Here is a 144,179-nt window from a genome sequence, read left to right as displayed (position 1 = left end):
TACTCCGGATCTCCACTCCGTCGGGCGATCGACGGCGCAGATTTCTTCTGATGGGAGGGTGGTTGCAGCCACGGTATGGCTGGCCACCGCCTTGCTGGCCTTGCGACGCTGGGACAGCAAGTTCGCGTGGATGTGTCGCGCGGCCCGCAGGGAACACATCTCCGTGTCGTCTTGCGCCAAGACGACAATGTCCAACTCGTCCGCTAACAGCAGGATTTTCTCCGTCACCATGGCGTCCACCCCTTCCTCATCCATCCGCGGGAAAGCCGTTTTCGCCAGGGCCAGGAGAGCTGTACGGTACGCCAGGGGCGACTCCTTGGCGCCCCGCTGGCGATCGTAGAACAGCTGTCTGCAGTCCGAAGGTGGTCCATAGACTGCAGCCAGGAGTTGAAGTGCCATCTGCAGCGTGGCGCGCTTCACTCTCGTCGCCGAGGTGAGGGTAGCGAGGGCATCACTGTCGCCGGCAGCGCGCGGAGTGCTTCGTCATCCGTCCATTGTGCCATCTCTTGGTGAGCGAGAAAGCGTCTTTGGAAGCCACCCCAGTCACCGTCTTCGCCCACGAACTCCTTGAGAGGTGGTAAGCGCTGTTGTAACGCGGCATCCGCAGTCGAGGATCGCTCTCTGTCGTTTCCGTCACTCCGTACGGTTTTGGCGGGAAGGGCGTGTGGCATCGGCGGTCGCTTTGTTGGTGACGCGCTGGCCGCTCCTGACGACGTGGCGGCTTCTGTTTACCGAACGTCGGTCACGTGACGTAGCCCGGCCCCGCCCTCAGCATTCACTGTACCCATGGCGAAAAATTCGAATTCGGGCCCCGTGGAAATGGCGGGAACCGGCGCTGCATGTCGGCTGTCATTGCTCCGTGCAGCTCCTCCAGCCCCCAATCGAGTAATTTCTTCCAATGTGGCGGCTGCTGCGTAAAGTAGTTCCGCCAGTCATGAATGAGCCAGCCACAGTCCATCAGCCGACGGCCCCATCCGTCCTGACGTTGCGGTGTGGGTGGACTTGGCCCTGGCTGCTCGGAGTCGCCTTCAGCCATCTCGGGCGCAAAGTCGGCCGTGGTTTCCTCCGCCTCCGGTTCCCTGGTACGAGCCGTTCGTCTCGTGTCCATCCTTTTAGAAGACCACTTCTGACGCCAGATGTAGTGTGGTTCAAGGAGGCTTGGACGACGTAGTCGGAGGCACACTTATTTATTAAACACAGTTGTATCTCCGTTTTTGGGTTTAGATCGCGTTATTTATAAATGTGTCGTAACCCTCCACCACCCGACACGGCCAATCAGTAAAAATGTGTCACGTTGACAAAAGACAAATAGTTCACTGCTTTAGCCCACCGGTGTGTTGAAGCCACAACATTTACAATTTGAGTACGACGTTTCGCTGGTAATTGCATCCAGCATCATCGGGCAATTCGCCAGAATTCAGAATTCTGGCGAATTGCACGATGATGCTGGATGCAATTACCAGCGAAACGTCGTACTCAAATTGTAAATGTTGTGGCTTCAACACACCGGTGGGCTAAAGCAGTGAACTATTTGTCTTTTGTCAACGTGACACATTTTTACTGATTGGCCGTGTCGGGTGGTGGAGGGTTACGACACATTTATAAATAACGCGATCTAAACCCAAAAACGTTGATTATGAATAACATTGGTCGCGAAAGCCTACGTGTTAAACTGACAGTTGTATCTACAGGCCGAGATATACAACACTTGGAGGGGTATCGGCCCCTCCACCCGTCTAACTGGGAGATCGACAACCTATGTCACAGCTAGCCTATTCCTAGGTCCTCCACTATCGGGCTAGGGGAGGCTAGCTAACCCAGCCCTGGTTAAGCTGGGATTACGGCACCCTGAGTTCCCAGACCGGCTCTTACAAGAGCATCGGCTCTGGGCTCTTGGGGCCACACCACTGGCTGGCCTTGGTCGGTCCTGAGAAGGACAGCGATCCAAGGGAGTCCCAGGGCCTATCTAGCAGGTCTTCTTGCTTCTCTGGTTAAAGCTGAACACTGAACCCCGAGCCCTCTGGCTCACCGCCTTATATAGCAATTCCCCCCTGAGGGGTGGGGCCGTGGGGGATCCCAGCGCCGTATTAGCCCCCCAGGCTAAACGGCGCGGACGTCGATGTAAGCACCTGCTCGCGTACAGACATAGCCACTCCCAGTGTGTTTGTTTCCCATCCGTATCAACTCTATAACAACCCCTCCGTAACACCTCTACATATATAAAAGGCAAATTGGTGATTATGTGTGTCTATTCAAAATGTTTAGCGTACTTCCCGACATGCAACAAACTTTAAATTTGCCATGTGGATATTTTCCAGACTGTACACCATGCAAAATTAATTAAAATACACTTTTGTTTTTTTTTGGGTGGGGGGGGGAACTCAATAAGGCATATATTTTTTGCACGGCAAGTGAGCTGTGACGTCAAATCTGTCATGTGACCTGCGCGTGTGGAAGCGTAACGCATTGTAGTGTAGTGGTTAGCGCGCTGCGCTATGAACCTGGCGACCCGAGTTCGATTCCCGCTCACGGCCACCACCGGTGACGATTATTTGAACCGGTCCTGGCCTCCCCTAGGTCGGCTCAGCCTCAAACGAGTAACTCGTGTGATGTGTGAACATCGCCACTGGGGAGACAAAGGCGGTCGGGCGTGGTGAATCGAAGCCGGGTAGGAAAGCTAGATATAATATATATTGGGGGGGACACATTCCCCTCAATATTCAAATATGCTCAAAATGTCCCCCCAATATATTGCTATAAAATAGATTTCTGTTTATATAATTGTGGTTATGGTTGTACTTTATTCATCCCTGAGCTCTGCCATTACATACAATGAAACACGATAAAATAGTAATAGGTTTTTACCCTTTTATCTGGTACAAAAACTGACACCTTTATACAAGGAATCATGTTTGCAATTACCACAACACAAGAAAAGCAGTCTCGGGTGTGGACCAATCAACTTCAAGGACAGTGCATATCATTATCAGAGTTGTTTCTTTTTGTTTGCATTTTGACTGCTGTATAAAGGTGTCAGGTTTTGTACCAGATACAAGGGTAAAAACCTATTACTATATATTGCTACTGGTAAAGGAGGTCTCATAGTGAGAAGATAAAATAGAGCAATGTAATACAATACACTATTAAACATTATTGTAAAAAAAAGTCTGTCCTATGTGGTAGTGAATTTTTTTATATTTTAGGCAGGAAATTTGTTTTCAATTTTAGTTCTTTTTTTCTGGGGGGAGCCCCACACCCCCTGGAAAATTTGGTCCCCCCCCCAATGTTGTAAATGTTGTAGTGGGTTTACTCTCCAACACACAACCGGTGTGTTGAACTAGTAACTAATTGGCACGTTTTGTTTACACGGCAAACCTTATTCCTTGGCTGTCGGGTGGTGCGGGTTTAACGACACACTTATATTTACGCGATCTTACAAATAAAAAACCTTATGGATAATATTGGTTTCAAAAGCGTTAAACTGACAACGTTCAAACGTATGTATATTGTCAATGAAAAGTCGTTCATGACCGGATTTAACCCCTGGGCGATCGCATTTGAAGCCTATGTAGTAATTCACTTCTTGAAGTGAAACCTTCAAGCGAACGTTTGTGCAATGCATGTGTGTGGTTCACCAGAGCGAAAAATGTGCTGACAAACTGTACCTCCTCGGGGTGATTGTGGTGGTGCTGTGTGCATGCTCTCCATGCGATCCCACCACCACGCACTCGCCTAGTTTCCACTGACGTAGGTGGAAACCTCAGTTTTTTTCCATGAAATAGTTATTTTTAAGTAAAAATAGGCTGAGTTACTTTCCAAAGTATAACTCCGTGTCTTTACACGCCACCACAGACGCAGTGAGTGAGCTTACGCATAGTTTTTATTAATATTATTACAATAGTACATAACGTTATAGCGTGTCATTTGAAGGAATGTGTTGCGTGCAGATTATGTCACAGCGTCACGCAGTGGAACGGGTTGCAGGAGCGAGTGATGAGTGAGGTGTGTGCACGTGAGGAGATTTGACACACGACCAGGAGCCTCTTCTTCCATGTGTGTACTTGTGTGTGGTGTATCCGTGAGCGAATTAAAATCAAACCCCGAGCACAATTACAGCACTTAGCACAACGTAGTCTCTGCCAAACAGGGCCCAAACAATTATATTTACATATGACCCCTCTTTACATCACCTCTGCAGAGCAAGGCATCGACGCAAACTTCTTAAGAAACTTTAGAGTTATTTGTCAACCCTTAGCCCCATCTCAATTTGTAAGACCCGGGTGCTATGAAGGGTGTGTAGGCAGGGTAGGGATGTTTCTCTGTGCACAACGAGCAGCAGCAGGAGTTCCAGTGGCCTTCTTCCCAGACATGAGGGGAGCCACATCCTCTCGCACTGCCTAATGCTCTCAGTCGCACGCACATCCTAGTGCAATGAGTGTCTCCGACACGGTAAGTAACTTCGGTTGTTTATTCAATAAAGCTCGGTACAGCCACGTTGTCTCCGTCTCTTTCTTTTACAGACGTCCACTTCTCTTGTGGCTATGCTGCCCTGAGCCACGTGGCGCTCACCCGCTCACCAACGCACCACTTGCTGATGGTGCGCTCGGGAGCGGCTGAGCGGCTGGAGGACGAGCCGCCACGTGGCTGATAGGGATGGCGGGGCAGCGGCGGCGGGGAGCTCCTCTTCAGTCTTCAGCACCGACCCCTTGCGTTGCTCTGTCTTAGCCTCCGGAGGCTAAGCCCCGCCTCTGGCCACGCTTAAGAAAACCGCGATGATTTAGACCATGTCCGCATAGCCGGTCCATCCGCCAGCGGCGGAACAGGAACACTGGACGGTGGGAGCAACGGTCCAGCAGAGGGCGATCCAGCCGGATCCCCCGCAGATGGGCATGGGGGAACGGCGACATCCTCCGGACCCACCATCACCCTCAAGGGCACTGTGGCCGGCAAAGAAACAGGCTGCGGAAGATCAGCCCCGATACCCGTGTCACTGGCATCAGTGTCAAGGATGAAGGGGGACGAAAAATCAGGATAGTCGAGAGTAGGCGCGTCCGACAAGCGGTCACGAAGGTATTGAAAGCAGCCTCGTCTTCCGGGCCCCAATGGAACCGCTGATTTTTGCCCATAAGCGCATGCAACGGCTTCGCGATAGACGCGAACCCCGAAATGAACTGGCGATAATCGGAGGCAAAGCCGACAAAGCTTCGGACATCTACACTCGCAGGGACCGGCCAATCACGTACACACGCCGTCTTAGCGGGATCGGTTGAAATACCATCGGCACTCACAATGTGACCCAAATACCGGACTGAAGTCTGCAAAAGATGACACTTTTTGGGTTTGAATTTAAGATTAACCGAACGCATCCGTTCAAAAACAGCGTGCAGCCAGAGGAGGTGGTCCTCAAATGACCGGCTGAACACGATGACATCGTCCAGATAGATTAGGCAAGTGTCCCATTGGAGATCGGCCAAGACAAGTTCCATAAGTCTCTGGAATGTGGCAGGAGCGGCATTCAATTCCATCGGCAAACAATTCAAGTGAAAAAGACCTTGCGGAGTACGGAACGCAGTCTTCTGCCTCGAGGACTCATCGAGGGGCAGTTTCCAGAAGACAAATCAAGTGTGGAGAAAAACCGCGCTCCAGACAAAGTATCCAAAGAATCATCCATCCGAGGCAGGAGATATGTGTCCGCTACGGAAACCTTATTAAGGCGCCAAAAGTCCACACAAAACCGTAGGTTACCATCCTTTTTCTTGACCAAAACTACAGGAGCTCCTCACGGACTAGTGGATGGTGAAATAATGTCCACAGCCAACATGTCATCAACAGCGCAGTGCACGCTTTCTTTCTCCGACAACTCCATATGATGCAGATTAAACCGAATGGGGCTAGCATTGCCCGTGTCTATGTGATGAGACAACAAGGACGTCCGACCCAAGACGTAATCATCCTTGCTGAACATGTCCGAAAATTCGGACAACAAAAGGCACAATTCCTCACGCTGAGCCGGTGACAGTGATGCATTTTCGGCACACAAGTTGGCGATCTACCAATCGTCCGTCGAACATTTCTTACAGACAGCGCAGACAGCCTGCGCTGACGTGTGCTCCTCCCGGTCGGTAAACGCAGTGGTGGCGTGAGCGAGGATAGTGCCCGCTGGCACGACAACATCGCCAGGCCCCCCATTCAAAACCTGCAAAAACGGGGCCTGACCCGTTCTAAGGATGGTCTGAGTGCAGACCAACGTCAACCCTCGCGTAGCATTCGAGGGCGTCAACAAAACCCCATTCACCCTGACGTCGCAACCGATGTGCTTGCGATAGATTTCAGCTGCACCATCTCTACATAACAAAGGCTCAGTCAACCATTCTACACAACAAAGACTAATTTCCTGGCAGCGATTTCAGCCGCATCACTTCTACATAACAAAAGGCTCAGTCCCATTTGCACGCACCTTTACATCATCGGCATCTAGTTTACACAACAAAGGCTTATTCCTAACAGCGTGCTTCAGCCGCACCGAACCTCACAAAAATAATATTCAGGGCCTACCTTGGCTCCTCCCACCCTCAACCAGTATATATACAAGGACTGTTTTCTTGGAATTTCTCTCACTTGATACAGCTATCGTGCTGTGACGGTTCCACCTGAAGACGGAAGCTTGTGTTGCCTCCGAAACGTCGTGATTTTTTATTTAATTTTTATTTTACTTTAATTAATTTGAATTTTTTTACCTACGTGACTTTACCGAAAAAACCTAAGAACATGACGATGGCCTCAACCAACGCCTGAACCGTATCGGCGGATGCCGGTTGCGACAACGGCGACGACAAAAACCGCAATGTACGACCCGACGGCAGCTGAATACAACCTTGGTTCACGAGGATTTTAACCAGCATCCGAGACAAAAAATCAGTGCCCAACAGGCACGGCATGGCCAACATGCACGAAATTAACATGGGCCCGGACACGTGAACCTCCCCAATAGCGATACATGCGTCAACCTAGCCAATGATGTCCATACTACTCCCGTTAGCCGCAACGCACACATCATACACCGGCCAAACACACGACGCATGGATATTCAACAGCTGGAAAATGACATAGGAAATAATCGTAGCCGAGGCCCCCGTATCAACCAAAACGCGAACATCAACACCCTGAATAGTGGCCGCGACTGTCGATGATCCCGCCGCCGCAGCAACAACTCTACGAGCCAATTTCCTCCATTGCATTTGTGAAGCCGGCCAGCCCTTAACAATGTGTGTTACGCAGCGAACCTTCCCGATGCGATGAACCCGTCCCGGTGACATGGGATGAATGAGATGGTGAACGTGCTCGGGTGCCCGACATGTGCTAACTCGCCTGTGTGGAGGGACGTGAAGGCGGACGGTCGGCTGCCGGGGACACGGGCGGTGATCCAGACGGTAACGCGAGATGAACACGGAACTCCCTGGAGTAATGGCCCACCCGGCCACATCAGTAGCATGTGACCGGAGGCCGCCGGTGCAGCAGATCGTCGTCCCGGTGCGGTCGGTAGATGCCTTGATAACGTCGACCATCCTTGCGACGCTGGTTCCAAGGAGCAACAGCCCCCACGGCATCGTCCGCCGACGGCGCCTCATCAGCGATGACAATAACCTTAGATGGACAACAGCCAATGGGTTGACGATCTTTAGCTGGATCCTCCGTCCATGCCGCCATCTGCGCCCATCGCTTCAAATTCTCATGTGCGTTGAGGTAACGCGCGGCCCACAAGGACGTCTTAATTTCGTGGCCGCACGTGGGAAGGACGACATCCATCTCCCTGGCCAACACCAACATACGTTCCATCACCAGCGGATCTAACTGCTCTTGTTTAACGTCGGGGTAGGCGTCAACCGCCAAGGCCATCAAAGCGCTTCTGTAGGCGAAGGGCAACTCTGAGCTCCCCCGCCTACGGTGCTGAAATGTTCTCATTCTGTCATCTGGCGGCTCGTAGACCTCCGCCATCTCCGCAAAAGCTTGGGTGAGCATCTTCTTTTTCTCCGGGGGAATGGAACGCGTTGTATATATTGGGTCTTGAAAAATTAAGAAAAATATTAAAAATTAAATGGAAAACTGTGTAATTATCCAAAATTATGCTAATTTATGAAATTATGATAATTTGTCTTTGCCTCGTTGTCTAGGGTAGTATTATCAATCGGGCTAATACAATGATTCTTGCTTTAACTTTTACTGATTATGTTTTAGTGTTTGTCAGGTCTCAAGATTCAGATCTCACCGCAGGATACAATTCTTATAATATAGATTATTATGCATTAACTTAGGAAGGCACCACTCAGACTCTTCTGTGTTGAGCAATTTCAATCTCTAAACAAAAACATAACACTCTAATACGCGAACTCTCATGCTAGGAAGGTCAACACAGTACTCCTGGATATGTCCTCCTCATTGATCCATACATTTAACCCTCAATGATTGCGTTTGTTAAACTCGGTAACAGTATCATCGGTTAATTCCTCCGCGTAAAAACGAGCATACACGGCGATGGGAAAAAGTCCTTAAAAATTAAATGTGACAATATTCATATGAACAGCAATAAAGAACATGTCCCGAAAGCAAAAGTAGACCTCAGTGAATTCATTGGTAATATTATGCAATTAACAAAATGTCTTGGAACAATGGTGTGCGGAAGTGTGCCTGCTTGTCTAGCAAATGCTTATCAATTGGCTAAGGCTTCAATCAATTCGCGGGCAAGATTCTGTGATCAAAATAAATTTTAACACAATAGTCTTCCTGCGAGTGTGTAGATTCGCAACATAGATGTTTCTAAATGTTTAGTTTCATCAATGAATGCATTGGTACATATTATGCAATTAACAACAAGAATGACTCAAATACTTCTAAACGACCGTATCTAAGTAACTCAATAGGCAGCAATGCTTTTCATGATCAGCTAATAGTTGACACACCACCTTAGGATGGCCACCCTTTTTGAAACACAAAAAGAACTTTGGAGTAATCTTATTAGTCCCGATATGTGCGTTATGTGTGTTGGTGTATTGTTTCCTTGCTCAACTCTTTGTGTTAAGCAGACGCCGAGGTGGGGCTTTTCTTGTACCAAAATTTAGTTGATTCCCTGCTGAGCGATAAGTTGTGTGTGTGTGTGAGCGTGTCATACACACGGTGCTCTCGCTCTCTCTTGGCGATGCTGCAGGCCAGTCTCCTGCTGGATGAGCTGAGTCGGCACGACGCTTGTCTTTGAAGGTGCCCGATTGCGCTCGCAACTGGTTTGCAGGTCGCCGGGGCCAGCACTCTTGCTCGGCTGCCCTGGTTGCTCACTCTCTCTCCTCTTCCGTGCTCTCTGGCGATGCACGATTGCGCTTGCAGCTCATCCGCTGGTTGCTGGTGCCGACACTCTTGCTCGGTTGCCCTGGTTGAGCACTCTCTCCTGCTCTATGCCCTCTGGCGATGCACGGTTGCGCTCGCAACTCGTCTGCAGGTCGACGGGGCCGACACTCTTGCCCGTTGCCCTGGTTGAGCACTCTCTCCTGCTCTATGCTCTCTGGTGGTGCACGATTGCACTCGCAGTTCGGCTGCTGCTGCTGGTCCTGTGCGATGCTCGCTTGGTCGATGCATGGCGCTTTTCCGCCCTTTCTCCAGGTTGATTGCTTGTCGTTGCTCGTCACTCTTTCTCTCTTGCTGCAGCTACTGGTGGGAGCTGTCGGCGCCGAATTCGTACCACCTTGGGTGGAATGGGGCTCCCACGAGTGCTGCTGAGGGCAACTCAATTTTGGCGCGAAACAGGTCCCGCTCCATTGACAAAATGGCGGCCGCCAGCCGCGCCACACCCGCGCTGGATAAAATGGCAGCCTGGTCCCAGGTGAGCACGGCGGCGGAAGGCATCCCGACCGCCTGCAGCTCCTGCGCCATGGCTTCTCCAGCGGGCACAGCCGCAGCAAGCTGCGCGACGGAAGACAGCAGCTGTCTGCGGTGCCCGGTGAGCTCGCACCACCCCTCCTTGGCAAGCAGCTGCAAAGAACTGGCGGCTGCTCCCATTGCTCCGAAGGCACCGTTCCCACGGAACACGTGACTGGGGTCCCGGACTCCGGGGCTTTTGGGGGCATAACATCCTCGCCGTTCTCCAACGACACTACAGGTGGGTTCTTCCTCTTCGCACCTTCTGTATTCTTGTACACAAATGGGGATTATACGAACCCTGCGTGGGCGCACACTATATATATTACACACAACCGTCTACTGTCAGCAGCATTATATAGCTAGTACAGTTGGCAGGCTGTCTAGCTAGCGGTGCCCAGTGATGGTGAAGATGGCTATGACGATGGTGACGAACAGCAGATGGTGAAGATGGCGGCGACGATGGTGACAAACAGTAGCACGGCGAGGGGATACACTTTCAGCAACAGCCCCGAGCTCCCAATCAGGGCTCCCTCTTATGCTTCCGGCGTGGACTTGCTCCACCCTGGCCACGCCCCACTTCTAGAACCTACTTGCAGGTTCCCGGGGCTTCCAGATGGACCCCTTCCTGAGCATTCCCTTAGTTGTCTTCCCCCCCCCCCCGCCCCGTATATACTGTCGCCTACTGACGTGTGTACTGCCATACGCTGTCAGTACCACTTTTCGTCAGCAGTCAGCGCTATTACTCTACACCTGTGTAGTGAGCAACTTCTGACACGTCTAGTGGAATGGTTATTTATTGAGAGCACACAGGGCGATACACTTCGTAACGCAGCTACACCTAGGCTGTCCAAACACGAAGCCCATCTTTGTCCTGCGCTGCGCTGGCTGGTTGACGAGCACAGCTGGTCTTGCAGAAGAATAGCCACGTGGTCGACAGCAGCGACGCAACCAGGACCCAGACCCCACGCTAACAGCCCCGAAGCTCTGGTTTGGTGCTCCTTATATCTGCCTGGCATAGCCAAGCTCCACCTTTGGCCATGCCCCCTTTCTAGAACCTTCTAGATCCTTCGGGATGGTTTCCGGAGCTTCTCGACTGACTCCGCCCTTGACCTTTACCCCAGATATTCCCCTTCATAATAAGGCATTATGTAATGCAGCTATAACCCTAATTACCCTTACAGGCCAGCAGGTGTAACACTCTGTGGCCGTAAAAAAAACGTGTAGTTGGACTTACAAATAAATCGACTTACAAACAGACCCCTGGAACCTAACTCCAAAATGCAGGTTTTTTGGGTTAGATCACGTAAATATATAAATGTGTCGTTAAACCCACCACCACACAGCCAACCTAACTCGGTCATAAGTGGAAGAGTTCCTGTAACACTCTGTGGCCGTAAAAAATATATATAGGTGTTGTTGACAAATGTGTTGGCTTCTTCTGGAAGTTACCTTTGTCACGCACCCTGCACTGCCCGTGATAGTTAGAGCGCTGTCTACCTCCACATGCATGCCGCCGTACGCACTTTTCCCCACTCCTCTCTGCTAAGAACTAAGACCACTCTGCGCTCGAGCACTACGTGTGCCCTGTATGTCCCTCGGGAACTCGGCAGACCCTTGCGCCTCCAATCAACCAGTGGTCGCGGACCCTTATTATTTATTTGGTCATAAATCCCCCCCCCCCACCCACAAAATATAAAAGGCACGTGGAATGTCACACTTTTGAAAGGACGCTTACGTTTGTTTCTTTATAGAGTCTTTGAACTGAAAGGAAACCACTTCATAACGTGGAAATGGAAATGTATAGCAGCCAAATACTCTAAACGTATTTTTTCTGAATGCGGAGGCAAAAACCGGAGGGCTCGGAGAAAAATCCACACGACCACGGGAGAACACGTAAACACAAAATATACAGGGGTCAGAGTCAAACCCACAATCTCCTGTACACCAGGCGAGGGAGTTAACATCTCTCTTGTTTCCCTTTGGATGGTCAGAGGTGTGGCGCTGCAAGGTACTCCTTTGATGGAATTAAAGAGTTATATCCTCAGTAGCTCGCACCAGTAATCCGTGCTGTGCTATATGGCTGTGGTAAACCTTCTCATTCTCGTATGTGGGACATTGTAGATGGTGGGAGTAGGCCGACCACATTTCTCTCAACTATCTGGAACACTTCCTCTGTGAACTGGAATCTGAACCGTGTTGAACCCAATCCCATCATTATTATCATCACCCCCACCATCACCTCCACCACCACCAATGTCACCTTGTGCTATAATTGAGCCCCATGCCACATCACTCGGGAAGTCTTCAGTGGATGAGATTGTGGAAAAACCCACCACGCCACGTGATGGTGAAACATGCACAAGCTAAATATGATTTGGGATCTTTCGGTAAAGTCACGTAGATAGGTTCAAAGAAAATAACAAAAAACTACGACGTTTCGGTCACAACACAAGTGGTCGTCATCAGGAAAAGGGGGGTTAGCTTCTAAAGACAACTGCTTATAAAGGTTTGAAATGGGCGTTGCCCAAATGTCAGCAGCCAATGCAAGTGGTAGGCAGCGACCGCGGCGGTGATGGGTTTTCCACCAATCAAAGGGCTGCCAGGCAAAAATTAGCATGTCAATAGGTGGCTATGCTAAATCATCTCAACTCGCAATGGAAGTGGAAGCTGACAAAAGTCGACCATTTCTGGATATTCTGCTCGGACGGGGTAGAAATGGTAAAATAACACACAATGTTTCCCGAAAGAAAACGCATAATGACACCTATCTGAATGCAGAGTTACACCATCACCCCGCACAGAAATCTACTCTTATCAAGACGCTCATTCAACGAGCTAAGAAAATGTCAGATGGTGACAGTCTGAGAAGTGAAATTCAAGATGTTAAAGAAGTGATGCAAATGAATGGTTACAATGATGCACAAATCAACAGGGCATTGAATACAAAAACCAAATAAGATAACAAGAGCATTGAAACTGCCCAAGTATTTAAATCGATCAAAATATAGTATATTGCAGGAGTAACTGATAAACTAGCCAGATGTTTGAAGAAACTTAACATCCGAGTCAGATTTGGCACGGTATATAAAATACAGAATTAATATCTGGTACAAATGATGTATGACCGAAGCTATCAACAAAAGGTGTGGACAGGATTAACTGCACGTATGGTAAATGCGATGTTGGCCAGACAGGACGAATGATAACCACGAGACTAAAAGAACATCAGAGAAATATTAAATTATCCCAAATACAACTGTCAGCAGTAGCAGAACACACGTGCCAACAAAGACACTCAATTGATTTTGATAATGTTGACGTTTTGTGCAAAACTAACTACTACTGGCCAAGACAAATTAGAGCATTTATCGAAATTGAAAGAAATCAAAATAACTTTAACTGTTCGGATAGCTACCGCCGTAGTGCCTCGTGGAAGCGAATCATCAAACAATACATTATTTGAATGCATGTCTACAAAGGGCAGCGTACTTCAATAGGGATTACCGTTGGTAGGGCTATTTTAATAAACACAATAGACCGGAAGGACAAGTTCAAAGGGCTCGCATAATGCACATGCATAATGTACGTTGCCTCAGTAATCCCCCCCCCCCCCCCCACATTGTGCAAGAGCGCAGCTGCGTGGTCAACACATCAACGCCTCTATATAAGGAACGAAACAGACTTCTCCACAAATTTGGCTGTCGCCTGATGAAGCTAGTTGTAATTACTGGCGAAACGTCGTACTCAGATTGTAAATGTTGTGGCTTGGCTCTCCAACACACCGGTGTGCTGTACTAGTGACGAATTGGCATGTTCTGTTTACGTGACAACCCTTACTATTTGGCTGTGTCTGTGGTGGCGGGTTTTACCGACACATTTATATATTTACGCGATCTAACCCAAAGACCTCTATGATGGACGATAAATTATGATACTAATTTAGTTGTTTGTTCAGGAAAGCCACACTTTAGTCGTCGGACTTTTTCAGAAAGGTCCTGCCACATTGGGGGTTTATTGATTTATTTATAGATGTTTTCGGACAGTTAATGATGAGTTGTGTTTATTATACTGTTCGTGTGGGAGGAAAGTAGACCACCCGGGAGAAAACCCATGCCTTGTGTGAGGGGGCAACACTCTATCCCCCATACAGATGTAAACAGGAGATTAGTCAACACTTTGCTGTACTGCCTGATTCTGGCATGCCAGGGTATGAAACTTCCTCAACGCTGCACTGCAGGCAGCTACGTGTAGCGATATCTCGGCAAATGACTTGCTGCACCCCCAACAATCAGGCTTCCGTGAAAGTTACTGCACGACATCCACCAAGTTCTCATAAATGTTGCCCTTTTAATTTATTTTTACTACAAAAAAGCCCAATACAGAACGCGAATGTCGGGGAGGTATAAACACAATCCACTAGCGAGGGACGAACCCGGGGCCAGGAGCCCTTGGAGTAGGATCCGGCAAAATGTTACTGCGTTCACTGGGAAATGATTGGAAGCCAAGTATTTTTAAAAGAGATTTTAAGTATTGTTTTAACAGAACCAGAATATAAAATAATATCCATGCACCGAGTGACTTTGTCTATGTTACACATCCCCTAGAGCTACGGCCACCATATGTTTACCGAGGAAGTGTGACATCAGGAGTTCAGCCCCCCCCCCGGCCCCCATTTACCTGTCCGCTCACGCTGGGTGTAGGAGAAACGGGGACCATTTCGAATCATACTCCTGTACTTTCCCCTTAAGTTTATGGCTGAGGTGCTCCATTCTCGCGAGAGTAATGCATGTATCGTGCCATAGCTTCCATGAAAGGGGTTCATAGTTTTTTTCTCCAATTGACAAGGATGGTCGAGCGTGCTGATGATGTTTTGACACCCCACTGGGTTTCAGACTCCACAGAGTTGAGTCACGGTGGCTTGGAGATGTTAATTACCTCATCGTGGGTTCGATCCCAACCCTGATGCCTCTATACTTGGAGTTTGCATCTTCTCCTTGTGGTCGCGTGGATTTGTCTCCGGGTCCTCCGGTTTTCCCCTTTACATTTATAATGCAGCGTTTAGAGTATTTGGCTGCTATACATTTCCACGCGATGATAAACCACTGCGTTGTGCTATCATTTGTGGGCAGGCCGTTACTGAAAAAGAGATATGTAGCTCCGTGGGTCTTACCTGGTCAAATAAAACAATTGTTCGTAATATGCAACCAACGCATCGTAGACTGACATTGATATCATCACCAAGAAAAAAATACAAATTGGCTTTCTGTACAAAAATGAACGTTGTTGTCCAACCACGTTTCGCTTAGATTTGGTAAATGCGACCATTCCACCATCATTCGACTACTGCGAGATCATTTCACGAATTAGCCTCTAGTACATGGTTAAAATACAGCTAAGCCACTTTGCCAATTTAGCTCTTAGATTTTGCTTTGGACGCCCCCTAACGGACTGTGTTCGCAAATTGTACGTCTCTCAATAACCGCATAAATTTCGATTTAAAGCTTTCGTGACTGCAGGGATTCATCTTCTTGGTTCTTTCGGTAAAGTCACGTAGAAGGGAAATAATACAATATTAAAATAATAAAACATCATAAAATACAATTCTCACGACGTTTCGGCCACAACACAAGCAGCCGTCCTCAGGTGAAGAACAGGTCTGTCGACAGACCTGTTCTTCACCTGAGGACAACCGCATAAATATCGAATGGTGCCCTGTTCGTGAACAAAGTCTTTCTTAACAAGGCGGCAGAATACTTGATGGATGTGTTGACCCCACAGGAAACAAACGTAATCCTAAAAGCTTACTTACTTCCTATTAAATGTCTCTCAGTGCTCGACAAAAAAAAAACTAAACTATGTTATTTTATTTTAGCAGGTGAGGCCCACTGTACAGGAAACACGTGATTCTGAATCTGGGGGGAAAACCGGAGGACCCGGAGAAAAATCCTCACGACTACGGGGAGAGAGACACGCAAACTCCAAAAATACAGCAAGCGTCAGATTTGGTATCAAACCCACGACCTCTTGTATACGAAGCGAGGTGATTCACATTTTCACGAAAACAAGTTTTGTTAAAAAGGGTGCCTCAGGGTTTCTCCTAAATGTACCAACGATCATCATGTGGCCGGGTCTTAACCGCATATCTGCTGCCTTTCCGCTCCTCTGTTGTTCCTCCTCGCGTTTCTGGGCCGCTCCCGCCTCCCTCTCTGCCTCTACGAGATCGAGCGAATACTGGACGGCACGGAACAAGTTGAAATCGTTATTATACATTTGCTATCACTTGTCTGAAAACAGCTTCCTAAGATGCAGTGTGACTCTTTCCGGCGTAGATTAATAGCTTTTAAACAAAGAAAAGTAATCAATTAAAACAACGCGGGTTTTGGTGATGAGATGCGGTTCTTTTTTGACTCAATGCATAGCTCGCAGCATCGCGAGGAACTCCGCCACGTCCACCAGACAGATCAATATCGGCCCATGCCCTGCGGTGAGTGTAATGATGATGATACTGATAGGAACCCACTGGTTCCACCAGCCCACAGGGGATTATTGTGTCCGTCCGTCGTGCAGGCAGGGGCTGGGTTGGGAGGGAGGGGCTGGGTTGGGAGGGGCTGGGTGTTGAGGGGAGGATGGGGAGGGGCTGGGTGGGGAGGGTGGGGACGGGCTGCGTGGGGAGGGTGGTGCTGGGTGGGGGGTGGGAGGGTGGGGCTGGGTGGGGAGGGGCTGGTCACCCCGTGGTGCCCTTATAAAACTCAACGTTTAACCTACTCACGCCGGCTTGTGCCCGCCCTCACAGTCGGCCATATTTGCGGAATACACCACGCCGCCGTTGACCCTGGCCATTGACCGAGCAACCCGACGTTCCTACCAGCTCCCTCCGCAGGAATGTGTTAATAATGTAGTGGCATCGTTGAGCGCTGTACGCGATTGCCACTACTTGTAGCCTGTAATAACGGCCTCGAATCAACAGGGGGCAGAAGGGAGTATAATGGTGATGAATCAGGCCGTTGGGCAGAGGTCGCAAACGGGTTTTGATTCCTTACCCGTACCCGGCCGCACCAGGGTCGCAAACGGGTACCCGTACCCGGCCGTACCCGTACCCTACCCGTACCCGGCCGGGTATCGGGTAGGGTACGGGTATCGGGTACCTGATTGCGACCTCTGGGATGAAGCCATGTTGCAGGCGCGGGTGGGTTGATTCTAGGAACTTGAATTGTGAGAAGAGACAAGACGTTGGGAAATGAGTGACAAACGGTGACTCACCAGTGACTCACGGCCTACCCGTACCCGTACTCGGCCGCACCAGGGTCGAAAACGGGTACCCGTACCCGACCGGGTACGGGTAGCTGGGTATCGGGTAGGGTACGGGTATCGGGTACCCGGTTGCGACCTCTGCCGTTGGGTCAACGTAAACCCCGAGGCAGCTCGGGACCAGAGGTACAAATCTCCAGACCCCCAGGAAGGGGGATGGAGGATAACGTCACTCCCCAGGCCCCTCCAGTTTGTACCAAAAGGGAGGAGTGGCTAGGGGCGGAGTGAGCCAGAGATCAATATAAAAGACGGTCCCCTGAACGGTACCAGGAGTCATCGTTACCTGAAGACTCAAGAGCCACCCTGGAGCTGCCACCTTGAAGACCCGAAGCAAAGAGCCCAAAGGGCAGAACCCGAACCCCTGGCTAGGGTCGGGTCAAAGCTTAACCAGCGAAGAGGTTAGAGCGTAACCAGTGTTAGGGCAGGCTAGCCTGGAGGGAATACCTCGCTAGGTATTGGGTGGAAGGGGCCGTACCCCTTTGTGTTATTGTAATGTTGAAATAAACGTGCTGCCTCCAGAAGTGTGAAGTCCTCTCAAGTTTGTACCCACTACAATTATATTGAACGCGCCAGATTTGGCAGGCAAGTCAACAAACTCAGAGGCGCCAAGCTCAGGGCGGCTTGAAAGCCTGGCCCAAGAGATAGAGAGAGATGCCTTAAGTTGTTACTTAAAAGTCAGAGATGCATTTGCGTTGCGGATGTGCAAAGGGATGGGGACAGATTCATTTCCGGCCCACATCAGTGGCGACCGGCATCTGGACTGAAAGATAACCTCCGCCACAGCAATTACTACTATTAATACTACCATACTATTACTACGACTACAATACTATTACTACTACTACAATACTATTACTATGCTATTACTTCTGTTTTTATTGTACCAGGTAAGGCCCACTGAGCTGCGATGTAGCTCTTTTTTCAGAAGCGACTTGGCTATCACAAATAACAGCTCAACGAAGTGGCTGATACCATCAGGTGCAAATTTATAGCAGCAGCCAAATACTCCAAACGCATATTGATTCTTAACGGACCCGAAGAACATCCACGCGACCACGGGGAGAGAGAGAGAGACATGCAAAATCCAAATATACAGCAGGCATCAAGGTCGGGATAGAACCCTAACCTCCTGTATACCAGACAAGGGAGTTAACATCTCCTCGCACCCCAATTCGCACTGACCAGGATGGTGAAGTATGGTTATACGCCCAAAGCTGTGTGGAGACCTCCATCCAGAAAATGTACCGACAAATAGGTTGTGAGCTATTGTTGTGCGTACAAACCGGAGTGCCTTGAGATAACCCGCACACACGAACGGGTACTACTCACGGTGCGTGTGAATGGGTATCCATTGTAATTGTTTTCAATTAAACTAATAATACAATCTATATATAAAAGGGAAATTTGTGAATATGTGTGACTGTTCGAAATGTTTAGCATACTTCCCTATATGCAACAAACTTGAAACTTGGCAATTGGGTAGTTTCCAGACTGTACACCATGCAAAAAGTATAAAAATAGACCTTTGTATCTTTTTTTTGGGGGGGGGGGAGGGCGCGATGTGACGTCACATCAAAATGCGCAACTTTAAATAAATACAGACAACACGTTCTACTTAATTAAATCGACTTTTTAATAAATGTTTTCTCTTACAACATCAGTGCAGCGCCACATTAAACACGCACTACAATGACAATAATTTAAAGCGATTTGAAGCATGTTTAATTTTTTTGGGGGGGCAGAGCTTTGTGACGTCATATTTGAGGGGGGGGGGGTCTGACTTTTTGTGACGCCGTGTAACGAGGGGGGGGGGGTCAAAAATCGTCCAAAATCGCGTGACGCCATTTATGCACGGCCCCTAAACAGATATACGTTTTTAGTCGCGATTTAAAGATGTATGTCTCAGAAGTCCCCGATACCTCGAAGGGTAAAAGGAGTCCCGGAGTATGTGTGTGCCGCAATTGCAGAGGCATCGTCACCCCAAGTGTGAAGCCGAGACTGTGGGGGCAGTGAGCAATGCACAATCTGAGGATCTTCTTCATCTTGATGGAATATACGCGGCTTGAAGGTCACGAATGTAGGCAGGAGCAAGTCCATTTGAGGCCTATGAATGCCAACAAGAGACTCTGACAATCAACACGAGTACGAGTGACTCAGACATGAATCATGTGTCCATTGCATTTTACTTGAGGCAACACTTGCAATGGGCGGATACACTATCGCCTCGCGTGACTAACGATGACCGCTTGGGATGCGACGAAGACTCGGCGACATTGTTTGGAGAGGTCTGCAATGTTAAAGTTCCCCTTTATGCGTTAGTGGTGGGGGATGGGGGGCGGTGGTGGGGGATGGGGGGGAGGGGTGGTGGGGGCAGGGGTGGTGGGGGTGGTGGTGGGGGTGGTGGTTGGGAGAGGGGTGGTGGGGTGGCCTTCAGACCAACCACACTGCAGTACAGTGCAGTGTAAGATTAATTGTATTTTGCAGAGGAGAGTTCGTATTTAGAACAACAAAGTGATCTTCTTGGTTCTTTCGGTAAAGTCACGTAGAATGGAAATAATAAAATAATAAAAATAAAACATAATAAAATAATTTCACGACGTTTCGGCCACAACGCAAGCAGCCGTCCTCAGGTGGATAACAGGTCTCCTCGACAGACCTGTTCTCCACCTCAGGACGGCTGCATGCGTTGTGGCCGAAACGTCGTGAGAATTATTTTATAATGTTTTATTTTTATAATTTTATTATTTCCATTTTACGTGACTTCACCGAAAGAACCAAGAAGATGAATCCCTGCAGTCACGAAAGCTTTAAATCAAAATTTAACAAAGTGATCAATACATTTAACATTAACTCTCTTTTCTTCGCCGTGTCTGCTTCAGTGTGATGTTTACTTTCCTTACAAATCAAAGCGCTATTTCGCCTCTTCAAGCAGTCCAACTTCCCTAAAGCGTTTCACTCGTACAGCAGATGGCACCACATTGGGAAACGCCACCTCAGTCGCCACTTCCCAGAAATGCATGCGCTGGGCATAGAACCAAAAAACCTCAGTTTACGCCCAAAATCCCATTCTATAATATTGAACATCGTGGCAAAATAAACCCTCAACACGGGGCTAGACGAGCCATGGCCCTCCTCTGCTGTCACTCCATCTCAGAATGTCGCTGTGTATCAACACAAGAGCAGCTCGGTTATTATCGGAAAGAAGAAAGAATATGGGTTATAATGAGCTCGGCTGTCATTCACCCTCTACCCCTGTGACTCGTCCATAGACAGAGAGATGGAGAAAAGAGGAAGTTATAACCCCATCTGCCTCTCTCCTTGGACAACAAGCTCACACCACCTCACAGCCCCTCACATCCCTATCCAAGAGTGCAAACTGCCCAGCGAACACAGATCGAGAAGCACGCACCAGATGGATCGCGTGGATTGCGTTAAAGTGCCTGAAATCACGTTTTTATGCATCGCTGAAACTAGACTCGCGTCTAGAAAAACACAAACTCAATTGGTATTGATAACTTAAATTCCGCAAGACTGAACAGGCCTTCGAAGATGGGCGCTGGTATAGTCTACGTACACCAGCGACAACGCATGTTGAGGATCACCTCAACGCCCTTTAACTGAATATAACTCTCCTCGGGAACCAACACATCATTATTTATGGAACTCTTTTTGGCAGTATCAAAACATCTTAAAATATTAGAATAGGGTTGACTCTTCCTGGCAATAAAATGGGTGTTAAAATGTTAAGATGTTAATGCAGACGTGATGCCTTGCAGAGGTATCTGTTTGGTGTTTGAACATATTAACTCGGCTCCTGTTTTATTGAGAGAAAGGGAAAAAAACTATTCTTATTTTTCAGCAACACATTCAACACGGGGCTAGCTATCAAAAAGCTGTGGTTTCGAGTTGCTGCTACTTCTGCTGAATGCTGTTTCTGCCTCACCTGAAGGGGAGTTGATTATCACTGCTGACGTGAACTGGAATAAATCCTCCAACTGAAGCTCTTGCCTTTAAATTTGAATTCAATCTGATGCATCCTAACAAAAAACACAAAACCCTGATCACTCATAAATCCTTTGCGTCCTCGTGTCAAATGCTCCAGAAAAGTTTTTTAAGTTGGGGACTCATCTTAGTGACCGCTCGATATTTGGAATTTCGACATACAGGAAACTGCTGAAACATCCACGTGAAATTATATTTAAACGCTCTGTGAAATAATTTGACCATCAGGTCCTTCATCCACGACATCGACAATTCTGACCCACCTCACGTCTGTAAGATTGTCATATTGGACACCACTCGGTATGTCTTCTGATTGTGCCTCCTTTCTATGTTGATAACCATGCCTGCTTTTGAAAAGTTAATATTCAGGGAAAATCAAGCCCCACTGGTTCAACCCATAAATTGCACAACTCATCCACTCCAAAGGGGTGTGGACTCTAACTGAACCAAATATTGCATCCTAAGGAAATGCTGTACCAAATTATTCTGGTAGAATAATTGAGTGGAACACAAAGAAAAGTAAAGTGGAGTTTTGTTTCCAAAACAAATATTACTGGATGGCAAAGAACTGCTCATAAAACAAGATATTGGCAATTGATTTAATTCTCATTTTGGATCAATAGGGCATCTCTTTGACAAAAACATCAGAATGAAATGTCTATAAATACACCATCGTTCAAATCACTCACTAACCATGAAATTGTTAGTTGAAGTTATCATCTATACTTGTTTTTTAGTCTCATATCTAAAATGAACGTACTGTATAAATTTGCATCAATTAAGGCGTCATCATCCACGGAAGAAAATTAGTTGCCTGCATTTGCACTTGTGGCTGTGGCAGATCTCATCTATAAACCCCTCACACAAATTTCAACCTCTCACTTATCCAAGATATATTTCCACTAGAGTGAAATTCCACTCTTATTCGTCCAGAATATAAAAATGGCTCCAAATAAGAGCCTAATAATAATAGACCATACTCTTTGGTTCTCTTGGTAAAGTCACGTATGAAGAAATAATAATAGATCACGACGTTTCGATCGCAACACAAGCAATCGTCATCATAGACCAATTTATATTCTTTAACCAGTTACTAAAATATTCCAAAACTCAGAAACTGCCACCTAAAAAGTCACAATCTCCACCAGAGTAAACAGTCTGATTTTCTAGAGGATTACTGCAGCACCATAGCAATGGTGGATGTATTCAATGTTCTCTTCAGTCACGTAGATAAAGGCCACGACTGCTGTGCACTATTCCTCAACTTAGATTTGAAGTTTTCGTGACTGCAGGGATCCATACTCTTTGGTTCTTTCGGTAAAGTCACGTAGGTATAAATAAATTAAATCACGACGTTTCGGGCGCAACACAAGCGTCCGTCATCCGGTGGGACAACCACAGCAAACATGCCCTTTTATCATTCCTCAACTTGTCAAAAGCCTTTGACACTGTGGACCATACGATTCTACTCACAACACTTGGTCAACTAACATTTTCAGACAGTACAATGGCATGGTTTAAACGGTACCTCTCAGACCGTTCTTGAAAGTTACCTGCGTCCAATTCTATTCTCATGATAACAATCTTGGACTAAACTTAAATCACTCAAAATTAAATCTCTTTGCTGATTACATTGGCATGCTATTATCGGGATCAATCTGCGAACGAAGTCAAACAAAATCTCCAACACGACTTCGACTTCATTTAACATCAATTCCCATCACTAAAATTGTTCCTAAATCCCCCAAACATGAAGATCATGGTTATTTTTTCAAACTAAAATCCAATTTCATGCCTTTTACCTATTACAGATATCAGAAACAGAATCATTGCACAAACATAGTGCTTCAAATACTTGGATTTACTGATTGAAAACTCACATTCAAACCCAACATTGATCACATCTTAAATACAATAAAATACAAATATAGGGTTTTTATGCAGAAACAAACAATGTTTTCCCATTCTATTCCACATGCAAATTGTTGAAGCTATCATTTTATTATTGCCACTGTTTGACGACTGTAACGGTGCTGACAGATCAGCTACGAATGAACCACTAAACAGACTAAACCCCATATAACAATAGGTTTCACCATTTCTGTCAATAAAACAGGTGTTCAGATGTTAAAACACCAAAGATAATCCTTTTTCAAAGAATCCTGTCTGCATTAACCACACGTGAACATGCAAACAAAAACATGCCCTTTTATCATGCTGCTCTTGGATTTGCGCTGGATGCACCATGCAGGAACCACCATTGTGACCCCTACTTAAAAGTCAATCTTTCGTCGCTATATGCAAGAAGAAATCTACATTGGGCCATGTTCATCCATGAAATCCGAATTAGAAAATCTGCACTACACTGGGATAATTCACCGATCTCCACTGCCGCTCGTCACTGTCTCTCCCCGTATTGGTTTCCTTAGAGCTCCTAAAGTATCTGATTGGTTCTCCTATACGCCTACCCTCTTAATCGCCCAGCGGAAAGTGTCTCTGCAGATGGCGTGTAATCCAGCACTGTGGAGGTGAGGTTTGGTAGATCGCATAAATATTAGGAAACTCCCTTCTCGTGGGCATTGAGGGCACTACGGTGGCAAGATTTTAACTACATCGCCTAGTTTACAGGAGGTTGGGGGTTCTATCCCGACCCTGACGCCTGTATATTGTGAGTTTGCGTGTTCTCCATGTGATCGTGTGCATTTTTTTCCGTTTTTTACCGCCACATTTGAGGAATATACATTGAGAGAATTTGGCCGTATTAATTGTCCACGTAATAATCCACTTCGATGAGCTATCATTTGTAGCCAGGTCGCTTCTGAAAAAGAGCTGTATCGCGAAGTGGGCCTTATCTGGTAAACAAAAAAAAGTTCATAGTTCTTGGGTGCTATACCCTGGCTCGCAAGGAGAAGGCAATGCAGCAAATGGACTAATGCTCATCTGTTTACATTTGTATGGGGATAGAGTGCTGCCTCGCTTAAAGCGTGGGTTTTTTTTAATGGATCTACGGTGTCCTCAAACGTGAATAATATGCACACATCGTTAATCGGCTCTAAACATCTTCAAACAAGGATCCCGATGTGGCAGGATGCTTCTGAAAAAAGAGTTCCTTGGATAATTAGGTAAATTATTATTGAAATGTATCATCATAATTATCCTCATCCAATCCTCGAAACCCAGTCACAACACACGATGGGTTTGGGTTCAACACGATCGAGATTCCAGTTTACAACCTCCTCCTTCACAGTCGTGATCCATCTCACTACCACATTATAACCGAGCCCTGTCTCAGAGCGACCCACATCCTTCGCCAACGCACAAAGGGGGAAATGTGCAATCATAAATTCCGTGTTTATAGAGCCAGCGTTAGAGGCAGGCGACCACTTGGCAGTGCAGGGAACTTCCCCATGCACGTTCAGTGCCCCGTCTACGAGGCAGCCTGCGCGGGGCTCTGCCAGACCTCGCGGCTCGTGCGGAGAGAGAGAGGCATGGGCTGGGGGTGCCGCTCCACGATCCCCGCCACGCTTCTGCTGCTGATGCTGCTCCACGCAGCTCACGCTGAAGGTAACGCGCCGGGGGTGGTGCCGCGCCTCTGCTCCCTCCACGAGCCCCCGCCTCCCCGAACAGGGGACCCGGCGTCTCGGTCACTCTGCGCTTCGATGCGACGAGCGGAACTTTCTGGACAACGCTGGGGGGTGAATCAAAGTCGGTGGAAAGGAACTGAGATATAGTTGCAGGTTTCATTGAGGTGATAATCAAAGTAGATAATCTACTCCATCCTGATAGTGGAAAGTTTTCGACCAGAGAAAAAAAAATGACATTACGGAGGAGCCAGTTGTTTGTTACTCAGCGGCATAAATTCAGTGAATGTTCATTAGGATGCAAACACACCTCCGATGCCCGATTGCTACCGTGATGCGTTGGGGCAACAGCTCGTCCCAGCGCACGTCTTGTCAGGGTCTCAGTGCCCACGCCGTCCCTTGCGAGATCGCGTCGCCTTTCTCGAGGCGCAGGGGGGTCACAGCGACGCATTACGACGTGGGGGGTGGGAGGGGCTGTGCGGGACCCCCTCGTTTCCCCCGACTCACATTTATGGAAAGAGCTACGGATGTATCTGTAACCCGTGTACAATAATATGTAGGCGTATTACTGTCTATATCATTTAAGTTGAAGACAGTGTCACAGTGACATTGTTAGTAAGAAGGTGTAAAGGTACAATGCTCACTATTAAGTTATCGTGATAATGGCTTTCATGCGCATGTCAGTATGAAGCAAACAGCCTGCTGTTCAGTAACAGACAGCAGCAGTAGCGCTACGAGATGTTACGCTGTGTGAACTTTTCGGCTTTATAGGTTCGATGATTTCCTCCTAGGGGGTGGTGGATCCGGCAACTTTACACTGCTCTATTGATACGATAGCCAGATGCCCTAATCATCAGGCTTGGTCCATGGTAGACCACAGGTAATTTCTGAGTGTATTAAAACAAATCTGAACATGTTTGTACTTTCGATTGAAAGTTTTCGTGACTGCAGAGATTCATGTTCTTGGTTCTTTCGGTAAAGTAACGTAGAAGGGAAATAATACAATAATAAAAATATAAAAAATAAAATTCTCACGACGTTTCGACTGCAACACAATCAATCATCATCAGGTGTGTTGCAGTCGAAACGTCGTGAGAATTGTATTGCTTTATTAAATCCTTTATATTAAGTTCACTTGCTTGCTTGCGCGCTTACGACCGTGCAAATCTTTCGGTCGTTTTTTAACCCACTTCCGGTGATCCAATCGAGCTGACATTTTGCACACAGACTCGTTGTGCGTGACAATTTATTTTCGTAAACATTTTTTTCCAAAATTTTCCACTTTTTTGGGAAAAAAAATTTCATATTTTATTTAAAATACCAATGTGATCAAAATGAAACGCTTTCTCAAGAAAAACAGAAATGAATAATAAAATAAAACCGATGTCACGCATATAAAGGATTTATAGTGAAAAACTTAGTTTCTACGGGTTAATTTTATTTTTATTATTTTATTATTTCCCTTCTACGTGACATTACCGAAAGAACCAATAATATGTTTGTACTTGCTTATCTGTTGATTCGGGGCCCCCTTGTGGCCGACTGTGCACCCTATGCGTCGCATAACGCTGTCACATTTATGAAACTCGGTTTAATTTGACGAGGTAAGACCCACTGAGCTAAGTAGCTCTTTCTCAGAAGCGACCTGCCGATCAAAGATGATTGCTCAACAAAGCGGCTTCTCATCACGTGCAAATGTATACAGACGCAAACTCAAAATATATATAGTAGGCGCCCCCAGGGTCGGCATCGCAGCAGACAGATACTCTGAACGTGCAGTGATGTTCATTATGAATGTGGAGGGGAAAACACCGGAGAAAAATCCACACAACCACGGGGAGAAAGACATTGCAGACTCCACATTTGCAGCAGGGGTCGGGGTCGAACTCACATTTCGCTGTATACCAGGCGAGGGAGTTAACATTTCCCAGCCCCCACGGCTCCCTGCAAGTTGCTGTGTGTTATTCCAATGGAGTAATTTGCAGGAACATTGGTGGGTTCGGTCATTAGCGGTTACACTGCGTGTGGCTTTTGTTAAGCTTTGGGAGGAAACTGCAGAGACCCGGAATAAATTCGTAGAGAAGAGGGGGAAGAACATCGACACGCCACACGCACACCAATTCATTTACCCGCTCACAGATCCCCCGTATAGCCGTAGCAGACTACTGAGGCAAATTTAACACGTAGGCTTTCGCGACCAATTTTATTCATAATCAACGTTTTTGGCGAATTGCCCGATGATGATTGATGCAATTACCAGCGAAACGTCGTACTACTCAAAAATTGTAAATGTTGTGGTTTCACGATTCAACACACCGGTGGGCTAAAGCAGTGAACTATTTGTCTTTCGTCAACGTGACACTTTTTTTTTGCTGATTGGCCGTGTCGGGTGGTGGAGGGTTACGACACATTTATAAATAACGCGATCTAAACCCCAAAACGTTGATTACGCTGAGGCAAATGTTGGACCTATGAAGGCCGGCACGGCATACGGTGGGCTGCGTGGCCACGCCCGGTCGCATTTGTCTCCCTAGTGGCGATGTTTAAACATCTCATCAGGTAGACATTTGAGGCTGAGTCGACCTAGTGTTGGCCGTGAGCGGGAATCGAACTCAGGTAGCCGGGTTCGTAGTGCAGCGTGCTAACTGCTACACCACCGCTCCCCACTCTTATCCACTCACACTCACTCGCTCACACTCTCATCCACTCACACTCACTCGCTCACATTCTCAACCACTCACACTCACTCGCTCACACTCTCATCCACTCACACTCACTCGCTCACACTCTCATCCACTCACACTCACTTATACCCTCATATTCACACTCACTCACACCCTTCCCCACTCACACTCTGATTCACTCATCCACTCACACTCACTCACCCTTTCTCCCACTCACACTCTCATCTACACACACATTTGTTTTTGTATCCACTAACACTCTGCAGGACAGGGGGGAGACCACACAAACCCCCACACAGGGAGGCGCTCGACCCCAGGTGCTCCTTGCTGTCAGGTACGAGCGTCATCACTGCCGCCCAAAGGCCGTGTTCACGTATCCCGCAGTGTGGGCAGGCGCGCAGCGACGCATTGCAACGTGGGGGTGGGTGGGGGTCGCTGTGCAGAATCCGACTGTGGGCCCCCTCCTTTCTCCCGACACACTTTTACTGACGTAACTTATGGATGTCTTTTTTTTACCCGTATACAATATTACTACATATAATTTTAGTTGCTGCACCGTGTATTGGTTTCGAGGAAGACAGTCTCACAGTGACAATATTAATAAGAAGATGTAAAGGTACAATACTCACTATTAAGTTATCGTGATTCTTGCTTTCATGCGCATGTCAGTCAGCAAACAGCCTGCTGTTCAGTAGCAAACAGCAGTAGCGCTGCTAGATGTTACGCTGTGTGTATTTTTCATTTGGAACAATGTTTTTTGTTGGCATTCAATGTCAATTATTGAATAAAAAAAAATATTATCTGTTGATTCGGGGTCCCCCTCGTGGCCGACTGGACCCCGATGCATCGCATTACGCTGCCAAATATCCACCCACCCACAGCTGCGCCCCTGAGTGTGAGTAATGTCAGGTTGCATGAAAGGCATCGTGGGAATGACTGCATCGGCCAACGTTTTAATTACAAACCTTGGAACACACACAACACACACAACAGAGACACAACACACACACACTGCACACACTGCACACACTACACACATATAACATACACATGACACACACACACAAGACACGCACACAAACTAGCATAAAAGTGTTTGCTTTGATGATGGTTGCGTCATAATGGCGAGTGGTGGGCGGGCACCACCCCAATCCCGCCCCCCCCAGTGACGTCATAACAGACGTCGTTTTGCGCTACACCACGGGGTGCGACACCACGCGGTGCGATACCACGCGGCCAATAAAATTAAGGTTCTCACGGCTAGACGACACTGGACATCCAAAAAGAAAAAAACTATTTTCGACAGACGTGCTTTAGATGCCAATGCAGTGAAGCGTGCAACCTGGAGAGACTGAGCAAAACTACTCAGACGGTCGCTCTACGTAAAAATGCACACTTTTTTGACACATTTCATCAGCCACAAGGCCTTCCATCTGCAAGTATATGATTTCAGCAGCGTTGGGTTCAATACAAGCAAAAACGCTGGACTGGTTTTGACATTCAGTGTCTCATCAGCAGCCAGGTTTGCTTGGACCAGTGCAGATGAACTGCCATGTGTTCGTGTGCAAGGAACCCTCCGTTAGATATGGGTCCTAGTTCAAGCATAAAAGCCATTTAAAGCACAACACAGAATAATCACGAGCATCGTTGCAGAGAATAAGCAACACAATGACACGTAAACAATAACACGTCTTTACATACCTCATCATCCACAAGACACCCCTCTGGGAGTGCATGCATTCAGAAGCGTTGTCTATGAAAGGATCACAAGACAATCAACATAATGGTCCTTGCTGGAATGCACAAACAATACCTAGACATACTCTTTGGTTCTTTCGGTAAAGTCACGTAGGTATAAAATGAAATAAATTAAATCACGACGTTTCTGGCGCAACACAAGCGTCCGTCATCAGGTGGGACAACCACAGCAAGAAACAATTGCTGAAGTGGACAAAATTGGCTGCTGCAACAAGAGGCCACATAGGCAAGAGAAGGGGGGGAGGAGCCAGGGAGGAGAGACAGGGAGGGTGGGAGTGTGGGGTAGGGGGAGTGGAGGCTACAAGTAAGCAACAAACACGGCAAAAAATGTCGGAGCGGGGAGGGGAAGTGGGTGGGGCTGCGAGTGGAAGGGTTAGTAAACTGGAGATGCGAATATGAAGGCAGGCCAAAAAACAGTTATGGGTTTACCTGGTTAATAACATCCTTCCAATGATTGCTCGATCTGTATTCATCTTCCCGGTTGAAGTTATGTCTATGTTTATATATCTGGATCGCTTCATGAACAAACCTTTGATAGCCAGAAGGTGTGCAGAGTACCTTGGTCTCGGAAAAAACTATCATGAGAGCCCACAGCGTTATAGCAATGGTCAGCCACGGCGGAGGTATTAGTTCTGCCGTGTTTCAGATCTGCCTTGTGCTCGCAAACAAGGTCCGAGACATGACGTTTCGTTTCCGCAATGTAACAATCACCACAGGTGCAACTTAGTTTGTAAACTCCAGGATATTGCATGTCAGGAATGACATCCTTCACGGATGGGATTAGATCATGGATCGGACCTGGATCTTGTGTTTTGTTAAAGATTTTGTAATTATTTTTGGTCACGCCAGCTATGTATGGTAACGTGATGGTTTTGATTGGCGTCTCAGGGGGTTGTCTCTCTATGGTTGGAGAAACAGCTTTGCGGATAATGTGGTCCGAATATCCATTCATCTTAAGGGCCTGGTGTACGTGTTCCAGTTCACTGGTTAGGTGGTGTTGGTCATAAATGCAGTGGGCCCTATGGTGTAATGTTTTGATGAGGGAATTCTTCTGTGCCAGATGGTGGTGGGAATCAGGTTTCAGATAGGAATCTGTGTGGGTGGCTTTTCTGTAGACAGTGTGTCCCAAGGAGCCCTCAGGTCTCTTTTCAAACAAAACATCCAGGAATGGTAGCTTGCCATCCTTCTCCACTTCCATGGTGAATTTGATTGATGGGTGTATGGAAATAATGTTGTTGAGAAATTTGTTCAATGGTGGCAGGCCATGTGGCCAAATAACGAAAGTGTCATCCACATATCTTTTCTACAAGGAAGAACGTAGGGTGGATGTCTGGATGGCATCTGTTTCAAATTTCCCCATGAACACATTCGCGATCACTGGTGATAAGGGGGAACCCATGGGGGTACCTTCATTTTGTTTGTAGAAAGTACCATTCCAGGTGAAGTAAGTGTTGATAAGGCAGTGCCTAACCAGCGTAGGAACATCAGGATTCAGTCCATGGTGGACTAAATCTTCAATTATTGCTAAGGTGTCAGGCAGAGGAACCTTGGTGAACAGAGAAACCACATCAAAGCTGACGAGGAAATCATCTGGGGACAGTGAAATGCCCTTTATTAGAGAGACCAAGTGAGCTGAGTCATGTACTGCTGAGGTAGTCTTGCCAGTAAATGGAAGCAAGGTATCAGACAAAAAACGGGCCAGCTTGTAGGTAGGTGAGTTGATAGTGGAAATGATGGGCCGAAGTAGAGTGCCTTCTTTATGGATCTTAGGAAGACCATAGAATCTGGGTGGTCTAGGGGCAAGATGTTTTAGGGAGATCCGTTTGACTGGTTCGATTATAAAAGTCGAACTGGTAATGATATTATTGTTTTTTGTAGTCAGGCTGTTAGTAAGATCTTTGTTGATTTTGGTGTAGCTGCCATAATTTTTGCCGTGCTTGTTGCTTACTTGTAGCCTCCACTCCCCCTACCCCACACTCCCACCCTCCCTGTCTCTCCTCCCTGGCTCCTCCCCCCCCTTCTCTTGCCTATATTGCCTCTTGTTGCAGCAGCCCTTTTGGCCCATTTCAGCAATTGCTTCTTGCTGTGGTTGTCCCACCTGATGACGGACGCTTGTGTTGCGCCCGAAACGTCGTGATTTAATTTATTTTATACCTACGTGACTTTACCGAACAATCCAAAGAGTATGGATCCCTGCAGTCACAAAAACTTCAAATCTAGATTAATACCTAGACAGCCAGGACGAGTATTATGATGTCTCTAGACCAAGGGTGGGAAGCATACGGTCCCATGACTTCATTTAATACAGCCTGCAGTCACGTGACGTATACCACTTGGTAATGGGCCACAGACGATATTTACCACTGACCCGCATCGTATCAAACATATTGGGCACGAGGGTGTTTTCTAGCCGGTAACACTTTTTCTAATTCTAGCACGCTCGCTCACCCCATAATAATACATTTGTGTAACGATTCTGACAATGATGTCGTAAGGGCCACTTTATTGGGACACAGCCACAGGACTGGACCATAGGCTTCGTGCTTTTCTTCAGCTTGTAACTTCCTCCAAACGTCCTCACTCCTCGTGCTCTCCCCTTTTATATTTCTCAGGCCCCCTTTCTGGAACCATCTTGTCCTTGCTTTTCCCTTAGCAAATCCCTCTCCTTCCCCTCTAATGGACACTCTCTGTTTTCCGATTTATCTCGTTAAGACCTTATTCCTAAAATCCCTTTAAAAAATTGCCTCCTGACGAATCACCGTAGAGGCCTCTTTCTACCAGTCGGAAAACTTTGTTTATTTTCAAATAGCCGTTAGGCTGCATATTGGCTTGGGGTCATTTTTCCGTCATTACATTTGTTAGGCGCCGTTTATGGAAAGCAGGGAATAAGACAGATCCATCGGTAAACCACCACAACTTTTAGGGAAATGCAATTTTAAAGAGGTGCATTTTCAGGGCAAATTTAAAATATCTATAAAGATTCTGATTGTCTTATTACAATTGTCAGAGGCAACGCGTTCCATCGTCTTGGAGCTGCACTGGAAAAAGCCCGATTACCACCAGGAACGGGGGTCTGAGCATACGACAACACAGACACTACAAGCTTCATGAAAGTATTATCGGATCGCATTCGGACCCCAATAAAGTAAAGATCCCCAACCTTTTTACTCGATGACAATGGTGCTACGGTGGCTACGATATGTTAACGACCTCGCCTGGTATACATGAGGTCACGGGTGCGATCCCGACCCTGACGCTTTCTGTAGAAACATCCGTTTAGAGTATTTGGCTCCTTTAAATGTCCACGTGATAGGCCACCTCGCTGAGCTTCCATTTGTTGCCAGGTCGCTTCTCCAAAAGAGCTCTACAGCTCAGTGGGCCTCACCTAGTCAAATTAAACTTAGTTTAGTTTCGGTAAAATAAAAAAATGTTTTTAGTTCAGTTTAGACAGGTCTCTCTCTCTATTGGGGTCTTGAGACAACAGGCAAGTGATCGGCCTGCCATGGCTCTCTGAACGATACCAGACACACGGCACACCGGCCCACAATCGCGTGCCGGTGGAGCTGTCACATAGAGTCAGCCCGTGGCGTTCTCCAGCGCACAAACCCACGGCTGGTGTCAATTCCGCCCTCCCTGCTATCGTCCGCAGGTGGTGGAGCTGGGGAGATCTGCACCGAGGGTAACGGCTACAATGTGTGCGTGGCGAGGACTGTGGAGGCCGCGGAGGGAGGCTCCGCCACTCTCCCCTGCAGATTCACGTTCCCTGAAATCGTGAAGCCGAGACGAATCAGTGTCGCATGGAGAATTGGAGCCTTTCACGGCGATTCCATCTTTAACAACACGGGCAACCCGACCTTTATCAGCAAGCTGTTCACGAACCGCCTCGCCCTGGTGGGAGCTCCTCACAAACGCGAGGCATCTCTACAGATCACGAACGTGAGGCACAGCGACCAGAACAAGTACTTTTGCAGAATAATGTTACAAACCTCGTCAGATAATGTTGGGTTCCAGATAATTGAAGGAACGGATCTGATTATTAAAGGTAAGGTTTGTGTGTTTCCACTCCGTCCTGTAGAGTGTGAGTGCATACAAGTGTGTGTAGATGAGAGTGTGAGTGAATGTGAGTGAATGTGAGTGGATGAGTGAGTGTGTGTAGATGAGAATGAGTTTGTGTGGATGTGTGAGTGTGTGTAGATGAGAGTGTGAGTGAGTGGATGAGTGAGTGAATGTGTGTAGATGAGAGTGTGAGTATGAGTGGATGTGTGTGAGTGTGTGTATGAGAGTGTGAGTGAGTGAGTGGATGAGTAAGTGAATGTGTGTAGATGAGTGTGAGTATTAGTGGATGTGAGTGAGTGTGTGTATATGAGAGTGTGAGTGAGTGTGAGTGGATGAGTGAGTGAGTGTGTGTAGATGAGAGTGTGAGTGAGTGTGTGTAGATGAGTGAATGAGTGTGTGTAGATGAGAGTGTGAGTGAGTGTATATGAGAGTGTGAGTGAGTGTGAGTGGATGAGTGAGTGAGTGTGTGTAGAAGAGAGTGTGAGTGAGTGTGAGTGGATGAGTGAGTGAGTGTAGATGAGTGAGTGAGTGTGAGTAGATGAGTGAGTGAGTGTGTGTAGATGAGAGTGTGAGTGAGTGTGAGTGGATGATTGAGTGAATGTGTGTAGATGAGAGTGTGAGTGAGTGTGAGTGGATGAGTGAGTGAATGTGTGTATATGAGAGTGTGAGTGAGTGTGAGTGGATGAGTGAATGAGTCTGTGTAGATGAGAATGTGAGTGAGTGTGAGTGGATGAGTTAGTGAGTGAGTGTGTGTAGATGAGAGTGTGAGTGAGTGTGAGTGGATGAGTTAGTGAGTGAGTGTGTGTAGATGAGAAAGTGAGTGAGTGTGAGTGGATGAGTGAGTGAATGTGTGTAGATGAGAGTGTGAGTGAGTATGAGTGGATGTGAGTGAGTGGATGTGAGTGAGTGTGTGTGTGTATATGAGAGTGTGAGTGAGTGGATGAGTGAGTGAATGTGTGTAGATGAGTGTGAGTGAGTATGAGTGGGTGTGAGTGAGTGTGTGTATATGAGAGTGTGAGTGTGAGTGGATGAGTGAGTGAGTGTGTGTATATGAGAGTGTGAGTGAGTATGAGTGGATGAGTGAGTGCGTGTAGATGAAAGTGTGAGTATGAGTGGATGTGAGTGAGTGTGTGTATATGCAAGTGTGAGCGAGTGTGAGTGGATGAGTGAGTGTGTGTAGATGAGAGTGTGAGTGAGTGTGAGTGGATGAGTGAGTGAGTGTGTGTGTATATGAGAGTGTAAGTGTGTGTGAGTGGATGAGTGAGTGAGTGTGTGTAGATGAGAGTGTGTGTGAGTGTGAGTGGATGAGTGAGTGAATGTGTGTAGATGAGAGTGAGTGTGTGTGGATGAGTGAATGAGTGCGTGTAAATGAGAGTGTGATTGAGTGTATATGAGAGTGTGAGTGAGTGTTAGTGGATGAGTGAGTGAGTGTGTGTATATGAGAGTCTGAGTTAGTATGAGTGGATGAGTGAGTGAGTGTGTGTAAATGAGAGTGAGTGTGAGTGGATGAGTGAGTGAGTGTGTGTAGATGAGAGTGTGTGTGGAAACATTTAGGCTGGCCTGCCTACGATCCATCCTGGGTTTAACCAGGCTGGATTGTGTGAGGAGCTCACAGATCCTTGAAAGATCTGGGCAAAGTCCCATCGGTGAGCTCCTCCGGCAGGCAAGGCTGCGTTGGCTGGGTCATGTAGCCCGCATGCCCAGCCACCGCATGCCTAAACAGCTTTTGTTCGGCCGGATCGAGGGGGCTAAACGGGCGCGGCACGGGCTAGAGAAGAGATGGAGTGATGGACAGGAGGACGTGGAGCTGAGTGGACTTGCCGATGACTGGTACCAGCGGTGTCAAGATCGGCCTCAGTGGAGGAGGCTCGTGAAGGACGCTACTGGGCAGTTGGAGGCAGTCGCCCTACAACAACAACGGAGGGCGGAGGAGCGACGCTCACAACAACGAGCGGAGCGCCGGGTGGCTAAAGCACAGCAAGTTGGTACAGTAGGGGGCAAAGGTGGTGCATCAGCCAGTCATCTCGGTCATCTCGGTCAGTCGACCAGTGGCACCTGCTGGGTCTGCCCCGTGACCTCCTGCCAGCGGGCGTTCGACACTTCACGTGGCCTCAAGGTGCACTTGGCCTGGCACAAGCGTCGTGGTGACGTCACCGCCACTTAGTGACGAATGGCGGTTGTTGTTGTTGTGTGTAGATGAGAGTGTGAGTGAGTGTGAGGGGATGAGTGAGGGAGTGTGCGTATATGAAAGTGTGAGTGGATGAGTGAGTGAGTGTGTGTAGATGAGAGTGTAAGTCAGTGTGAGTGGATAAGTGAGAGTGAGTGTGTGTAGATGAGAGTGAGTGTGTGTGCATGAGTGAGTGAGTGGATGAATGAGTGTGTGTAGATGAGAATGTGAGTGAGTGTGAGTGGATGAGTGAGTGAGTGTGTGTAGATGAGTGAGTGTGTGTGTATATGAGAGTGTAAGTGAGTGTGAGTGGATGAGTGAGTGAGTGTGTAGATGAGAGTGTGAGTGAGTGTGAGCGGATGAGTGAGTGAGTGTGTGTAGATGAGAGTGTGAGTGAGTGTATATGAGAGTGTGAGTGAGTGTGAGTGGATGAGTGAGTGAGTGTGTGTAGATGAGAGTGAGTGTGTGTGGATGAGTCAGTGTGTGTAGATGAGAGTGTGAGTGAGTGTGAGTGAATGAGTGAGGGAGTGTGTGTATATGAGAGTGTGAGTGAGTATGAGTGGATGTGAGTGAGTGTGTGTATATGAGAGTGTGAGTGAGTGTGAGTGGATGAGTGAGTGAGTGAGTGTGTGTAGATGAGAGTGAGTGTGAGTGAATGAGTGAGTGAGTGTGTGTAGATGAGAGTGTGAGTGAGTGTGAGTGGATAGGTGAGTGAGTGTGTGTAGATGAGAGTTTGAGTTAGTGTGAGTGGATGATTGAGTGCGTGTAGATGAGAGTATGAGTCAGTGTGAGTGGATGAGTGAGAGTGAGTGTATGTAGATGAGTGAGTGAGTGTGTGTATATGAGAGTGTGAGTGAGTGTGAGTGGATGAGTGAGTGAGTGTGTGTAGATGAGAGTGAGTGTGTGTGCATGAGTGAGTGAGTGTGTGTAGATGAGAGTGTGAGTGAGTGAGTGTGAGTGTATATGAGAGTGTGAGTGAGTGTTAGTGGATGAGTGAGTGAGTGTGTGTAGATGAGAGTGAGTGTGTGTGGATGAGTCGGTGTGTGTAGATGAGTGTGAGTGAGTGAGTGTGAGTGGATGAGTGAGTGAGTGTGTGTAGATGAGAGTGTGAGTGGATGAGTGTGTGAGTGTGTGTTGATGAGAGTGTGAGCGGATGAGTGAGTGAGTGTGTGTAGATGAGAGTGTGAGTGAGTGTGAGTGGATGAGTGAGTCAGTGTTTGTAGATGAGAGTGTGAGTGAGTGTGAGTGGATGAGTGAGTGAGTGTGTGTAGATGAGAGTGTGAGTGAGTGTGAGTTTGATGAGTGAGTGAGTGAGTGTAGATGAGAGTGTGAGTGAGTGTGAGTAGATGAGTGAGTGAGTGTGTAGATAAGTGAGTGAGTGTGTGTAGATGAGAGTGTGAGTGAGTGTGAGTGGATGAGTGAGTGAATGTGTGTAGATGAGTGTGAGTGAGTGTGAGTGGATGAGTGAGTGAATGTGTGTATATGAGAGTGTCAGTGAGTGTGAGTGGATGAGTGAATGAGTCTGTGTAGATGAGAGTGTGAGTGAGTGGAAGAATGAGTGAGTGAATGAGAGTGAGTGTGTGTAGATGAGAGTGTGAGTGAGTGTGAGTGGATGAGTGAGTGAGTGTGTGTAGATGAGTGAGTGAGTGTGTGTATATGAGAGTGTGAGTGAGTGTGAGTGGATGAGTGAGTGAGTGTGTGTAGATGAGAGTGAGTGTGTGTGCATGAGTGAGTGAGTGTGTGTAGATGAGAGTGTGAGTGAGTGAGTGTGAGTGTATATGAGAGTGTGAGTGAGTGTTAGTGGATGAGTGAGTGAGTGTGTGTTGATGAGAGTGAGTGTGTGTGGATGAGTCGGTGTGTGTAGATGAGTGTGAGTGAGTGAGTGTGAGTGGATGAGTGAGTGTGAGTGGATGAGTGAGTGAGTGTGTGTAGATGAGAGTGAGTGTGTGTGGATGAGTGAATGAGTGTGTGTAAATGAGAGTGTGATTGAGTGTATATGAGAGTGTGAGTGAGTGTTAGTGGATGAGTGAGTGTGTGTATATGAGAGTCTGAGTTAGTATGAGTGGATGAGTGAGTGAATGTGTGTAAATGAGAGTGAGTGTGAGTGGATGAGTGAATGAGTCTGTGTAGATGAGAGTGTGAGTGAGTGGAAGAATGAGTGAGTGGATGAGAGTGAGTGTGTGTAGATGAGAGTGTGAGTGTGAGTGGATGAGTGAGTGAGTGTGTGTAGATGAGAAAGTGAGTGAGTGTGAGTGGATAAGTGAGTGAATGTGTGTAGATGAGAGTGTGAGTGAGTATGAGTGGATGTGAGTGAGTGGATGTGAGTGTGTGTATATGAGAGTGTGAGTGAGTGGATGAGTGAGTGAATGTGTGTAGATGAGTGTGAGTGAGTATGAGTGGGTGTGAGTGAGTGTGTGTATATGAGAGTGTGAGTGTGAGTGGATGAGTGAGTGAGTGTGTGTATATGAGAGTGTGAGTGAGTATGAGTGGATGAGTGAGTGCGTGTAGCTGAAAGTGTGAGTATGAGTGGATGTGAGTGAGTGTGTGTGTATGCAAGTGTGAGCGAGTGTGAGTGGATGAGTGAGTGTGTGTAGATGAGAGTGTGAGTGAGTGTGAGTGGATGAGTGAGTGTGTGTGTATATGAGAGTGTAAGTGTGTGTGAGTGGATGAGTGAGTGAGTGTGTGTAGATGAGAGTGTGTGTGAGTGTGAGTGGATGAGTGAGTGAATGTGTGTAGATGAGAGTGAGTGTGTGTGGATGAGTGAATGAGTGTGTGTAAATGAGAGTGTGATTGAGTGTATATGAGAGTGTGAGTGAGTGTTAGTGGATGAGTGAGTGTGTGTATATGAGAGTCTGAGTTAGTATGAGTGGATGAGTGAGTGAGTGTGTGTAAATGAGAGTGAGTGTGAGTGGATGAGTGAGTGAGTGTGTGTAGATGAGAGTGTGTGTGGAAACATTTAGGCTGGCCTGCCTACGATCCATCCTGGGTTTAACCAGGCTGGATTGTGTGAGGAGCTCACAAATCCTTGAAAGATCTGGGCAAAGTCCCATCGGTGAGCTCCTCCGGCAGGCAAGGCTGCGTTGGCTGGGTCATGTAGCCGCATGCCCAGCCACCGCATGCCTAAACAGCTTTTGTTCGGCCGGATCGAGGGGGCTAAACGGGCGCGGCACGGGCTAGAGAAGAGATGGAGTGATGTGGTACAGGAGGACGTGGAGCTGAGTGGACTTGCCGATGACTGGTACCAGCGGTGTCAAGATCGGCCTCAGTGGAGGAGGCTCGTGAAGGACGCTACTGGGCAGTTGGAGGCAGTCGCCCTACAACAACAACGGAGGGCGGAGGAGCGACGCTCACAACAACGAGCGGAGCGCCGGGTGGCTAAAGCACAGCAAGTTGGTACAGTAGGGGGCAAAGGTGGTGCATCAGCCAGTCATCTCGGTCATCTCGGTCAGTCGACCAGTGGCACCTGCTGGGTCTGCCCCGTGACCTCCTGCCAGCGGGCGTTCGACACCTCACGTGGCCTCAAGGTGAACTTGGCCTGGCACAAGCGTCGTGGTGACGTCACCGCCACTTAGTGGCGAAGGGCGGTTGTTGTTGTTGTTGTATATGAGAGTGTGAGTGGATGAGTGAGTGAGTGTGTGTAGATGAGAGTGTGAGTGAATATGAGTGGATGTGAGTGAGTGTGTGTATATGAAAATGTGAGTGAGTGTGAGTGGATGAGTGAGTGAGTGTGTAGATGAGAGTGAGTGTGTGTGGATGAGTGAGTGAGTGTGTGTAAATGAGAGTGTGATTGAGTGTATATGAGAGTGTGAGTGAGTGTTAGTGGATGAGTGAGTGAGTGTGTGTATATGAGAGTGTGAGTTAGTATGAGTGGATGAGTGAGTGAGTGTGTGTAAATGAGAGTGAGTGTGAGTGGATGAGTGAGTGAGTGTGTGTAGATGAGAGTGTGAGTGAGTGTGAGTGGATGGGTGAGTGAATGTGTTTAGATGAGAGTGAGTGTGAGTGGATGAGTGAGTGAGTGTGTGTTTATGAGAGTGTGAGTGAGTGTGAGTGGATGAGTGAGAGAGTGTGTGTTTATGAGAGTGTGAGTGAGTTTGAGTGGATGAGTGAGTGAGTGTGTGTTTATGAGAGTGTGAGTGAGTGTGAGTGGATGAGTGAGTGAGAGTGTGTAGATGAAAGTGAGTGTGTGTAGATGAGCGAGTGTGTGTAGATGAGAGTGTGAGTGAGTGTGAGTGGACGAGTGAGGGAGTGTGTGTATATGAGAGTGTGAGTGAGTGTGAGTGGATGAGTGAGTGTGTGTAGATGAGAGTGAGTGTGAGTGGATGAGTGACTGAGTGTGTGTAGATGAGAGTGTGAGTGAGTGTGAGTGTGTGTAGATTAGAGTGTGAGTGAGTGTGAGTGGATAGGTGAGTGAGTGTGTGTAGATGAGAGTGAGTGTGAGTGGATGAGTGAGTGAGTGTGTGTAGATGAGAGTGTGAGTGAGTGTGAGTAGATGAGTGAGTGTGTGTAGATGAGAGTGTGAGTGAGTGTGAGTGGATGGGTGAATAAATGTGTGTAGATGGGAGTGAGTGTGAGTGGATGAGTGAGTGAGTGTGTGTTTATGAGAGTGTGAGTGATTGTGAGTGGATGAGTGAGTGAGTGTGTAGATGAGAGTGAGTGTGAGTGGATGAGTGAGTGTGTGTAGATGAGAGTGTGAGTGAGTGTGAGTAGATGAGTGAGTGTGTGTAGATGAGAGTGTGAGTGAGTGTGAGTGGATGGGTGAGTGAATGTGTGTAGATGAGAGTGAGTGTGAGTGAATGAGTGAGTGAGTGTGTGTTTATGAGAGTGTGAGTGAGTGTGAGTGGATGAGTGAGTGAGAGTGTGTAGATGAAAGTGAGTGTGTGTAGATGAGTGAGTGTGTGTAGATGTTGAGGAAGTACTGAGGGCGATCCGGAGTCTGAGACCAGGGAAGGCACCGGGCAGAGATGATCTCCCAAGCGAAATGCTGAGGGAGGGTGGCGTTTGTGCACAGACTGCCCTATATGACATCATAACAACAGTCTGGACCACTGGACGGGTTCCGCAGGACTGGAAGGATGCCCTGGTGGTCCCCCTCTTTAAGAAGGGGGACCGTACCGACTGTAACAACTACAGGGGCATCTCACTCCTCAGTGTGCCGGGTAAGGTCCTGGCAAGGATTATTCAACATCGCCTTGCTAGGCACGCTGAGGAGAGGCTTGCGGAGCCCCAATGCGGTTTCAGGAAAGGGCGGTCCTGCACAGATGCCTTATTCTCTGTCCGTCTGCTACAGCAGAGGTGTAGGGAATTCCAAAAAGACCTACATCTCTGCTTTATTGACCTGGTCAAGGCCTATGATACCATCAGTAGGACTGGGCTCTGGGTTGTTCTTCGTGCTTTCGGAGTCCCTGACCCTCTGCTCACGATCATTAAGGACCTTCATGATGGTGAGCGGGCCCGGGTAAAACTACGTGGCCGGGAGTCGGAGCCATCCCTGTACACCTTGGGGTGCGACAGGGATGTCCTCTGGCTCCCACATTATTTAACATCTATTTCGACTGCGTAGTTCGTGAAGCCTTCAATAGCTGTACCGGGGGAATTTCCATTTGGTACAGATATAATGGGAGGCTGATCGACGCCCGGGTGCGATCAAGGGATGGCTCCCTATTGGTCAACCACGTTATGTATGCCGATGATTTGGTAATAGCTGCTCATTCAGAAGAGGAGTTGGAGACGCTGCTGCTGAGACTGGAGCGTGCCACTAAGAGGTGGGGCCTTACCATCAGCCCCACCAAAACTAAGCACCTGCCTGGGTATTCTGTACCATCGGACACTCCACCCCCACAACTCCCAATTGGTGATGGGGCAGTTGTGGAGAGAGTGGAGAGTTTCCCATACCTGGGCAGTGTGCTTATGACCGGCTCCAGTTTATCAGCAGAGGTCTCACTCCGAATCAGTCGAGCGGCAATATCTTTTCATCGGTTGCGTAACGCTGTGTGGAAGCTACCTGGTCTGTCGCTCCGCACGAAGCTTCAGGTTTTCTCGGCCACGGTCATTCCCTCCCTTCTATACGCTTGCGAAACGTGGACCCCCCTAGTGGAGCATCTTCGCCGGTTGGAAACATTTAGGCTGGCCTGCCTACGATCCATCCTGGGTTTAACCAGGCTGGATTGTGTGAGGAGCTCACAAGTCCTTTAAAGATCTGGGCAAAGTCCCATCAGTGAGCTCCTCCGGCAGGCAAGGCTGCGTTGGCTGGGTCATGTAGCCCGCATGCCCAGCCACCGCATGCCTAAACAGCTTTTGTTCGGCCGGATCGAGGGGGCTAAACGGGCGCGGCACGGGCTAGAGAAGAGATGGAGTGATGTGGTACAGGATGACGTGGAGCTGAGTGGACTTGCCGATGACTGGTACCAGCGGTGACAAGATCGGCCTCAGTGGAGGAGGCTCGTGAAGGACGCTACTGGGCAGTTGGAGGCAGTCGCCCTCCAACAACAACGGAGGGCAGAGGAGCGACGCTCACAACAACGAGCGGAGCGCCGGGTGGCTAAAGCACAGAAAGTTGGTACAATAGGGGGCACAGGTGGTGCATGAGCCAGTCATCTCGGTCATCTCGGTCAGTCGATCCGTGGCACCTGGGTCTGCCCCGTGACCTCCTGCCAGCGGGCGTTCGACACTTCACGTGGCCTCAAGGTGCACATGGCCTGGCACAAGCGTCGTGGTGACGTCACCGCCACTTAGTGGCGAATGGCGGCTGTTTGTTAGTTTGTTTGTAGATGAGAGTGTGAGTGAGTGTGAGTGGACGAGTGAGTGAGTGTGTGTAGATGAGAGTGTGAGTGAATATGAGTGGATGTGAGTGAGTGTGTGTATATGAGAGTGTGAGTGAGTGTGAGTGGATGAGTGAGAGAGTGTGTGTATATGAGAGTGTGAGTGAGTATAAGTGGATGAGTGAGTGCGTGTAGATGAAAGTGTGAGTATGAGTGGATGTGAGTGAGTGTGTGTATATGAAAGTGTGAGCGAGTGTGAGTGGATGAGTGAGTGTGTGTAGATGAGAGTGTGAGTGAGTGTGAGTGGATGAGTGAGTGAGTGTGTATATGAGAGTGTAAGTGTGTGTGAGTGGATGAGTGAGTGAGTGTGTGTAGATGAGAGTGTGTGTGAGTGGATGAGTGAGTGAATGTGTGTAGATGAGAGTGTGTGTGAGTGGATGAGTGAGTGAGTGTGTGTAAATGAGAGTGTGATTGAGTGTATATGAGAGTGTGAGTGAGTGTGAGTGGATGAGTGAGTGAGTGTGTGTAAATGAGAGTGAGTGTGTGTGGATGAGTGAGTGAGTGTGTGTAAATGAGAGTGTGAGTCAGTGTGAGTAGATGAGTGAGAGTGAGTGTGTGTAGATGAGTGAGTGAGTGTGTGTAGATGAGAGTGTGAGTGAGTGTGAGTGTGTGTAGATTAGAGTGTGAGTGAGTGTGAGTGGATAGGTGAGTGAGTGTGTGTAGATGAGTGAGTGAGTGTGTGTAGATGAGAGTGTGAGTGAGTGTGTGTGTGTGTATATGTGAGTGAGTGTGTGTACATGAGAGTGTGAGTGAGTGTGTGTGTAGATGAGAGTGTGAGTGAGTGTGAGTGGATGAGTGAGTGAATGTGTGTAGATGAGAGTGTGAGTGTGTGCAGATGAGAGTGTGAGTGAGTGGATGAGTGATTGAGTGTGTGTAAATGAGAGTGTGAGTGGATGAGAGAGTGAGTGTGTGTGGATGAGACCGAGTGTGTGTGCATGAGAGCGAGTGAGTGCATGAGAGTGAGAGAGTGGATGAGTAAGTGAGTGTGCGTGGGTGAACGTGAGTGAGTGTGACTGGCTGAGTGAGTGAGTGTGAGTGAGTGTGTGAGTGAGTGTGTGTATATGAGAGTGTGAGTGAGTGTGACTGGATGAGTGAGTGAGTGTGTGTAGATGTGAGTGGATGAGAATAATTGGATGATAGTGGATGAGAGTGAGTGTGAAAGAATGAGAGTTAGCAATTGGATGAAAGTTAGTGAGTGGATGAGATTGAGTGGATAAGAGTGAGTGAGGGTGAGTGAGTGTGAGTCGATGAGAGTGAGTCGATGAGATTGAGTTAGAGTGTATGATAGTGAATGTGAGTGAACGAGTGTAAGTGGATTAGAGTGAGTGTATAAGTGAACGAGATTGAGTGAGTGAGCGTGGATGAATGCGAGTGGATGAGAGTGTGAGAGAATCAGTCACTGGATGTGTGAGTTACTGTAGCGAGGGCTAAACTCTGTGGTGAGAGGAGGGGGTCATTGTGGTGAGTGGAGGGGTCAATCTGTGGTGAGTGGAGGGGGTCACTCCGTGGTGAGTGGAGGGGTCCACTCTGTGGTGAGTGGAGGGGTTCACTCCGTGGAGAGTGGAGGGGGTCACTTTGTGGTGAGTGGAGGGGGTCACTCTGTGGTGAGTGGAGGGGTTCACTCTGTGGTGAGTGGAGGGGGTCACTCTGTGGTGAGTGGAGGGGGTCACTCCGTGGTGAGTGGAGGGGGTCACTCTGTGGTGAGTGGAGGGGTCCACTCTGTGGTGAGTAGAGGGGTTCACTCCGTGGAGAGTGGAGGGGGTCTCTTTGTGGTGAGTGGAGGGGGTCACTCTGTGGTGAGTGGAGGGGTTCACTCTGTGGTGAGTGGAGGGGGTCACTCCGTGGTGAGTGGAGGGGACACTCTGTGGTGAGTGGAGGGGTTCACTCTGTGGTGAGTGGAGGGGGTCACTTTGTGGTGAGTGGAGCGGGTCACTCTGTGGTGAGTGGAGGGGTTCACTGTGGTGAGTGGAGGGGGTCACTCTGTGGTGAGTGGAGGGGGTCACTGTGGTGAGTGGAGGGGGTCACTCTGTGGTGAGTGGAGGGGGTCACTGTGGTGAGTGGAGCGGGTCACTCTGTGGTGAGTGGAGGGGGTCACTGTGGTGAGTGGAGGGGGTCACTCTGTGGTGAGTGGAGGTCTTCACTCTGTGGTGAGTGGAGGGGTCACTCCGTGGTGAGTGGAGGGGTTCACTGTGGTGAGTGGAGGGGTTCACTCTGTGGTGAGTGGAGGGGTTCAATCTGTGGTGAGTGGAGGGGTTCACTCTGTGGTGAGTGGAGGGGTTCACTCTGTGGTGAGTGGAGGGGTTCACACTGTGGTGAGTGGAGGGGTTCACTGTGGTGAGTGGAGGGGTTCACTGTGGTGAGTGGAGGGGTTCACTCTGTGGTGAGTGGAGGGGTCCGCTCTGTGGTGAGTGGAGGGGTTCACTCTGTGGTGAGTGGAGGGGTTCACTGTGGTGAGTGGATGGGTTCACTGTGGTGAGTGGAGGGGTCAATCTGTGGTGAGAGGAGGGGTTCACTCCGTGGAGAGTGGAGGGGGTCACTTTGTGGTGAGTGGAGGGGGTCACTCTGTGGTGAGTGGAGGGGTTCACTCTGTGGTGAGTGGAGGGGGTCACTGTGGTGAGTAGAGGGGGTCACTCTGTGGTGAGTGGAGGGGGTCACTGTGGTGAGTGGAGCGGGTCACTCTGTGGTGAGTGGAGGGGGTCACTGTGGTGAGTGGAGGGGGTCACTCTGTGGTGAGTGGAGGTCTTCACTCTGTGGTGAGTGGAGGGGTCACTCCGTGGTGAGTGGAGGGGTTCACTGTGGTGAGTGGAGGACTCCACTCTGTGGTGAGTGGAGGGGGTCATTGTGGTGAGTGGAGGGGTCAATCTGTGGTGAGTGGAGGGGGTCACTCCGTGGTGAGTGGAGGGGTCCACTCTGTGGTGAGTAGAGGGGTTCACTCCGTGGAGAGTGGAGGGGGTCTCTTTGTGGTGAGTGGAGGGGGTCACTCTGTGGTGAGTGGAGGGGTTCACTCTGTGGCGAGTGGAGGGGGTCACTCCGTGGTGAGTGGAGGGGACACTCTGTGGTGAGTGGAGGGGTTCACTCTGTGGTGAGTGGAGGGGGTCACTTTGTGGTGAGTGGAGCGGGTCACTCTGTGGTGAGTGGAGGGGTTCACTGTGGTGAGTGGAGGGGGTCACTCTGTGGTGAGTGGAGGGGGTCACTGTGGTGAGTGGAGGGGGTCACTCTGTGGTGAGTGGAGGGGGGTCACTGTGGTGAGTGGAGCGGGTCACTCTGTGGTGAGTGGAGGGGGTCACTGTGGTGAGTGGAGGGGGTCACTCTGTGGTGAGTGGAGGGGGTCACTGTGGTGAGTGGAGCGGGTCACTCTGTGGTGAGTGGAGGGGGTCACTGTGATGAGTGGAGGGGGTCACTCTGTGGTGAGTGGAGGTCTTCACTCTGTGGTGAGTGGAGGGGTCACTCCGTGGTGAGTGGAGGGGTTCACTGTGGTGAGTGGAGGGGTTCACTCTGTGGTGAGTGGAGGGGTTCACTCTGTGGTGAGTGGAGGGGTTCACACTGTGGTGAGTGGAGGGGTTCACTGTGGTGAGTGGAGGGGTTCACTCTGTGGTGAGTGAAGGGGTTCACTCTGTGGTGAGTGGAGGGGTTCACTCTGTGGTGAGTGGAGGGGTTCACACTGTGGTGAGTGGAGGGGTTCACTGTGGTGAGTGGAGGGGTTCACTCTGTGGTGAGTGGAGGGGTTCACACTGTGGTGAGTGGAGGGGTTCAATCTGTGGTGAGTGGAGGGGTTCACACTGTGGTGAGTGGAGGGGTTCACTGTGGTGAGTGGAGGGGTTCACTCTGTGGTGAGTGGAGGGGTCCGCTCTGTGGTGAGTGGAGGGGTTCACTGTGGTGAGTGGATGGGTTCACTGTGGTGAGTGGAGGGGTCAATCTGTGGTGAGTGGAGGGGGTCACTCCGTGGTGAGTGGAGGGGTCCACTCTGTGGTGAGTGGAGGGGTTCACTCCGTGGAGAGTGGAGGGGGTCACTTTGTGGTGAGTGGAGGGGGTCACTCTGTGGTGAGTGGAGGGGTTCACTCTGTGGTGAGTGGAGGGGGTCACTCCGTGGTGAGTGGAGGGGGTCACTCTGTGGTGAGTGGAGGGGTTCACTCTGTGGTGAGTGGAGGGGGTCACTTTGTGGTGAGTGGAGCGGGTCACTTTGTGGTGAGTGGAGGGGTTCACTGTGGTGAGTGGAGGGGGTCACTCTGTGGTGAGTGGAGGGGGTCACTGTGGTGAATGGAGGGGGTCACTCTGTGGTGAGTGGATGGGGTCACTCTGTGGTGAGTGGAGGGGGTCACTCTGTGGTGAGTGGAGGGGGTCACTGTGGTGAGTGGAGGGGGTCACTGTGGTGAGTGGAGGGGTCACTCCGTGGTGAGTGGAGGGGTTCACTGTGGTGAGTGGAGGACTCCACTCTGTGGTGAGTGGAGGGGTTCACTCTGTGGTGAGTGGAGGGGTTCACTGTGGTGAGTGGAGGGGTTCACTCTGTGGTGAGTGGAGGGGTTCACTGTGGTGAGTGGAGGGGTTCACTCTGTGGTGATTGGAGGGGTGCACTCTGTGGTGAGTGGAGGGGTTCACTCTGTGGTGAGTGGAGGGGGTCACTCCGTGGTGAGTGGAGGGGGTCACTCTGTGGTGAGTGGAGGGGTTCACTCTGTGGTGAGTGGAGGGGGTCACTTTGTGGTGAGTGGAGCGGGTCACTTTGTGGTGAGTGGAGGGGTTCACTGTGGTGAGTGGAGGGGGTCACTCTGTGGTGAGTGGAGGGGGTCACTGTGGTGAATGGAGGGGGTCACTCTGTGGTGAGTGGATGGGGTCACTCTGTGGTGAGTGGAGGGGGTCACTCTGTGGTGAGTGGAGGGGGTCACTGTGGTGAGTGGAGGGGGTCACTGTGGTGAGTGGAGGGGGTCACTCTGTGGTGAGTGGAGGGGTCACTCCGTGGTGAGTGGAGGGGTTCACTGTGGTGAGTGGAGGACTCCACTCTGTGGTGAGTGGAGGGGTTCACTCTGTGGTGAGTGGAGGGGTTCACTGTGGTGAGTGGAGGGGTTCACTCTGTGGTGAGTGGAGGGGTTCACTGTGGTGAGTGGAGGGGTTCACTCTGTGGTGATTGGAGGGGTGCACTCTGTGGTGAGTGGAGGGGTTCACTGTGGTGAGTGGAGGGGTTCACTCTGTGGTGAGTGGAGGGGTTCACACTGTGGTGAGTGGAGGGGTTCAATCTGTGGTGAGTGGAGGGGTTCACACTGTGGTGAGTGGAGGGGTTCACTGTGGTGAGTGGAGGGGTTCACTCTGTGGTGAGTGGAGGGATCAGCTCTGTGGTGAGTGGAGGGGTTCACTCTGTGGTGAGTGGATGGGTTCACTGTGGTGAGTGGAGGGGTCAATCTGTGGTGAGTGGAGGGGGTCACTCCGTGGTGAGTGGAGGGGTCCACTCTGTGGTGAGTGGAGGGGTTCACTCCGTGGAGAGTGGAGGGGGTCACTTTGTGGTGAGTGGAGGGGGTCACTCTGTGGTGAGTGGAGGGGTTCACTTTGTGGTGAGTGGAGGGGGTCACTCCGTGGTGAGTGGAGGGGGTCACTCTGTGGTGAGTGGAGGGGTTCACTCTGTGGTGAGTGGAGGGGGTCACTTTGTGGTGAGTGGAGCGGGTCACTCTGTGGTGAGTGGAGGGGTTCACTGTGGTGAGTGGAGGGGGTCACTCTGTGGTGAGTGGAGGGGGTCACTGTGGTGAGTGGAGGGGGTCACTCTGTGGTGAGTGGAGGGGGTCACTCTGTGGTGAGTGGAGGGGGTCACTCTGTGGTGAGTGGAGGGGGTCACTGTGGTGAGTGGAGGGGGTCACTGTGGTGAGTGGAGGGGGTCACTCTGTGGTGAGTGGAGGGGTCACTCCGTGGTGAGTGGAGGGGTTCACTGTGGTGAGTGGAGGACTCCACTCTGTGGTGAGTGGAGGGGGTCACTCTGTGGTGAGTGGAGGGGTTCACACTGTGGTGAGTGGAGGGGTTCACTCTGTGGTGAGTGGAGGGGTCACTCTGTGGTGAGTGGAGGGGTTCACTGTGGTGAGTGGAGGGGTTCACTCTGTGGTGAGTGGAGGGGTTCACTCTGTGGTGAGTGGAGGGGTTCACTCCGTGGTGAGTGGAGGGCTTCACTCTGTGGTGAGTGGAGGGGTTCACTCCGTGGTGAGTGAAGGGGTTCACTCCGTGGTGAGTGGAGGGGTTCACTCCGTGGTGAGTGGAGGGGGTCAATCTGTGATGAATGGAGGGTTCCACTCCGTGGTGAGTGGAGTGGGTCACTCTGTGGTGAGTGGAGGGGTTCACTCTGTGGTGAGTGGAGGGGTTCACTCTGTGGTGAGTGGAGGGGTTTACTCTGTGGTGAGTGGAGGATTTCACTCTGTGGTGAGTGGAGGGGTTTACACTGTGGTGAGTGGAGTGGGTCACTCTGTGGTGAGTGGAGGGGGTCACTCTGTGGTGAGTGGAGGGGGTCACTCTGTGGTGAGTGGAGGGGTTCACTCCGTGGTGAGTGGAAGGGTCCACTCCGTGGTGAGTGAAGGGGTTCACTCTGTGGAGAGTGAAGGGGTTCACTCTGTGGTGAGTGAAGGGGTTCACTCTGTGGTGAGTTAAGGGGTTCACTCTGTGGTGAGTGAAGGGGTTCACTCTGTGGTGAGTGAAGGGGTTCACTCTGTGATGAGTGAAGGGGTTCACTCCGTGGTGAGTGGAGGGGTTCACTCCGTGGTGAGTGAAGGGGTTCACTCTGTGGTGAGTGAAGGGGTTCACTCTGTGGTGAGTTAAGGGGTTCACTCTGTGGTGAGTGAAGGGGTTCACTCTGTGGTGAGTGAAGGGGTTCACTCTGTGGTGAGTGAAGGGGTTCACTCTGTGATGAGTGAAGGGGTTCACTCCGTGGTGAGTGGAGGGGTTCACTCCGTGGTGAGTGGAGGGGTTAACTCCGTGGTGAGTGGAGGTCTTCACTCTGTGGTGAGTGGAGGGGTTCACTCTGTCGTGAGTGGAGGGGTCCACTCTGTGGTGAGTGGAGGTCTTCACTCTGTGGTGAGTGGAGGGGTCCACTCTGTGATGAGTGGAGGGGTCCACTCATTGGTGAGTAGAGGTCTTCACTCTGTGGTGAGTGGAGGGGGTCACTCTGTGGTGAGTGGAGGGGGTCACTGTGGTGAATGGAGGGGGTCACTCTGTGGTGAGTGGATGGGGTCACTCTGTGGTGAGTGGAGGGGGGTCACTCTGTGGTGAGTGGAGGGGGTCACTGTGGTGAGTGGAGGGGGTCACTGTGGTGAGTGGAGGGGGTCACTCTGTGGTGAGTGGAGGGGTCACTCCGTGGTGAGTGGAGGGGTTCACTGTGGTGAGTGGAGGACTCCACTCTGTGGTGAGTGGAGGGGTTCACTCTGTGGTGAGTGGAGGGGTTCACTGTGGTGAGTGGAGGGGTTCACTCTGTGGTGAGTGGAGGGGTTCACTGTGGTGAGTGGAGGGGTTCACTCTGTGGTGATTGGAGGGGTGCACTCTGTGGTGAGTGGAGGGGTTCACTCTGTGGTGAGTGGAGGGGGTCACTCCGTGGTGAGTGGAGGGGGTCACTCTGTGGTGAGTGGAGGGGTTCACTCTGTGGTGAGTGGAGGGGGTCACTTTGTGGTGAGTGGAGCGGGTCACTTTGTGGTGAGTGGAGGGGTTCACTGTGGTGAGTGGAGGGGGTCACTCTGTGGTGAGTGGAGGGGGTCACTGTGGTGAATGGAGGGGGTCACTCTGTGGTGAGTGGATGGGGTCACTCTGTGGTGAGTGGAGGGGGTCACTCTGTGGTGAGTGGAGGGGGTCACTGTGGTGAGTGGAGGGGGTCACTGTGGTGAGTGGAGGGGGTCACTCTGTGGTGAGTGGAGGGGTTCACTCTGTGGTGAGTGGAGGGGTTCACTGTGGTGAGTGGAGGGGTTCACTCTGTGGTGAGTGGAGGGGTTCACTGTGGTGAGTGGAGGGGTTCACTCTGTGGTGATTGGAGGGGTGCACTCTGTGGTGAGTGGAGGGGTTCACTGTGGTGAGTGGAGGGGTTCACTCTGTGGTGAGTGGAGGGGTTCACACTGTGGTGAGTGGAGGGGTTCAATCTGTGGTGAGTGGAGGGGTTCACACTGTGGTGAGTGGAGGGGTTCACTGTGGTGAGTGGAGGGGTTCACTCTGTGGTGAGTGGAGGGATCAGCTCTGTGGTGAGTGGAGGGGTTCACTCTGTGGTGAGTGGATGGGTTCACTGTGGTGAGTGGAGGGGTCAATCTGTGGTGAGTGGAGGGGGTCACTCCGTGGTGAGTGGAGGGGTCCACTCTGTGGTGAGTGGAGGGGTTCACTCCGTGGAGAGTGGAGGGGGTCACTTTGTGGTGAGTGGAGGGGGTCACTCTGTGGTGAGTGGAGGGGTTCACTTTGTGGTGAGTGGAGGGGGTCACTCCGTGGTGAGTGGAGGGGGTCACTCTGTGGTGAGTGGAGGGGTTCACTCTGTGGTGAGTGGAGGGGGTCACTTTGTGGTGAGTGGAGCGGGTCACTCTGTGGTGAGTGGAGGGGTTCACTGTGGTGAGTGGAGGGGGTCACTCTGTGGTGAGTGGAGGGGGTCACTGTGGTGAGTGGAGGGGGTCACTCTGTGGTGAGTGGAGGGGGTCACTCTGTGGTGAGTGGAGGGGGTCACTCTGTGGTGAGTGGAGGGGGTCACTGTGGTGAGTGGAGGGGGTCACTGTGGTGAGTGGAGGGGGTCACTCTGTGGTGAGTGGAGGGGTCACTCCGTGGTGAGTGGAGGGGTTCACTGTGGTGAGTGGAGGACTCCACTCTGTGGTGAGTGGAGGGGGTCACTCTGTGGTGAGTGGAGGGGTTCACACTGTGGTGAGTGGAGGGGTTCACTCTGTGGTGAGTGGAGGGGTCACTCTGTGGTGAGTGGAGGGGTTCACTGTGGTGAGTGGAGGGGTTCACTCTGTGGTGAGTGGAGGGGTTCACTCTGTGGTGAGTGGAGGGGTTCACTCCGTGGTGAGTGGAGGGCTTCACTCTGTGGTGAGTGGAGGGGTTCACTCCGTGGTGAGTGAAGGGGTTCACTCCGTGGTGAGTGGAGGGGTTCACTCCGTGGTGAGTGGAGGGGGTCAATCTGTGATGAATGGAGGGTTCCACTCCGTGGTGAGTGGAGTGGGTCACTCTGTGGTGAGTGGAGGGGTTCACTCTGTGGTGAGTGGAGGGGTTCACTCTGTGGTGAGTGGAGGGGTTTACTCTGTGGTGAGTGGAGGATTTCACTCTGTGGTGAGTGGAGGGGTTTACACTGTGGTGAGTGGAGTGGGTCACTCTGTGGTGAGTGGAGGGGGTCACTCTGTGGTGAGTGGAGGGGGTCACTCTGTGGTGAGTGGAGGGGTTCACTCCGTGGTGAGTGGAAGGGTCCACTCCGTGGTGAGTGAAGGGGTTCACTCTGTGGAGAGTGAAGGGGTTCACTCTGTGGTGAGTGAAGGGGTTCACTCTGTGGTGAGTTAAGGGGTTCACTCTGTGGTGAGTGAAGGGGTTCACTCTGTGGTGAGTGAAGGGGTTCACTCTGTGATGAGTGAAGGGGTTCACTCCGTGGTGAGTGGAGGGGTTCACTCCGTGGTGAGTGAAGGGGTTCACTCTGTGGTGAGTGAAGGGGTTCACTCTGTGGTGAGTGAAGGGGTTCACTCTGTGGTGAGTTAAGGGGTTCACTCTGTGGTGAGTGAAGGGGTTCACTCTGTGGTGAGTGAAGGGGTTCACTCTGTGGTGAGTGAAGGGGTTCACTCTGTGATGAGTGAAGGGGTTCACTCCGTGGTGAGTGGAGGGGTTCACTCCGTGGTGAGTGGAGGGGTTAACTCCGTGGTGAGTGGAGGTCTTCACTCTGTGGTGAGTGGAGGGGTTCACTCTGTCGTGAGTGGAGGGGTCCACTCTGTGGTGAGTGGAGGTCTTCACTCTGTGGTGAGTGGAGGGGTCCACTCTGTGATGAGTGGAGGGGTCCACTCATTGGTGAGTAGAGGTCTTCACTCTGTGGTGAGTGGAGGGGTTCACTCTGTGGTGAGGGGAGGGGTTCACTCTGTGGTGAGTGGAGGGGTTCACTCTGTGGTGAGGGGAGGGGTTCACTCTGTGGTGAGTGGAGGGGTTCGCTCCGTGGTGAGTGGAGGGGTTCGCTCTGTGGTGAGTGGAGGGGTTCACTCTGTGGTGAGTGGAGGTCTTCACTCTGTGGTGAGTGGAGGGGTTCACTGTGGTGAGTGGAGGACTTCACTCTGTGGTGAGTGGAGGTCTTCACTCTGTGGTGAGTGGAGGTGTTCACTCTGTGGTGAGTGGAGGGGTTCGCTCCGTGGTGAGTGGAGGGGTTCACTTTGTGGTGAGTGGAGGGGGTCACTCTGTGATGAGTGGAGGGCGTCATTCTGTGGTTAGTGGAAGGGTTCACCCTGTGGTGAGTGGAGGGGTTCACCCTGTGGTGAGTGGAGGGGTTCACTGTGTGGTGAGTGGAGGTCTTCACTATGTGGTGAGTGGTGGGGTTCACTCCATGGTGAGTGGAAGGGTCTACTCCGTGGTGAGTGGTGGGGTCACTCTGTGGTGAGTGGAAGTCTTCACTCTGTGGTGAGTGGAGGGGTTCACTCTGTGGTGAGTGGAGGGGTCCACTCTGTGGTGAGTGGAGGGGTTCTCTCTGTGGTGAGTGGAGGTCTTCACTCGGTGGTGAGTGGAGGGGGTCAATATGTGGTGAGTGGAGGGGTCCACTCTGTGGTGAGTGGAGGGGTTTACTCTGTGGTGAGTGGAGGATTTCACTCTGTGGTGAGTGGAGGGGTTTACTCTGTGGTGAGTGGAGGATTTCACTCTGTGGTGAGTGGAGGGGTTTACTCTGTGGTGAGTGGAGGTCTTCACTCTGTGGTGAGTGGAGGGGTCCACTCTGTGGTGTGGTGAGGGGGTCCACTCTGTGGTGTGGTGAGGGGGTCACTCTGTGGTGAGTGGAGGGGTCCACTCTGTGGTGAGTGGAGGGGGTCACTCTGTGGTGAGTGGAGGGGTTCACTCCGTGGTGAGTGGAGGGGTTCACTCTGTTGTGAGTGGAGGGGTTCACTCTGTTGTGAGTGGAGGGGTTCGCTCTGTGGTGAGTGGAGGGGTTCGCTCTGTGGTGAGTGGAGGGGGTCAATCTGTGGTGAGTGGAGGGGTCCACTCTGTGGTGAGTGGAGGACTTCACTCTGTGGTGAGTGGAGGACTTCACTCTGTGGTGAGTGGAGGGGTCCGCTCTGTGGTGAGTGGAGGGGTTCACTCTGTGGTGAGTGGAGGACTTCACTCTGTGGTGAGTGGAGGGGTCCACTCCGTGATGAGTGGAGGGGTTCGCTGTGGTGAGTGGAGGGGTTCGCTCTGTGGTGAGTGGAGGGGTTCACTGTTGTGAGTGGAGGGGTCCACTCTGTGGTGAGTGGAGGGGTTCACTCTGTGGTGAGTGGAGGGGGTCAATCTGTGGTGAGTGGATGTGTTCACTGTGGTGAGTGGAGGGGTTCACTGTGGTGAGTGGAGGGGGTCAATCTGTGGTGAGTGGAGGTGTTCACTGTGGTGAGTGGAGGGGTTCACTGTGGTGAGTGGAGGGGGTCACTCTGTGGTGAGTGGAGGGGTTCACTGTGGTGAGTGGAGGGGTTAATCCGTGGTGAGTGGAGGGCTTCATTGTCTCTGTGCTGTGACTCTCATAGGCACCACTGCCAGTCCTGTCAGCCTTGCCACTGCTGGCACCATGCAGAGTCCCCTAGTCCCAGAGACCGCCGCGGCCGCGTTCCCCACGGCCACGGTCGCTGCCATCTCGGCCCTCGGTGGCCTCCTGCTGGTCGCTGCCTGCGCGGCTGTCCTCGTGTTCCTGTGGAGACGACGGGCCCGAGGTGTCCAATCAGCTGCCTGTGAGTTCATTGCATGGATTGGGATGCTCCGTTTTATAAACACATTCACACACACACACGGATATTCACACACACACACGGATAGTCACACACACACGGACTAACACAGATTCACACACACACGGATATTCACACACACGGATATTCACACACACACGGACCAGCACAGATTCACACACACACGGACCCACACAGATTCACACACACACGGACCCACACACATCCATACACAAGGCAAAGATCCCCTTATAGCCTTCACAGACTGTGGGGGCAAGTGCCGTCAGCGAGCACCTCTGAAGGCCAGCACATGAAGGGGTGGGTGGCCAGCACCACGCCGCCTTTGTCAACCCAGTGGCGATGTCTACACATCACGCGAGGTAGTTAATTTTAGGCTGAGTCGATCTAGGCGAGGAGGCCCAGGATCGATTCAGATGATTGTCCACTGGGCGTTGGCCGTGAACGGGAATCAAACCCGGGTCGCCAGGTTCGTAGCGCAGCGCGCTAACCTCTACACTACCGTTCCACACACGCGCACACACACACAACAAAGACGCACACATCCACACACACACAGCTCTACATGGACTCACATTCCCCCCCCCCCTCCAAGTGCTCAGAGTGAGTATCAGCTATGAAGGGCGGCATTGTGTCACACGAGGGGGTGGGTGGGTGGGTGGTCAGCACCGCTGTCTCCACAGTGCTGATGTTTACACTCTACATCAAGTACTCATTTGAGGCGGAGTCGACTGAAGGGAAAGCTCAAAACTAGTTCAGATATTGGCTCCTGATGGTAGCCGTGAGCGGGAATGGAACTCGTAGCGTAATTCGCTAACCGCTGCGCCACCGCTCTCCAAACGAGACTAGCGGCCCTTCCCCATCCCCCCACGCAGGCCCCCGAACCCCGCCCCTCGGCATGGGAATGTGGAATTTCACGCAGTGGAGCGCGAGATGGCGATGGGCAAAGAGGAGGCAGTGGGGGGGAGACTGAGAGAGAGAGAGAGTGACAGAGGGAGAGAGACTGAAAAAAATGAGAGAGTTGGGATGATAGCCGTAATTTTAGCTGCATTATTGGCTTTGTGTGGTTTAAATGGAGCTTAGAACTACAATTTGCATAAATTGTGGTTTAAATGCATGTGCGCGCAAGGTAGTGGAGTCTAAAATGAAAGTTACAATTTTATATTCATATGGCTTGGTAATGAATGCATACTTTTATGTGAAATATGATGTCACTTTGTCATTGGAAATAAAATGTCTCGTGACAAAAAAAAGAGATAGACTGAGGGAGAGAGACTGAGGGGGAGAGGCTGAGGGGGAGAGGCTGAGGGGGAGAGGCTGAGGGAGAGAGGTGAGGGGGAGAGACTGAGGGAGAGAGACTGAGGGGGAGAGGTGAGGGGGGGAGGCTGAGGGGGAGAGGCTGAGGGGGAGAGGCCGAGGGGGAGAGGTGAGGGGGAGAGGCTGAGGGGGAGAGGCTGAGGGGGAGAGGTGAGGGGGAGAGGCCGAGGGGGAGAGGCCGAGGGGGAGAGGCCGAGGGGGAGAGGCTGAGGGGGAGAGACTGAGGGAGAGATACTGAGGGGGAGATGCTGAGGGAGAGATGCTGAGGGGAAGAGGCTGAGGGGGAGAGGTGAGGGGGAGAGGCTGAGGGGAAGAGGCTGAGGGGGAGAGGTGAGGGGGAGAGGCTGAGGGGGAGAGGCTGAGGGGGAGAGGCTGAGGGAGAGAGGCTGAGGGGGAGAGGCTGAGGGGGAGAGGCCGAGGGGGAGAGGCCGAGGGAGAGAGACCGAGGGAGAGAGACCGAGGGGAAGATGCTGAGGGGGAGAGGCTGAGGGAGAGAGGTGAGGGGGAGAGGCTGAGGGGGAGAGGCTGAGGGAGAGAGGTGAGGGAGAGAGGTGAGGGGGAGAGGCTGAGGGAGAGAGGTGAGGGGGAGAGACTGAGGGAGAGAGACTGAGGGGGAGAGGTGAGGGGGAGAGGCTGAGGGGGAGAGGCCGAGGGGGAGAGGTGAGGGGGAGAGGCTGAGGGGGAGAGGTTGAGGGGGAGAGGCTGAGGGGGAGAGGTGAGGGGGAGAGGCCGAGGGGGAGAGGTGAGGGGGAGAGGCTGAGGGGGAGAGGCTGAGGGGGAGAGGCTGAGGGGGAGAGACTGAGGGAGAGATGCTGAGGGAGAGAGGCTGAGGGGGAGAGGCTGAGGGGGAGAGGTGAGGGGGAGAGGCTGAGGGGGAGAGGCTGAGGGGGAGAGGCTGAGGGGGAGAGGTGAGGGGGAGAGGTGAGGGGGAGAGGCTGAGGGGGAGAGGCTGAGGGAGAGAGGCCGAGGGGGAGAGGCCGAGGGGGAGAGGCCGAGGGGGAGAGGCCGAGGGAGAGAGACTGAGGGATGCTGTGGCATCGACTCTTCTCCCTGCACCCCCCATGAGCCTCATCAAAGCGCTTCAGAAGCGAGTCCTCGACTTCTTCTGGTCGGGCGGAGGACACCAGGTCGCGGCTGGGGTCCTGGCCCTGCCACTGGACGAGGGCGGTCACGGGCTGGTGTGCGTGCAGAGTCAGCTGACCACCTTCCGACTGCAGGCCGCTCAAAAGTTCCTGCACGCTGCCCCTGCACCGGCTTGGAGCGTCACGGCCTCCTTCCTCCTGAAACAGCTGGGGGGTCTGCAGTGCTCCAAACAACTATTCTACATGGACCTGCAGGGCCTCCAACTGGGACAGCTGCCACCTTTCTACAGGAGCGTCCTGCAGACGTGGAGCTCCCTCGCCGTCAGGAGGCTGAACCAGCCGCGATCGGCCAAGGATCTGGTCTTCGAACCGATCCTCAGGAACCCACAGACAAAGCTGCCATCCACCACCGCCTCCCCTGGCATGGAGAGGCGCCTCGCCAATGTGCGGTTCACCAGGATGGGAGATCTCGTGGAGCCTGGAACACGGGGCCGGTGGCTCGGACCAGCAGATATGGCCGCAAAGACAGGGCTGCAGTCGCTTCGGGTGGCTGCCCGGATCCTGGCCGAAGCGAAGGGGGCCTTCTCAGCGGCAGCGGGGAGAACACCCCCCATCAGCGTTGGGGATGACGAGGCCCTTCTCGGTCCACCTCCACCGGAGCTCTCCGTCGTGCCACTGCATCGCCAATGCCGACAAACGAAGGCAGATCACAACCTGTGCCGGCTGGAAGACCTACAGGAGGTGGCCTTCGCAAATGTAAATTGGAAGGTGCTCTACTCCTACATGGTCCGGTTTCACCAACAGGACACCCTGAGGAGCCATAAGGACCATGCCTGGAGGAAAGCCCTGCTCTGCATCTCTCCGGAGAGGCCTCGCTGGAGGCAACTCTACTCCAGCCCGACATACAACCGCATCGGCGACCTCAGCTGGAGCATCGCCCACCGCACCGTCACCACCAACGCCTCCCTGGCACGCTTCACCGACACGTCCCCGGAGTGCCGGTTCTGCGGTAAAGTGGAGATGGTGGCGCACCAATACCTGGAGTGCAAGAGCCTGGACTCGCTGTTCAAGGTCCTGAGAAACATCCTCCTAAAGTTCAGCCTCCACTTCTCCCCGACAGTCCTCATCTTTGGATACCCGAAGAGCAACGGATCCCAACATTTGCATGGGCTGGTCAACGTGCTCGCCGGCTACGCCAAGCTCGCCGTATACAGGGCAAGGAAAGTGGCCGTGGAGGGGAAACGTCCGTACACAAGGCAAAGATCCCCTTATAGCCTTCACAGACTGTGGGGGCAAGTGCCGTCAGAGAGCACCTCTGAAGGCCAGCACATGAAAGGCTGAGGGGGAGAGGCTGAGAGGGAGAGGCTGAGGGGGAGAGGCTGAGGGAGAGAGGCTGAGGGGGAGAGGCTGAGGGGGAGAGGCTGAGGGAGAGAGGCTGAGGGATGCTGTGGCACCGACTCTTATCCCTGCACCCCCCCCATGAGCCTCATCAAAGCGCTTCAGAAGCGAGTCCTCAACTTCTTCTGGTCAGGTCGCCGCTGGGGTCCTGGCCCTGCCACTGGACGAGGGCAGTCACGGGCTGGTGTGCGTGCGGAGTCAGCTGGCCACCTTCCGACTACAGGCCGCTCAAAAGTTCCTGCACGCTGTCCCTGCACCGGCCTAGAGCGTCACGGCCTCCTTCCTCCTGAAACAGCTGGGGGGTCTGCAGTGCTCCAAACAATTATTCTACGTGGACCTGCAGGACCTCCCACTGGGACAGCTGCCACCTTTCTACAGGAGCGTCCTGCAGACATGGAGCTCCCTCGCCGTCAGGAGCCTGAACCAGCTGCGATCGGCCGAGGATCTGGTCTTCGAACCGATCCTCAGGAACCCACAGACAAAGCTGCCATCCACCACCACCTCCCCCGGCATGGAGAGGCGCCTCGCCAATGCGCGGTTCACCAGGATGGGAGATCTCGTGGAGCCTAGAACACGGGGCCGGTGGCTCGGACCAGCAGATATGGCCGCAAAGACGGGGGGCTGCAGTCGCTTCGGGTGGCTGCCCGGATCCTGGCCGAAGCCAAGGGGGCCTTCTCAGCGGCAGCGGGGAGAACGCCCCCCATCAGCGTTGGGGATGACGAGGCCCCTCTCGGTCCCCCTCCACCGGAGCTCTCATTCGTGCCACTGCATCGCCAATGCCGACAAACGAAGGCAGATCACAACCTGTGCCGGCTGGAAGACCTACCGGAAGTGGCCTTCGCAAATGTAAATTGGAAGGTGCTCTACTCCTACATGGTCCGGTTTCACCAACAGGACACCCTGAGGAGCCACAAGGACCATGCCTGGAGGAAAGCCCTGCTCTGCATCTCTCCGGAGAGGCCTTGCTGGAGGCGACTCTACTACAGCCTGACATACAACTGCATCCGCGACCTCAGCTGGAGCATCGCCCACAGCACCGTCACCACCAACGCCTCCCTGGCGCGCTTCACCGACACGTCCCCGGAGTGCCGGTTCTGCGGTAAAGTGGAGACGGGGGCGCACCAATACCTGCAGTGCGAGAGCCTGGACTCGCTGTTCAAGGTCCTGAGAAACATCCTCCTAAAGTTCAGCCTCCACTTCTCCCCGACAGTCCTCATCTTTGGATACCCGAAGAGCAACGGATCCCAACATTTGCATGGGCTGGTCAACGTGCTCGCCGGCTACGCCAAGCTCGCCGTATACAGGGCAAGGAAGGTGGCCGTGGAGGGGAAACGTCCGGCCAGCAGCCTGGGCATCTTCCATGCTCTGGTCGGAGCCAGGGTGTGGCTGGAGTTCCGCCATGCGCGGCTGACCCAAGCCGTGCCGGCCTTCAAGGAGCCGTGGGCGCTGGAGGAGGCCGTGTGCTCGGTGGCAGAAGACGGAGAGCTCTGCATCCAGATATGAGCTACCCGTCGGAGGCCGTTGGACTGCGAGATGGACTGCGTGCAGATGCAGCACTTGTCGTAGTAAAAAAGAGAGAGCGAGAGAGCAAAAGGGGGTAGAGAGAGAGGGGGGCAGAGAGGGGGGGGGCATAGAGGGGGGGGGCGGTTTACATAAAGCAAAGCATTAAAAAAAACGAAATGATGAACGAGCCAATGTGCCGACGACACCGAGCATCTTCTTGTTTCCTCTGATCGTAAAACAAAAGAGAAAGGGAAGAGGTAAGAAGAGCAGAGCGTGAAATCAATTGTGAAATCTTTCATTTAAAAAGGGGGGGGGGGGGGTTACATAAAGCAAAGCATAAAAAAAAACTAAATCATGAACAAAGCAAAGTGCCGACTACACCGAGCATCTTCTTGTTTCCTCTGATCGTAAAAAAAGGGAGAGAGACTGAGAGGGGGATGCTGAGAGGGAGAGGGTGGCCGCGGGGTCGCGAGGCCGGGATGAGTGAGCGACCACATGGGGGTGGCTGGGTGGTGGTGGTGGCTGGGTGGTGGTGGTGGAGGGGGGGCCGCATTCCTCACAGCCCTTGTGAGCCGCGGGCGGCCGAGGCAACTCCACGGGAACCAGCCGCGTCCCAGCCGCGTCAGGAGCTCCCCCCCCCTCGGCACCTGCCACAAATTGTCCAATCAGAAGATCCCCGGGTTTGATATTCCAGAAGAACACCACTTTGATCTTCCGGAAGATTCCAGATTTGTCTTCCAGAAGATCCCAGGTTTGTTCTTCCAGAAGATCCCAGATTTGTCTTCCAGTAGATTTCAGATGTCTTCCAGAAGATCACAGATTTGATCTTCAACGAAGCTCGTGGTTTAACACGTAGGAGGCTTTTGCGATCAATATTATACATACTAGAGGTTTTTGTTTTCAGGTTAGATCGCGTAAATATAAACGTGTCGTTAAACCCGACACCGCCAATTAGTAAGGTTGTCACGTCAACAAAGCGTGGACATTGGTTACTAGTTCAGCACTCACCGGGTGTGTGTTGGAGAGGAAACCCACTTCAACGTTTACAAATCGAGTACCGTGACGTTTAATCGGCAATTACAACCAGCATCATCAGGCCACAGCCAGATGCTCACGAGTCCACTCTAAACCGCATCCACTGCAAACCTTGGCAGTAGATGTCGATGCACAAATGGAAACGTGAAAAATAAACCTCTCCTGTGTGGTGCGACTGTGGCCATTCAGAACAGAGCGGACACCAACTTATAACCACGCAGCCACAAGGAAGAAGAATAATGAATTGTGTGCTTATTAAACCCGGGGAGAAACGCACGGAGTCGGGGTACTATTTTTATGAGGGTCCTGCACACATTGAGTTTTTGTTTGTTGAACTTATTTCGCACCATATATATCCAACCGTGCTAATAGGAGGTGCGGGCAAAGGACAGCAAACTAAACACAAGCAGTTTTCAAGAAATTAGTTTTCAATGTAGATGATTTAAAAGTGGCTTCCTAATATCCAATTAATGATCAGTGTGGGAATAAACTCTATACCCATACAGTTGAAAACAGATGGAGATTAGTCAACACTTTGTTGCACTGCCTTCTCCCTGCGAGCCAGGATATGGCACTTCTACATTTAAACGGGCAGATACCGCTGCCGAGATGGATCCCGCACTGAATGTCAAAACCAGTCTTTCCTTGCCTACACACATCTGGAAGTTCGACAGCATCGCTTCAAGCGGGCCTGACTCTGCTGATGAGACGCTGGATGTATTTGGTTTAAAGTAGTTGTCTGCTATAAATGTCCACATGATGAGCCACTTCGTTGAGCGATCATCGTGGCCAGGTGGCTTCTGAAAAAGGAATCTTCAGAGCAGATCGGTGGGCCTTACCTGGTCCAATAAAAATATAGATCTTTAATAGTTTGTCGAAACCTGTCCACGGTTTTGCGAGTCTTGAACCAATGCTGCTGAAATAATCAAATCTCAGAAGACCGTGTGGCTGATGGGATGTATACAAGCACATATATTTATGTTTTAGGGGCAGTCCATAAATGACGTCACGCACCTGGGGGGGGGGGGGGTCAGACATTTGTGACGATGTGTGACGAGGGGGGGGGTGTTTGAGAAATGTGACATCACATCAAAATGCGCAACTTTAAATAAATATATTATTGTTATAGCAACACTAATTCAAACTTTCGTGACTGCAGTAATCCATACTCTTTGGTTCTTTCAGTAAGGTCACGCAGGTATAAAATAAAATCACGACGTTTCGGGCGCTTGTGTTGCGCCCGAAACGTCGTGACAACACTAATTGTTATAACAACACTCCTACAACATCAGAGTGCAGCGCCACATTAAATACGCACTACAATGACAACAGTTTAAAGCGATTTGAAGCATGTTTTATTTCCAAAATGGAAATATGGTTTTGCGGGAGGGGGGCAGAGCTTTGTGACGTCATATTTGAGGGGGGGGTCTGACTTTTTGTGACGCCGTGTGACGAGGGGGGGGGGGTAAAAAATCGTCCAAAATCGCGTGACGTCGTTCATGGACAGCCCCTTATGCAGAGGGACTGATGTGTGAAGGAGGCAAATGGCGTATTCGACTTCGTGTCGAGTCTCCATAATAATGGACATCGTGTTCTGCAGCGATAGCCATTTCCCATTCAATTGTCACCGAGGAAGCGCTTTTCCACAGACCAGGTGGGCGTACCCACGTTACACCCCACCACACGTAGTGTGACTTGCCAGTTGAACCATTATCACCACTGCCGAGTGGGAAGAGGCGGTGGATGTGTAGGGTGAATGGGTGAGTGGGGGCATTTCAGAAACTTGCTGCCAATGCTTCAACTTCCACGCTCTGCTGTTGCCCGTGTGACGTCACTGCGCCCTTGGGCGGACCCCACGTGAGGGAGAGGAGTGCGGCACATTCCAGGGCTCATGTGGCCTCAGCCACAACACGGGGGGGGGGGTGCGGGAGCCCTGCCACCATTTGCTGCCTAAAAAATAAAAAAATTGGTAATAGCAGACATCGCTCGGTCCATAAGCCAAGAAATTCAGCCCACCGGTCACTCGGTGCTTGCATAAAATATCTCGACACGGTGGCTAGGAGATGTTAACTACCTCACCAGGTATACAAGAGCTCGTGGGTTCGATCCCGACCCTGCCGCCTGCTGTATATATAGAGGTTGAAACGTGTGTTTAGAGTATTTCGCAATACATTTCTACGTGATAAGCCACTTCGTTGAGCTATCATTTGTGGCCAGGTCTCTTCTGAAAAAGAGCGACATACTGTAGCTCAGTGTGTATTACCTTGTAAAATAAAATAAAATGTTTAGAAAACATTTTCACTCCGGTAAACTTCTTACATTTACAATCCGCGTCCGTTGCAACATCACGTGACACATCTCCTTCGTCACTGCATTTGTTCCCTCAGGCACAGTCGAGCCACGCAGGGAGGTGAGGAACGAGGAGCAGGAGATCCCCGCGGATCAGGTGCAGTCGCAATTCCCCTCCTCCCACAGCGAGAGCCGGGTCCTGATGAGGCCCACGTTTCCACTGCCACTGGGAGCCGTGCTAAAGCCGGGTCCTGACAAGGGCACGTTTCCACTGCCACAGGGAGCCGTACTTGACCGGCCCAGTAACCAGGACTGGCCCAGGAGCAGCCCCAGTGCCACGGGTCCCCAGGCACGGAGAAGGGGCTGAGAGATGGTCACACAGTGGGATCCACTGCCGCGTGTACACCTTGGTCACATTACGCGATAGGAGAGAGGTCGTCGCTTCTCGTGCTGAGTGCAGCCGTGAACGCGAGCCCAGATGTGAACTTGGGTGACCTGGGTATGGTCAACCCATATATTGCCCAGGAGCCCAGCGTCAGACTGGCTCTTGGTGCCACGGCAGCTAGGAGGTGTTAACTCCCTCGATTGGTTATGCAGGTCGTGGGTTCAATCCCGACGCTGATGCCTGCTCCTCTATATTTGGAGTTGGCATGTTTTCCCCTGTGGTTGTGTGGATTTCCCTCTGGGTCCTCCGTTTTTTTCCTTCCACATTTAGAAACCTGCGTTTAGAGTATTTGGTTGCTATACATTTACACGTTATGATAAGGCACTTGAGTCATCATTTGTGGCCAGGAGCGACAGTAGCCCTTCGGTTAATGGCAACATCGGTTCACCGTTTTTGCGGTTAACATTTCGCCTCCCATAGGACCCATGGTTTTGACTAACGTTAACATTCCGACTAACGCTATGTTCACATTATGCACGCGGGCGTCAATTTCAGCCAATTCGAGCGCTCGCAAGTGGGATTGAGCCATGCCCTCAGCCAATCAACGATGCCCATTTATGAGCGGTTAAGATCGCGATTGGCTTTGTTAACAGTGGAAACAGGCCGTTCGTTTATTTCTCAAACCACTTCTCCTGGTGAGGGTTGTGGTGGCAGCGTGTCGACTCGGGCGGTCCAGACCTCCCTTTCCTTGGCGACAGACTCTAGCTCATCCTGGGGAATTCCCAGGCCAGTCGAGCGACATACTCCCGCCAGCGTGTCCTAGGCCGGCCCGGGGGTCTTCCCCCAGTGGGACATGCTCAGTAGAATTCCAGGGGCAGTCTACCGGGGGGCATCCTTACCAGGTGCCCGAACCACCTCAACTGGTTGCTTTCGATCTGGAGAAGCAGCTCAACTCTGAGGCTCTCGCAGATCACCGAGCTCCTCACCCAATCACGGTGAACCCGGAAACCCTGCGGAGAAACCTAATTTTAGCCCCTTGTACCCATTATCTCATCCTTTTGGTCATTACCCAAAGCTCATGACCACAGGTGAGGGTGGGAATATAGATCGACCTCTAGACTCAGTGATTTGTAGATTTGTACTTATTTTTCAACTTAGAAGTTAATTCAATGAACAGTTATATCGGTTAACAGTAGTTTTCATGGAACGGATTGACCACGTTAATCGAGGGACTAGCTCAGTGGCCTTACCTGGTAAAATAAAAAAGTTAAGGTTTTAATTTAGTTGCCCGGGCACAGCACACACAAAATAATCCCATGGTACAAGGGCATAGCTCTCACGTAAAAGGCCCTGGGAGAGTGGCCGTAGTGACATCAGCATCAATCGGTCTGCTGGGGCCCAACATTTGGTTCGTCTCTTTGCATGGTCGCATCCTAGAGGCAATTATTAATCACGGATCCTCTTGCCCTACTCACATGTCATTACGCTCATGGTCTCGAACGTTTAACACTGTAGGAGCACTCCCATCTGCTGCAAAATGTAGCCACTACAGCTCCCTAAATCGTATGGTGGTTGTCAAGGGGGTCATTAACTCATAGCTTTGGTCACCAGGGGAGGGAGGAGAGGGCAAGGCACCCCCTGCCACTACGCTTGTTGCACTACTGCTCTAGATGCACGATGGCCATAGTCTACACCAGGGCAGGTTCACAGACGTGTCAAAGCAGGGCCGGGTGGACTCCACCCAAGGCGAGTTGCATTAGAACCAGCAGACGGGGGGGCTCAGAGCTAGGCCGAGTCGGGCACCGGAGTAGCTAGCCCAAGCCTAAGCTGACAATCAAGTTGTGTTGTTGCCCGCGCACGTCACAAGAGCCACCAGGTGCGTGCAGAAGCTTAAGAGCGCCCGACAGCCTTGGATCAGTTATGCCAAAAATGTAACCAAGCGACAGGCCACATTGTATTTATATTCCTGTTAGAAAGTTCAAACCAGGGAATCGTGCGACAAGAGAACAGAGCAGCGTGTGAACTGCTGCAGCGTGTTCAATGTCATCATTGGTGAGATAAAAGTGGACTCGCACGGAGCGCGGGCCATAGGTTTCACCATGGTGAGCAGCAGAGCTCTCCCTTCTCACTCTCCGTGGAGTCCTCACCATGGCTCTGTGCACGCAGGTGCAGCCCGAGGAGATTCTCTACTCCGAGCTGCAGCACGGAGGACCTGGGGCAGCGGCAGCAGCTTCAGCAGCCAGGCCAAGAATGCCCGCAGTGGAGGACAGCTCAGTGGTGTATGCACGCATCCGCGTGTAGCGCGGAGAGACGTGGACCTCGCACAAACCCGACTGACCTTCACAAGTAGACCAACTCCCTCCACAAGTAGACCACTGCTCTCTCCACTGACCTCCATGTGCAGACCACCGCTCCCTCCACCAACCTCCACGTGCAGACCACCACTCTCTCCACTGATCTCCACGAGAAGACCACCGCTCCCTCCACAAGATCACCACTCCCTCCACTAACCTCCACGAGACCAATGCTTCCTCCATTAACCAGTCTTCAGTAGGAATGATGTACACACCCGCCTCTCTAGTTATAATTGCTCACACGGGGTGTGCAATTGTTCAATCAACAATGCTTATGCTATTAAGGATCATTTACTGAAAGGTGCCGCTTATAATCTTTCCCGTTTAGGTTACACACGGTGCCGTTATTGACACGAAACGTGTCAAGCTGTGTTATTGTTTGTAGCTGTGCACCGTTACCAATGCCTTATGAACAGACAACTCATTCCACCCATCCTGGAATTGTCTTGTGTTCATGTGGCAGGGTTTTGTTTGTCCCAGAATCTGTTGGAACTGCTTTGACCTGCATTGTTGTGCATCCCTGTTCGTATTGACCAAGGTTGCCCAAGATATCTGCTTATGTGCCAACAGCAGTGCCCGCTGTAAACACAGACACTCGTGCGTCTTGCTTGAAACACACGAGGAATGCATCTCGGCTTGGTCTGTGGAAAAGCTGGCAACCCTATCACACAGGATTCCCATTAAAAGCTCCCAGAGCAAAAATGTATTCCATTGGTCCTGTGATGAGGCTTGGCGGCTTACAACCAGACACACGAGCGCATGCAAGTGCGTATGTCGAACTTCTTTCACACCATACAGTCATCCATCAAGTGTACATCCACGGGCTCCAGCTGTACGCTTACCAACTGTGGCGAAATGTTAACTCCCTCGCCTGATATACAGGTGGTGGGTTTGATCCCGACCCTGACGCCTGTATATTTGGAGTTTTTATGTTCTCCCCGTGGTCACGAGGATTTTTCTCCGGGTCCTACGGGTTTTCCCTCCACATTTACAAACGAGCGATTTAGAGAGTGTGCCTTTTGGCATCTGGTCCAACACCATGTGAGACGAGGCTCTAAGGAAATCTGTCTCGGGCGTGGACCAATCAACTTAAAGGACAGTGCATACATTATCAGAGTTGTTTTTTGTTTGCATTATGACTGCAGGTATTGTGGTCTATACAAACATGACTCCTTGTAAAAAGGTGTCAGTTTTGTTGCCAGATAGAAGGGTAAAAAACCAATTATCATATTTTTTACTGGCAAATGAGGTTCGTTGAGTGATCATTCGTGGCCAGGACACTTCTGAAAAAAAGCGACATAGCTCAGTGGGCCTTACCTGGTAAAATAAAAATGGTTTATAGTTTACATTTTCGGATTCCAACTTAATATCAGGAATAGACATGTTTCAGCAAAGTTGAAGCACTTCTGAAAGAATATTTTCCAATACTGCTGCTGCATGTTCTTCCTTGTGTAGTGACTAACACAGAGATGATAAGACTTGGAGGCACTTCTTTACTTAACAATGACCATCGGGGTTAACACTTTTAATATTTAGTCCGTCTATTATCGGCGACACCGCTTAGTTAGAACAGTTGGTAAGCTGTTCGACTGGCGGCACCCCGAGATGGTAACGAAGATGAGAATGGTGAAAACTACGAGAATGATGAACACGACGAGAAGAACAGTGACGATAGACTTCAGCAGTACGACGGGGATCCAACTCCTAACAACAGCCCCAAGGTCCCCCAAAGGGGCCCCTCTTATACTGTCATCGTGGCCTCCCTCAGCCCCGGCCACTCCCCCTTTCTAAAACATACTAGCGGGTTCCTGGTGGGCCCCTTCTGTGACATTTCCCCTAGATCCCCCTATCGTGTATATCCTGGCCTGCTGACGTCAGAACTGCCGTACGCCGCAGCTCCCCTATGCCACTACATCATCCCCCCCCCCCCCCCCCCATGAAAAAAAACCAGCCGCCTCGTCTGACAATAATACATGCGCTAATGCAATTTACCTAACAGGGAGGGTTAAACTTCGGGAACTTTTAACTATGAACCCGAACCGCAAGGAAGTGAACAATTTCTGACATCCGTCGGTTTGCCGCAGCCTACGGGCACCGGGAAGGACCCCAGATCAACCAGTAGTCACAGTCCGGCTCGCGTCTGTGGCTACCCGCCAGACGGCGTCGGAACTCAATTGAATGACGTGACGGACAGGGAGCGGTTCATCAGAACAAAGCCACCGGGCCCTCATCTGGAATGGGAATTTTCGTACTGGGGACCGCCGGGACACTACACAAACGGCCTCGGCCCCTCCCGGGAAGAAGATGGCAACCGGTCCCCCACACCCGGTCCGTCCCTCGGAGGTGCCATCGGTGGGTCTCCGGGCATCAGGCGCTGGGATCCTGTGAGGCTGAGGAAGCGGATGTCTGTGGGTTGAAGGAAGTCGAAGGAGAGGAGGGCGATCCGGTGCTGTTCTGGCATCCCCTGGCGATGTGACCCAGCTGGCCGCATTTGAAGCAGGCGGACGTGGACCTCCACGCTGGAAGGGGGTCCCCCTCCCCCTCTCCCGCCGCTCCCCCTCCGGTTGTTGACCCTCGACTCTCCTCTCGCGTGGGCCTTGGACGAACGACGTGCGGGCCCGCTCCGGCTCTAGTGGCGCAGGCTCCGACGCGTCCTCCGGGACCCCCCGCAAAAGCAGCTACCCCGGGCCGCCGCTGAAAGTTGATGTGCGCCTGGAAGCAGCGGGGCCACCTTTAGGGACAGGTCGTCCTCCTCTGTGACGGGGAGAGTGACGCCCAATTCCTGGACCAGCGACAGCAATCTCTCCAACGCTAAGGAATCCAGCGGTCTGCTCCATGCGCTGGTACGCCATGTGGCCCAAGGACAGCAGCGCGCTCTGCGGAAGGCGAGCGGCGTCAAGGCCTCCCCTCACCTCCACAGCACGACCCTGCGGCGCGCGTTGGATGGCGGGTCAAAAATGGCGACTGTTTGCGCGCATGCCCAGTCAGACTCGGGGGTGGCCTCGAACACCACCAGGGAGTCGTCATCTCGCGCCATGGGCAGGGCCCGCAGAGCCTCCGCGTCGGACCACCCGACCAAGGTGCAAGCAGCTTTGATGCGGCACCGAAACGCCGTCCAGTCGCCTCCCGCGGCGACAAACTCGCGGACGGGAGGCAGGTACTTTCATTGGGACAGCGCCTCCGTAGAAGCCGCCGATGGCGAGTCAAATTTGGTGGGAACAATTTCCCGTTCGGACAACAAAATTGGCGGCCGCTGATTGGTACTTAATGGGCATGACATGGGATTGGTTTAGAGGCACGGAATTTGAAGGGACTGGAGGAGAAATACCAATGGAAAGAGTGGGAAAGTGGAAGGCGATTGGCTGGAAGGAAAGTTGGTCAAGGAACCTTCGAGAAAAGGGGCTTGAGATATATATACGAGGGGGAAGTGGTAGACCTCAGGACACTTCGAGAACAGGGAATCTTTGAAGATGCGCGTGTCTCGTGCCTGAAGAAATAAAGTCCGACTGTTTAAGACTGTCTGGTTTTACTACACATGGAAGGGTAGCTTCTTATGCACATGATCCACCAACCCTCGCCGCTGTCTCTACAGCGTGGGATGTCAGGCAGCCACGTGCGTAGCCACTACCACCATCACCGCCCCGGCGGTGATCCTGTCTATGCTGAGCCAGAGCAGATATCGGAACCACACAAGGTGGAAAAACGTTTCAAATTCATTTACACAGCTAATAGGAGTGAATAACTTGATGTAACCCCACTATATCACAAGAGTCACCATGGAAGTTACTGCTGCTGGCCACACGATGAGATTAAAAAGCACTTCATGCCACCTCCCATGGTAACGACAAGTGCAATGTCTGGCCTGGAGCTCGTCGACGAATTTGGTGGGAGAGAAGAAACAGGACGAGGTATGTGATGGCGAGAGAGCCGTGAAAGAAAAGAGTGCAGTAGTCCCTCTTAACGTTTTTAATGCCGAAATAACTGTTAAACCGAATGTAGGAATTACATGTTAAAAGCATTAATCCGTTCCAAGACGATCGGAAGTTTAACTTTTTCACCCTAAAAACATAGTTTATTGTAACATTGAAACACTCAATATTTCTAAAAACATTAATGCACCTGCATAACATAAACATAGCGTTCATCACATTTGTAGCGTTCGTCGAAACCACGGGAGTCCCTATTCACACCATACGTAGTCAACCGATGCCATTTAACCGGGGGAGACTACTGCAGTTCAGTGTTGAGCCGCACTTCAAGGGTGGAAGGTGTGGTCGACCTGTGGGAGCGAATTAAAAGTGTGAGAAGAAAAGAGGATGAGAGTGGAGGAGAGAGAAGGAAGAAAAGAGAGGAAGAGAACAGGAGAAGAAAAGGAGATGAGAGAGGAGAGAGGTAGAAGAGGAGAGAGGGGGAGAGGATCCCTCGCGTCCAGCGTTGGTCTGCAGATTAATGAATCCCAACCTCGTCCGGCGGGACCTGCACACTCCAAATCACTGCCAGTGCCGAGGCCACACTTGACACCTTGTGCCAGGGGCTCTCCACGTGGACGCCCTGCAGAGAACTTCTCAATTCCTCTGTCACAAGCAATGCCCAGGCTGGACAGGGGGGGCTGATACCGTCAAGTTTAGAGAGTTCATGGTCACACTTCCACAACCAAATGACCGCTCGGATTCTTTCTGCATTAAGAATCAAACGCTCAAGGTTGACTGCAAGGCACTGACGGAATCTCTGCACAGCATGCAAGAGGCATGCCCGCCCACCCAGTGCGGCATCACCTCCCAGGGCCACTCAAACAGAGGGCGACTCTCGCTCCAGTTTGAAACGTTCTCACCCAGTGGGAAGACAGTATTGGCCCAGATGGGTGGACCAGGCGGTGACTTCCCCCCCACGTGGCTTTGAGAAAGTTATCGCGTAAGCGTCGTGAGGAGTGAATAGGAGCGGCGACACAAATGCATGAGACCGGTCTCATGTTGAGCCAAGTTTGTTTTTACTCCCAAATTCACGGACACGCGACTCCCGCACTCAAGCACTACCCTAGACGCAGCACAGCGCAACAAAAGCATTAAAAATACACCAACACTACATTTGACCAACATCAATACAGAACATTTCTAAGACTACACGCGCCTGCATACACCGGAGCACATTGCACGACTGCACACCATCTGTCTCCCCAGGTGCAGATGAGCAGCGGCTCGCGATCCTTCAACCCCATTAGTCCCCGCGACCCCCACGCCGACCCAGGCGCTACTGGTCAATCCCCTTGGCTACAACCACCACCCCCCCTCCACTACAATCACCCCTGCCATACCCCCGCCCCCCCCCCTCCTATGCCCAGTCGTCACGCAGGAAATGGGTTAAAATGTGGCGCAAGCGTGCGTGTGAAGGCTGGGACTCCGCGACGATACTATATGTAGTGGCCCCGATGACTACTGGGAAACTAGAAGCGAACGAGCAACCCACATCCAAGACGTTCACCACTCACCGAAACGCCATCTCTCTCCAGCAATGTCCATCATCGGTCCCCGTACAGTGACCACCGCCGCCGCAGCAGGCTCTCTTTTGCAAGAGGGTCCCTTCTCAGTTGGTTTGTTTGCACGGGTTCATACCTGTAGTGTGGCTCATCAAGTCACCGGGACATCAAAGTCCACGTGAAGTCACACTCGCGTCCTCTATAAAGACATGTGGAAACTACACTTTTCCATAACAGGACCTCATTGGCCAGAGGATTGAGTTAACACACAGCCTCTTCATCGCAAGCCAAACGCTATACCCTCTGCCCATACTCGACATCTCTGCTTTGGCTTGCACCAATACAGTGGATGGGAAATCCTCTCACCACAATCCCTGCCACAGGACACAACTCCTCTATACTCAGCGGGCTTGAGGCGATGTCGACGTTATCGTCATCCTTTTCTAAGCCTGTATGTATATGTACGTTTAACTTATTTCACACCGTACGTAGCCAACCGTGCTAATCAGAGTAAGAATGTTTGTTATTGCCCACTCTTATGAGTCCAGTCCATCACGAATGTGCATTAATCACACATTGCAGAAGGCTTTCTGAAACACTGTTTTGAGACTGTTGCAGAACTGGCTCCGACTCAGGGATGAATCTCGAACATGAGCTGGCAGTGTGTACCACGTCTTTGGCCGGGAGATCCCAAAACTGCGCTGGCCGTATCACACACAATTTACACGCGGGTACAGCAGCAGGTCACCCCGAGCCGCGGATCGTAGTCAGAGTCGATTTGGGTCTGTTGAAGCTGGTAAGATAGGATGGAGCAGATTGATGAAGACTCTTGAAGACAATTAAGCATAATTTCTACACAATCCTGTATTTAATAGGTAGCCAGTGCAGCTCACCACGTATCACCAACTGGAGTGGCCGCAGACGAACAGCGCTGGCAGAGCCGAAGATGCTCTTGCAGTTGTCTACTCGGCAGATGATGAATGCCTGGACGAGCATCCTGGCAGTCTCCACAGAGCACGATAGACTGTGCGCAGTTGTCGAAGCTGGTAGAAGCAGCGTCTAGTCAGGCGCCTGATGCGATTGGCGAATGTCAGTTCGCTGTCCACAAGGACACCAAGGGATGTTACCTTATTCGACACTGGATGTCACAGCCATGAAGTTGGTGGCACTCCCATAACTATTCTGCAGATGCGCTTCTCCACGCTGAAATTGAAGGACATTATTGCCAGTGTGAAGCAGCCGGGGCGATCAATGTTTGGCCCCAAGGGGAGCGGCATTCTACCAGACGCTGGGAGCCGTTCACACGGCGATGCGAGAGTCGACTCCGGCTCTCGACCCCGGCGCGTCATTGAGCACCGCGGCCCACATCCTCACGCCGAGGCTCCTATCCAGAGCCTCCACAGCTCCTCCTTTTCCTTCTACTGCTCCTCCTCCAGCTGCTCCCACTAGAGTTCACAAACCCAGAGAGCCTGGAGCCACCTCTTCTCCATGAGCTCCAATGGTTCCACACACACCAGCACCAACTTAGAATCAGAATATCTATTTATACTAGAAGAATCCGATGAGTTAAAGCTCTTTTCTTTCACAGACATCGACTCGGTGTCCTCACTCCGTCTCCCGAGCCACTGACTGAGTCTCCTGAAGCCTCTCATTCTCATCTCCCTCCATGTGTTACGTGGAGCAGCCAACTGGGGACCTGGGTGCCCTCGGTTTGTCCGTGGTTTGGGCACCACTCGTGCATCTGCCTAGGAGGGCGGCTTCATGACTTCTGCCGCTGGGTTTGGCTCGATGCCTGGCGGTCCTAGTCACTCTGAGGTCATGGTTTTCAATGTGCACGTTTTCACGCTCTTTATGTTCTATCTTAGAGTATATAGTAGCAGTCCTTTATAACCCGATGAGATACACAAACTGCACATCCTTCATCGTGTCTGCATCCATGCCTCTCTAGGCGCTGAAGGTTTTTAGGTCACAATGCCACCGGTGGTTTTGTAGGAGACTGGTTTCCTCCCACTTCAGAGTAAATTTTTGTAGGTGTTCCCGGTTTCACGCCGCTCAGGAAATAAAGTTTGGACAAGTCAGATGAATGTGAAGCGCTCAGTTCTCGATGCGGGCTCCGCAGCGCCTTCAGCCGGACGCAACACGTCAGCGATTATCCTCCTTTCACGTCGCAGTTTGCTGGGCATCTTTGGCAATTGCTCTGGGCCGATTGCCTCCCCGTCTCCTCGATCATCCCAGCCTCTCCCCATTGCATCGTATTGTCCCTCAAGTTTAAATTGTTCACAAGTCTGCCTTGTTCAGTGGCTCCACACAACTTGAGTGCCTTGCTTTGACTGCACTCCGTCCGACTCCTACATCCGTCAAGAGGGGTCCGATCTCCATCTCTACACTTGTTCACACGCACGACCGAATTAATCCGAAATCTAGAATAAGTTTGTTCACGATTGCAACGTTCAATGGATATTCTCTATCTCAATACAACAGCTCCACCACAGGTGATGCTACGCAATGGAAACTCTACATTGGTGCAAACAATTAACTTTGCGACTCCTGTCACCTCGGGAGACACTCGTGGGTGTTAGAGGTCATGGCACAAGAGGCAGCGAAGCTTCAACTCTTTCATGCCATTGGGCCCACGACGTTCCTCACTGCCTACCTCCCCCGATCCTCACTCCCGGGTTCTTGACCAGGACGTTCTACATCATGATCGCTATTTCATGGTCACTTCTGTTCTACTTCTGTGTAATTGTTTCTATTCACTGATCATGATCTTCAGTCATTTAATTCCACTTTCTTATTGTGGTAAGGAGGATGATGGTTAAGGTGATGGGGAAATTCAATTAGGAATTGTGTTCTTGCTTTTACGCTATATTTAAAAACACAGATTTAGCATTCTGTGTGTTCAATGTAATGGCGCCTTAGATGGCTGATCTATGCCAGCAAGGAGCCAGAGTGATTAAAAATACTAGTTGACGAGATCAATACTTGCTCTCGCCACGTATCTTGCCGATGGTCATAACCCCACCCAGGTCTGGAAATGGGCCGAGGTGAGGTCACAAATGTCTGCAGCCGCCGAGGGCTAAATCCCGGTCCTGGGAAGCCGATCTTGGTAGTCTCAGCCCGGCCGACACTCAGGCCGCAGCGTCTAGTCATTGGCGTGCACCTTCTCGTGCTTCCTCAGGCTGCTGGCCTGGATGAAGGCCTTCTTGCACATGGTGCACTTGAAGGGCTTCTCGCCGGTGTGCGTGCGCTCATGGCTCTTTAGGCACGACAGCTTGCGGAACGTCTTGCCGCACGCGGTGCAGCCGTGCGGCCGCTCGCCCGTGTGGATCATCTCGTGGACCTTGAGGTCGTTGGCCTGGATGAAGGCGCTGCCGCACGCCTCGCACTTGAAGGGCTTCTCACCAGTGTGTGTGCGCTCGTGCACCTTGAGGTAGGACACCTTGCGGAAACCCTTGCCGCACGTGGTGCACTCGTGCGGCCGCTCGCCCGTGTGCATGCGGTGGTGCTTCTTGAGGTCGCTGGCCTGGATGAAGGAGCTGCCGCACACGGAGCACACGTAGGGCTTCTCACCCGTGTGGATCATCTCGTGGCTGCGCAGGTGCGAGTGCTTGCGGAACGTCTTGCCGCACGTCGGGCACTCGTGCGGCCGCTCACCCGTGTGGATCATCTCGTGGAACTTGAGGTCGTTGGGCTGGATGAAGGCGCTGCCGCACACGGAGCACACATAGGGCTTCTCGCCCGTGTGGATGCGCTCGTGGATCTTGAGGTACGACGTCTGCTTGAACGCCTTTCCGCACGTGGCGCACACGTGCGGCTTCTCACCCGTGTGCATGCGCTGGTGCTTGCGCAGGTTGCTGGACTGCGTGAAGGCGCCGCCGCACACGAAGCAAACGTAGGGCTTCTCGCCGGTGTGGATCAGCTCGTGGCTCTTGAGGTGCGACATGCTGCGGAACGCCTTGCCGCACGTGGCGCACTCATGCGGCTTCTCACCCGTGTGGATCAGCTCGTGCAGCTTGAGGTCCTTGGACTGGGTGAAGGCGCTGCCGCATGTCGTGCACTTGTAGGGCTTCTCGCCCGTGTGCGTGCGCTCATGGATCTTGAGGTTGGACGATTGCATGAAGCCCTTGCCGCACGTGGTGCAGATGTGGGTTCGCTCGCCCCGGCGGATGCGCACGGGCGGCGGCGGCCGCGTGTGCTTCCTCATGTGGGTCTGGATCGAGCGCTCGGTGAGGAACTCCTCGAAGCAGATGGGGCACGAGTAGCCCCCGTCCTCGTCGCCGGGGCGCCGCAGAGCCGCCACTGCGAATCATAAACGCTCCGTTAGGACTCTACCTGTATTGGTGGTGGTTGTAATGGTGGATTGGTTAGGGTGGATGATGGTGTCTGGCAAAGAAACAACCCCCTACCTCCTCGGTGGTACCGGACGGTAGCCACCACAGCAGCTAAGAGAGGCTCTGGATGGGTGCGAGGGGCTGGTAACCTCTCCACCTTCAATTGAATTACCACTCACCGAACTAAGCTTGTGCCGGAGGCCCCGTGAGGACAGGCGTCTATGGCGTCTCCTGGTCACACCCCATTTGACAGAGCCAGGAGACCTGCAGTGTTCTACTAAGAGGTGGGGCCTTACCATTAAGCACCTGCCTGGGTATTGTGTCATGAAACACTCAACCCCCTCAACTCCTCATGTAGCTTTAAAGCACTGCGGTGACATCACCGCCACTTAGTGGAAATTGGCGGTTGTTGTTGGTGGTAATGGTGGTGATAGTGACGGTGGTGATAGTGACGGTGGTGATGGTAGTAAAGGTAGTGATGGTGATCATGGTGGTGGTGATGATTTTGTCTGTATTGCGCCATTGGAACTGCCACGAAAAGGAACTCAGACAGCCAGGAGAGCCTCAGAACAAGGCGTGAAGGGAGACGGTATCACATAGCTCCTTCCCAAGTCTCTTCTTGGGGTCTCTCGTTTGCCAATCCCAGGCAAGGCCTTGTACCAGCCCGCCCAAGCCGGTGGCCGTGCCACGTGTCGATCGCTCTATTAACTTTACCCTTCGGCGGTGGTGTTTCCTGGTTTACCTGCGTTCTAGCGTCGTCACAAGCCACGAGACCAACTTCGCGGTGCGACCATGGGGAACTGTAGATTTATAAACGGGGGGCTAATGCCAACCAACAACTTCGCGATAACGTTTGGCGATACCCCTTGGGTAAGCTGTGGTTTTCTGGACGTTCGGTGATGCACATGGAAGCAGTGAGAAGGGAGGGAGAGGAGGAGGAGGGGACCAACCCTGGCTCATGTTCTCCATCTTCACCGCCTCCTCAGTGCACTCCCAGCTCCCGCGAGCGTCTGGCAAGGCCTCTATGGCATCGCTGGAAGTGGTGGCATGGATGTCGTCTCCGCCCAGAGCTGGCAAAACCATCAAAACAAAGATTCTACCCATTAGCCCACAGAGACAGTTGGGGCAAGTGTTGCAGCACCTATGAAGGCCAGCATGGTACACGTGTGGGTGGTGTGGACAGTGCCACTGCCGGCCGACTTCGTCTCCTTCATGGCTGAATCGACTTATGGGAGGCCCATTACTGGTTTTGATAAGCACCTCTGGCACAGAAGTCCCTCGGTTAACGTTTTCAATCCTTTCCGTAAAAACTACTGTTCACCAAAATAACTGTCAATCAAATTACCTTGTAAGTTGAAAAATAAGTCAAAATCATTGAGTCTGCACAAGAGAGCTGTTTCCACTGCAAAAACTGAAGATGAAATGCAAAAAAAGCTAGTCAAGGTCTAAAGTCTCAGAGATGGGCATCACTAATTGGCTGAGGGCATGGCCCAGCCCCCTTACGAGCACTCAGATTGGCCAAAATTGGCGCCCGCGTGCATAATGTAAACATACCGTTAATCAAAATGTTAACGTTAGTCAAAACCACAGGGTCCTGTGGGAGGCCAAACGTTAACCGAAAAACCATGAACCGATGTCACTTAACTGAGGGACTACTGTTTTGGCTGTGAGTGGGAATTGAACTCGGGTCACTGGGTCCATGGCACAGCAGGCAAACCACTGCACCACCACTGTCCACGAACACAAAAGAAAAACACTCATGCACACGCGCACACACAACAGCCGCCAATTCACCACGAAGTGGCGGTGATGTCACCACGGCGCCCGTGCCATGCCAGACCAGGTGTACTCCGAGGCCATGTGGAGTGTCGAAGGCTGACAGGTGACAGGGACAGATCCAGGTGCAATGGGAGATCTGATTGGGATGATTGTCAAAATATTTTTTTTTAACCAGGTAAAGCCCACTAAGCTATGCAGCAGAAGTCACCGGGCCACAAATGACATCTCAACAAAGTGGCTCATCGTGTGGAAATTTCTCGCCGTCAAATACTCTGAACGCATGTTTCTAAATGTGAAGGGAATAACCGGAGGACCCAGATAAAAATCCACATGTCCACGGGTAGAACATGCAAACTCCAAATATACAGCAGGGGTTTGGGCTGGGATCGAACCCACGACCTCCTGCATACCTGGCGAGGTAGTTAACATATCGCCACCGCAGTGCCCCACTCCTCTGCATGTATGGCAAGGCGATGTTGAATAATCCTTGCCAGGACCTTTCCCGGCACAATGAGGAGAAAGATGCCCCAGAAGTTGTTGCAATCAGTGCATTCCCCGTTTTTTATTTAAATGGGGACCATCAGGGCAACATTCAAATCCTGCGGATCTCGTACTGTGGATCACACAGTTGTAACGATGTTACATCGGATGGTGACATCACCACATCACCAAACCACACTGCCCAGGTACAGAAACTTCTCCACTCTCTCCACAACTGCCCGACGCACGCAAACACAAACCTCACGTACACCAACACATGTGCACTAACACGCATTAACACACATGCCCACACACACTAATACAATCATGCAAAAACACATGAACGACGACAAAGACCACCCGTATAGCCTTAATAGATTACAGGATTAAGTGCTGTTAGCAAGCACTTATGAAGGCCGGCACGGGACACGAGGGAGTTGGTGGGGAGTCCCATGGCCGTCTGCCTTTGCCTTTCAAGTACCAATATTTACACACTGCACCAGGTACTCATTTGAGGCTGAGTCGACCTAGGCGAGACCCAGGTCCAGTTCAGATAATTGTCACCGATGTTGACCGTGGGCAGGAATTGAACCTAGGTGGCCAGGTTCATAGCGCAGCTCACTAAATGCTGCACTACCACAATAACACACATCCCACACTACCACACACACATGCACATAGCAGCCGCCATTTGCCACTAAGTGGCGGCGATGTTACCACGGCACTTGTGTCAGGCTATGTGCACGTGAAGTGTTGAACGCCCGCTGACAGGTCACAGGACAGACCCATGTGCCATGGGTTGACTGAGATAACTGGATGCACCACCTGTGCTCCCTACTGTGCTAACTTGCTGTGTTTTAGCCGCCTGACAATTCTATTGTTGTTGTGAGCATCGCTCCTCTGCACTCTGCTGTTGCTGAAGGGCGTCTGGCTACAATTGCCCAGGAGCATTCTTCACGAGCCTCCTCACAGAGGCTGATACCTTGACACCGCTGGTACCAGATATTGGAAAGTCCACTCAGCTTCATATTCTCTCGTACCACATCACTTCAGCTTTTCTCTAGCCCGTGCCGCGCCCGTTTAGACCCTTCTATCCGGTCGAACAAAAGCTGTTTGGGGGCATGTGGTGGGTGGGCATGCGTACTGCCGCACGTACACTAAGACACAGACAAACGCCTCCATACACTATGGTGCTGGGACACAGTGTGGCACTGTTTGCGGAAGTCACACAAACCTAGATCACTCCTCTCGGTGAGACGCTGCTGTTAAAGTGAAGTTCCACCAAGCGCCAACAGACCGTGGATGGGTCTGGGCCTCACAGCACTGGGGGAGTCGCAGGCCAGAGGTCGCAAACGGGTTTTGATTCCTTACCCGTACCCGGCCGCACCAGGGTCGCAAATGGGTACCCGTACCCGGCCGGGTACGGGTATCCATTCCCTACCCGTACCCTACCCGAAATGAGTGACAAACGGTTACTCACCAGTGACTCATGGCCTACCCGTACCCGGCCGCACCAGGGTTGCAAACGGCTACCCATACCCGGCCGGGTACGGGTACCCAGGTATCGGGTAGGGTACGGGTATCGGGTACCCGGTTGCGACCTCTGTCGCAGGCTCTGCGTTATGGCAATTTGGGTTTTGGGAGTTTTGTAATATTTTAAAAACGAGCGACAAAAATACTTCCGGCGCAAAGCAGATCGCAAAACTCTGGTTTCCCCCTTCAAAAACACTGCATGGAAATATAATTCTAGAGCAGTGCGAAGCGGGGAAACCCTCCAGAAACAGAGGCGATGTCACGCGTGGTTACTGGGAAGGGAACCCAGGGGAGACGCTCGGCCAGAAGCGGATGTGGGAGTTGAGCATCACGTGGACTGGATCCCAAGTGATCGCAACTCTCATGGCCGGACTTGCGTAGTGGATCCTAGTGGTGCAAGTTTGGTGCGGAGACCTCGTGGTGCGACTCATAAATGTTAAGAGGGAGGTTAAAAGCAGCGGAGACATGATTTGTACGTGTGTGAAAGCTAGGGACGCAATGGCCACGAGATGTTAACTACCTCACCTGGTATACAATAGATCGTGGGTTCGATCCCAATCCTGATGCCGTAAACTCGGAATTTGCATGTCTCTCTCTCTCTCTCCCCATGGATTTTTCTCTGGGTCCTTCGGTTTTTCCCTCCACATTTAGAAACGTGCGTGTATTTGGCTGCTATACATTTTCACGTGAGATAAGCCCCTGCATTGAGCTATCAGATGTGGGATGGTCGCTTCTGAAAACAAGCTGTATAGCTCAGTGAGCTTTACCTGGTAAGATAAAAATAGTTTGTAGTTTTATGTTGAACTTCCTTGGCACCGAATGTAGCCAACCATGCTAATCGGAGGTGGGCGGGGGGGGGACAACAAACTAAACACAGTTGAACCCGTAGGCTTTCGCAACCAATAGTATTCATAAGAGGTTTTTGCGTTAGATCACGTAAATGCGTCGTGAAACCCGCCACAGCCAATGAGTAAGGCTCGTCACGTAAACAAAACGTGCCAATTCATTACTAGTTCAGTACACCGGTGTGATCAGGAGTAAACCCACTAAAACATTTACAATTCGAGTACCGTGACGTTTTCGCGGTAATTACAACTCGGCCTCATCAGGCGACGGCCACAGTTTTGGAGAAATCCTCCTCCTGTTTCTGTCTCAGAGGGAGTAAATGTGATGCCGTCACTTGTGAGCCAATCAGGTGCCAATACCAGAGGGGGTGGGGGGAGGTGATGGATATCCATTATTCAAAACTAAACACATCAGCAAAAAGCAGTAGCGGCTGTAAAGAGATGAGTCTGAGTGCAGGGAGGGGAATCACCCACTAGCGAAAGCCCCCGTGAGGGGTGGGCGCACCCCGGGGCTTCCCAGCCACTGGCAAATGAGCGTCCCCGCCTCCTCCTCTTGCTGTTCCTGCTGCTGCTGCTCCACCTCCTCCTCGCACTTGATGAGGGCGCCGTGCGCCTGCAACTCCAACCCTGACATCTCAGCGGTGTCTCGAGGACGTGCAGCACCTGGGGAGGGTGTGGGGTTCAAATGTCCACATGTAACCACACGCGGCAATCACACATAACCTACAAGCCACATGGGGCGATCACCACACAGCCTACAAGCCACATGGGGTGATCACCACACAGCCTACAAGCCACACGGGGTGATCACCACACAACCTACAAGCCACACGGGGTGATCACCACACAGCCTACAAGCCACACAGGGTGATCACCACACAACCTACAAGCCACATGGGGTGATCACCACACAGCCTACAAGCCACACAGGGTGATCACCACACAACCTACAAGCCACACGGGGTGATCACCACCTAACCTACAAGCCACACGGGGCGATCACCACACACAGCCACACGGGGCGATCACCACACACAACCACACGGTGATGATAGTTATGATGATGATGGTGGTGGTGATTATAGTGATGGTGGTGGTGGTGATGATAGTGATGATGATGGTGGTGGTTGTAATGATGATAGTGATGATGGTGGTGGTGATGATGATAGTGATGATGGTGGTGGTGGTGATGATGATAGTGATGATGGTGGTGGTGGTGATGATGATAGTGATGATGGTGGTGGTGGTGGTGATGATGATAGTGATGATGGTGGTGGTGGTGATGATCATAGTGATGATGGTGGTGGTGGTGATGATGATAGTGATGATAGTGATGATGGTGGTGGTGGTGATGATGATAGTGATGATAGTGATGATGGTGGTGGTGGTGATGATGATAGTGATGATGTTGGTGGTGGTGGTGGTGATGATGATAGTGATGATGGTGGTGGTGATGATGATAGTGATGATGGTGGTGGTGATGATGATAGTGATGGTGGTGGTTGTAATGATGATAGTGATGATGGTGGTGGTGATGATGATAGTGATGATGGTGGTGGTGGTGATGATGATAGTGATGATGGTGGTGGTGGTGATGATGATAGTGATGATGGTGGTGGTGGTGGTGATGATGATAGTGATGATGGTGGTGGTGGTGATGATCATAGTGATGATGGTGGTGGTGGTGGTGATGATGATAGTGATGATAGTGATGATGGTGGTGGTGGTGATGATGATAGTGATGATAGTGATGATGGTGGTGGTGGTGATGATGATAGTGATGATGGTGGTGGTGGTGGTGGTGATGATGATAGTGATGATGGTGGTGGTGGTGGTGATGATGATAGTGATGATGGTGGTGGTGATGATGATAGTGATGATGGTGGTGGTGGTGGTGGTGATGATGATAGTGATGATGGTGGTGGTGGTGGTGATGATGATAGTGATGATGGTGGTGGTGGTGGTGATGATGATAGTGATGATGGTGATGATAGTGATGATGGTGGTGGTGGTGGTGATGATGATAGTGATGATGGTGGTGGTGGTGGTGGTGATGATGATAGTGATGATGGTGGTGGTGGTGATGATGATAGTGATGATGGTGGTGGTGGTGATGATGATAGTGATGATGGTGGTGGTGGTGGTGGTGATGATGATAGTGATGATGGTGGTGGTGGTGATGATGATAGTGATGATGGTGGTGGTGGTGATGATGATAGTGATGATGGTGGTGGTGGTGATGATGATAGTGATGATGGTGGTGGTGATGATGATAGTGATGATGGTGGTGGTGATGATGATAGTGATGATGGTGGTGATGATGATAGTGATGATGGTGGTGATGATGATAGTGATGATGGTGGTGGTGGTGATGATGATAGTGATGATGGTGGTGGTGGTGATGATGATAGTGATGATGGTGGTGATGATGATAGTGATGATGGTGGTGATGATGATAGTGATGATGGTGGTGATGATGATGATGATAGTGATGGTGGTGGTGGTGATGATAGTAATGATGATGGTGGTGGTGGTGATGATAGTAATGATGATGGTGGTGGTGGTGATGATAGTGATGATGGTGGTGGTGGTGGTGATGATAGTGATGATGGTGGTGGTGATGATAGTAATGATGGTGGTGGTGGTGGTGGTGATGATAGTAATGATGGTGGTGGTGGTGATGATAGTGATGATGATGGTGATGACAGTGAGGATGATGGTGGTGGTGATGATAGTGATGATGGTGGTGATGATAGTGATGATAGTGGTGGTGATGATAGTGATGGTGGTGGTGATGATAGTGATAACGATGGTGTTGGTGATGATATTGACGATGGTGTTGGTGATGATAGTGATGATGATGGTGGTGGTGATGATAGTGATGATTGTGGTGGTGGTGGTGGTGGTGATGGTGATAGTGATGATGGTGATGGTGATAGTGATGATGGTGGTGGTGGTGATGATAGTGATGATGGTGTTGGTGGTGATAGTGATGATGGTGGTGGTGATGATAGCAATGATGATGATGAAAGTGATGATGGTGGTGGTGATAGTGATGATGGTGGTGGTGATGATAGTGATGATGATGATGATGGTGATAATGGTAGTGATGAAGATGGTGGAAATGGTAGTGATGAAGATGGTGGTAATGGTAGTGATGAAGATGGTGGTAATGGTAGTGATGATGATGGTGGTGGTGGTGATAGTGATGATGGTGGTGGTGATAGTGATTATGGTGGTGGTGATGATAGTGATGATGGTGGTGGTGATGATAGTGATGATGGTGGTGGTGATAGTGATGATGGTGATGGTGGTGGTGGTGATGATGATAGTGATGATGGTGGTGGTGGTGATGATGATAGTGATGATGGTGGTGGTGGTGATGATGATAGTGATGATGGTGGTGATGATGATAGTGATGATGGTGGTGGTGGTGATGATAGTGATGATGGTGGTGGTGGTGATGATGATAGTGATGATGGTGGTGATGATGATAGTGATGATGGTGGTGATGATGATGATGATAGTGATGGTGGTGATGATAGTAATGATGATGGTGGTGGTGGTGATGATAGTAATGATGATGGTGGTGGTGGTGATGATAGTGATGATGGTGGTGGTGGTGGTGATGATAGTGATGATGGTGGTGGTGATGATAGTAATGATGGTGGTGGTGGTGGTGATGATAGTAATGATGGTGGTGGTGGTGATGATAGTGATGATGATGGTGGTGGTGATGATAGTGATGATGATGGTGATGACAGTGAGGATGATGGTGGTGGTGATGATAGTGATGATGGTGGTGATGATAGTGATGATAGTGGTGGTGATGATAGTGATGGTGGTGGTGATGATAGTGATAACGATGGTGTTGGTGATGATATTGACGATGGTGTTGGTGATGATAGTGATGATGATGGTGGTGGTGATGATAGTGATGATGGTGGTGGTGGTGATGATAGTGATGATTGTGGTGGTGGTGGTGGTGGTGATGGTGATAGTGATGATGGTGGTGGTGGTGATGAAAGTGATGATGGTGGTGGTGATAGTGATGATGGTGGTGGTGATGATAGTGATGATGATGATGATGGTGATAATGGTAGTGATGAAGATGGTGGAAATGGTAGTGATGAAGATGGTGGTAATGGTAGTGATGAAGATGGTGGTAATGGTAGTGATGATGATGGTGGTGGTGATAGTGATGATGGTGGTGGTGATAGTGATTATGGTGGTGGTGATGATAGTGATGATGGTGGTGGTGATGATAGTGATGATGGTGGTGGTGATAGTGATGATGGTGATGGTGGTGATAGTAATGATGATGGTGGTGATAGTGATGATGATGGTGGTGATAGTGATGATGATGGTGGTGGTGATAGTGATAGTGATGATGATGGTGATAGTGATGATGATGGTGGTGATGGTAGTGATGAAGATGGTGGAAATGGTAGTGATGAAGATGGTGGTAATGGTAGTGATGAAGATGGTGGTAATGGTAGTGATGAAGATGGTGGTAATGGTAGTGATGAAGATGGTGGTAATGGTAGTGATGAAGATGGTGGTAATGGTAGTGATGATGATGGTGGTGGTGGTGATGATAGTGATGGTGGTGGTGATGATAGTGATGATGGTGGTGGTGATGATAGTGATGATGGTGGTGGTGATGATAGTGATGATGGTGGTGGTGATGATAGTGATGATGGTGGTGGTTGCAATTATGGTGGTGATGATGGTGATGATGGTAATGGTGGTGATGATGGTAATGGTGGTGATGGTGATAATGGTGGTGATGGTGGTAATGGTGATGATGGTGGTAATGGTGGTGACGATGGTGTTGGCGATGGTGGTGACGATGGTGGTGGCGATGATGACGGTTGCGACGATGGTGGTAATGGTGGTGGTGGTGATGGTGATGATTGTGGTAATGATGGTCACAATCATGGTGGTGGTGATTATGGTGGTTGTGATGGTGGTAATGGTGAAGGTGATGATCGTGGTAATAGTGATGATGATGATGGTAATGATGATGGTAATGGTGGTGATGATGTTGGTGATGATGATCGTGGTGGTAATGGTAGTGGTGGTAATGGTAGTGATGGTGGTCGTGGTGATAGTGATGATAGTGGCGATGATCATAGTGATGATGGTAATGGTGGTGATGATGATGGTGGTGGTAATGGTAGTGATGGTGATGGTAGTGATGATTATGATGGTGGTGGTTGTAGTGATAATATGATGGTGGTGGGTGATGGCAGTGATGATGATGGTGGTGATGGCAGTGATGATAGTGGTGATGGTAGTGATGATGGTGGTGATGGTAGTGATGATGGTGGTGATGGTACTGATGGTGGTGAAGGTACTGATGATGGTGGTGGTGGTGATGGTAGTGATGGTGATGATGATAATGATGGTGGTGATGGTACTGATGATGGTGGTGATGGTAGTTATGATAATGGTGGTGGTGATGGTAGTGATGATGATGGTGGTGATGGTAGTGATGATGGTGGTGATAGTGATGACGATGGTGGTGATAGTGATGATGATGGTGGTGGTGATGGTAGTGATGATGATGGTGGTGGTGATGGTAGTGATGATGATGGTGGTGGTGATGGTAGTCATGATAATGGTGGTGGTGATGATAATGATGTTGGTGGTGATGATAATGATGATGGTGTTGGTGGTGAAAGTGATGATGGTGTTGGTGGTGAAAGTGATGATGGTGTTGGTGGTGAAAGTGATGATGGTGGTGGTGAAAGTGATGATGGTGGTGGTGATAGTGATGATGGTGGTGATGAAAGTGATGATGGTGGTGGTGATGAAAGTGATGATGGTGGTGGTGATGAAAGTGATGATGGTGGTGGTGATGGTAGTGATGATGATGGTGGTGGTGAAAGTGATGATGGTGATGGTGATGAAAGTGATGATGGTGGTGGTGATGGTAGTGATGATGGTGATGATGATGGTGGTGGTGATGGTAGTGATGATGATGGTGGTGGTAGTTATGATAATGGTGGTGATGATGATGATGGTGTTGGTGGTGAAAGTGATGATGGTGGTGGTGATAAAAGTGATGGTGGTGGTGATGAAAGTGATGATGGTGGTGGTGATGGTAGTGATGATGGTGGTGGTGATGATAGTGATGATAGTGATGATGGTGGTGATGGTAGTGATGATGGTAGTGATGATGGTGGTGATGGTAGTGATGATGGTGGTGATGGTAGTGATGATGGTGGTGATGGTAGTGATGATGGTAGTGATGATGATGGTGGTAATAGTGATGGTGGTGATGATGATGGTGGTGATAGTGATGGTGGTGATAGTGATGATGGTGGTGGTGATGGTAGTCATGATAATGGTGGTGGTAATGATAATGATGTTGGTGGTGAAAGTGATGATGGTGGTGGTGATGAAAGTGATGATTGTGGTGGTGGTGATGGTAGTGATGATGATGGTATTGATGATGGTGTTGGTGGTGATTGTGGTGGTGATGATGACGGTTGCGACGATGGTGGTAATGGTGGTGGTGGTGATGGTGATGATTGTGGTAATGATGGTCACAATCATGGTGGTGGTGATTATGGTGGTTGTGATGGTGGTAATGGTGAAGGTGATGATCGTGGTAATAGTGATGATGATGATGGTAATGATGATGGTAATGGTGGTGATGATGTTGGTGATGATGATCGTGGTGGTAATGGTAGTGGTGGTAATGGTAGTGATGGTGGTCGTGGTGATAGTGATGATAGTGGCGATGATCATAGTGATGATGGTAATGGTGGTGATGATGATGGTGGTGGTAATGGTAGTGATGGTGATGGTAGTGATGATTATGATGGTGGTGGTTGTAGTGATAATATGATGGTGGTGGGTGATGGCAGTGATGATGATGGTGGTGATGGCAGTGATGATAGTGGTGATGGTAGTGATGATGGTGGTGATGGTAGTGATGATGGTGGTGATGGTACTGATGGTGGTGAAGGTACTGATGATGGTGGTGGTGGTGATGGTAGTGATGGTGATGATGATAATGATGGTGGTGATGGTACTGATGATGGTGGTGATGGTAGTTATGATAATGGTGGTGGTGATGGTAGTGATGATGATGGTGGTGATGGTAGTGATGATGGTGGTGATAGTGATGACGATGGTGGTGATAGTGATGATGATGGTGGTGGTGATGGTAGTGATGATGATGGTGGTGGTGATGGTAGTGATGATGATGGTGGTGGTGATGGTAGTCATGATAATGGTGGTGGTGATGATAATGATGTTGGTGGTGATGATAATGATGATGGTGTTGGTGGTGAAAGTGATGATGGTGTTGGTGGTGAAAGTGATGATGGTGTTGGTGGTGAAAGTGATGATGGTGGTGGTGAAAGTGATGATGGTGGTGGTGATAGTGATGATGGTGGTGATGAAAGTGATGATGGTGGTGGTGATGAAAGTGATGATGGTGGTGGTGATGAAAGTGATGATGGTGGTGGTGATGGTAGTGATGATGATGGTGGTGGTGAAAGTGATGATGGTGATGGTGATGAAAGTGATGATGGTGGTGGTGATGGTAGTGATGATGGTGATGATGATGGTGGTGGTGATGGTAGTGATGATGATGGTGGTGGTAGTTATGATAATGGTGGTGATGATGATGATGGTGTTGGTGGTGAAAGTGATGATGGTGGTGGTGATAAAAGTGATGGTGGTGGTGATGAAAGTGATGATGGTGGTGGTGATGGTAGTGATGATGGTGGTGGTGATGATAGTGATGATAGTGATGATGGTGGTGATGGTAGTGATGATGGTAGTGATGATGGTGGTGATGGTAGTGATGATGGTGGTGATGGTAGTGATGATGGTGGTGATGGTAGTGATGATGGTAGTGATGATGATGGTGGTAATAGTGATGGTGGTGATGATGATGGTGGTGATAGTGATGGTGGTGATAGTGATGATGGTGGTGGTGATGGTAGTCATGATAATGGTGGTGGTAATGATAATGATGTTGGTGGTGAAAGTGATGATGGTGGTGGTGATGAAAGTGATGATTGTGGTGGTGGTGATGGTAGTGATGATGATGGTATTGATGATGGTGTTGGTGGTGATTGTGGTGGTGATGATAGTGATGAAAGTGATGGTGTTGATAGTGGTGATGATAGTGATGATGTTGGTTGTGATGATGGGTGGTGATGATAGTGATGATGGGTGGTGATGATAGTGATGGTTGTGATGATAGTGATGGTTGTGATGGGTGGTGATGATTGTGCCACACAAGCGCACACGCGAGGCGAGGCTCCCCCAGTTGAACATCGCGGCAACGGAGGAAACGAGCGAGGTCGCGATTCCCAACGCACCCAGTCGCCATACCTGTGGCCCCCTCCTCCTCCTGGCCCCCTCCTCTTCCTGGCCTCCTCCTCGTCGCCTCTTCGCCGTCGTCGCTCGCAACGCGGCCTCGCAGTTTCACTCCCGCGCGGCAGATTCCAGCCCCAGGGTCCGCGGTGAATATCAGAGGCCGACTCGCTGAGTTGAATTGTAAGGGGTCCGCGGTGAATATCAGAGGCCGACTCGCCGAGTTCAATGGTAAGGGGTCCGCGGTGAATATCAGAGGCCGACTCGCCGAGTTGAATTGCAAGGGGTCCGCGGTGAAACTCAGCTTCAGCCAGTTTTGCGGGCTAGGGGGCGCGGTGAATCTCAGCGTGTGGCTCGCAGATTTGAGTGCTAGGGACCGCGGTGAAACTCTGCTTCAGACAGTTTTCCGGGCTAGGGTGCGCGGTGAATCTCAGCGTGTGGCTCGCAGATTTGAGTGCTAGGGTCCGCGGTGAAACTCAGCTTCAGACAGTTTTGCGGGCTAGGGTGCGCGGTGAATCTCAGCGTGTGGCTCGCAGATTTGAGTGCTAGGAACCGCGGTGAAACTCAGCTTCAGACAGTTTTGCGGGCTAGGGTGCGCGGTGAATCTCAGCGTGTGGCTCGCGGATTTGAGTGCTAGGGTCCGCGGTGAAACTCAGCTCTTCGGTGGTTTGTTTTCGTACTCTTAGGTTTTTTCGGTAAAGTCACGTAGGTAAAAAAATATAAATAATAATAGAAATAAAATAATAAATCTAATTTCTATTAATTTTTATTTTTTTACCGACGTGACTTAACCAAAAAAACCTAACAGTATGAATCCTTGCAGTCACGAAAGCTTCAATTCTAGAATTAGTTTGTTTTCGTCTTTCAAGAACCCAGAATCCATTCAGTGGGAATATCAAGAGGGGGACGACATGCAACGTGGACCGGGCCAGACGTGAGGCACCCTCAAAATGATGGGCATCCAGGCTTGCCACCCTGACTATGAAACTACTCAACCAAATCTTCTTGGTTCTTTCGGTAAAGTCACGTAGAAGGGAAATAATAAAAATAATACAAATAAAACATAATAAAATGGTAATATTATATTATTTTATTATTTTTATTTTATTGTATTATTTCCCTTCTACGTGACTTTACCGAAAGAACCAAGAAGATGAATCCCTGCAGTCACGAAAGCTTTAAATCGATACTCAACCAAACTCGAAGTAAAATTTCGATTTAAAGCTTTCGTGACTGCAGGGATTCATCTTCTTGGTTCTTTCGGTAAAGTCACGTAGAATGGAGAATTATATTATTTTATTGTATTATTTTAGAAATATTTTATTGTTTTATTTTTTATTATTTTATTACTTCCATTCTACGTGACTTTACCGAAAGAACCAAGAAGACAAACTCGAAGTTTTAATATTTTACCAGCTAAGGCCCCCCAACTGAGCCACATGGCGCCTTCCCAGGATCGGCCTGGCGAGCGCAACTTTGTAGCAGCTCAATCAAGTGGCTCATCGTGAGGCTCGCGGTCAGAGAGACGCGCTCGGAGCACCGCCTCAAGCCCGGGGCCGCGCTCTCTGGAGAAAGCGCAGTCGAAAGCCCAAAACCCACCGACTCGCGCTAGCAGACACCTCGTTTTGATTTAAAGCTTTCGTGACTGCAGGGATTCATATTTCTTGGTTCTTTCGGTGAAGTCACGTAGAAGGGAAATAAAAAATAATTGTTTTATATTTATAAAATAAAAATGATTTTTGATATTTATAAAATAATAAAATGTATAGATTTATATTTATAAAATAATAAAATATTGTTATATATTTTTTTAATAAATAAATAGCTTTATTTGTATTATTTTATTATTTCCATTCTACGTGACTTTACCGAAAGAACCAAGAAGATGAATCCCTGCAGTCACGAAAGATTTAAATCGAAATTGTTTGATACTTATAAAATAAGAATTCTATTGTTTTATTATTTTATTATTTCCCTTCTACGTGACTTTACCGAAAGAACCAAGAATATAGACACCTCGTTGTTTCACATCTCAGGCAACACACATAAATAATCACCAAAACAACCGCGCGCGGGGTTAAGCGGCCTCTCGACTCCTGGGATCCGGTGCAGTGAAGTGACTGCAAATGCCTGGGAACTTGCAACCTCCCTACTCGGACAGGTCACATAAATGTGGAGGCCCTGGGAGGTTCCTCAACAACAGCACGTGGCAGATGCAGGGCACGAACCACCGCATGGATACTGTGGTGGCCGGGAGTAGCCGAAATGCCACTCTGTCTAAACTCTAAAACACTGAACTTGACGATGCAATTCCTGTAACCACTCCCGTGTCACACTGCCCCAGGACTCTGTCTGAATGACTAAAACTACCTGAGAATAACGTGTATCAAGCACTCTGTCTCTGCCTGAAAAAATATACATGATCACATTAACCGGTGCTTTAGCTTTAAAATGAACCTCCTCTGAAATCACTTGACCAAGGCACACCTGTTGACATTTAGAAAACACACTCTTAGGTTTTTTCGGTAAAGTCACGTAGGTAAAAAAATAATAATTAATAAAAGTAAAATAAAACAAATTAAAAAATTCACGACGTTTCGGAAGCAACACAAGCATCCGTCTTCGGGTGGAACCGACAATTTCATGAGAGCCCACAATGAAATTGTCTTTTCCGAGACCAAGGTGCTCTGCAAACCTACTGGCTACCATCAAAGGTTTATACACGAAGCCATACAAATATACAAACACAGACATAATTTCAACCGTGATGAGGGTTAAAAACTGAGTAATCATTGCAAAGATGTGATTAACCATGCAAAAAAGATGTAACTACACTTATTTGGACCATCTTATTTGACAGACAACTATTACAGGTCATTGATAGACAGCCAGTTTGTTGTTTTACCAGTTTTAGTTTTTTTACTTGCTTTTCTTTTTTCACACTTTTGTCATGTTTGCCATGTGTTAGTTACAACCCGCACCTCTCCATAACAAAGGCTCAGTCCTTTGTTATGCAGTCTACTCTTGGTCTTAAGCCTCACCTTACCATATTAATAAAAAAGTGTGCCGTTCCTGGCCCTTCCCCCCTCAACCATTATATATACGGGGTAGTATTTCTTGTGATCTCTCATTTACTTGATACAGCTGTCGTGGCTATGACGGTTCCACCTGAAGACGGAGGCTTGTGTTGCTTCCGAAACGTCGTGAATTTTTTAATTTGTTTTATTTTACTTTTATTAATTTAAAATGTTTTACCTACGTGACTTTACCGAAAAAACCTAAGAGTATGATTCCTTGCAGTCACGAAAGCTTCAAATCTAGAATTTAGAAAACACCCCGACCAGTGAACCAATTCGCCTGAAGCCTGCAATATCAACACTGTAAACTAGCTCTCTGCCCTGAACTCTGCGATAACATTTGTAAACGTATTTAAGGCTCACGTGTGCCCACCTTCGTAATGACATTAAGGTGATATCAACTGGGATGTGTTTAGGGGTAACTGAAATTCAGCCCTTTAGCTAGAACCAATTTTAGGCTGTCGGAAATTAGACCGTTACTCTGATAACAATCTTGTCAAAGTCTAACTTTTTAACGTGTGGATCTGGCTTCTTGGAAAGGAGGTTGAACTTGGAAATCAGGTTATCTTTGCATTTAGCTGACATTGAGGCGGCTGAAGAGGCTGTCATGTTATCTACATGTTCCCAATCAGGTGTAGACATTTTTTCGTCAATGTTAAATGTGATTTCAGGAGAGTCTTGTCTAAATTATCTAGTTCAAATCGGAGCAATCTTATTCTCTTTGAGATCAGGGCTAAGCCGGTCGTGAACCAGATCTGTTTAGCATTGGGAGAAATGGCAGCAGCAGATGTCAATGTAAAGGCGATCGGTATTACCTTAGTGTCGTGGCATCTCTTCAGGAATGTGAGCGACTCGATCAGATGAGCCTTCTTGTCTCGAAGTTTGTTAAAAGATCTAATAGTTGTGTAGAAGCCCTCCCCGCAGAGGCGGTTAAATCTTGACTTAAAGTTTTCGTGACTGCAGGAATTCATATTATTTTGGTCTTTCAGTAAATTCACATAGATGGGTTCAAATAAAAAAACGTCTTGTTATTTTCTTTGTTCCTATTTACGTGACTTTACCGAAAGACCCAAAGAATATGAATTCCTGCAGTCACGAAAGCTTTAAGTCAAGAATCAAAATCCTGTGGAACTTTTAAGTAAACATCGTCCAGAGATGTTCTAGAGATCATAAGGGCGATTTAATCAGCAGCTATCTTGGGTCCATTAGACATTTACCAGTGTCGTTGACATCGAGTGAGCACAAAATTAAGCTCAAAACAGAGCCTTGAGGCAAACTTTTTGTGATGGGGATTTTATTAGGTGAAACGTTGTCCACAGAAACAAGCTGAAAATACACAGCAAAGCCTTGCCCATTGAGGGTCTAGTTCCGTTCTTCAACATTTTTGAAATCCGCAACCTCATGAATGAGAAAACGAGGGTTTACTTCATGTTTTGTAATAGAACACCCCTCCTTGTATTTGAAGTTACCCTACATCAACCCAAACATTAAACCTAATGTATTTTGCATTTAAAATATAATTTTCTTTTGTTAAAATCGGGTCCGACGCACTTCACTGGAGGGTGGGAACACCACGTGATCTGGGACCTGCAAATGGCCGCTGGACAGGCACGATGGAGGCAAGACAGTGTTCTTCCGCAGCAGCAGCATCATCATCATCACGAGCAGTACAGTTACGATGTGTACCGGAATCTTGTGGTCGAGCCACATTGGCGCGCGATTGGCTTACTATGTACCTCAATACATTTGTAATAAAGGACTCTTTCACTGTGTCTGTCTCCGTTGTCCTTTATTTGGGTTCGTACAACTTCGCCCGCACGGCGCCTCGCTCAGAGCCTTCTCCACCTCCCGCTCGGCAGCCCTTCTGCTGCCGTCGCTCACGTAGCCTTTCTGCTGGCTCCCGATGCAGCTCCGCTGCTGGCTTTTCTCTCAGCCTCTCCGCCCCGATCTGCAGCCCCTCGGCTGCTCTCTCTACAGCCCCACCGCTGCTCTCTGTCTCCCCCGTACCCGGACACCGGTGGCCAACGGTGCCGAGTCCCGTCCTGTGGCGATCACGCCACTTTCCACCTCCTGCCCTGCGTGGCCTCCTCCTGTCTTTATTCTTACACTCTCCTCCCGTCTCTTCCGGTTCCCGCCCTTAAGAGCTCTCCCTTCTCCCCACGTGACCCAACTCCTCCCCCCTGTTACGTCATATCCGCGAGGCCGTTTACGCCCGCATTACACATTTGGCGTGAAATCGCAAAAGCTGAACCCGCAGGAGGGAAGGATTTGATGTATTTCACTACTGCACTGAAATTACATCAGATTTACTTAAAGCTAATCTCTGACTGGACCACACGTATAGCTGCATGCATTCTTGTGAAAGGATTCAGGTCACACTGTGTTCAGCAAGGTGTCTTTTTTAGATGATCTATAGGTAATGTCCCTGGTCAAATGGCAGGTACCACACAAGGCTTCAGGACTCCGCATCCAGAATGCCCCTCTTGCTCTAGTCCAGGGCTTTGTCTCAGATTATGATGAACTGGTCAAGCATAACTTTTTATACTTAATCCCTGCCCAGGGCTTTTGCCCCAGGTTATGATTTACTGGCCCGGTGCCACTGAGTCTCCAACACTGTCCCCCCCCCCACCCCCCTTCTTGAAAACAGCCAGCATCGGTTATACCAAGGAGAATCCTTCTACAGTCCTGTTGATTGTAAACGTGCAATGAATGTGTATAACTTTTGTATATAGTGATAAAAATATTAAATAATGAAAAATGTGAAAAAAATGTAGGAATAATAAAAATAAATGAATAATGCCAAAATAAGGTAATATGTAATTAAGTGTAATTATATTCTTGGTTCTTTCAGTAAATCGAAATGTAAGTGTAATTAAACAAAAATTGTGGTAAGTGTACTTAAGAATGTGTTCTTTTTTTATTAATGTGATTGTCTGATCTCGTGTGTATACAGTTAAGTGGTGCGATCGTTGTCTAGGGGAATCACCAATCGTGATATCAATGATTCTCGCGTTTACATTTAAGATTTTCGCTTTAACAATTATGCGTATAATTAAGTCAGGTCTCGGGATTCACCGCAGGATACAGTTCGTCATGACAATGATGCACGAGTTTAGGAAAGAAGCACTCGAAAACCTGTTTTTAATCGCAGGAACTTTAATCTCAACTTACCCTTACATCCAACAACTCTTATCATCAGAATTCCAATAACAGTGCTCATGTAAATATGCATACTCACCAATCCGTACTGGATGATGATAACAGCATAAATGGTCAAATCTCACGATCACGTGGTTAAACCAGAATAGGAAACCTGTACATGGTACAGTTAAAAATAGTGAGTGTAAAGTTAATGTTTCTCCTTATTTCTTCTTTTTTAACAATACCTCAAAGAATAATACCTCAAGTCCCACGACGATGTGTAGAACGGCAGGCTTGATCCACGGCTATAGTGCGCTCGCGGCCCCGCTGCTCGCTGCTCCTTTGCACCGTTGTCTGTGCGTCGTGCTCTATGCACGCTGGAGGGTGCTCGGGGCTCCCGAGTCAGCACGCTCGTGGTCAGCCGTTAGCTGCTGCACTTTTGCAGGTTATTTGCACGTCAATCTCGATCTGGAGTTGGAGTGCTCTGTGGGCACTCTGCTAAACACATTCCTTGTCTCCGTGATTTTTTATTTTTTTATTTCTATTATTATTTTATTTCTATTATTATTTTTATTACTTTTTATTTCATTTTTTTACCTACGTGACTTTACCTAAAAAACTAAGAGTATGAATCCTTGCAGTCACGAAAGCTTCAAATCTAGAAACATTCCTTGTCAGCAGCTGCCTGCTTTGCACGAGCACCCTTGGTGTCCCCCCCTCCCTCAGGGGATCTCACGCTGCTCCTCACTCACTCTCCAAAACTCTCCAAAATTCATAGAACATCAGTCACTTTGACAACATAATTTTTCCAGCCTATAGTTTGGACAACATTTCATGCACACTCAATATTGGTGTCTAACTCAAACCTCCACTTAACTTCTGACATGCCTTAGCTGATCACAGTATTATATGAAAATGCATTCGTACACCTCTAAGCTTCTTCCAGTACGACTCTGCCATGCGGAGACAACCTTCAGGAGGATCCAACCAAAACCATCACTTTACCGTATATAGCAGGGGTTACCAAAAAGATTTCCAAAATCTTAAACAAACACAAGATCCAGGTTCGTTTCAACACAGTACACAAAATCCGTGATTTAATCCCATCTGTAAAGGATGTGATTCCTGACATGCAATACCCTGGTGTCTACAAACTGAGTTGTGGTTGCGGCAGCAGTTACAGTGGGGAAACGAATCGACATGTCTCGGACCGCGTTCGTGAACACAAGGCAGATCTGAAACACGATAGGACCAATACCTCTGCCATTACCGATCATTGTTTTATCGCTGTGGGCTCACACGAAATTGATTTTCCAAAACGGAGGTGCTCTGCAAACCTACCGGCTACCTTCAGAGATTTGTTCATGAAGCCATCCAGATATATAAACACAGAAACAACTTCAACCGAGAGGATGGGTACAAGCTGAGCAATCATTGGAAGGAGGTAATTAAACAAGTAAAGTCTTAACTGACTGTGATGTTTTCATCCTACCTGCCTATGTCAGCTGTTATTTCCGACTCTGTATATCTCTCTCTCTCTATGCCTCTCTTTTAGATCTATCATGCTCACATGTCCTTTGCATTGCACTCTCATGCCTTTGGATTGCACTCTCATGCTCACAAGCCCTTGAGATTGCATCCGTTGGGTTGCACTCCCTCGTCGGGGAGTCCGCTCCCCTATCTTACAGTTACATGCTAATTTCTCCCATTAACATCATGCTAATCTCTCACATTAACATAGCCACTTCCGTGCCCTCGTCGAGGAGGCCACTCTCCTATCTTACAGTTACATGCCAATTTCTCACATTAACATCACTAGCCCCGGCCACTTCTTTATGACCCTTGGGCTAAACCCATTTCAAACCTTTTAAAACAGTCTGCCTCAGCAGCAGACCATGCTTTCCCACCTGGTGACTGATGCTTGTGTTGCGCCCGAAACGTCGTGATTTCTTTTATTTTATACCTACGTGACTTTACCGAAAGAACCAGAGTATGAGAAACGTAGAATACAACTTTCAGCGATACTCAAGAGTCTGTCAGCGCAGAACTCAACACTTAGCGACACAGGGCCTTTGACTGCAAAACTCAACCCTTGGCTGACTACGGGTGCCAGTCCCGGAAGTTGCCTCTGCAAACTTAACACGTGGCTGGTTATTGGGTGCCCCCGGAGTTTGCCGTTGCAAGACTAACTTATATGATTTTCGTATAATGTATTTCTTCCTTAAGACACATCAAAAGCCCAAAGCTCCTCCCACTATCACGCCCCTTGCATTAATCTGATAAGCCGTTAGTTACACTTTTGTTCTGGCTGCCCGGACATCCTGATGCCTGATGTTATAACCCTGATCAAACTCCCTCCCCTCTGGAGGTCATCCCACGATTTTAGTGGGTACAGACCCACTTAATTGCCTCGACGTGGTGTGTGTGTGTGTGTCTATAGCCATGCTCATTGTGAAACGGCATTCCTCCCTCTTTAGGTCGACTCATCCTTAAAATGAATTCCTGCTGAAGCATGCAATGACAGCCACTGGGAAGACAAAGGCGGTCGGGTGTGGCTTGGTTGTATTCCTTGCATTATCAATAAGTTTTTCCTGCTTATTTCAGACCGTATGGCGTGATAGTATTTGTTAATCAATATATGCCGAAAGTAATATTAAACCTTTTGACCTGAGCTACATCATCATATAACAGTACATTTTATCATCAAGTTAACGTTCAATACCATGATGTTTGAAAATATTCCTATGAGGTGGTGGTCAATCAAAACTTTTCCAAGCTAAGGCTTGTGAATAATTAACCTTCAAATACGAGTCTCCTTTGACTGAGGGACAATGCCGAAGCAGCACGTGGTGTTCCTTTGGCCTTTGTTGTCTCAAGGGAGGAGTTCAAAGGCCTCCATGACTGCATTTTTTTTTAGAACGCGCTCAATCCAGATATGAAAAAAAAGATAACTATTACATTAAAAATAGGCAATATCACTCTTAATATAAACATTTGGAAATGGCATATATACAATAGAACCAATAATATTCATATGCGTCAGAAGTGAGGCGCAAAACCACACGGCACAATGAACACTTGGCACAATGAACATGTGGTAACAGTGCAAAGCATAGCGCAACTGTGGTGACAAATGAAAAATGAACTGCACAGCTGTGCTGGAAAGTGGACAATGAACTGAACGCGACAAATGTCAAGCACGTCTCTGTGGCGAAGAAATTGCCATCAGCTGTTGTAGCCAAAGGCTCGCGTGTGTGCTCGGGTCACGGGTCCCTGGACGTTGAGTTTCTTTGGGCGAGCTGGCGTGGGGGAAGTCACAGCTGAGCCTACAGGTGGAACAGACCCAGGTACATCAAGCAAAGCAGCCGGCGTTTGGGGTCGACGTGTGACACCTCAAGTGTCGTAGGATGGTGGTGATGTGTTATCGGATGCAGGTAGTGGCGATATAATGGACAGAGGCTCAGCAGCGCAGGGCTGAAGGTAAGATGGGTGGACATACCACTTACAACGTCCCCACTGAATTAAAGCACATTGTGGGCATACTACTTTAAGGACCTTGACTGGCCCTTACCAGAGCTTATCCAGCTTTGGTGAAGTATGTGGAGGGACCTGGGGGTAGGGAAGCCATGCCGTGTCCCTGGGGTGAAAGGTTGGCGCATTAGCCGTGTAGCCCGGCCTTTTTTTATTTTGCAATTGGGAAGGCAATGAGGCTGACATTGCCCATTCGTGCACCTCGTACCAATGTGACAGCATGCTGCGGATGGACTGCGGTCACAAGGACACACGGACAGGAATGTCTGCCAATTTTTCCTTCCAAGGGAGAGTTGGCTCTCAACCGAATAGTTGGGAAAATGGTGAGTTGCCAGTCGACGCATGAGGAGCCAGGCAGTATGCACAGAGGGCTGCAGGAATATGTAGGTCCCAGTCTGTGTGTGTTGTTGACGACGTGGGACAGCATGAACGGCAGAGTCCTGTTCATCCCCTCTACCATGCCATCTGTTTGCAGGTGATAGAGTGAAGTTCGTATCTTTTTGGTGCCCATGATAGTGCAAATGTCATGTATTAATGTTGACAAAAAGTTGCGGCCCTGGTCAGTCAAGATGCATTCTGGGGGGCCCTTGTCAACGACATAGCCATTTAAGAATGCTTCTGCTATGGACTTGGCCATTTGGTCAGGGAGGGCCAAGACCACAGGCTATCTGGTGAGGTGTTCAATCCCGACAAAGATATATGTGTTCCCCCTCGAAGTGTGTGGAAACATCCGTAACATGTCAAGAGCAACTATTTTGTTCACACGGAATACAGAAATGGATTGTAGCAGAACTTGAGGTTTTCGTGGCAGGAGGTTCCGGCGTGTGCATGGGCGTATATCCTTACTCATGGCTCGCCAGAAGTAATGCTTCTGGCATAGTTGCTGGGTATTTTTATATTCTAGGTAGAGCAATTTTTCCCCATGGACATGGTCGAAAAAGTTTTTCGGACAAGAGAAGGCACACTTATCTGGGTTCGCTGTAACTGCGTGTCCCACCACATTAACAGTTTGTCCTGTACAAAGTTGTGAGAGGCCTTTCCCAGTGCTGTAGGCTGGCCTAATATAGTGGGGTGTTTCGGCTAAACACCTGAGGGAGGTGTCCTGGCCTTGCAGGCTAATTCAATCAGCCCTGGTGAATCCTAGATCATGGTCAGTAGCAGGCAGGTGTTTACCCATCGCCATGGTCTGTACTGGTGCAAGAGTATCCACTATCTGTGTATGAAGGGGCTTGTGCGTCGCTGTCCCTTCATGGCTGTACGTAGATTTGTGAGTAGCAAGCGAGATAGAGCATCGACATTTGAATGTTTGAGCCCCTTCTGATGTACAATATCATGTGAACTTCTGTAGTTTTTCAACCCATCTAGCTAATTGGCTTGAAGGCTGGTCAATTCGAAGGGTATAATTCAGGGTGGCGTGTTCTGTCCTAATGGTGAATTTTTGACATGTAAGTAAAGCATAAATTGTTGAATGAAATGCACCATGGCTAGTAGTTCTTTACGAGTAACACAGTAACATCATCCTGATGCTAACACGATCCTGCTCCCATATGCGATAACCATCTCATGACCACCCTGTATTTGGGAGAGGACTGCACCCACCCCAATGTCACTGGCGTTTTTATCTCAGATAAATGGCAGGGAGAAATCTGGATATGCGAGTGGCGGAGCACCTATACGAGCGAAATTAGGCGAAGGACTCTTGTTGTTATGGGCCCCATACGAATCTCAGATTTTAGCCTGCAATGGCATTTAGTGGTTTGGCAATTGATGCGAATTAAGGTACGAAGCAGCGGTAATTGGAGACAAAGCTTACGAACATGCATACGTCTGTGACTGATGTGGGTTTTGGCCAATTGCGTACGCATTCTGTTTTTGGAGGATCAGTGGCAACTTTGTTGGCACTTACAATGTGGCCCAAGTACTTGAGGGACGTCTGTATTAAGTGACATTTTATAGACTTTGACTTCAAATGTGCATCCCTCACCCTGGTGTAGACCTGTCGCAAGCGGTTCAGATGTTCATCGACTGTCTGACTGAACACTCTTATGTCGTCCAGGTATAGCAACCAGTGGAAACCTAACAAATTCCATCAACCTCTGAAAGGTTTTGGGGGCTGTATTTAAGCTTATTAGAGGATAATTGAATTCAAATAGGCCCTGTGGTGTCCGAAAACGTTTTTTGGTCTTGACTCGCTCGCTAGTGGCATTTGAAAAAATCTGCAGGACAAGGTGCTGAAAAATATGGGCCCAGAGAAGGTGTCCAGAGAGCCATCTATCCTTGGGAAGGGATACGCATCCACTAGAGTGATGTTGTTGAGGCACTGGAAGTCAACACAGAATCGGGAGGACCCATTCGATTTTTTCACCAGTACCCCAGGTGATTTTTGCCTAGAGTAATTCTTGCACACTCTTGGATTTGTGCCTTTTCCTTGGGGCTCATCCTGTGGGAATTTAATCGAATCTGAGCGGCATCTGTCTTGATGTGGTGTTTTAGGACAGAGGTCCGTCCAATGTCATAAGTGCACCGGCTAAAAATGTCTAAATACTCATGCAATAATTGGCGAAGGTGGTTCAATTCCTGTCCAGCTATTTCCGCGTTCCACAAGGACATAGTGTCCATCCATCCATCATTGTGTTTGGATTCTGGTTGTTGAACGGCCCCTACTATGGCGGGCCAGTGACTGTGCAGCCCAGTAAGTAGGGGGGAAATGGTTGCAATCAGTGTCCCTGCATGTACCTTAGTGTGCATCTCAGCGGTATTACGCACCTGTATAAATAGTTGTTGATCCCTTCTAAGTAATGTATCTGCAGCTATCAACGCATGGTGTTCAATGGTTTTGGTGACCAGCATAACGATGAGGTGCGAGTCTGATCGGTTTGCGGCGAGAGGTGTGCGGCAGCGCAGTGGAATGAGTGTTTTTACTTAAGGTGGAATGGTTATGTCCTGACTTATGAGAGCATGTAATGCGGCTTTGCTGTCCTTTGGTTCGTTGGTTTTAAGAAATAGAGGCAGTATCCGATGGTGTATTTTTATACTGTATATAGAGGCAGTATCCGATGTGTATTTTTAGGGGTATTTTCCTTCGAAAATATGTCCTTAATAGGCAGGGCACCGTGTGCTGGAGACCAATATCGGTCCTGCAAAGGGCAGTCCTCCAATGCACAGAGGCCTCCACCTTCCCCAGTATTCCCATAGACCACCCCTTAGCTGCTATGTATTGGGTGTGGTAAGGGTGTAGTTTTTGGACTCTGGGTGGCAGTATGTCGAAAACATGTGTGGACATAATGGTCGCCGCTGCCCCTGTGTCTACCAGAATCCATGCATTGACCCCTCCCACGAAGCCTGTGAACAGTGATGTCCCCGAGGTCACACCAACCATCTGGCTAACCTGCGCCACAAAGTCCACGACACGGGCTATGGATGATTATGTTCATCATGGGGTATTGATCCTGGCCGTGTAGGTGATGTTACATTGGTGTCTGGTATGGCTCGTGGGACCCTGTGATTGTGAATGTGTTGGATGTCGCTGGGGGCCCGAGATGCCACAACTCGCCTGGGTTCCATCTGCAGAAGTAGTCGGCCGTGGTTCTCGAGAAGAAAACCCAGGTGGAGCAGAATCGGTTTGCCACCTGATGACGATGTAGCCTCCTTGGCCATAGCAGTGGTAGATTACTGGACCCTGGGTCTGGCTTCAGGTCCCCGAGTTCCTTGATGGCCATCTTCATGGGTGATGTGTCGGCTCCCTCTGCGCTGCAGACCAATCTCCAGATGGCAGCAGCCACCACTTCTTCCAGCTTCTCTGAGGAGAATTGTCCCTATTGTCTCTGGAGCTGCATCATCGGGTGTTGCCTTGTGCCTTCCAACTCCTGTGGAGATGTTCCCTGTTGTTGTGCTTGTCACCTCCCCAACTTGGGCTAGGATCTGCACTGGGCCCCTTCGGTCTTCATACTCTCGTATATTCTGAGCGACCCATAGAGAAGCACTTTTGATGGGCAGGAGGATATCAGTCCTCCTGGTGTAACTAACAAGATGCTCAGCTACCATGCAGTCGATGTTCTCTTCGTCGACTTTTGGGAAGGCTCTCCTGGCGAGCATGAGGATTCCCCAATAAGCCAGTGCTGACTTGGAATCGAATTGGCCTTTGAATTGGTCTTCTTCGCCAGGGAGATTCCTTTCTAGATGCTGAGAGCTTCATCGTTGAGGACGGTGGGAAGTAATTTCAAAGACTCAAATTCCCGCCAGTCCTGAGCTTGATATGCAGATCCGAATCACCTAACAAACTCCATCCAATCACTGTGGGTTGAACTCAGCCACCCCTGCTCGCAGGTCCGAGAGGCACTGCTGAGGGGTCACAACCTCCACCTGCAACGGGGGTGGCTGCTAGTCCTCCGTGCTCTCCTCCTGATGGGCCCGGCTTCCAGTGTCTGCAGTGCACCTCCTGGCCAGGACCGTCTCAAATGGAAACGTGGCGAGCTTGGTGGGGAGCCGCGCAACTATCCCCAATGAGGGATGCACCTCTCTGGAGACCGCTGGGGCGATGTGTCGAGAAGGCCCCTTCACATCAGCTGTCTCACAAGAATCGTCATCATCTTGGCCAAACAATTGACCCTGTCGTAGATGTGGGGCCATCTTCCTTTGCCCTCGGTGGTGTTGATTTTCCAGCCAACCATGTCAGCATCCAGGTCCTCAAGAGTCCTGGTGAGTATCCTCTTGGGCGAATGGAGAGAGCTCAGCTGGTGGGGTTCCCCAGGATTCTGAGTCTCCACCTGCTACTGTTCCTCCTCTCCCCCGGAGTCTCCTGCTGAACCCACTATGCAGTGTCCTTGAAACATGATCCCATCAAGGCCACCAGGTGAAAGGATTTAGCTCACATCATGTTCAAAAAGTGTCGTTTTTAGATGACCCACAAGTAACGTCTCAGGTCTTACAAGCAGGTAATACACCAGGCTTCAGCACTCCGCATCCAGAAATCACCTCTCTTGCTCTCGTCTCTTATACCCTGGTCCACATTCCTTGCCAGTCACTGATTGTTCAGGGCTTTGCCTCATACTATGATAAACTGGACAAGCATATTTGAGTTTCATACTTAATCCCTGCCCAGGGCTTTGCCCCAGGTTATGATAACTGGCTCAGTGCCGCCGAGTCTGTAAATAAGGTGAATGCTATGGAACTTCTTTGTGTCACTCTTGGTTACAGACCTTCCCGGACTATACTTCACATGTGCAGGGCCCTCCTATTCTGCTTTTTCCAAAAAGTCGACCCACACCTCCACATCCACAAACTTCTGGGGATCGCCTCCCTCTCCCTTACAGTCCAAATCCTCCTCCTGCTTCACGTTGCCGCCATGCACCTGGAGGTCGGGTCCTGAAGTCGAATCTTCATCTTCACATTTCACTTCACTTTTCACCTTTAATATTTCACATTCCATCTTCACTTCTTCACATTCCAGCTTCATTTCTTCACATTCCAGCTTCACTTCTTCACATTTCACCTTCACTTCTGGCCACGATGCAAAGCTGGATTTTTCTTCTGGTTCTTGTTTCACGATAGATAAGCTCATAGCAACACTCTGAATTTCACTTGGTGATTTAACTTTTTTCTCCTTGTGGATCTTCTCATGCTTGTTCCGGACTCCTGACCGTGCAAATGCTTTACCACACACAGTGCACTTGAAGGGTTTTTTTCCTGTATGTATTCTTTGATGATTGCGAAGATGTGAAGACTTTATAAATGTGTCCCCACACACAGAGCACTTGAAGGGCTTCTCGCCTGTGTGTGTTCTCTTGTGAATATGAAGATCTGCTGGCCATGTAAATGCCTTTCCACACACAGTGCATTTGAAGGGCTTTTCGCCTGTGTGTGATTTCTGGTGAATACGAAGAGATCCTGACTGGTTAAACGCATTCCCACACACAGTGCACTTGAAGGGCTTTTCGCCTGTGTGTGTTCTCTGGTGAATATTAAGATATCCTGACCGGGTAAATGCCTTCCCACACACAGTACACTTGAAGGGCTTCTCGCCTGTGTGCGTTCTTTGGTGAATAATAAGATTTCCTGAATTTGTGAATGTTTTGACACACACAGTGCACTTGAAGGGCTTCTCACCAGTGTGTGTTCTCTGATGAACATTAAGAGATCCTGCCTCAGAAAATCCATTCCCACACGTGGGGCACTTAAAGGGCCTTTCTCCAGTGTGTGTTCTCTCATGATTCTTCATGTTGCCAATGTGATCCGTGTTGTACAGACACTGCCCACATTGGTGTCTTTTAGCATCAGGTTGTGCCAAGTGTGTCTGATCCATGTGATTGAGTCTGCAGATAGAGGTACACAGTGCACACAATACACACACACGCATTACATGCACAGCGCACTGACACACAACATATAGAATCACATTATAAAATACAAATATCCCCCCTAAAGCCTAAACATACTCTTGGGGCAAGTGCTGGTAGTAGCACCTATGAAGGGAGTAACGAAATAACAGGGGGTAAAAGTTGCCAGCACAACACCCTGCCACTGTTTTCTCCCCAGTGGAAATGTTTACATACTGCACCAGTTATTCATTTGAGGCCGAGTCGATCTAGGGAAGGCCCAGGACCTGTTCAGATAATCGTCAGTGGTGTTGGACATAAGTGGGAATCGAACTAGGATTGCCAGGTGTGTAGCTATATTTGTCATTTCCAAAATGCAATAAAAACATGTGATAGTCTATTTTGAATGTCAGAGTTCCCTGTGGACATATATGCGTGTTCATTTCCTTCCAAAAGTAGAAAAATCACATGGGACAAAAAAACAATTAGCACTCAATTGAGAAGATGGCTTGGGATGACAAATGGAAAGAACCTGTGAAACCTTTTCCTGGTAGCGAATACAGATACTCCCAGAATGGCCATGAATGGATACCCTGTTGTTTTCAAAGTGCCTATGGCAGGAAACCTACCACACTTGGAATCATAGCGCTTTTAATTAATAACAAGTCTTGGCGTTTGGAGAGTTGAAACCACGCTTCTGCGCTCTTGCACAATGGGGCGATTTTAATCAACACAATAGACAGGAAGGACAAGATCAAAGGGCTCGCATAATGCACATGCATAATGTACGTTGCCTCAGTAATCCCCCCCCCCCATATTGTGCAAGAGCGCAGAAGCGTGGTCACCACATCTACACCTCTATATAAAGAACGAAACGATAAGACTTCTCCACAAATCTGTCTGTCACCTGATGAAGCTACAGTCATACCTCGGTATACGACCGCTTTATAATACGTCGAATTTGGTATACGTGGTGTTTTGACGATAAAAAAATGTCTTGGGATACGACGTCTTGCTTGGGATACGACGCGCTTGCTAGAACTTGTATGGGTCGGGATGAGTCACCACGTACAGTACCCGCGTACACAATACTGTTACAGCTCTAACAAGCTCTAACAAGCCGTAACAGTATTGTGTGGAATGACCAGACAATGTCACACTTCAGGAACATTCTTAGAAGGCAAAAACAAACTTCAATGGACAGGTTTTTAGTAAAACTCAAACCTGGTGAGCCTCAACCAAGTACAAGTCAAGAAAAAGGACAGAAAAGAGAAAGAGAAAAAACCCCAGAATTGCAGCTTCCTGAAGTTAATGGAAGGGGACTCTCCTTCCAAAAAATATCATCTCCTCCTCTTCCCCTTCCTCACCACCATCCTCGTAGGCTATCATCTCCTCTCAAGCAAGGGATTTAAATTTATTTATGCATTTATTTTAATTTATGTATGCATTTTAGTAATAAGTAGTGTCTAAATTATTTTATACAACCCCATTAATGTATAATATGCCATATAAAATATAATTTCGTATACTCTGGAACAGATTATTTCCTCCATTGGAACCTCATTTGCCAGTGAAAATATAATTGGTTTTTTACCCTTCTATCTGGCAACAAAACTGACACCTTTTTACAAGGAGTCATGGTTGCATAGACCACAATACCTGCAGTCATAATACAAACAAAAAACATAACTCTGATAATGTGCACTGTCCTTGAAGTTGATTGGTCCACACCCGAGACAGCTTTCCTTAGAGCCTAGTCTCACATGGGTTACCCGACGTGGATCTTCTTCACCAGCAACCCGAAGAACCCGGAGCCCCTCACGTTAAATGTAATTTGATTCACGTCGTTTCGATATTCGTCGCACCCTTCAGGAACGGATCACTGACGTACACACATCACACACATAATATAGACACAACAAACACGCAACATAAACATCTCACACAACGTACCCTATAAACGCCATTTGCCAATAAGTGGTGGTGACATCACCACGGCACCTGTGCATGGCTATGTGCACTTTAAGCCCAAAAATACACACAACGATGAGGTTCATTCTTCACAGTCTTATGTCCCCCCCCCCACCCCAATGCGTGCAGTTACTGATATAAAGTCTGTAGATATTAATACTATATCGCTTACATAGCATTATTGCAGCGCGGGTGGGGAGAGCGACCCAGCCCCCAGCCTGGCAATGTGTCACCTCCTCCGGCTGGGCAATCTAGGCGAGGCCGCGGGCTCTGCACGGGACTAGGCCTCACCACGGCAATGTAAAGTACCATTTTATTGAATCTTTCGCTAAGAATTCAGGTTAATTATTGACTATTATGAAAAAATAAGTTGGCAAATATTACAATAATAATGTGTGTGTGCAGAAAACTAATATTTCACTATTAGGTTGCTAATTATTTATTTAGGTGTCTTTTTATGACGCTGCGACAGTGTACTGCCATTCTGTGCTGTGGCCTGCTGCCTGCTGATTAATTAACGTGAGTGCACTGGCACTCTATTATCTACACTGATAATTTTGCTTTTGCCCATTATGAGTGTATACCAGTCTATAATCTGTTGCCTGCTTCTTTACCTCACTCAGTGTACTGCCAGCTTTTCATGTCGACTGTATCCTGCTTTTTCAGCTGCTGACCGTATTGCCTGCTTTTTACGTCGACTTTAGCAATGCTTATGTCATTGAGTCGCCGTACTGGCAGTCTATAATCTAGACTGTAGCCTGCTTCTCAAATTACCTGTGCGTACTGCCGCTCTTTAATGTACACTAATTTCAGCTTATTTCTTCAATGCATTTCAATTGTTTCGATTGCTCACGTCATGCTATTTACTGCGATGCTGATTAATGTTATACTGCTAAATACGTTAGACTTTCTTAGCTACAGCCGATTGCATTTCGTCTATCGTTTTGTTACATTCGTGGGAACATCACTCATTTAAATTTTGACATACCGCACCTTTACTTTCCACAAAAGAGGGGAGCACGCAGGGAGGTTCAATTCCCTAAATATTGTTGACCTTGCTTTCTTACGGTGGGTGAGGAACATTGTGAGAGAGACATTGTTTTTCCATTCCAATAAAACACCATCGCACAATTTTCTGACACTAACAGAGCATACGATGCCCTACAATAACACATTTTCCTGTCGCAAGGAGAAGATGGGTACCACGTCAAGATTCCTCCAATTACAAAGCTGCAGGACAAAGACATCCTCACAAAACTGTCTCCTCTAAAAAACTTCTATTCCTTAGTGATCATGGACAGAGGAGGAAACCACATATTATGGTGCGCCAACCTCTTTCACCAGTATGTTGTCGATGAGTATGCCAACATTGAGAGTGAGCGCCTTCTTTACATTCAACTGAATCCAAACCGCCTGCGTGTGAACAGTATGCTAATTTCTGGGACGCCATCAATGCCGAAGGAGATGCAAATGGTCACAATGTGGGCCGATTAGTTATTTTGCCTTCATCCTTCACAGCTCCACCAAGATACATGCATGAGAAGACTCAGGATGCCATGACGTACATCAGCCAATATGCCATGCCCCATCTCTTCATCACCTTCACTTGCAATCCCAAATGAAAGGAGATCCAGGTTTACCTTTATCAAAACCAAAAGCCACCAGACAGACATGACATCTTAGCGAGGGTCTTAAAACTAAAAGTTAATGACCTCATGATGCTTATTACGACCAACGAAGGCGGCGTCTTTGGATAGACAAGCAGTAACTTGCACACCATTGGGTGGCAAAAACGTCATCTTCCTCATGCTCACATTTAGCTATGGATGAGGGAAACAATTCATGCAAGTCACATTCACAAATTTATCAGTGCTGAGCTACCTCACCCCCATCAAGACCCTGCCATTTTTCTATGTGGTCTGCAACCAAATGGTCCATAGCCCATGTGGCCAGTTCTATCCAAATGCGCCATGTATGCAAGACCACAGGTCTACCAAGAGGTATCCACGGAACTACTTGAAAGACACTCAGGTCAGCCCATGATGGCTATCCTCTATATTGTCACAGAAATACTGAGCATGGTGGATTTCAAACAACGCTCAGACCTGCCACTAACTCACCAATTAAGGTTCACAACCGGTGGATCGTTCCCTAATGCCCTCTTCTGTGCAAGATCTTCCAGGCCCACTTGAATGTGAAATTCTATTATTCTAAAAGAAAGCCAACAAATGTTTGCCAATACATCAACAAAGGCTCTGACATGGCTGTCTTGCCTTATAAAACAGAGGGGCAAAGTGTGCATGAGCTGAAACTTTTTTTTCCAAGGAACGTATATCAGCAACAATGAGGCCATTTGCAGAATTATTGGCTTCTCCATCCATGACCGTTCCCCCACAGTCGTCCATTTGGCACTTCATCTCCAAAATGGTCAACGCATCTACGTCACCAAAGTAGATGCCCAACAACAGGCCCTGGCTCCCTTATGGCATTCTTTGTTTTGTGCCCAAGTGACCCATTTGCTGCCAACCTGCTTTACCATTAAGTTCCCTCCAGCTAAAAAAAAATGGAAGTGACGTGCTGCTGACGGTGAATCTGATGCCTTAGGACAAGTCTACACAGTTCATCCCAACAATCAACAGTGCTATTTTCTCCCAATGCTTCTCCATGTTGCCAAAGGGCACAAATCTTTCTAAGACCTCTAAACAATGGAAGGAATTGTCTGTCAAACATACAGGTAAGCTTGCGATCTTCGTGCGATTCTTGCGCATGATCACCATCTTCATAAAGCTATGACAGAAGCTACTGTTGGTCAGTCCCCTTCCGAACTGACATTGCTCTTCTGCATACATCTTCAAGTTTGCAGCCCATCTAACCCCACGGGACTCTGGCAAAAAACAAAGAGGCCATGAGTGAGGACATCCTCCACGGATCTCAATGACAAAATACAAACCTCGACGTCAACTTTTCTGATGTCATCTTCAAACAGGCCCTCATCCTCCTTCAGGACAAACTGCACTCCATTTGTGGAAATATCTCACGTCTATGGGACTACCAATGCCCTACAGGGACAACCTGCATGCCCTTCCTCAAGAGATCCTATGTTAAATATGCTATGCTTTACAGCTTCGTACACTTGTTTAGGAAAATTTACCAAAGCTGATGGATGCACAAATAGAAGCCTACGCAACATCTTGGAACACATTGAGACGACAAATGTAGTCTTTTTTTCCCTTGATGCACCTGCCAGTACTGGGAAGACCTTTGTTTTCAAACTGCTCTTCGCTCAGTCTCGCCAGAGAGAGAAAATTGCTCTAGCTGTGGCATCATCGGGGATTTCAGTGTAAGTCGATGTGTGTGCGCGAGTCGATTTGTGTGCGTTTAGGTCCGTGTGCGTGTAAGTCGATGTGTGTGTGTCTCTTTTTTGCCCGGGCAACGCCAAATATCTGTGTGTGTACATCAATGTGTGTGTGTAAGTCCAAGTGTGCGTGTCAGTCCATGTGAGTAAGTCACTGTGTGTGTCTATGTGGCAGTCGATGTGTGTGTGTGTACGCCGATGTGTATAGGTGTGTGAGTCCATATGTGTGTGTATGAGTCCATATGTGTGTGTGTGTAAGTCGATGTGTGTGCAAGTCGATGTGTGTGTGTGGGTCCATGTGTGTGTGTGTAAGTCCATATGTGTGCTTAGGTTGATGTGTGTGCGAGTCTACATGTGTGTGTGAGTCGCTGTATGTGTGTACGTCGATTTGTGTGTGTAACTCCATGTGTGTGTGTATCTAAAGCCGATGTCTGTGCGTGAGTCCATATGTGTGTGTGTGTAGGTAGTGTGTGGGTCAATGTCTGTGTGTGTAGGTCGATGTGTGTCTGTCTTTTTCGCCCGGGCAACGCCGGGTACTTACCACTAATACACAATATACAGGCAATCCCTTGCGTAATCCGCTCCACCCTAGGCGCGAATTCACAGTTACGAGATTCATCTTTTAGGGACTTACGTGCTCAAGAAAATATAAAACAATTATTTGAAATGCACGTGGTCCACGCCGCCTCCTGCAACGATCAGCCGATAACCCTTCACAAGCAGCCCAGGAAAGGTTTCAAGAAGCCCTGAAAGTACTTCTCCTTAAGCAAGTAGTAATCGTTTTAAACTTTATCATTATAATTGATCAAACTCCGTATTAAGTAATTTTTGTAATGGAATAAATTGATAAGTACTTTGAAAAATCCAGGGCTAAAATAATTAAATACGCATCCCCCCCTTATAGCATGCATGTCTAAGGTAAAATAGGCTTTGTACAGCGTGATTCGACTGACCCGGTATTTTTCAGGAACGTATTGAAGGATACCTGTTTCCACATTACACACAATACACACACACTCGCAATCCGCAAACATCACACACAAATGTACACACATCATACACACAATATACCCAGATATCACACACACAAACACCACACACACAATGTACACACATCACTCACACATTGTACAGTGTACACAACGGTAAACACTTAGACTCCACACAAAACACATAATGTGCGTGTATACACACACAGCGTATACACAGTGTATACACACACAGCGTTCACACAGTGTACACACACACAGTGTACACACACACACCATACACACAGTGTACACACACAGAACCGGCCCTAGACCTTTGGGGGCCCTAAGCAAAATTTGGTTGGAGGCCCCTTTGATGTGTAAAGGAGAGCCGACACAAGATTGCAGGGGTCTCGTCCTTTAATCCTTTTCTTCCATCCACACCTGTCCCCAGCCGTCCCAATCTCGTTCCCGCCAAAGGCCCCCTCTTCCCGCCCGTTTTCTCCTTATATCTCCTCGATCACCCCTCCCACTAACCCACCTATTGGTGGGAATCCTTCCCCTGACACCCCTACATCACCCCCCCCCCCCCCCCCCCCGGAGAAAAAATAACAGTCCTTGGTTCTGCCCCCCCCATGGACCATTTAAGTCTCCCCATGCCTCCCACTACTGACAGTGACGACAGCCCTTACCCCCCCCCACAACCATACAATGCAATATAACACAACAAAATCAATTGCGTGGCCTGCCCAGGTCTCCAGCCAGCATCCCGTAACAGCCCGGACATCCACAGGCAGCAGATGACCGTGGCGGCCCCCTCCTTCGAAGGCCCTCTCGTCGCGGTCCCTGGTTCGGTGGTGCCGGTGTCGCCTTGCCTGGCGCCGCTGTCTCTCCGGCCCCCGCTCGTGCCGCCGCTCCGTCAGGCCTCACATGGGGTGCTGTAGGTGACAAGGGAACACAGGGCACCGAACCCCCTGCCGGTCGGCGCGTGGTGGTCGGCGACCTTGGCCTGGGTAGGGATGATGATGATGTTGGCAGTGATGTTGGTGGTGATGTTGGTGAAGATGATGGTGGAGAGATGTATGGCTTAAGGCGGGTGGGGTGTACAAACCATCGTCGCTTACCCAGTTGGACCTGGACGCACTGCGGTCGGAGTGCTTTAATGACCTCGACCGGCCCTTTCCAGGGTCGGTGCAGCTTTGGTGAGAGGCCAACCGGCACCTGAGGACAGTGTAGCCATGCCTGGTCCCCGACTTTAAAGGGCTTGGCTGTCACTGTCCTCTCCCGTATCCGTACATTACTCTCTTGGCTCGTGGCCGATGCGGCCTCGGCTGCTTGGCGGGCCTCTCTCAAATAAATGAGGGAGGTCTTTAGTGCCTTCGGCCATGCGTCGGCTCTTGCGGGAATGTCCGTCAGCTGCACCTCAATAGGCGGAACGGGATCCCGTCCGTACATCAGGAAAAACGGCGAGAACCCCGTCGCCGCGTGTGGGGCCACCCTGTACGCCGCTAAGACCGATGGAATGTGGAGGTCCCAGTCGGAATGGTTTTCGTCCACCACTTGGGACAGCATGGCCGCTATGGTGCGGTTAAGCCGCTCTACCATCCCATCGGTCTGGGGATGATACGGAGATGTTCGGACCTTTTTAGTGCCCAGGATAGAGCAGACGTCCTTCAATAGCTGTGAGGAGAAATTCCTGCCCTGATCCGTGAGCAACCGCTCCGGTGCCCCCTTATCAAGGACATAACCTCCCACGAAGGCATCGGCGATGGTCTGTGCCGTTTGGTCCGGAAGGGCCCACGCCATCGGCCACCTCGTGCAGTACTCGACTCCAACCAACAGGTATTTATTTCCCCGTGGCGTGACCGGCAGTGGTCCCAGGATGTCCAACGCAACCAATTCGTTGACCCTGGTCATCGTGATGGGCTGTAGGGGCGCCCGGCTTACCCGGGGTGGCGGCTTTCGCCGCGCACATTCGACGCAGGTAGCGACGCATCGATGCACGTCAGCGGTCATACCTGGCCAAAAGTACCGACCCTGTAATGTGTACAGTGTCTTCCGCCCCGCCAGGTGCAGCAGCTGGCGGCCGTGTACGTCCATAACCAATTGTTGACGCAGCGACTCCGGAACTATCAGGCATCGCCGGCGCCCTGTCGGGTCCCATCGCATGAGGAGGTCCTCCCATACGATGTACTCCTCCCCCCCTGCCTCTGCTGAGGCGCCCAGCCCATGACCTGCTCGTGGGCTTGGATGGTCCGGGCAGCCCACAGCGAGGTGCGTTCCCCCGGTGTCACCACGGGCATTACAACGCCGGCGCGGCAAGCATAGGCGATGAGGTGCTCGACCACGAGGTCCTCGAGTGCTTCTTCAGCCAGGCGAGGGAAAGCTCTCCTCGCCAACACGAGCAGCGCACCCCTGTAGGCTAAAGGGGATTCTTTAGCCCCTCGCTGGCGATCCTGGAACCGTTTAAAGGCTCCTTCCGCCGGGCAATAGATCTCCCCCAAAGCCTCGTAGGCCGCCTGTAGCGTGGACTTGCTGTGCGAGGGAAGGGAGGTGTAAGAGGAGAGTGCTTCTTCGCCCAGAACGGATGGCAGCGCTCGTAGTGCCTCTTCATCTGTCCACTCGAGAGCGTGGAAGGCAGCCTCGAATCGGCGGACAAACCCCTCCCAATCTTCTTCCTCAGCCACGAACTTGTCGACGGGCCCCAGCTGACGCGGCCGTCCGGCCACCTGCTCTCAGTGTTGGGTGTTTAGCCCTGGGGGTTTTGGCGGGAGCGGCGGCGGCTGGCGTGACGAGGTTGGTTGTGGCTCCTGCCCGGCCGGCTGGTCGGCCTCCGGGTCCCGTGGCCTCTCCTCCCGTAGTACGCGTGGGGGTGGGGGTCCCGGTGCTGGCGGGCCCCCCATAGGGAGCCTCTGCAGTAGCTCCTGGAGTGCCCTCTCCATGCGGGCCATGCGGTCCTCCATGGGGTCCTCCAGGCGATCCGGGCCCCCTGCTGCTGCTTCTGATAGCAGGCCCCCTTGTTGCCCGGGATGGGAAGGATCCCCGGCCCCTGCTTCCTCTTCCCTTGGCTCTTTTCCACGGGGATTCTTCTTTGTAGCCATTGTGATCCCACCGCTGCCACCAGATGTAAAGGAGAGCCGACACAAGATTGCAGGGGTCTCGTTCTTTAATCCTTTTCTTCCATCCACACCTGTCCCCAGCCGTCCCAATCTCGTTCCCGCCAAAGGCCCCCTCTTCCCGCCCGTTCTCTCCTTATATCTCCTCGATCACCCCTCCCACTAACCCACCTATTGGTGGGAATCCTTCCCCTGACACCCCTACAGATGTATGATTTTTTTCACCCACTAGCTAGCAGTGACTCTAGGGGGCCCTCTGCTAGTCACGGGGCCCTTTGCAATTGCAAGGGTCGCTTAGTGGCTGGGCCGGCTCTGTACACACACACAGTGTACACACACAGTGTACTAGAGGCCGACCGAAATTCAGTTTCGGTTTCGGAGCCGAAAGTTGGAAAATGGCCACTTTCGGCATAGTTTCGGTTTCGGCCGAAAGTAAATTTTTTACTTTCGGTTTAGGCCAAAACTGATATTGACTTTCGGTCGTCAACCGAAGATCTATTTTTAGAATATTATTCCAGTGCCAAGTCTATCAGCCGGTCAGTCGGTGCTAGGCAATCCTATGCGATAGGCTGCATACACACACGTCAGCAGCAGCAGCAGCTTGCGAGCAAGGTTACAGCCACAACCATGGTCTAGGACAGGGGTCGGCAACCTACGGCTCTGGAGCCGCATGCGGCTCTTTACGGGCTGCTTCTTGACGATATGTACGTATGTACTCAGATGCATTGCGGCCCTTGAAATACTGAATTTTGTACCGAATTGGAAAGAAATGGCTCTTCTTGTTATTTTGGTTGCCGACCCCTGGTCTAGGACCATCAATAAATGACGTCACGCACCTGGGGGGGGGGGGGCAGCGACTGCGTAGCGATTCGCGCGCTGCGCTACGAACCCGGCGGCCCGAGTTCGATTCCCGCTCACGGCCGATGACGATTATTTGAACCGGTCCTGGGACTTCCCTAGGTCGACTCAGCCTCAAACGAGTAAGTGGTGTGGTATGTCAACATCGCCACTGGGGAAGCCGGGTAGTAAAGCTAGTATTTCATAAATCTTGTGTTCGGTAACTTCAGTTATATACCTTTTCTGTTTTGGTTTCGGCAGAAAGTGTAGTTAAACTTTCGGTTTCGGCCGAAACCAGAAATTCAGTTTCGGTCGGCCTCTACAGTGGACACGCACGCACACAGTGTACACGCACGCACACAGTGTACACAGTGTACAAAAAAACAGTGTACACAAAAACAGTGTACACACACAGTGTACAGAGACAGTGTACAGAGACAGTGCACACACACACAGTGTACACAAACGCAGTGTACACACACAGTGTACAGAGAAACAGCGTGCATAGTGTATACACAGACCACACTCACTGCTATGCAATATTCCTTTAAGGGCCCCGCACTTGTCTCGTTCACAACGATATTCACGTCGTTGTCGTCGTTTGCCGAGCTCACGCACCCAAGGGGCTCTGTAAAGCAGACAGAGAAAGGTGAAACGAATCAAAATCGACCTCGACTCGAAGGCCACTCCGATCGCAACACTCACAGCCTCATCATCACCAGTAGACCTCCACTATTACACTCACAGCCTCATCATCATCAGTAGACCTCCACTATTACACTCACAGCCTCATCATCATCAGTAGACCTCCACTATTACCCTCAAAGCCTCATCATCATCAGTAGACCTCCATTATAATACTCACAGCCTCATCATCATCAGTAGACCTCTACTATGACACTCACAGCCTCATCATCATCAGTAGACCTCCACTATGACACTCACAGCCTCATCATCATCAGTAGACCTCCACTATTACACTCACAGCCTCATCATCATCAGTAGACCTCCACTATTACACTCACAGCCTCATCATCATCAGTAGACCTCCACTATGACACTCACAGCCTCATCATCATCAGTAGACCTCCACTATGACACTCACAGCCTCATCATCATCAGTAGACCTCCACTATAACACTCACAGCCTCATCATCATCAGTAGACCTCCACTATTACACTCACAGCCTCATTATCATCATCAGTAGACCTCCACTATTACACTCACAGCCTCATTATCATCATCAGTAGACCTCCACTATTACACTCACAGCCTCATCATCATCAGTAGACCTCCACTATTACTCTCACAGCCTCGTCATCATCAGTAGACCTCCACTATTACACTCACAGCCTCATCATCATCAGTAGACCTCCACTATTACACTTACAGCCTTATTATCATCATCAGTAGACCTCCACTATTACACTCACAGCCTCATCATCATCATTAGACCTCCACTATTACACTCACAGCCTCATCATCATCAGTAGACCTCCACTATTACACTCACAGCCTCATCATCATCAGTAGACCTCCACTATTACCCTCAAAGCCTCATCATCATCAGTAGACCTCCATTATAATACTCACAGCCTCATCATCATCAGTAGACCTCTACTATGACACTCACAGCCTCATCATCATCAGTAGACCTCCACTATGACACTCACAGCCTCATCATCATCAGTAGACCTCCACTATTACACTCACAGCCTCATCATCATCAGTAGACCTCCACTATTACACTCACAGCCTCATCATCATCAGTAGACCTCCACTATGACACTCACAGCCTCATCATCATCAGTAGACCTCCACTATGACACTCACAGCCTCATCATCATCAGTAGACCTCCACTATAACACTCACAGCCTCATCATCATCAGTAGACCTCCACTATTACACTCACAGCCTCATTATCATCATCAGTAGACCTCCACTATTACACTCACAGCCTCATTATCATCATCAGTAGACCTCCACTATTACACTCACAGCCTCATCATCATCAGTAGACCTCCACTATTACTCTCACAGCCTCGTCATCATCAGTAGACCTCCATTATTATACTCACAGCCTCAATCACCAGTAAACCTCCACTTTACACTCACAGCCTCATCATCATCAGTAGACCTCCATTATTATACTCACAGCCTCATAATCACCAGTAGACCTCCACTATTACACTCACAGCATCATCATCAGCAGACCTCCACTATTACACTCACAGCCTCATCATCATCAGTAGACCTCCACTATTACACTCACAGCCTCATCATCACCAGTAGACCTCCACTATTACACTCACAGCCTTATCATCATCGGTAGACCTCTACTATTACACTCACAGCATCATCATCAGTAGACCTCCACTATCACACTCACAGCATCATCATCATCAGTAGAGCTCCACTATTACACTCACAGCCTCATCATCATCAGTAGAGCTCCACAATTACACTCACAGCCTCATAATCACCAGTAGACCTCCATTATTATACTCACAGCCTCATAATCACCAGTAGACCTCCATTATTATACTCACAGCCTCATAATCACCAGTAGACCTCCATTATTATACTCACAGCCTCATAATCACCAGTAGACCTCCACTATTACACTCACAGCATCATCATCAGCAGACCTCCACTATTATACTCACAGCCTCATCATCATCAGTAGACCTCCACTATTACACTCACAGCATCATCATCATCAGTAGACCTCCACTATTACTCTCACAGCCTCATCATCATCAGTAGACCTCCACTATTACACTCACAGCCTCATCCTCATCAGCAGACCTCCACTATTACACTCACAGCATCATCATCATCAGTAGACCTCCACTATCACACTCACAGCCTCATCATCATCAGCAGACCTCCATTATTATACTCACTGCCTCACACTATACTCTTGGTTCTTTCGGTAAAGTCACGTAGGTAAAGAAAATAAAAGATACAAAAAATAAAAACCACGACGTTTCGATTGCAACACAAGCAATCATCATCAGGCGTGACAACCACAGCAAGAAATTTGACTGAAGTGGGAGAGAAGCTGGAGTCAAGAGGTTTATACTGGGCAGGGTTGGGGGGGGGGGGGAAGTGGGCGGGGCTATTGATGGTGGGGGAGGGGAAGCGGGCGGGGCTGTAGACGGGGGGAGTGGGCGGGGCTGTAGACGGGGGGGGGGGGGAAGCGGGTGGGGCTGTTGGTGGGAAGAAGTGGGCGGGGCTGTTGGTGGGGGAGAGTGGGCGGGGCTGTTGGTGGGGGGGAGTGGGCGGGGCTGTTGGTGGGGGGGGGGAAGTGGGCGGGGCTTTAGGTGGGGGGGTAAGCGGGCGGGGCTGGGGGGATAGAGCTCCGCATCTACAACGATTGCCGCCAAAACGGATGGTGGCACTCACAACAAAATAGCCACGCTGCTGAGCGCTGAGGATGTAATTAACTCGGTAGGCTAGACCAGGATCCGGTAAATAAGATGGAACAAATATGAACACTCTCACTACTCTTCGTGACGTCATCGGCGTGAGACGCCCGAGCGGTGGTGTCCCGCGCTGGTGACGTCATGTCATCATGCGGCTGCGCGTGACGTCATTTACCTCTGCCAATTTCCTTTCTAGTGGCAATCCTTATTCCTGGTTCTTTCGGTGAAGTCACGTAGATAGAAAATAAAAATATAATTAAAATTCAATTCCAAAATAAAAGGGAGGGGGGCGGGGTGATAAGGGGGTCGGTTGGAGGAGGGGGTGGAGGGAGGAGGGATGAGGGGGCGGAGGGAGGAGGGTTCACCCCCACTTCTGACGCATTTCACCCTCTGCGCCGCGTGACGTCACGACACCCGAGTCACTTTGTTCGCCGCTCGCTGTGGAACAAGGTGAGACGCTGCGCCATGTTGCTGTTGTTGCTGTGATTTTTGGTTGTTGTTTACCCAGGTAAAGCTTCGCTTCTTCTTTCTCTCCTAGGGATATCAATTGAGTAGCAGCTACGGATCGATATCCACGTGCGGCCTTGCCATGCATTATTTTGTTTGCTTTCATTTTCTAAGTTTAAACAGGACCCTGCGGGGTGGGCTGGTAGGAATAATACTTGGTACCGGTACAGGGATATCGACCGGGTATAGAGGAGTTAAAGAAAAAATTACTGTATTCTAGTGTAACGTTAATTAAAGGTGTTTGTTTTGACAAGAAACGCTGTGAGATTTAAAGACTCGTAGTCTTTCATTTCCAAACGATCACATCTGAGATTAATTGACCTTAGATGGGGAAACTCGAATGCATTTACTAGTATATTGGAGCAGATAGAGCAACTGGAAAGCATACCAGTGAACGATGTAGTGAACACGACAGAGATGTGGTGAACACGGCAGAGATGTGGTGAACACGGCAGAGATGTGGTGAACACGGCAGAGATGTGGTGAACACGGCAGAGATGTAGTGAACACGACAGAGATGTAGAGATGATAGTGAACACGACAGAGATATAGTGAACACGACAGAGATGTAGAGATGATAGTGAACACAGCAGATGTAGTGAACACGGCAGAGATGTGGTGAACACGGCAGAGATGTAGTGAACACGACAGAGATGTAGAGATGATAGTGAACACGACAGAGATATAGTGAACACGACAGAGATGCAGAGATGATAGTGAACACAGCAGATGTAGTGAACACGGCAGAGATGTGGTGAACACGGCAGAGATGTGGTGAACACGGCAGAGATGTAGAGATGATAGTGAACACGACAGAGATGTAGAGATGATAGTGAACACGGCAGAGATGTAGTGAACACAGCAGATGTAGTGAACACGACAGAGATGTAGTGAACACGGTAGAACTATAAGCGAGTGAATAGCAGCAGCGACGAGGCCTCTCGCTGCCTCTGCTCTGCCGCTGCCGGGCTGCAGATTCAGCCGAGTCAGGTACCACTGCCAATATGCACAACAACAACAATAAACGTGCTGCGTTTCATCTCTGTGTTAATAAGCCTGCCGCACTAGGCCTCACGAAGCCTGCCGCACTAGGCCTCGTGCCGTGCTTTTCGTTGCTAAATAAGGCGATTAAATGTATCTTGTCTCTGTGTTAATAAATGTTTCTTGTCTCTGTGTTATAAAAACGTGCTGCGTTTCAGTAAAATAATTGTTTTTAAATAAACGTGCTGCGTTTCATCTCTGTGTTAATAAGCCTGCCGCACTAGGCCTCACGAAGCCTGCCGCACTAGGCCTCGTGCCGTGCTTTTCGTGCACAAATAAGGCGATTAAATGTATCTCGTCTCTGTGTTAATAAATGTGTCTTGTCTGTGTTATAAAAACGTGCTGCGTTTCAGTAAAATAATTGTTTTTAAATAAACGTGCTGCGTTTCATCTCTGTGTTAATAAGCCTGCCGCACTAGGCCTCACGAAGCCTGCCGCACTAGGCCTCGTGCCGTGCTTTTCGTGCACAAATAAGGCGATTACATGTATCTCGTCTCTGGGTTAATAAATGTTTCTTGTCTCTGTGTTAAAAAGCGTGCAGCGTTTCAGTAACGTAATTTTTTAAATAAACGTGCTGCGTTTCAGTAAAGTAATTTTGAAGCGAAGTTTAAAGTTTTGCCGTGATGCGCCGGAAGCGACGGCCATCTTGTTTAATTCACATATCGCAGGGGGAGCGGGCGGCCATCTTGTCAGACAGGGTCATTCCAAGTGTTTGCAGTAGGGGGCGATGTTGATACACGGACGGACGGACAAACGCGGACGGACGGACGGACAAACGCGGACGGACGGACGGACAAACGCGGACGGACGGACAAACGCGGACGGACGGACAGACGCGGACGGACGGACAAACGCGGACGGACGGACAAACGCGGACGGACGGACAAACGCGGACGGACGGACAAACGCGGACGGACGGACAAACGCGGACGGACGGACAAACGCGGACGGACGGACACATTAATCTATTGGTGGTCTGGTCCACTTCGTTCCTACCAGTAAAATGTTTCTTCACCTCGCCGCGTCTCAGTGTCCTCGTCCAGGGGTGCCCTGGCTGAGATGTGTACACACTACACTATTGTACACACACACACTACACCACTATACACACTACACTACTGTACACACTACACTACTGTACACACACTATACTGTACACACTACACTACTACACACACTACACTACTGTACACATACACTACACTACTGTACACACTACACTACTGTACACACTACACTACTGTACACACTACACTACTGTACACATACACACTACACTACTATACACACTACAATACCGTACACACTACACCACTGTACACTACACTAATGCACACACTACACCACTACACACTGCACTACACACCAACTTACTACTGTGCACACTACAATACTGTACACTATACACTAATGCACACACTGTACTGGCTGTAGTCGTAGATAAACTAACTCTATAGACGTGTCTACTGGCTGTAGTAGTAGCTATACTAACTCTATAATAATATTCTTTGGTTCAAAGAGTATTTTTTGGTTCTTTCGGTAAAGTCACGTAGATATAAAATAAAGTGAATAAAAATAAAAAGAATAAAATAAAAATAGAAAAAAAAACACTCGTGTAAACTGTAGCCTGGTTATTAAGTGTGGTGAATGAACTGGCAGTCTATAATGTAGACTGTAGCCTGGTTATTAAGTGTGGTGAGTGAACTGGCAGTCTATAATGTAGACTGTATCCTGGTTATTAAGTGTGGTGAGTGAACTGGCAGTCTTTAATGTAGACTGTAGCCTGGTTATTAAGTGTGGTGAGTGAACTGGCAGTCTATAATGTAGACTGTAGCCTGGTTATTAAGTGTGGTGAGTGAACTGGCAGTCCATAATGTAGACTGTAGCCTGGTTATTAAGTGTGGTGAGTGAACTGGCAGTCTATAATGTAGACTGTATCCTGGTTATTAAGTGTGGTGAGTGAACTGGCAGTCTTTAATGTAGACTGTAGCCTGGTTATTAAGTGTGGTGAATGAACTGGCAGTCTATAATGTAGACTGTAGCCTGGTTATTAAGTGTGGTGCGTGAACTGGCAGTCTATAATGTAGACTGTAGCCTGGTTATTAAGTGTGGTGAGTGAACTGGCAGTCTATAATGTAGACTGTATCCTGGTTATTAAGTGTGGTGAGTGAACTGGCAGTCTTTAATGTAGACTGTAGCCTGGTTATTAAGTGTGGTGAGTGAACTGTCAGTCTATAATGTAGACTGTAGCCTGGTTATTAAGTGTGGTGAGTGAACTGGCAGTCTTTAATGTAGACTGTAGCCTGGTTATTAAGTGTGGTGAGTGAACTGGCAGTCTATAATGTAGACTGTAGCCTGGTTATTAAGTGTGGTGAGTGAACTGGCAGTCTATAATGTAGACTGTATCCTGGTTATTAAGTGTGGTGAGTGAACTGGCAGTCTTTAATGTAGACTGTAGCCTGGTTATTAAGTGTGGTGAGTGAACTGGCAGTCTATAATGTAGACTGTAGCCTGGTTATTAAGTGTGGTGAGTGAACTGGCAGTCCATAATGTAGACTGTAGCCTGGTTATTAAGTGTGGTGAGTGAACTGGCAGTCTTTAATGTAGACTGTAGCCTGGTTATTAAGTGTGGTGAATGAACTGGCAGTCTTTAATGTAGACTGTAGCCTGGTTATTAAGTTTGGTGCGTGAACTGGCAGTCTATAATGTAGACTGTAGCCTAGTTATTAAGTGTGGTGAGTGAACTGGCAGTCTATAATGTAGACTGTATCCTGGTTATTAAGTGTGGTTAGTGAACTGGCAGTCTTTAATGTAGACTGTAGCCTGGTTATTAAGTGTGGTGAGTGAACTGTCAGTCTATAATGTAGACTGTAGCCTGGTTATTAAGTGTGGTGAGTGAACTGGCAGTCTTTAATGTAGACTGTAGCCTGGTTATTAAGTGTGGTGAGTGAACTGGCAGTCTATAATGTAGACTGTAGCCTGGTTATTAAGTGTGGTGAGTGAACTGGCAGTCTATAATGTAGACTGTAGCCTGGTTTCTTCACCTGAGGACGGCTGCTTGCGTTTTAGCCGAAACGTGAGAATTATTTTTTATTTTCATTATTTTATTATTTCCTTTCTACGTGACTTTACCGAAAGAACCAAGAAGATGAATCCCTGCAGTCACGAAAGCTTTAAATCGAAATGTAGCCTGGTTCTTAACTGTAGCCTGTTCTCAGTTTCCAGTCGGCATACACCCAAACTCTGGTCCTGCCTACTCGCGTGATGGGTTGCTTACACTCAGTCCCACCGCTTATATTAAATATGTTCACCCCTTATTCCTTTATAAACCTCATGGTTTGGGTATTCTCTTCGTCAAAGGGCCCAGATCTCGCCGTCGCGGTTATCGAGATGGCAGGAGTCATACTCTGCATGTTACTCCTCATGCTTCATGTGAGATTATCCATCTCGATGCATCCACTATCTCCCATCCTTAATACCACCATTCCCTCGTACTATCATCCACCACCTACCACCGCTTCATCATCAGCCTTGTGAATACCAATCATCTCCCTTAGCCACCCTCGCTCCACCGCTAAATATACTTAAGCTACCTGCTCCAGTCAAATCTTGATTTGAAGCTTTCGTGACTGCAGGAGTCCATACTCTTTGGTTCTTTCGGTAAAGTCACGTAGTTAGAAATAATATAAAACAAATCACGATGTTTCGATCGCAACACACGCGGTCGTCATCAGGCAAAGGAGTCAGCCTCTAAAGGCAAACCGTTTACAGTAGAACCTCTGATCACGAACGCTTCTGACCACGACCAAATCGAGTTGCGACCAAAAAAAATCACAATTTTTTTGTATCTGGTCATGAACACAAACTCGGGTGGCGATCAAACACGGCCGCGGCCGATTTCCCCTTCCGCGCCATTTTTTATAAGCGCCAAATTTCCTGTCGTTTTCTTAGGTTTTTTCGGTAAAGTCACGTATCAAGTACTTCATACAGCTGTCGTGGCTGTGACTGTTCCACCTGAAGACGGACGCTTGTGTTGCCTCCGAAACGTCGTGATTTTGATTTTATTTTGATTAATTTTAATGTTTTACCTACGTGACTTTACCGAAAAAACCTAAGAATATGAATCCTTGCAGTCACGAATGCTTCAAATCTAGAATTTCCTGTCGTTTGTTTACAATCAGCGACCCACGTGTGGCCGCTTGCTCAGTCAGTCTCGCTTAGTCAGATATTAATTTTGTGAGTGTAGTCATACCCCTCCCCCCTCATTCAAGCCGTAATTTAGAGAGCGAAAGCTCCGAGTACGTAAATCGCTAACATAAGAACCCGTTAATCTTTTCTCGCATCATTCATACGATGATGCGGTGAAGTAAACGTTCATACGATATTACGACGAATGCTTCCAAAAACAATACTGTACCCAAATATTACTGTTAACTTACTTTCAATAGAAACATGAATTGCTCATACGAATATTCTCTCTCTCTCAGAATCGACCGACTGATGTAGCAGACGAAACAATCATCTTGTTGAACGATTCTAAACCTTGACGCGGCAATGTTAGTTTTCTCTGTTATTCAAGGTTTTCTGAGTGTTATTCAATGTTTTTACATTTAGTTTACTATTACACTTTGAATTCTATGGCATAATTAACTATTTTTGTGCTTAAAAATAAAAAAATAACAATATTTATATACAGTTCGTAGGAGTCTGGAACGGATTAATCGTATTTACATACAATCCAATGGGGAAATTAGGTTCGAGTCATGACCAAATTCGGTTGTGACCAAAGTTATGGAACGAATTATGGTCGTGACCAGAGGTTCTACTGTATAAGGGTTTGGGGATGGGCGTAGCCCAAGTGTATCCACAACACCAGAAGCACGGGCGGTGCACGAGTGCTAATGCAGCAACAATGCCAATGAAGCAACAATGGCAATGCAGCAACAATGGCAATGCAGCAACAATGCCAAACGCTGGGGATGTGGGGGGGGAAATTAACTGCATTAGCATTGTTGCTGCATTGCTGAACTTTCCCCAACATTTCTTCAGAGATGACATCCGAATGTTCTTCTCCTTTCCTTTTCCCCTGACCTCTCCCGCATCTCATTCTGCCTGGTTTCTATCCAACCTTGGATGGCACGTCACTCTCTGTCCCTCAACCCTTCCAAAACTCAAATAATCTTTCCCCGGCCTCATTTTCCCCTCCTCTCTGCCCCACCATTCCCTGCTCCTTTTTCTATTTCTCCTATTTCCTTAGCCAGCAGCATTTGTATTATCTTTGACTCTTCCCTCTCCCTTACTGATCACATTTCCACCACTACCCATGCTTGCCGGTTTCATTTGTTCAACATTCGCAAAATCCGACCACTTATTTCCACCCCTGCTGCAAAACTTCTAGTCCATTCCCTTATCCATACCCATCTGGACTATGCTCGGTCTGCCCATTTACTCTTTTGTCCTCCTCCAACAAATCCAAAACAACTCGGCTCAGCTCATATTCAACCTTCCCTATAATTCCCATACTTCGGCCCTGCTCACACAACTGCACTGGCTCCCTGTGTACTACCATTACCTGTTCAAATTCCTCACCCTGGTCTCCAAATTCCCTCACGGTCTTGACCCCACTGTATTGTGCCACTATTGTATGTCTCTACGTCGCCTTCTTGCCCTCTATGTTCACAATGTTTGCCGTTTCTCTGTTCCTCCTACTCCTTGCGGTCAATCATGCTTTTGTTCTATTTCTCTTGTTGCACTCCTTCACTCGAACAAAATTCCCTTCCACATTGAACAGTCACCTTCGATCACTAATTTCCATTCCGCACTCAAGACGCCCTTAATCTCCACCTCATACCCGCCACAGTTACTTTTCCTTCATTTTCTCATATGGCTCTCACTCATTCCACATTCATTCAATCCATTCATCATTATTTATTGTCAATTTAGCTTTCACCAATTTCACACATCAGAGGTTTGCCCATTGCTTCTTCTCGTCTATTTAAATAACATCTCCAACGTTACATTAATATGTACCATTAATTCTGTGTAAAGTGCCTTGGATAAAGCGCTATATAAATTATTATAAGATAAGATGAGAAAAATAATACAAAACAAGAACAATGGTTCGCTTTAATGTTACTTCTTTAACACTCTATCAAACGAAAAAAAACCTGCAATCTTATATTTTGAACCATTTCTGAATGACACGCACAAACATGTTCATGGGGCACTTAAAATCGATATTTAAGGGCCTTAAAATGAAAAATCTAAAAGCCACCTATAGACCAAATTTCAGCTTTCTACCTTGACGGGAAGTACCCGAGAGGTTTTTGAGACATACATCCAGATTAAGATCTTTATTTATATATAGTAATCGAAATTATAATATACGTTTGTAGAGTGTACCACAAGAGTCAATCTCTTCTCTAACCCATGCCCCACACCCGTTTATCTATCCGGTCAAACAAAAGCTGTTTGGGCATGCGGTGGCTGGGCATGCGGGCCACATGACCCAGCCAAGCGCAGCCTTGCCTGCCAGATCTGCTCACCAATGGGACTTGTTTCATGATTTTTAGAGGATTTGTGAGCTCTGCACACAATCCAGCTGGGTTAAACCCAGGATGGATAGTAGGCCAATCACACGTCGACTCATTTATCCACTCACTAACCCACATCCTCACCCAACCTCACGCTCACCAACTAATATACTCTCACGAACCCAATCGCTCAGAACCAGGGTAAATGGCCATAAGTAGGCGGAGGGAAAAGGCCCATTTAAGGAGATGCTTTTCAAGACAGACTTAACTATGTCTCACGACTCTGTCTTACTAATCAGGGTGGCTGCTACATTTGACCAGAGTGGTGAACCGAGCGTGCTGTGATTTGTGACAGCACAGCAGTGGGTTTAGCCTGCTGAACGGCACATGGGCAAAACCTGCCCTGGCACTGGGAGAGGAAGAAGATTGAGCAGTACCTTCCAGTCAGCATGGGTGCCATTATACACGCAGCGCTCGCCTTCGAGCTCATCATGATGCATTCCTCGAAGTGAGCACCAATTGTATCAGCCCTAAAAGCGGTAATCATACCGCATTGTATACTACATAGGGATGCATTCCTGAAATTACTTATGTACGAGCAATATATGAGGGCTTCATTGGGGGTATTGGTAACAGTGTTCATAATAAGTGATAAACATTTCCGAAATAAATAAATGTATGGAAATATCAGTATGTATTGTACTCATGAGTGCTTTTTACTATGCTGCAAGGCAGTGGTGGGAGACAAGGTTAGAGGAGCTGCTGCTGGATTTCCAATCTGGTTTTTTTCTTGGAGAAGAGCTCCAAGAACTCCATGATCTGCTATGTTGAACTTCTTTTGCACCATACGTAGCCTACCGTGCTAATCGGAGGTCTAACTTTCTGTGCAGAGGTTTCTTTTAGGTGGAGCCCTGAGACTCTTATCCTGGTCTCACGAGTTCTCAACCTGGTTAAGTAAATCCATTTGTTTTTCTTCAATGTAATTGTGGAGGTGGGGTCTGGTTTGCTCAGAGCCGTGCGTTGCTCTCGTTGGCTGAGCGAATGATGGGAACAGCAACGTTTCCTAGACCAGCGCTGCTGCTGTGTGTTCTAACTTGCGAGTAAGCACTTTGTAGATTTTTCTTCATTTTAAAGAAAAAATCTCCAGGACAAAGCGCGATAGGGAATCGGTACTCTACGGGGTTGTGCTAAGCGAGGGCTGCTTGTATGTGCTGTGTAATATGTGTGTATATATTTGCAGAATCGTTCACGTGGAGCAGTGAGATTTGGGGCTGGAATTAAAAGGCATCGATGCTTCCAGTGTCCTTACAATACGGATGAGATGGGCAAATTGAAGAAACACCAGAGAACACGCACGAAAGAGAAGCCCTTCAAGTGCATGGTGTGTGGGGTGACATTTACACAGGCAGGATCTCTTAACATTCATCAGAGAAGACACACAGGTGAGAAGCCCTTCAAGTGCACTGTGTGTGGGAAGGCATTTTTACTTAATCGAGATTGTCAAATTCACGAGAGAAGACACTCAGGCGAGAGGCCATTCAAGTGCACTGTGTGTGAGAAGACATTTTCATGGTTACAATGTCTTCGTGTTCATGAGGTAATACACTTAAGCAAGAAGCCATTCAAGTGCACTGTGTGTGGCAAGTCATTTGGGCATCAACGATGTCTTACAAATCATGAGAAAATACACTCCGACAATAAGCCCTTCAAGTGCACTGTGTGTGAGAAAGCATTTGGAGATACAGCACATCTTAAAAGACACCTTATAATGCACTCTGACGAAAAGCCCTTCAAGTGCACTGTGTGTGGGAAGCCATTTGCACGGCCTGAAGGCCGAAGGAGGCATGAAAAGATCCACAATAAGTCGAAGGTGAAATCGAGACGTGGACGTAAAAAAAGAGCCGCATTGAGCCCATCTCGCATGGAACAAGGACCAGAAGACAACCCAATCGTCGCAACGTCGCTAGCAGTGAAGGTGAAACATAAAGAACTGAAGGTGAAACATAAAGAACTGAAGGTGAAACATAAAGAACTGAAGGTGAAACATAAAGAACTGAAGGTGAAACATAAAGAAGTGAAGGTGGAATGTGAAGTGAAGGTGAAATGTAAAGAGGTGAAGGTGGAATGTGGAGTGAAGGTGAAATGTAAAGAGGTGAAGGTGGAATGTGGAGTGAAGGTGAAATGTGAAGAGGTGAAGGTGAAATGTGAAGAAGTGAAGGTTAAATGTGAAGAGGTGAAGGTGGAATGTGAAGAGGTGAAGGTGGAATGTGAAGAGGTGAAGGTGGAATGTGAAGAGGTGAAGGTGGAATGTGAAGAGGTGAAGGTGGAATATAAAGAAGTGAAGGTCAAATGTGAAGATGAAGATTCAACTCCAGGACCTGACCTCCAGGTGGATGAAGTCCGCGTGAAGCAGGAGAAGGATTCAGACTCTGAGGGAGAACGAGGCCACCACAGGGAATTTGTGGATGTGGAGGTGTGGGTGGATTTTAGGGGAGTGGTGTAACAACGGCCGAGTTTGATTCCCGCTCACGGCTAACACCGGTGACGATTATTTGAACCGGTCCTGGGCCTCCTGTTGGATCTATGCCCTGTTTTCCGTTATTAATATTAAGAATAATTAAGAAAAATTTTTTTTATCTATATATATACTTTTTTTAATTAATTAATGAAAACAACCCACTACAAGCACACCAGGAATCCATAAAACATGGAGGGCGGTTAAAATGTTGAGAATTTGGTCACAAAGAGGTCATAGACATCCAGATGGACAAAAGATGTATGGACTAGCCTCCCAAGACATCTGGAGATGTACAGATAAGGTGCAGAGAAAATAACGGTTGCAACTCGCGTTTTCTTAACGTTTTCCTTACCGAAAAGTAGAAACTTAACAAAGATAATTAACCAACAAACAATAATATTTTTACTATTATATGTTTCCTACCTACACGACCTTCCAAAAAAAACTAAAGAGTACGAATTCCAGAAAGCTTAAGTGGAAACATAGTTACGCTTAACCTCAGGACATTAAAATATAACTCAGAATAAACACCAATCTCTGGAGAACTAAACTTGGCGAAGCCCAAAATAATAATATGACGAGAATCATTACGAATATTCATTAAACATAGACGAATGATTACCACGATACTAAGACCGAAGGAACTCATAGAATATAATTCAAGAATAAATGTAACACACAGGACCACATAAATGTATTACAAACATCTCCTCAGCCACCTTTGTCTTCCAGCGGGGTCTGACAAGCAAGGAGGGAGCAAAAAGGTCACAAGGGGGGGGGGGGGGGTTTGTGCTGACATTGTTGTTTTCTCTCGCAAGAGACGCGGAGAGAGGAGAGGGTGCTCAAGTTTTGAGTTAAAACACGGCAATCTTCGTCTCTCCGCAACACGGACAGCAAGATTTGCACACGCAAACAAATAACATTCCCCACCCCTCCTCCCAAAATGGTTACACAGCTGGGTCTTTACTAATAAACACGCACACGACACACGAAACACACGGACGCAGATGTGTTCAACCCACAGAAAGATATATGACGGCCTTCAAACAACTCGGGAAGATTGAGTGGATTTTCTCAATATAAGCCGGGGAAAAATCCATCCACCACAGATCGTCAGGGGCCCTGGCCCCCACCACAGATCGCCAGGGCTCTGAGGCCATCTCGTCGCCAGGGCTTCGACTCCACCACAGATCGTCAAGAAGTTTTCGTCATCCAGAATGACGAGGTTCGCGGGGTAGCGACGTGCCGCTACAAGCCGAGGTCTGCACCACCTGAGAAGAATCGCTACCCTGAGTCGCCGAGCTGTGAGTGAAGCCAACAAAGACGCCAACGTCCACCCTGCCACGAACGAAGCATCGCTCCTCGTCAGAGTGACGACCAGCGAACAACCCGCAGGAAAGGCGGAGATCGCCAAGCGAGCGCCACCCAGCGCCAGCAGAGCTGCGCCACCGTGCGCCACCGTGCGCCACCGTGCGCCACCGTGCGCCACCGTGCGCCAACGAGCGACACCCAGCGCCACCGAGCGACACGAGCGACCGAGCATCTTCAAGGACAGCATCGTGCCAACTCGTCATCGAGCAGTGGAGAGAGAGAGAGAGCACAAGCAGAGACACGCCGATCGAGGGAGCAGCAGGAGCAGAGCGGCGGCCACGCCCAACCCAGAGAAAACTTCTGGCCGCTGTTTGTATCCTCCCACACCACACAAGCTAATGACACAACTCCTGGCTCTAAGAATTAATTAATATTACAAGGGGACAACGTATACACAGCACGTACACGAATAAGACTTTAAAAGAAAAATTGTCTTTGCGTTTCAAAAAGGGTTGCCATTTCGAGGTGGTGCGTTCAATATCAACTGATCGTGCAAAGCAGTTGCTGCCGTTGAGTTACATGAATAAGAAATGTTTTAGTCATTCATTTTCGTTAACTGCATAATTTCGCCAATGAAGTATTTTTAGTCATTCATATTAGGTAATTGCATAGTATCGCAAATGCATAAGTGTTTATTCATTCATTTTAGTCAAATGCATAATATCGTAATTGCATAAGAATTTTAGTTATTCATATTAATCGAATGCATAGTATCGCAAATGCATAAGAGTTTGGTTATTCATGAATTATTGACGCATGTTTGACCAGCATGATAGAATGTCACATGCTTGTTAGAATAAAATTACTTAACACCAACTGTTCGAGTGCTTCTTTCCAAGTCCATGCAAAACTATCTTATTCATAAGAGCTGTTGCCTGTGATGAGATCTGAAACTGGTGACCTAAAATAATAATAAACACACTAAGATAATTGGTAAACGTTTAATCGATGATAATCGTGTTATCCTGATTGATATAACTCTGGATAAACGAAGCTAAGCCTAATTATCACAACTGCTCACATTAACATCATCGCAAGCATCCGCATAAATTACTACGATTATCTCCGTGATTATCATAATTTATGCATATAATTACACGCATCATCATAATTTATGCATATTAATACACACATTAACATAATGCGATTTGCGCATTTTTCGGAAAATTATTAATTTTATTATTTTCATCAAAATTTCATGACCCGACAAATACAACACTCCCCTAGGTCAACTCGGTCACAAATGAGTACCTGGTACAATGTGTAAACATCGCCACTGGGAAGACAAAGGTAGTTGGGCACGATGCTGGTCACCCATCTGTCACGTTACCTATCCACGGAGGGCTGATGGTTGAGGTGTATTGCCGTCGAGCTGGTGTTAGACCACTCAGAGACTTGGCTGTTAGGGATGTGTGTATATATAGGCCTTTTTCCAAAATTCATATCAAGAATAATTCGGCCAATATATATTTTTAATAAATTATTTTACCCCGCTACCCCTAACAAGCACCCAGCATTTGGAGGTCGTAAAATGCCATTAAATAATAAACTCAGGGCAGAGGAAGGTTAGCGACTATCTGGAAATTTCCAGATTGACAAAGGGCATATGACCCCGACCTTCCAAAACGTTCTGGATAGTTCATAAACAAATATGCAGAGCCAGGAAAAAAAACACTCACATAGCAGAGACAAACAAACAACATTACAACTCGCATCTTCTTTAACGATAAAAATTTGAAACTCAGCAAAAAGAACAAATCCACGTTATAGGCTGGCAGTCTTATCAGTGGTTTTATCATTGTTACTTATTTTATTTCACCCTTATTCAACTCATTATTTTGTATGGTATCTTTCTATGTAACTTCACCAAATGAACCAAATACACGAGCCCCTGCCATCACGAAAATTTAAGTCCAAACTAATGCTATTCTTCCAGCATCAAAATATAACTCAAAATAAAACACCAATCCCTGGAGACAGACTTATAACCAAGCTTGGCAGAACCCTCAAAATAATGACGTAATGAAGAGCATTACGAATATTGATTAAACATGAACCGAATAATCACGATATATTAAAACCGGGTGTAACTCATAAGAGATCCAAGGAATAAATCCAACACACAAGACCACATAATATGTATTCCATGGAACCAAAGCCTCCCTGGCCACCTTTGTCTTCCAACAATTCGACAAACATGTCAGCCATAAATAAGAATGAAGGGTGTCTGGCCTCGAGATAACACTAAGAAGGGGGGGGGGAAACGCAAACAAGCATAAACTTGATGGAAAACCGCCCTCTCGGGGTCACCAAAGGAAAAGGTGGGGGGGCAATCAGGCGTGGCCGCGGGGGAAGAGCAGAACAGAGTAAGCATGTGTTTTTTTTCCTCGCAAGAGACGCAGGGAAGGGAGAGAATTCAGATATAAAGAGAGACTCAGCCATACATCAAAACACCACCAACAGAAGAAGCTTGCCAGCAGAAGAAGAATCCAGCAGACGAAGACTCTGCAATCAACCAGGATGGCGAGGCCCGCTGAGTAGCGATGTGCTACCAGTGCGAATTCGGCGCTGACCGAGACCGAAGAGGTATCGCTCGAAAGCCACTCTGCCCTGAGTGCCCACTCCACCGAGCCGCTGCAGTGCGAGTGGAGCTGACGAGAATTTCAGCAATCATCCTCGAGAAAGGGCGGAAAGCACCAAACATCGACCAAGCCAGCATCACAGAGAACCAGCTCCATCAGACATTTGTGCCTGCCACCAGCGAACGAAAGCATTGTTCATCGTCAGAGAACCCGTAGCCAGAGAGGGCGCACAGCCGTGCCGCCAGTGCCACCGAGCACAGGTGTCCGCTTGCCAGCGGACGAGCCACACGAGCGACCTAGCATCTTCAAGGACGAGCATCGTGCCGACGCAGCTCATCTAGCAGCATAGAGAGAGAGCTGGCGGCTAACTGCAGACACGCCCGTGCGAGAGAGCAAAAGGGAGCCACAAGCTGTTTGTATGCCCCTCCCCCACCCTCACAAGCTCACGACACAGCACCCGGCAGAGGTCGCAAACGGGTTTTGATTCCTTACCCGTACCCGGCCGCACCAGGGTCGCAAATGGGTACCTGTACCCGGCCAGGTACGGGTTCCCGTTCCCTACGCGTACCCGTACCCTACCCGAAATGAGTGACAAACGGTTACTGACCAGTGACTCACGGCCTACCCGTACCCAGCCGCACCAGGGTCGCAAACGGCTACCCGTACCCGGCCGGGTATCGGGTAGGGTACGGGTATCGGGTACCCGGTTGCAACCTCTGGCGCCCGGCCTCTGCTTAAAACAAAGAATTTATCAAGGGGACAATACACACACCCATGAACCATTAACTGGTCGTGAAGGCATCGATGCTCATCGAGTGATATGAACACGGTCGTTATAAGTACATTAGTCGTTATATTATATATTTTTTAATCGCATAAAATTACCAATAGATTCATCGATGCAAACTAAACTTTTGAAACCTTCGTTAAGAATCTACACGCTCACAGGGAGAATATTGTGTTAAAACTTTCTTTTGAACACTGAATCTTGCCCACTAATTGAAGCTTAGTCAAGAGATAAGCATATCGCGTAAGCAGGACACACCGTCGCACACCATTGTCTCAAGACGTTTCGTTAATTATATAATCTTGCCGGTGAATCTATTGACGTATACTTTTGCCTTCGTCATATAATAATTTGCTTTTTATTGCCTTTCGTATGAATATCGTCGCATGCATGTTTTAAGGACTTTCCCTATCGCTGTATTTGCTCGCGTTACTCGGTGGAATTAATACATTTTTCGGTTGCCCACTTAACACAATCATTGATGGTTAAATGTACTGATCAGTGAGGGGTGATTCCCCGGTGGTACCGTGGATAATTCCAAGCATGAGAGTTCGCATATTAGAGTCATGCTTTTGTTTAGAATTAAAATTGCTTAAAGAGTCTGAGTGCTTCCTTCCTGAGTTCATGCGTAATAATCTTATTTTTAAGAACTGTATCCTGTGTTGAGATTTGAATTCAAGACCTGACATAAACACTCAGACATAATCAGTAAATGTTTAAGCAAGAATAATTGCATTTTCCCGATTGATAACACGACCCTAGACAACGAAGCTAAGCATAATTATCATAACTGCCCACATTAGCATAATAGCATACATTGGCACAAAGGAAGAGGAGTATCTCCACAATTAACATAATACATGTACATAATTATATAAATTAGCATAATTATATAAATTAGCATAATTTCCCAGTAATTACTTTGTAGAGCAATCTCCCTTTATTTTTTCTAACATTTTCAAGACCCGACATACAACATATGTTTGCTTTTATTTACACCTTCCACCCCGAAGCAGAGGAGTTATATCCTGGTAGCAGGCTACCACAAAGCAAATCAAATGAATAAGAATAAATCTTGACTTAAAGCTTCAGTGACTGCAGGAATTCATATTCTTGGGTCTTTTGGTAAAGTCGCGTAGATAGGTTCAAAGAAAATAATCAAAAATAACAGAAAAATACGACGTTTCAATCGCAATGCAAGCGGTCGTCTTCAGGAAAAGGGAGGGTTCGCTTCCAAGAAAAACTGTTTATAAGGGTTTGAAATGGGCGTAGCCCAAATGTCAGCAGCCAATGATAATGTTCGGCAGGGAGCCCGGCCGTGGTTCGTTTTCTCCAATCAAAGGGCTGCCAGGTAAAAATTATCATGTTAAAAAGAGATTAGCATGTTAATGGGAGATCGCAGAGCCGCAACCAAGGGGTCGGCGCGCGAAGTGACTGAAAGCACAAGTTTGAAATGGGCGTATAGCACAACTAACATTGGAAGGTGGTCGGATGGAAACATCATAGCCAATTATGACTTAAACTGGTCGTTAACGTCCTTCCAATGATTGCTCAGTTTGTACCCATCTTCTCGGTTGAAATTGTGTCTGCGTCTATATATATGGATGGCTTCATGAACAAATCTTTGTTGATAGCCAGTGGGCTTGCAAAATACCTTCGTCTTAGAGAAATCAATTTCGTGTGAGCCCACCGCATTAAAACAATGATCAGCCACGGCTGAGTTATTGGTCCTTCCGTGTTTCAGATTTGCCTTATGTTCACGAACACGGTCTGAGACATGTCGCTTAGTTTCCCCAATGTAACTCTTGCCGCAGACACAGCTTAGTTTGTCTACGCCGGAATAAGTTTGTAGATGCCGGAATACGAATAAGCATAAAACAACCCACACATCCAATCACACCTAGTGTTCCTAACGCCTTCCCTAGACTCACAAAAGTTTTTTTTTTTGGGGGGGGGGGGTCAAACACCTCCCCTACTCTCCCACACACAACTCTGCTTTACAGATGGCCCCGTGTTCCTCAGGTGTTTCCACCCCTTGCCTGCTAACCCCTCGCAGTGGGCAACTCGTGCCTCGAGCTTGTCCCCTCTTCGAGCAGTGGGAGATGTCCGCAGCCACCCAGGGAACCAGATGGCAAGTCTCCACGCTTGGCCAGTGCCAGGCTGCAGCCGGCTTGGTTCCCCGCTCCTGCCGCTCCTGTCATGCCTTGCTCCGTCCCAGAAATCCCAACTGCCCTAGTTCAATCCCCAGGTCAGCCGCTGGAAACATAACAATAATAATACTACTGTCACCTAACGTTTCCCTATAAAATATATTCCGTGGAGTGGGAGACAGCCTACAGTGAAGATCCCCTGGTCCTCACTTGCATTGCTGCTTGAGGGTGGGAGCTCGCCCAGCCACTACTGGGGGTGGTTGTGGAGAAATGCAGCCACCACCACCGCTGCTACTGCTGCTGCTTCTGGGTTGAGATCCGCCCAAAACCCCGCCACTGCCGATTTGGGTGCTCCTTTTATAGTGCTGCTCTCAGCCCATTTTTTAGCCCCTGGGTCAATCACGTGAGAGGTCCGACTATAAATGGTCTGACATTCCCTCCTCCTGGTTGGCCTGTTCCACTAAAACCTGTCCCCACGTCGGTCGACCACACTGGTGGCTCCTGGCTCCACACAAAGGACTGCGCCCAAAAACACGAGTTTCCCTCTCCTGCTTAATGGGTATGCCGCACGCACTATGCAACATCATCCCCTTGTATACCATGCCGGTCTTCTTAGGTACTCACTAACAGCAATTGTCCCAAAAGTGTTAAGACTATAAGGGGAATATTTGTCTTTGGAGTTATTGGACAATGCAGAGTAGGAGAGTGCTGCATATTTGAAGTGGAGTCTGAGAAGATTTGGAACCAGGAGCTTGACACAAATGATCCCCATAGTAGTTGCTGTATTCACAGGCTTCTCTCACTACAAGAGTCAAAAAAGCTGTATGCACCATCCAGCCTGAAACGGAGCTTTCAGCAAATCGAATGTTATTGCCGTACAGTCTTTAGTATCCATTTTACAAATAGTAGGGATGCCTTTTTTTGTGTATAATTTAGCATTGTAATTGTTCGGTTATATATTTCGTGATTGTGGTTCTATTGTAATGGTTGCTCATTGCTTTAAACTTGCAGCCAGGTATGGTTCTGCCATTCTGTTTACTCCGCAGCTTGTTTGTATAATGTTTTTTGAATGTTTACTTTTCAGAATTTAGGTTTCATCTACTTTAAATAAAAAAATTAATGTTAAAATGTAACATCGGGCCTACCTATACAGGCTTTTTCCAATGATCTTGACTGCCTTTGTTTCACATTTAACTTATTTCCCATTCATTACTTTATTTAGTTTATATAATTGTATAGGTGTATGTTTATGACACCGGGTATTTGTGAAAACCAACTGTACATTCCTCGTCTATCCCTCCCCAGCGTCATCACTGTTACCCTGCCCGTCTCCATAGTCATCCTCCATCAACTTATTCTTGTCATCTTCACCTCCGTTTCCTTTCACGCATCATCATTTATAACATTCACCGCACCATTCCAGCTCGTCCTATGCCACAGTGTTTTTGTACTACCGATAATTCACGTCTGAGCCGCCACCAAAGTCAGTCCACGAACAATTCTGTCCTTCGTAGCCCCCAAATCGAGCGGCTTCCTCAAGCGGAGGGAAACTAACATCTGCGTGCCGGGAGGGATTCTCACCATTCGGCGCGCGAGCGCCTGCACCTTAGCGTTGGCCGTCCACAAACGGGTGGGGGGAAGGCAAAAATGCCATACGACAGCCAGATGGCAATTCCAAACAGCCACGGTCAATGCGGATTTTCAAAGGCATCCTTCCAAGGAAATCGGTTCCAAGTAAACATGGAACAGTCAGGGACATGGAGACAAGAATATGTCTCGACAATTTAACATCAGCAATGCGCACCTCGGCCATTATCCGACCAATAATATCCAATGAGCCGCCGTTATCAACGAAACACGGTTCATCAACAGGGTCTGCAACCCGACACTTCGGGGGCAAAATATTGTACATTAATTCCGAGATGATAGTTGCCGACGCACCCGTGTCGACTAGCATCCTTATTTCCACACCCTCAATAAATCCAAGCACGGCAGATGAACCCGCGGCCGCAGCCACCACTCGATGGGCCAGCTCCGACCACTGATCCGGTCGGAGCGGACGAAACGCACGATTACGCATAGAACCCTCCCGTACCGACTCGCGATCGGTACGCGAACCAAAACGCCTAGATGGGTGAGGTGAAGCCAGGGGTCGAGTGTGTCGTGACTCGCCTTAGGGTGTAGGGAAGCGTAGGATGGTGGCGAAGCTGGGGGCGCCATCGTGGTACACGGCAGCCCGATGACACGTGCCCCGGCAGGCCGCAATTGTAACAGGTAACATGGCCGCCTCCGGAAGGAGATGACGACCTTGGCCGCCGCTGCTCGTTCGTCCGTCACGCCCCACCGTCACACCGGTCGCCTCCACCCCGAGTTGACGCGCATGCCGACACGGGCTCCACTCCATCCGATGGCCCCGGCTCCGTGCGGGATGTGGCACACGTCACCTGCGCCTTGTCCCGTTGCAGAAGTTGCTGAAGTTGGATGCACTTAGCGATCTTGAGAGACGAGATGTCATCATCTTCGGCTGGAAGAATGGTGTGGAGGACTTTCGCCAAGGCCAGCAGTCTCTCGAGGACCAACGCGTCGATACCGTTGTGGTCCATTTTCGGGAAGGCGGCTTTCGCTAGCGCCAAAAGTGCGATACGGAAGGTGAGGGCCGACTCGGTTTCCCCCTTCCATCACGTAGCGAACTTGTGGCATGTATTCGCCGGAGGCTCGTAGATTGACGCCATCTGGTTGAAAGCCTGAGTAAGGGTGGACCTCTCCAGTGGCGGGATGGTGATAAACGCCACAAGGGCGTCATCATCAAGGGCGGCAGGCAACGCCCGCAGCGCCTCCGTCCATCCCGCCAAGTCGGCATTCTTGAGGAACCGCCGCTTGAAGGCCACCCAGTCGCCACTCGTGGCCGCAAACTCTTTAATAAAAGGAAACCGACGGCGGAGAGCCGGGATGTCCATCGACGTCAATGGCGCGTTTTCAAGTTTAGCAAGCTGCGCGCTCCGCGCCTGCGACAAAATAGCAGCCGAATACGCAGGCCACGCCGCTGAATTTCCCGCCTGCTGCGAAATGGTGGCGGAGTCGTCATCCACGAGCGGCATCGCCGTTCTCTCCTTCACCAGAGAGACCGTGGGACTGATCTCCGTAAGGAGCGAAGCCGCAGCATGGAGGAGCTCCGCGAGGTGACCGTGCGCCTCCCGAACGGTCGCATCCGCCGACGGCGAAGCGTCGAGCGCCCAGATGGCGCTCTGCTCCGCTGGCAGCATCTCTAGATTTGAAGCTTTCGTGACTGCAAGGAATCATATTCTTAGGTTTTTTCGGTAAAGTCACGTAGGTAAAACATCAAAATTAATGAAAATAAAATAAAAAACAAAAATCACGACGTTTCGGAGGCAACACAAGTCTCCGTCATCAGGTGGGACCGTCACAGCTAGATTAGCTGCATCAAGTGAGGCAATGTTTCAAGATGTAATCCCTTAAAAGCGAGTTGAGGGGGGAGGAGAGGGAGGGGGGAGCTCATCAGAATATGGTAGCCAATGAATGGAACGTATCGGGAGGGGGGGCGGGGCCAAAAGGGTGGGCGACGGCGTGGAAGCGATTGTGCGCAAGCGACAAACTACTGCACACGCCAACACAATGGACAAAGGGGGAGGGGAGGTCTGATACACATGATAGACAAAAGAACGAAAATGCCCATGTTTATACCAATGCTGGCTGACCAATGAAGAGAGTAAAGTAAAATAGTGCCTGTCAGATAAGATGGTCCAAAATATTGTAATTACAATTTCTTTGTCCATTGTGTTGGCGTGTGCAGTAGTTTGTCGCTTGCGCACAATCGCTTCCACGCCGTCGCCCACCCTTTTGGCCCCGCCCCCCCTCCCTCCCGATATGTTCCATTCATTGGCTACCATATTCTGATGAGCTCCCCCCTCCCTCTCCTCCCCCCTCAACTCGCTTTTAAGGGATTACATCTTGAATCATTGCCTCACTTGATGCAGCTAATCTAGCTGTGACGGTCCCACCTGATGACGGAGACTTGTGTTGCCTCCGAAACGTCGTGATTTTTGTATTTTATTTTATTTTCATTCATTTTGATGTTTTACCTATGTGACTTTACCGAAAAAACCTAAGAATATGGCAGCATCTCCCCCGCATCCTCCGGAGCTGTAGGCGGCACGAGGTCCTCGGGGCCGGCTCCGCCCTCAGCCCCACCCACCTTCGCGAGCATTCTAGCTCCCTCTCAATCTCTCTCTCTCGAGAGCTCTCCCCGGACACGGGATCACCCCCTAGCCCCCCCCCCCTAGCCCCCCTCCCCGCCCCCCCCTCGTGGGGCCCTCTCTGTGGACACTCCGGATCACGTGCCTACGGAGTCAACCAGAGTGCCATGACCCGGGGCAACCCTATCCCTGGGCTGACACTCTCCCGCTCCCCCTTGTGGGAGCCCGCGCTACACGCCATGCGTGGTGCCCGCGCTATCCCAGTGCTCACCAAGCCCCGCTAGGGCTGGTACTACACCCACCTACGGGGTGTACGCGATGATGGTGCATCGCACGTAGTGCTATGCTAGAGCCAGCCTCACACAGCAACACATGGTGCTGTCTGTGACGTAAGTACATCGCACGCCACGGCCCTCCCGGGCCGGCACCATACAGTGACTTCCCCGATGTCACTACATCTATATAAGTACCTTGATTGTTATTTTGATGTGTCTTAATTCAATGCACTTTACAACAATTATACAAATTGTATACATTAGATGATAGTGGTTAATATTATAAAGAGTGGTATTGTTACTAATATTGGTGGTATAGTTATGGTAACAGGACAGGTGGGAGTGGTTTAGGAGGGGTTGGGGTAGTTATAGGGGTAGTGATAGTAGTGATATGGGTAATGATATAGCTAGTGGTAGTGATAGGGTGTGGGGTCGCGATAGTGCCACGGTGGTGAGATGTTAACTGCTTCGCCAGGTATACAGGAGGTAGTGGGTTCGAGCCAGACCCTGACGCCTGCTGTATATTTGGAGTTTGCATGTTTCTCCCCCCATTATCCAGTTGATTTTTCACCAGGTCCTCCTTTTCTATCCTCCACATTTATAATCAACATGCGTTCAGAGTAATTGGATGCTATACATTTCCACGTAATACGCCGCCTCGTTGAGCTATCAATTGTTGCCAGGTTGCTTCTGAAAATGAACTATATAGCTCAGTGGGCCTATCCTGGTAAAATAAACTGTTTAGTTCATAGGGGTATTGATAGGGGTTGTAATAGGGGTTGGGGTAGTAATAGGTCTAGTGATCGGGATTGGGGTCATAATAGCAGTTGAGGTAGGCCTGGTCGTAGCTGGGGTTGAGTTGCAGCAGCAGGATGATGATACTTGGCTAGGGGGGGAAGATATGGGGGTTGTTCTCAGGCAGGAACAGAGGAAGCTGATTGGTGAAGATGGTTGCTCAAGTGGAGGTGGGCGAGAAGGGAAGCAACTGGATATATGCACTTTCAAATCTACATTGAAAACTAATATCTTTAGACCTGCTTTTTGTATTTAGTATGTTGTCCGTCCTCAGCACCTCTGATTAGCACGGTTGGCTACATAAGGTGCGAAAAAAGTTCAACATACAAGGGGGAGAGGAGCGAGAGCGAGACTGGGCGCAGGGCAAGGGAGGCACAGAGAGGGACCGGGAGTCACAGCTACATCCCAGTAACTAGGGGGACTTGCCACAGAGCAGTGGAGTGCGCAAAACCACAATGTTGATGAACTGTCTAGCAAAACGACGGTTAGGGTCACATTCTTGTCTTGCAGCGATCTAGTTTCCCGTTGCTTGGTGTTTTTTTATCTAATAGTTGAGGTCAAAAGTCCATTGGGTCTGTGTGTGTCCACCCTCCTCCGTGACAACAAATGTAAAAGTGCTAGACAGGATTTGAGCTGTGAAGAACAGCAAGCCAGCCCTGCATGGCCCGACCCCACGCTGCAACGTGTTAATGTTACAACCTGGACATCGATTACACAGTTTCTACTACTCAATTGATATCCCGACAGACGAAAGCAGAAACGAGGCTTTACCCGGGTAAACAACAACAACCATGATAATTGATTTTTTACCCTTCTATCTGGCAACAAAACTGACACCTTTTTTTGTGTCAGTTTTGTTGCCAGATAGAAGGGTAAAACACCAATTTTCATATTTTTTACTGGCAAATGAGGTCCAATGGTGTAAACAACAACCATGTAAACATTGCACCTAGGGTCAGAGCGGCCAACAGTTAATCAACTTCTTCTCCACTTCCTGGTTCTGGGTTTCTCCCGTAAATCCGACTAACAATTGAACACAGTACAGTATATGTTCCATTAGTTTAATTATGGGTAGTGTTAGGGAAGATATATTCGATCAAATGAAAGAACGCTAGGAAGTCCAGAGCGTATGTACAGCAATACGATACAGGTAGCGATAGAAACCTGACAGCGCAATACAGTACTGAGAGAAAACGGTAAAGGAGGCAGCATTATTTCCGGATATGGGATTTATCTTAAATTGGGGGAAAATTGTTCAGTTTCCGACATACGGAAAATTATGGTTATGGACATTTATCAGTAACCCAATCCTTCCGTAACCCGGGAACTGCCTGTACCTGATTTGTTTGCCTATAGCTTTTGAAAAATGAAATTAAAACACAAACTCTAAATGATAGAACATTCTTTAATTCATGGAGATTAGATATAATTATGTATGAACCCCAGGACCTGCAATTTTGTTTGTTGATGAAGCCACGAAGGTGAAAATGAGCTTCATCTGATATAACATTTATTATGAAGCATCATCTTGGTCTGCAAGTTCAATGAAAGCACGCGAGTTCCCTAGGAGGCTATGATGGTCTCTAGGCTGCAATTCTTGCACCAGCTAAATCTTATCTAGAATAGATGCAAGTCCTGTACCAAGATTCGCTGTAGCGACTATCATGCAATCCCCAATTGAGCGGAGCGTCTCCTCGTCGGAATTTCGGGGTTCTCATTAATACTCTCCCTTACTTGCTCAATAGAAGTCGGAGATTGACTGGTTCGAGGCCTGCCAACAACAACGCTTTGCATCCACCGTTGTTCCTGATTCCAGAAATCGGGAAATCAACGCCCGAATACAGTGCGGAGTTGAAGCCGTTCGGGTCTTAAAATATCTGCGATAGTCTCTGTGTTGAAATAATTGAAAAATTGTTTCTGAAATCATTCAACTATTATTGCCCGCTGCGAAGGGTGTATACCAGTTGATGGTAAACTCCTAGGTTTTTTCCTTATTTCTGCAACAACAAAAAATTACACATAATACCGCTATTTCAAATCAGGTAGTTACTTATGACTCACCCTGTATTACTGTAGTGTTTTTTTTCACGCGGACAACTACTTTTTAAATCCTTTATATTAAGTTCACTTGCTTGCTTGCTTAGGACCGTGCAAATCTTTCGGTCGTTTTTTAACCCACTTCCCGTGATCCAATCGAGCTGACATTTTGCACACAGACTCGTTGTGCGTGACAATGAATTTTCGTGAAAATTTTTTTCCAAAATGTTACATTGTTTAGGGAATTTTTAACAAATATTTATTTACCAATAGGTTAATGCTGGCACACAATCATCTGACCCATAGGTGGCAGCCATCTCAAGCCAGAGGACGAGAGGACTCTAGCCGCCACGCATATAAAGGATTTATAGTGAAAAACTTTGTTTTTACGGGTTATACTTGTCTCCTGTGTCACTTTTTATTGAACAGAACTCGCGTTCAACAGCCCGTAACTCCGTCGAACCTCTCCCGCTTGCGCTGCTCGCCCGCTTCGCTCACTCCGCTCTCGCTCTCAGCCTCTCCGCTGCTTGCCTGCTCTCTCACTCTCTCCTAGCCTCTCTACTGCTAGCCTGCCTGCCATGCTTCGCGCGCTTCGCTCTCTCTCTGCTGCTGGCCTATCACTACACCCTCTGGTAGCTTCCCACCGTACACTCTGCTATCCTCTCCTCTGCTAGCCTGTTACCGTACACTCTGCTAGCTTATCCACTGCTAGCCTCTCACTATATCTTCTGCTAGCTTTTCTACTCTAACCTATCGCTATATGCTTTCCCACCTGATGACGGACGCTTGTGTTGCGCCCGAAACGTCGTGATTTATTTTATTTGATACCTACGTGACTTTACCGAAAGAACCAAAGAGTATCGCTATATGCTCTGCTAGCTTTTCCACTACTAGCCTTCCGCTATGTACTCTGCTTGCCTCTCTACTGCTAGTCTTCGCGCACTCACACTTAGGGGTCCGCTAACCTCTCTACTGCTAGCTTGTCTGTCCTCACTTCTCCAACTTCGGCCTTGCCTCCAGTGGGGGATCAGCCATCACCGGTGGAGAGGACAACATGGACAGGACCGTGTGGGTGGCTGTGTGTAATACTAGCCCTAGCGGGGCTTGGTGAGCACTGGGATAGTGTGGGCACCATGCACAGCGTGTGGTGGGGGCTCCCACGAGGGGGAGTGGGTGAGCGTCAGCTCAGGGGCAGGGTTGCCCCAGGCCATGGCACTCTGGTTGACCCTGTAGACACGTGATCCGGAGTGTCCACACAAGGGGCCCCAGGTGTGGGGGGGGCTAGTGGGTGATCACGTGTCCGGGGAGAGCTCTTGAGAAGGATCGAGAGAGAAT

General features: G+C 49.2%; 4 protein-coding genes across 5 annotated transcripts; 2 read left to right on the top strand and 2 right to left on the bottom strand.

Annotated features, from left to right (window-relative positions):
* The first annotated feature begins 24,526 nt into the window (after window positions 1-24,526).
* Window positions 24,527-66,216, top strand: LOC144737707 (uncharacterized). The gene is made up of 5 exons (XM_078620561.1): window positions 24,527-24,780; window positions 32,889-33,281; window positions 53,932-54,132; window positions 62,870-62,928; window positions 65,323-66,216. The coding sequence occupies exons 1-5, from the start codon at window positions 24,546-24,548 to the stop codon at window positions 65,455-65,457; spliced, it is 1,023 nt and encodes a 340-aa protein (XP_078476687.1). The 5' UTR covers window positions 24,527-24,545; the 3' UTR covers window positions 65,458-66,216.
* A 4,259-nt stretch (window positions 66,217-70,475) lies between these two features.
* Window positions 70,476-88,661, bottom strand: LOC144737701 (uncharacterized). Its single transcript, XM_078620555.1, has 4 exons — window positions 88,313-88,661; window positions 80,426-80,614; window positions 76,265-76,384; window positions 70,476-75,282 (listed from the first exon to the last, which is right to left on the bottom strand). The coding sequence occupies exons 2-4, from the start codon at window positions 80,583-80,585 to the stop codon at window positions 74,126-74,128; spliced, it is 1,437 nt and encodes a 478-aa protein (XP_078476681.1). The 5' UTR covers window positions 80,586-80,614; window positions 88,313-88,661; the 3' UTR covers window positions 70,476-74,125.
* Window positions 88,662-94,509: 5,848 nt separating this feature from the next.
* LOC144737706 (uncharacterized) lies at window positions 94,510-117,687 on the bottom strand. 2 transcript variants are annotated; one of them, XR_013589055.1, is made up of 4 exons: window positions 117,513-117,687; window positions 115,135-115,232; window positions 101,597-104,354; window positions 94,510-97,838 (listed from the first exon to the last, which is right to left on the bottom strand). XR_013589055.1 is itself a non-coding variant. In XM_078620559.1 (3 exons), exon 3 carries the CDS (start codon window positions 104,342-104,344, stop codon window positions 103,277-103,279), a length of 1,068 nt encoding a protein of 355 aa, XP_078476685.1. In that variant the 5' UTR covers window positions 104,345-104,354; window positions 115,135-115,232; window positions 117,513-117,687; the 3' UTR covers window positions 94,510-103,276. The 2 variants fall into 2 exon arrangements, 1 of the variants encoding a protein (XP_078476685.1); XM_078620559.1 differs by having other exon boundaries at window positions 94,510-104,354.
* Window positions 117,688-118,399: 712 nt separating this feature from the next.
* Window positions 118,400-130,820, top strand: LOC144737704 (uncharacterized). The gene is made up of 2 exons (XM_078620557.1): window positions 118,400-118,484; window positions 127,356-130,820. The coding sequence occupies exon 2, from the start codon at window positions 127,437-127,439 to the stop codon at window positions 128,616-128,618; it is 1,182 nt and encodes a 393-aa protein (XP_078476683.1). The 5' UTR covers window positions 118,400-118,484; window positions 127,356-127,436; the 3' UTR covers window positions 128,619-130,820.
* Window positions 130,821-144,179: the final 13,359 nt, after the last annotated feature.

The sequence above is a fragment of the Lampetra planeri genome, chromosome 72, assembly GCF_965212315.1.
Source record: "Lampetra planeri chromosome 72, kcLamPlan1.2.h2, whole genome shotgun sequence".
Classification (NCBI taxonomy): domain Eukaryota; kingdom Metazoa; phylum Chordata; class Hyperoartia; order Petromyzontiformes; family Petromyzontidae; genus Lampetra; species Lampetra planeri.
The sequence above is the reverse complement of the archived record's forward strand: the minus strand, read 5'-3'. Positions and strand labels throughout refer to the sequence as shown.

Bases quoted from the DNA above. Each gene is read 5' to 3' on its own strand.
- LOC144737704 (XM_078620557.1), top strand. From the start codon at position 127,437: ATGGGCAAATTGAAGAAACACCAGAGAACACGCACGAAAGAGAAGCCC.
- LOC144737707 (XM_078620561.1), top strand. From the start codon at position 24,546: ATGTGCAATCATAAATTCCGTGTTTATAGAGCCAGCGTTAGAGGCAGG. The intron at 24,781-32,888 runs GTAACGCGCCGG...TATCGTCCGCAG, and splicing joins CCACGCAGCTCACGCTGAAG to GTGGTGGAGCTGGGGAGATC. The intron at 54,133-62,869 runs GTGAGTTCATTG...TTGTTCCCTCAG, and splicing joins AGGTGTCCAATCAGCTGCCT to GCACAGTCGAGCCACGCAGG.
- LOC144737706 (XM_078620559.1), bottom strand. From the start codon at position 104,344: ATGGATCAGACACACTTGGCACAACCTGATGCTAAAAGACACCAATGT.
- LOC144737701 (XM_078620555.1), bottom strand. From the start codon at position 80,585: ATGTCAGGGTTGGAGTTGCAGGCGCACGGCGCCCTCATCAAGTGCGAG. The intron at 76,385-80,425 runs GTGGGTGATTCC...TGGTTTTGCCAG, and splicing joins CCTCACGGGGGCTTTCGCTA to CTCTGGGCGGAGACGACATC. The intron at 75,283-76,264 runs GTTGGTCCCCTC...TATGATTCGCAG, and splicing joins GATGGAGAACATGAGCCAGG to TGGCGGCTCTGCGGCGCCCC.